This window comes from Wolffia australiana, chromosome 5, assembly GCF_029677425.1.
Source record: "Wolffia australiana isolate 7733 chromosome 5, ASM2967742v1".
Lineage (NCBI taxonomy): Eukaryota > Viridiplantae > Streptophyta > Magnoliopsida > Alismatales > Araceae > Wolffia > Wolffia australiana.
Window position 1 is genome coordinate 17651120 of NC_135839.1, and position 142408 is coordinate 17793527.

Consider the following 142408-nt stretch of genomic DNA (forward strand, 5'->3'; position numbering starts at 1 on the left):
CACCTTAGTCTCTGCACTGACCCGTCTAACTTCCTTGATAGACATTATGGATTCAAATGAGTTATCATCCCTAAAACAAAAGGCTGCATTAGAATATCATCCATTGTAATGCACTCCACAACATCACAGAAGGGAAGACATGCTTTCAGGCTCTCTCTCTCTCTCTCTCTCTCTCTCTCTCTCTCTCTCTCTCTCTCTCTCTCTCTCTCTCTCTCTCTCTCTCTCCCTCTCTCCCTCTCTCTCTCTCTCTCTCTCTCTCTCTCTCTCTCTCTCTCTCTCTCTCTCTCTCTCTCTCTCTCTCTCTCTCTCTCTCTCTCTCTCTCTCTCTCTCTCTCTCTCTCTCTCTCTCTCTCTCTCTCTCTCTCTCTCTCTCTCTCTCTCTCTCTCTCTCTCTCTCTCTCTCTCTTTCTCTCTCTCTCTCTCTCTATCTATCTCTCTCTCTCTCTCTCTCTCTCTCTCTCTCTCTCTCTCTCTCTCTCTCTCTCTCTCTCTCTCTCTCTCTCTCCCTCTCTCTCTCCCTCTCCCTCTCCCTCCCTTAAAGGACATGAGAATGAAAGAGGTAGACCAACCCATCCCACTGAGTTTTAAAACTCACTCAAACAGGCTAAAAAGTCAATTGGAGGAATGATTCCAAACCCCAATAGGGCCCACACCTCTTTCCCTTTCTCTCTCTCCGCCCGCATTTTCCCTCTCCTATATGTAACTCCATTTTCTTCGTGAAAGGTATCGATCTTTATTCTTCTTCTCCCTCCCTCTCCACATGGTATCAGAGCAAGGGGAAAGGATCATAGGGAGGCCTTGATCGATCTCTGGCAGGACTCTATGCCAGGAAAGTGAAGACCAACGCCCAGCCTGCAGATCAACGCCATTGGGATCTGCAAATCGCCGCCACCGGAATCTACATCTACACCACCATCGGAACTCGCAGGCTGCTACCAAAAACATCGGGCATCTCTGACATTCCCGATCCAACTCTAGGATCTGGTCATTGGGCATCTCTCCGGCGATCTCTTGGCGTAGATCTGCTATCCGCGTGTGAGCAGGCTGATATCCCACTTCTAGTGGGACGCTTGTGTTGAATCCCCACATCTCATCGTGAAAATGGAGATAGGAGACGAGACGTTCCTGCAATCTCCGCTATCTATGGGAGTTGGAATTAACCCGGTCACATCTCTTACGCCGGCCAACATATTGCTCAACCAACTACATACTCTGGGACCCCCTCTTGCCGAGGATGGTCTAAATTATCATCATTTGGCACACAACTTTCGACGGTTTTTTAGCATTCATGGTTATCGTCACCATCTCATTGATGCTCCTCCCGCATCAACTGATCCAGGTTACATAAGTTGGATATCCAAAGACGAGATCGTCCAAGCAAAATGGTGTCTCCAGCTCTCACAGGCACAATGAGCATCTCGATACGGCCAAAGCAATGTGGGATAAACTACATCGATCATTTGGGGGAAAAGGAAGCATCGTTAACACGATGAATATTTACTCCGACATGTTCAAGCCACGAGGCACCTCTTCAAACTGGCACAACACGCATCTGACATTGAAAAAATATGCAAATCTGCTGGCACAATACCAACCTATCATCCCGGATCCAGACGTAAACCAACGCTATGGAGAAGAACTGTTTGTCACCTTATACTTAGAGTCTATCGATCCAACCTTGGCCAACCATGTAAAGGGTTCGGTGCTGAACGTAGCGACGTCACCTACTTTGGAGGAAACATTCAATGCGGCTCGAAGAATTCCCACATCGCTACCTCCACTCAGATTACCACTGAAGCTTCCGCTCTAGCTGTGACGGGATCAGCTCGTGGTACACACTCAGACCATGGCCGTGGTCGTGGGAGAGGGAGAAATGTCACATCAGGACGACCTCCTCTTCCTCCATGCGAGCATTGTGGAAAGACTAATCACCAAGCTGTGAAGTGATACATGAAGTTTGGGTATCCAGCTGACTTTCCATATCCACTGCCCCCAGGTGGGTTCTATGCACGAACAGTGATATCTCAACCCTCTAGCTCTACGGGGGAACAATCCAGCTCCACAAGTTCCTCCCACCACAGCACATGTCTCTCACCACGCCTCTACCGCCGGCCCATGTATTGTCTCTCATATATCTCAAACAAAACCTTGGATTATTGATTCTGGGGCATCGGCACACATGTCCGGAACTCCGTCTCTCATCTCTCGGCTTCAATCACTTAGCCCTCCTGAAATAGTCACCATTACTGATGGACACTCATGCTCAGGGATTAGCAAAGGGACATCACGATCCATTCTGTCCCTATCCTTGGAGAATGTCATATATGTGCCAAACCTCAACGTCAATCTACTATCTATAAGCACCATCACCAAAGCACTTTTTTGCACAGTTCAGTTTTTTCCTTATCATTGTGTATTTCAGGAGTTGCATACGAGACGGAGGATTGGCTTGGGTAGAGACATTGGAAGGGGCATCTATGAACTGATCCCGGACACACCGTCTGTGGGGTTATCATGTCTTTTCTCTGAGAAAAACTCATCGTTCTTATGGCATCGTAGATTTGGACATGCAAACATTTCCAAGTTAAGACAAGCTCTACAGGGTATTTCGCTTTCTGATTATCAGTGTGAATCGTGTGAACTTGGTAAACATTTTCATGCAACTTATCCTCGTCATGATGCTCCTCGATGTGAACAACCATTTGATCTCATTCATTGTGATATATGGGGTACGTCTCGTGTACAATCTCTTGGAGGTTTCCGGTACTACATGGTTCTCATCTATGATTTCTCGCGAGCTTCATGGGTCTATATGCTCAAAGATCGTGCTGGGGTTATGGAACATTTCAAGACGTTTCTCGGAGAGGTAAAAACTCAATGAAAAGCCACTCCTAAAGTCTTAAGGACGGATAATGCACTTGAATTCTTACAATCCGGACTTCAGAAACTCTGCAAAGACCTTGGCATCCTACATCAAAAAACATGCCCATATACTTCACAGAAAAATTGAGTGGCTGAAAGGAAGCATAGACACATACTAGATACGACTCGCACTCTCTTACTAGAAATGAGAGTACCATACTACTAATGGGCAGATCTAGTTCTCAAGGCGACATACCTCATCAACTGACTCCATCCTCACCACTTGGAGGCGAGATACCATTCAGACGGCTACAGCCTAATGAAGACTTATTTCCTCTTCTTCCTAGGGTTTTCGGGTGTGTCACATTTGTTCAAGACACTACCCCAAACCTGTCAAAACTTGCCCCCCCCGGCGCTCAAGGGAGTTTTTGTTGGGTATTCTCGCACCCAAAAGGAATATCGTGTATACTTCCCTAACAAACATATGTTATCTCGTCAGACTTCACCTTTCACGAGAACACCAGATACTATGATGCACCTTCGTCACCCTCCATGCCTTTGGAAGAAGAAGGATTATCAAAGACCTCAACACCTCACCCAAATCCTATAATGGAAGACGAGCATATTCGGACCCAGGCTCTACAATGGGCAACCCCGGAATGTGACCCACTGGAGGAGCTACCGCTACCAGAATCACCTTCTTGACTTCTTGAGGCTACTCCTATGGCGCCTGTGGAAGATCAGCAGATTTCACCTCCACCATGCGATAATGATCTCCATGCTCCCATAGCCTTGCGGAAAGGTACTCGCTCCTACACCACTCGCCCTTGTACCATTTGCTCTATGGCCATCATATCGAGCATTTGCCGTATCCTTAGCATCTGAATATATTCCGAAGTAGCATGTTGATGCTATGAAGATACCTCACTAGAAGGGCATTATGGATGAAGAATATGGAGCTCTTATTCGACGGGATACATGGGTACTAGTTCCTCGACCAAAAGGAGCAAATGTTGTGTCGTGCAAGTGGGTGTTTACTCCAAAATACCTTCCAGATGGTTCGATACATCGATACAAGGCAAGGTTGGTGGCTCGAGGGTTTTCACAAAAGTATGGCATTGATTACTCTGAGACCTTCTCCCCTGTTGTGAGATTGGCTTCAGTACGAATCTTGGTCTCTATGGCGGTGAATCTACAATGGCCACTTCACCAACTCAACGTGTCAAATGCTTTTCTTTATGGAGATCTTGATGAGGAGGTATATATGGAGCAGCCCCTTGGGTATGTTGCACCGACAGACTCGACAAAGGTATGTCGGCTTCAAAAAGCTATCTACAGCCTTAAACAAAGCCCTTTGGCCTGGTTTACGAAATTCAGCACTCTGATTGAACAACATGGTTTTCGAGAGTGTGATTCTGACCCTACAGTGTTTAGACGATCGACCCCCACAGGATGTGTTATTTTGGCAGTATATGTGGATGACATGCTTATTACAGTCAATGACGAATCCGACATTGAGGACACGAAGAAATTCCTTCAAGCACATCTCTACATCCAAGATCTGGGGAGACCACAATATTTCCTTGGCGTTGAATTTGTGTGTCGTCATGGAGAGGTGGTACTTAATCAATGGAAATATGTGCTTGATATTTTGCAGGACATGAATCTTCTGGACTGTAAGCCCCAGAGATCGCCCATTGAAAGCCGCCCAAACTTTTGGGATGAAAAGTCTCCACCCCTCAATGATCCTCAGTAGTATCGACGATTGATCGGCAAAATGATTTATCTCACACTAACTAGACCGGATATTGCCTTCACCGTCAACCTACTTAGTCAATTTATGCATAATCCTAGGGAGGTACATTGGGAGGGTGCACTCTGTCTACTTGCGTATCTTAAACATTCCCCAGGAAGAGGGCTTGTATTTAGACAACATGATCACCTACGTGCCGTTGGTTATTCCGACTCAAATCTTGTAGGAGATCGAGAAGATCGGAAGTCTACAACCGGATATTGCATATACGTGGGAGGAAACTTAGTCACATGGGCAAGTCATAAACAAAGAGTTCCGTCCTCCTCAAGTTGTGAAGTCGAATATAGAGCTATGCATGAAACGTCATCACGCATGTTATGGGTAAGAAACCTATTAATCGAATTGGGTTATCCAGTATGGGAAGCAATGCCAATGCATTGCGACAATGAGGCAGCTATCTTCATTGCAACGCATAAAACATTCTCATTAAGAACTATGCACATTGAGATGACGTGTCATGTCATCATCCGTTGGCGCATTTTGGAGGGGCTTATTTCTACACCATATATTGCATTTTCAGTTCAGCTCGCGGACATCTTCACAAAGGGATTAGGTGCTACCTCATATGACACTTTCTATCACAAGCTGGGTCTCATTGATATCTATGCTCCAATCAAGGAAGCAGGATGAAGACGAATAAACTCAATATCGGTGAATGTGGAAACAAAGGCCCAATAGGGCCCACGCCTCTTTCTCTTTCTCTCTCTCCGCCCGCATTTTCCCTCTCCTATACGTAACCCCATTTTCTTCGTGCAAGGTATTCTTCTTCTCCCTCCCTTTCCACACCCAGGAAATAGCTCCTGCACCGCGTGAAGGATATAACCCCGAGACGAGTGGAGGATGTAGCAAGCAAAGATAATTCGACAGCTGGGGGTAACCTATTGCATCACCGAGAAGAGGGCGTTTCACAGCGAATCTTTGAACCGGGTCTAACCATCCTTAAGAAATACACGACGTAGAGGATATCTCGCCGAGACGGGTAGGTGCCAATCAGCCCTCTTCTTCATCCGTCGCCGCGCGCCATGGGGAGATCCCCCTCCTCTCTCCTCCTCGTCTTCTTCCTCGCGGCGGCGACGGCAGCGGCGGCGACGCAGTCGTACAGCCTACTCGCGACGGTGCCGGAGATTCCCTACGACATCGCCGTCGGCAACGAAGACAGCCTCTTCTGCGAGAGCTGGAAGTTCTCCGTCGAGACGAACGACGCCGGCTTCTGGAAGTCCATCCCCCTCCGCTGCCTGGACTTCGTCAAGAGTTACATGAACGGCCCGCGCTACGCCTCCGACTGCGCCGTCGTCGCCGACGAGTCCATCGCGTACGCGTCGCGAGTCCCTATCTCTGGCTCGAACGACGCCTGGATCTTCGACGTGGACGAGACCCTTCTCTCCAATCTGCCTTACTACCGTGTCAATGGCTACGGGTGCGCCCCCTTCTTCTCCAACTCTTCCCCTCCTTCGCTAACTCTTTTCCGGCAGGTCGGAGGAGTTCAACGGAACGTCGTTCGATGAGTGGGTTGATCTGGCGGAGGCGCCGGCGATACCCGCGAGCTTGAAGCTCTACCGGGAGCTGCAGCGGCTCGGGTTCACGACGATACTCCTGACGGGGCGGAGCGAGCACCAGCGGGCCGCCACCGAGCGCAATCTCATGGCGGCGGGCTACGGCGGCTGGGAGACGCTCATTCTCAGGTACTCCCCTCTATCAAATTATCGAAACTTCGGCGTGGATTTTAATGCTGGACCAGGGAATTATCGGAGGAGGGGACGACGGCGGAGGAGTACAAGTCCGCGAGGAGAGCGGCGCTGATATCGCAAGGGTACAAGATCCACGGCAACTCCGGCGATCAGTGGAGCGACTTGATCGGCGGGGCGACGGCCGTCCGCTCCTTCAAGCTCCCCAACCCATTGTACTGGCTGGCGTGAAGCATCGCCGAGATTCGATCTTTCCTTCGATTGGAGCATGCTCGTTTCGATAATTTGCCAACATTCGATCTTTCCTTCGATTGGAACATGCCCGTTTTCGATAAGGTTTCAAGATTCGATCGTTACTTCGAGTGGAACATGCCCGTTTCGATAATTTGCCAAGATTCGATCTTTCCTTCGTTTAGAGCATGCCCGTTTCGATAATGCGCTAAGATTCGATCTTTCCTTCGTTTGGAGCACGCCCGTTTCGATAATTTGCCAAGACTCGGTCTTTCCTTCGTTTAGAGCATGCCCGTCTCGATAATGTGCCAAGATTCGATCTCTCCTTCGTTTAGAACAAGCCTGTTTCGATAATTTGCCAAGATTCGATCTTTCTTTCGTTTAGAGCATGCCCGTTTCGATAATGTGCCAAGATTCGATCATTCCTTCGTTTAGAACAAGCCTGTTTCGATAATTTGCCAAGATTCGATCTTTCTTTCGTTTAGAGCATGCCCGTTTCGATAATGTGCCAAGATTCGATCTTTCCTTCGTTTAGAGCATATGCCTGTTTCGATACTTTGCCAAGACTCGATCTTTCCTTCGTTTAGAACATATGCCCATCTCGATAATTTGCCGAGACTCGATCTTCCCTTCGTTTAGAGCGCGCCCGTTTCGATAACTTGCCAAGATGCGATCTTTCCTTCGTTAAGAGCATGCCCATTTCGAAAATTTGCCAAGATGCGATCTTTCCTTCGTTAAGAGCATGCCCATTTCGAAAATTTGCCAAGATGCGATCTTTCCTTCGTTTAGAACAAGCCCGTTTCGATAATTTGCTTAGATTCAATCGCTTACGACGGGGGATAATCAGGGAATGGGGATAGACGGCGGGGATAGCCGGCCGCCGATGGAAATGCCGACGCCGAGGCCGAAGGGGAGGCCACAGGCTAGAGGGCGGGGAGAAGGGACGTCGAGGCAGCTGAGATCGCCGCCGACGGCGGCGCACTCCGGCGGCGGCCGCTGCAGCCCGCGGCCGGGAATGCAGTTCCCGGCGAAGTCGAACCAGGCGCCGCCGGCGGGCTTACCGCAGCCCTGGCTGTAGCCGGAGAAGAAATTGTAAGACGCGGTCAGGTTGAGTAGCCTGCGCAGCGAGCAGACCACGTCGGGGAGCTCGCCGGAGAGCTCGTTGTGCGCTATATTCAACACCTCGATACTCCCCAGGCAAGACACAGACGGCGGGAGACGCCCCTTGAGAGAATTGAAGCTCAAGTCCAACACCTCGAGCTCGGAGAGAAGCCCGAGCGCTTCCGGAATGCAGCCGGAGAGCTTGTTGTTGAGCAGAAGCAGCTCTCTAATGGCGGATCCGCCGGCATAGGAAGCGGGAATCGGGCCGGAGAGCTTGTTGTTTGCGAGGCTGACGACGGAGGCGGCGGAGTTCCAGAGAGTAGCGGGGATCTCCCCTTCGAAGCGGTTGTTGTTGAGGAAGACGGCGTCGAGGAGGGCCATGGCGAAGAGCTCGGGGGGGATCTGGCCGGAGAACGCGTTGAAGCGGAGGTCGAGGTAGACGAGGCTGGGCATGGCGAGGACGGCAACGGGGAAGGGGCCGGAGAAGCGGTTGTTGCTGAGGTCGAGCTCGGTGGTGTAGGCTAACTGGCGGAGCTCGTCGGGGACGGGGCCGGAGAAGCGGTTGCCGTTGAGGTGGAGGATGGAGAGGTGGCGGAGGAGGGCGAGGTCTTTGGGGAGGGTGCCTTGGAGGTTGGCCTTGTTCAGATCTATGGCGGAGACGACGCGGGTCGAGAAGGGGATCTCGGTGGAGGAGCAGAAGACGCCCTTGTAGGAGCAGACGTTGGGGCCGGCCCAGGAGGCGAGGAAGCCTGATGGGTCGCCGGTGATGGCGGATTTGAAGGCTTGCAAGGCGGCGTACTCGCCGCCGGCCAGGGAATCGCCGCTGCCGGACGGCGGGGGCGGGGCGGTGTTGCCCACTCCGCCGTTTACCCAGACGCCGAGGCCGCCGCCATTGCCGAAGCCCAGGAAGCCCGATGATTGTCCGCCGTGGAAGAGGAAGAAGAGGAGGAGGAGGAGGAGGAAGATGGGAGATGGGGACATGGCGAGAGAAGGGGGCGGAGTGAAAATGGCACTGGCAAGCAGCAGAGTGGCGTAAATCCGCCATGGATTCGACATAATGGCCAGAGACGCTGCAGCGCACTGCTCCCCCTTCCCCCCTCCACGTTCGATGGTCCATGATTCGATCCGCACATCGACCAATCCGCCCTTCGCGCCGACTTTCGCCCTGAGCGTCTCTCTCTCTCTCTCTATCTATCTGTCCATCTATCTATCTCTCTAACTCTATATATGTCTCTCTATCTCTCATTATCTCTCTCTTTATCTCTATCTGTCTCCCTATCTCTACTTACCTGTCTATCTCCCTCTATCTCTATCCCTCCATATCTCTCTATCTCTATCTATCTGTCTCTCTATCTCCTTATATCTATCCCTCTATCCTTCTATCTCTCTATCTCTATCTATCTGTCTCTCTATCTCTATCTATCTCTCTGTCCCCCTATCTCCCCCTATCTCTATCCCTGTCTCTCCATCTCTACCTATCTATCTGTCTCTCTATCTCTATCTGTCTCTCTATCTCTAACTATCTCTCTGTCCCCCTATCTCCCCCTATATCTCTATCCCTGTCTCTCCATCTCTACCTATCTATCTGTCTCTCTATCTCCCCCTATCTCTCTATCTCTATCTGTCTCTCTATCTCTATCTATCTATCTGTCTCTCTATCTCCCCCTATCTCTCTATCTCTGTCTCTCCATCTCTACCTATCTATCTGTCTCTCTATCTCCCCCTATCTCTCTATCTCTGTCTCTCCATCTCTACCTATCTATCTGTCTCTCTATCTCCCCCTATCTCTCTATCTCTATCTATCTGTCTCTCTATCTCTATCTCTATCTCCCTCTATCTCTCCATCTCTATCTCCCTCTATCTCTCTATCTCTATCCCTCTATATCTCTCTATCTCTATCCATCTATCTGGCTCTCTATCTCTAACTCTATCTCCTTCAATCTCCCTCTATCTCTCTATCTCTATCCCTCTATATCTCTCTATCTCTATCCATCTATCTATCTGGCTCTCTATCTCTATCTCTATCTCCCTCTATCTCTCCATCTCTATCTCCCTCTATCTCTCTATCTCTATCCATCTATCTATCTGGCTCTCTATCTCTATCTCTATCTCCCTCTATCTCTCCATCTCTATCTCCCTCTATCTCTCTATCTCTATCCATCTATCTATCTGGCTCTCTATCTCTAACTCTATCTCCTTCAATCTCCCTCTATCTCTCTATCTCTATCCCTCTATATCTCTCTATCAACTATCTATCTATCTGTCTCTCTATCTCCCTCTCTCTACCTATCTATCTGTCTCTCTATCTCTATGTGTATGTCTCTCTATCTCTATCTCCTTCTATCTCTCTATCTCTATCCCTCTATATCTCTCTATCTCTATCCATCTATCTGCTCTCTATTTCTAACTCTATCTCCCTCTATCTATCTCTATCTCTCTCTATCTGTCTCTATGTCTCTTAATCTCTACCTCTCTCTATCTCTCTACTTCTCTATCTCCATCTCCTTTTATCTCTCCGTCTCCCTATATCTCTTTATCTCTCTATCTCGCTGGCGATGTGGAGTTTTGGTCCCCAGTTTATAAAAAATTCGAATAAAAACATTGCCCATGTTGGTGGGCAGAGCATCTTTCAGTTTTAAAATCTGCGGTCGGAATATATTTTTTCTGCATTAAATTTAAACAGAATATGTTTTAAGGCCCCCCCGTACGGGGCCCCCCGCCTCACTAAGTTCGAATTTCCACCCATTCGCACTGCGCAAAGCCCATCGCGCGAAATTCGAACCGCCCTTCGACCACATGGTCGGAGCGATTTGGGCCGAGTTTGAGCCCATTAGAAGAAGGCCCAATCTGAGTGTAGAAATCGCGAATAACGACTGGTTAATTGTTTTTGTGCAGAGGAATGAGAGGCGGCTTGGGGGTGGAGAAGGCGCAGGAGAGGTTTCTCCTCGCGGCGAGAGAAGCGCAGGAGCCCCGCGAGTTCTTCTTTGAGATGGTCTTTCTGCCCGGGCCGTGGGCAAGAAGATCGGCCACTCCGCCATAGCTCTTGCTCGGCTTCATCTTCCTCCTCAACGGGATCTCCTTCTTGGCGAGATCTTCCACGCATCTCACGCTCGCCAGAGACGAGAAAGACTGCGACTTGCCGGAGAAGTAGCTCGACAGACCTCGCCTGAAGCCCCCAAACGAAATTCATCGGTTAATTCCTCCATCAAACATTACAATCCATTGGTTAATATATATATCTCTCTCTCGATACTTCTATCTATCTCTCACCCTCTATCTATCTCTGTCTCTTTCTCTCTATCCCTCTCTCTGTCTGTGTGTGTGTCTCCCTCTCTTTCTCTCTATCCCACTATATACATCTCTCTCTCTTTCTATCGATCCCTCTATCTATCTCTGTCTCTTTCTCTCTATCCCTCTATCCCTCTATCTCTATATACATCTCTCTCTCTTTCTCTCTATCCCTCTATCTATCTCTGTCTCTTTCTCTCTATCCCTCTATCCCTCTATCTCTATATCTATCTCTCTTTCTCTCTATCCCTCTATCTGTGTCTATCTCTCTCTCTCTCTTTCTCTCGATCCCTCCATCCGTGTCTATCTATCTCTCTCTTTCTCTCTATCCCTCCATCTGTGTCTATCTATCTCTCTCTTTCTCTCTATCCCTCCATCTGTGTCTATCTCTCTCTCTCTTTCTCTCTATCCCTCTATCTGTGTTTATCTCTCTCTTCCTTTCTTTCTATGCCTCTATCTGTGTCTATCTCTCTCCCTTTTTTCTCTACCCCTCTATCTGTGTCTATCTCTCTCTCCCTTTCTCTCTATCTCTCGCTCTCTTTCTCTCTATCTGTGTGTCTATCTCTCCGAAAACCACGTCCATACGAAAAACTTATCTACGATAATGGTTTATCCGGTAAAGATCATGAAGGGATAAAGATAGAGGAGAATACTCACTTGGTGGGGAGATGTGTCATGAGGGAGGACAGCCCGAAGAGAGGTCCGCCGGAGTCCGGCTGTGAGCCAGATGTGCCGTCGTCTGTGATGACAGATGAAGCCGAACAGGAAGAAGAAGGAGAAGAAGGAGAAGAAGAGGAAGAAGAAGAAGAAGAAGAAGAAGAAGAAGGAGAAACAGGGCAGAAGAGCTCCTGATCGTCGTCATTCTCGCAGATGATGAAGTCGGCTTCTCCCATGAGAGGCAGATCTTGATCTTCGATGATGGGGGAATTCTACGGAAATCAGAAGAGGGGGGATACGGCGGATGAATAAATAGATGTAGGATAGACGCCGACATGAATACGTAGGCAAAAGGATGTGGATAAAGGAGCGGGCTTTACGGGAACTTTAGTCCGGTGACGGGGAAAGTTCAAAGTTCTTGAGGAGGCCGCGTGGAGGATATGGACGCCGTCTGCCATAAAGAAAGAATTTTTCCTTTTCCTTGGGCAAGAGGGAATAGGCGAGGACAGATAAGACGCTGAGGCGGCGAAGAGTCGATCCATATCCGACTCAGATAGCGGCGTTTATCGATAAGCTTGTTGACAAGAGCGCTCTCTCATCCACTCACCAAACTATGTTCTTTTATGGGCCGAACCCAATTAACCTTGTTCAATTTTTGCCCCAAAAAGAGCCGGAAAGTTCAACTGGCCAATGACTGGGGGGCCCTATGATGAGACGTTAATGTTAGCTGCTGATTGTCGGGGTTCTTACGTCCAAAAGATAAGTCCCAGCTGATAGTTTAATAAAATAGCGGACAAGATATGGTACACCAAACCCCATCGATGAAGACTTATATTTAGTTATGGTTAAGTTAGCCCATTGAATTTTTTGTGTTTTTTATCTGTGGGTCTTGAACTCGAAGAGTGGGAAAGAAGAAGTCCAACACGTATGTTTCAATCACTTCTCATGTCAATAAACGTAGCCCTTACCCAGAAGATGAGCCTGCGTCGTACGATATCTTTTGGGGTTCACACGATAGTATGCGCATGTAATAAAACCGGGAAAAAGGAAGCTGATTGTGGGTACCTTTGGGCAAAAAAATCTTAGCCCTGTTCTTCCTCTGGATCATCTTTTGCCATGTTATCATTTATGGTAGTTAGCTGTTTCTGGCTGAAGTGAAGATATTGTAACATCGTGATCTGATTCCTGTAGATGAGCTGGACGCCCAACAAGAAAAATCAAACAATATTTACGACGTTCCCTCAAGGTTTCAAAAACAAGACTGGTTCATTTGTTAAAGAACAAGGTTCAAGTGTCTTGATTGAGTTTCCTGAAGTATTATTATCCTAATCATGCACGAGAGGGAATGAACTTTTGAAGGAAACGGGATTTCTACATATCTCGGTCTATATTCGAGGAGGAAACAGGATTGCCTGTGGGAGGCGCAACGAGAAGGCTAGTCGATGAGCGCCTCAAATAAAAGAATTGATTAATCACAAACCCAATTTCCTCGAAAATTATGCGATAAGAAAGATTTGAATCCAGTATCTTCCCATCTAAAGTAAAATACGCTTTGGAAAATGAATCAGTACTATAAATTATGTGAAACAAATACCAGTAGAACATGTATCTAGTCGTGTTGATTGGGCAATATCACATTGTCCTTGCCCGCAAATTTTGTTCATGAATGGATTATCTCAATCACAATGTTAATTGATCGGGAAATAAACTGCATCACGGAATAAATTACCATACAAATCAGGAAAATTGTAGAATCTAAATCGTGTATTTTGTATCTTTTTCTGATAAAGTCAAGTATAAAATCATTTTTTTCTTCCAGAGATCCAGGACAATCACCTTAATTTTACGAATTTTGGTAGAAGAATAGGAGAACCTCACTGTCATGCAGTCAAATCTAGAGCTAAAAACAATCCTCAGATTGAACATGCGCCGGCATTAATGCTTGGGCCTGAATGTTGTGCAGTCTTTACTTAGGCAGCGGAAGTCTCTTTGCAGTTGTGCAATTGCTTGGGGGTTGGAAGGAGATTGGGCTAGGCCCATAGTAGAACACTGAGACATTTTATTAGGCACAAGTAAAGATACATCAGTGGCCATAGCCATTAAATTAGGAACAAGTAAAGATACATCAGTGGCCATAGCGATTACATTTGGCACAAGGCCCATAGGAATTTAGAGATGTGGCACAGGCCACCCCTTCGGTAGTAGCGCTTCCATGACTTGGGACACGCAGCTGTGTGCGCACTCTTGCAGGCACTGATATTCCAAACATACCCCAAGCCAAGTGCTCCACGCGCTCATGGGCCATAGCCCTCGGGTCCTTCGCTACACGATCATATAATACACCTCAATATCCACCCGCAGTGCCACAGTGCTTGGAGCCCAGCCTAGAAACGCCTAGCGCCTCCAGTGCCCACACCAACACCTCTTCCACTTTGGTACTCTTTGGTGTAGTCATGCTCGACACCCCACACCTTGGTGTCTGCGTGATGCAGCACCACCCCTAGAGATACAAATGCCTTGCATGCGTCTCGGCACACTACACGTTGTGGCTACACCCGCTGCAGCTTCAGCGCACCTTTACCCTTAGAGGGATACAATCCTGCCCCCATAGGATTGTGGCGGAGACATCAGTAGCCTGCCCTCGATATGTTTCACAGGTGCATCAACGGACACAAGCACCATGTGGGCATTTGCCGTAAAGATCATGGCGTACATCACCACCCATGGTGCATGTTGTGGTTGATGGAAATATATGTGACCGGCAAGCCAATAACACATTCCACATCTCGTTCCATGTTCATTAATAGAACATATTAATTATAGTGCACGTGTGATGCTTATAATGAAGTCCATGAATACATGATCACACTTAGCGAATTATGATGAGATCATAATACGGAGATCACTAGTCTTTAAGCATGTTTTTTAAACATTCCTATTCGAAGGATATGCAAGAAGGACATCAAAGTATCCAGATAAGAATATCATTATCTAGCCTCACTCATATGATGAGTATGGCCATTCCCATAACCATTAGTGTGGAGACACTAAGGACACACAGTGGGTGCTCTTTAGTGGAAAGAGTTCACTGAATTGATCTATATGAATCCCTGCATGGTATTATACCGAACTGTAAATCATGTTGATTCACGTCACGGTTGTGTAAGTGATCCTTAGACTTGAGACACCAAAGACGTATTATGGACGGACGGCTGTACTTTGGCGATGGCCAACGAGTCTCTAATCATGGGATTCTAAATGGTCTTAGTTCGGGTACATCAAGAAGTTCATGAAGACAATTGAGTGATTAAGATGGGATCGTCCACCCTCGGTATGAGAGGTGACAGCTCAAGGAAGATGATGCGATGAAGTCCTTGGCCAAGGCAGTGAAATATTGTAGAAGAGTTCTTCGATGATTTCCGAATGCATCAGTACTAACTCGGATGATCGATTAGGGTTTGACAGTTGACTATACCCTAAGTCGTCCAAGGAGCGTCAAGTGGATGAGGGATTATACATACACGGTAACGGATGACGAACATGTTCCATGAGTGAGTCAATACACACTCCTTTGTATCTTCTAGGACAAGAGGTGTAGCTTTGCACCCCACGTGTCGGAGTCTCGACCTATCGATTGGGTTAAATCGATCCGACATTAATTAATCTATATGATGATATAGTTAATTAATTTGGAAGGCCAATAAAGGTTATTGGGCCGCTGGAGTCGTTAAGGGAGAAATAAAGGGGCTCATCAACGAGAAGGAGGAGATCGAACATGCCGAGGACCACATTGATACGTCCAGAGGCTACACACGTGAGCAGCTCGATTTGGCTTACTCCGGATCCAAGAAATCACAGATGCAATCTATGGAAAGGTACTTCGTTTAATGTTTTTATTGATGTCGTTTGATTCGTCAAGTCTTCCGCTGCGAATTGTTTTATTTTTTCATCCATGTCAAGGCATTTAGAACCCAACAGTAGCAACACAATAAACTCAGATTTCTATCCCAAGTCTAAGCATAAAGGGATTCCTGTGGGGTAAGTCCACCTGCACACCCCGTGTGGTTGATGTGCAGGCTTCCATGCAGGAATGCCGCATACTTTGTAGTCTTGCACTCAGTCATATGGTGTTTCTTTGGTTTTTTTGAAAAATAGAATGGAGAAATAAAAGAACTCAAATGTTACAAGGTCAATGTATTCACTTGTATATTTAATTAATGAACGGATGAGCTTGAATACAATATTAAGTGATCAGTAAATAAACTAAATGAAGAAACAAGTGAGCATAAAATAATAAAAAGTATATCAATTCAAGCCTACACACTATATTCGTAATTTAATTTATGGGTATTTGAAATAGAAATAACTGACTGGGAAAATTATTTTATCTTCTTTCTATAATGCCCTTAAATGTAAATTATTGAAGATTAAGGCTACGTGAATTTTAGTTAGCGCTTAAGTTTGTGTCTTCATGAATGTTCAAAGTGAATCATGCTAAATCAACTCTCCCTCAATTCGATTTACATCTAATCTGACATTATTCATATCAAGAATTATGCATATGAAGATAGCCAACTTCTTAGTGTTCAAACTATGTATCTTACACATCTATTGAATGATTACTTTTGAGTATGTAAAGACATATGATGTCTAATCATCTGATCAAAGGGCCAAGTCATCAAGTTAGGACAAGACTTTGACGATGTGTTGATAACAAGATCCTATATCGTTGGTCAAATATTTATGTTTCTTAGACATTGTTTGGCCCATGAAACTTGATGGTCAATATGAACTTATATATCTATCTTATATTTTATATCCGATTTAATGGATTATTTTATAGAACTTGCATATAGAATAATAAACTTTGATATATATACATATATATATATGTGCGTGTGTGTGTTATATACCCATATATTATGTTATAATATTTTTAATGATATTATTTAAGATATCTAACATAAATTTTCATAAATTTTATGAATTTAAATTCACAGAGGAAATACAATTCTTCATTTTACATTTTATGGCTTACAAAGTGAATGACAAAAGTATAATTATGCTAATCTGAAATTGAAATAGTTATTCTTAATCATAAGATTTTAATTTTAGCTAGTATTAAATGCATTTGGTTTTAGGGATTATAATTTTGAAGTCCATATAGATAGATCTACCCTGATTTAAAAAATAGCATCTTATATTGTTCTATCTCTCTAGGCAAAAAATCGCAATACAAAGAGCAAGCATCAAATATGGCCTTATGCAGAAATATACTGGCCGCTTTTAGAGGAGTTTCAAAAATAAGCTTGTTGCTAACATCATCTCAAATCTATAGGATTTGGAATTATGTTTTTTGATGCAGGTTTGAAGAAGTTACAAGGAGAATAAGACTGCCTTAGATTTCATGCGATCAGCAACCTTGGTCTGAATATCATCATTTGGAGATTTCTGGTAATCAATTTTTAATTTTTTTCAAACATAAATATTATTTATAAGATTCGTACAAATAGATAGGCTCTAGAATCGTAACGTTTGATGCATGATTGAATAAATTACAAGTGGAGAATATTGCAACCCAAGATTTACATCATCAGCAACCTTGGATTGAAGAAATTATGAGGACAATGTTGTGGTCCAAGAGTCGCATGAGTTACCTTGAGTATCAATTTTCTTAGTTCATATTTTGAAAAAATCAAAATATGGATGGAGCATGGAAATTTTTAACTGGGCATAAAATATTCTGGCTGGAAGACCCCTGAATGAAGGTATCCTTTGAAGCTTGCTGTTCGAGTCATTGTCAAAATCAAAGATATAGTTGAAGTTTCTGTAAGGAGCTTAAATATAATAACTGCAATATAATTATCTAAGAGTTGGAAAGTGGGGCTCAAGGGGATGCCGCCACTACAATAAGTTCTGTTGAAATCATTTGAAGATATATCATCACCTTGACTAGACCTCTTAATTCTTTACTTTTTCTAGTGATTTTTAATTTATTTTTAACCAGTTATATTCTATAATCAGGTTCAGTTGAAATTTCAGAAAATTTAAACTATATGAGAAAGAAGCATTGTAACTATACTTGGATTTGTGTTTTGACACTACCTGAAATCCAATTCCAATATATTATATTTCTTTATTTTATACATATTGATATATGGACATAAATAAATAGTTCGTGGAAAATTTTATCCTCCAAGGAAAAATCTGATTTTTTCAAAACAAAATCTGGGACATTATGGTTATTGATTTGAAAAAAAAGAAACAGTTTATGAACTTACTATGGCTAAAAGTTGACTTATACTATACGAAAATAACATTGCTAAAGTTTGCAGTAGCTCTAATCTCATAAATTTAACTTGCCACATCATCTATATTTAGGGAGACCATAAAATTGCAACCAACTTATACGAATGATTATTTGAGCTCTCCCATTCTCCATTAAAAGTGATGCATAGTGAAACTACATGCACTCTATTTGAGAAAAACTAAGGTTTACAATCACCAATCTTATATTTTCATTCATCCATTTACTTTTAAATACAAAATTGATCCAAACGATTACTCATATTGGAAATATTGACAATAATCTAGGCGAACACATTGATAAGGACACTACCTTTGGGAGTTTTTAATCATATAATTTTCTCATTGCTTATTTCACTAGCTAATTAAATACCCACCATTACTTTATCCAAATAAGCTTACAAAATGATTCCCAACTCCGCAGAATTGAAATTCCTGCACTTTCTCTCTCGTTTCCTAGCATTTGTTGTTAGGATCCTCTCTAATTCTTCATCCGTCTGATGTTTTCTTAGCTTGCAATATATATATATATATATATATATCCAACAAGTCTACACTACGATCTTGTTGAGTTGTTTCTTTCATCATACGTGTTTAATTCGTCATGGAAGATGGAAATGTCTTGATTTATGCGTTTATGTCATGGAATGGAACCCGGCGGCCGATTACGACAGAATGTAAAGTCCGTCGGTGATCCTGACCCCACTCGAAGATCAGTTCGATCACTCTCGTTCTCCCGGTATTAAATCAAGCCTTTAATTTCTGCGATCATTCATTACGCAAGTTCGGACCGTCCGCTGCGATCTCCGATGCGATGAGGCTTTTCGCTTCGAGATCATCATCACGGCCTGGCGTCACCATTGGGATTTTCCTTCTCTTCACGTTTTTAATGTTTTCCTATGGAGAAGATGGAAGTGCCCACAAGAATCGTACGAAGGATACCAGCCTCGCGGGCATGATTGGTCGTGCCTTGCAGAAGGAGTTTCCTGAAAGCGAGCAGGATGGAGAAGGTGGGTGAATTTTCGCACTTTCTTCTTTGTTGGCTGTCTCGTGTAATCCACTGTTAATTGAGTTTCATACATTGTTGTAGCGTTATACTATCCCCTCGGAGTTTGTATGCTTGGATCGTACTCGAAGAATCTGTTTTTTTTTCTTTTCGCTGGAATTAATCCTGCTAGCAAAATGGGTTACATTTTGTCATTTTCTTTCTCGTACTTGGGAGTTTCTGAGAAGCTTCATTTGAACGTGTTGCTTCCTCAGGAATGCAGCATCGTCTACGTTTGATGGTCTGACATTGGTTCCAAAAGAAAATGTTTTCCCTCTGAGGACTACGTTGTCCGATCAATTTCCGTGTTCCAGATAATCAATTCCTTTGTGATGGTTTCTAGATAATCGATTGGTGTCGCGTTGTATGGGCGTGCATTGTTCACAATCTTAGGCTGAATTATTGAGAGTTTCATTTCAATTTTTTAATTTTTATTCTTGATTCCATTTATCTTTCAGAAGCTGAAGAGAGAAACTTCAGTAACAGCGTGGCTGGAAGACAGGTTTCCCCTTACACTTTTTTGTTTTCTAGTTGGTTGTTGATTCTTAGTTTCATGATCATTGGTTGATTGAAATGATATGAGACATCTACTTTGGGACACTTGAAATTTTTTCTTGGGATATTCAATGAGTGAATAGGGTGTTAAGTTCCAGATTTTGGTAATGTTTTTATGAACATAAAACGTGATAACCATTTGAACAATTGCGTGACGAGATAAATCCTGATAACGTATTTTTACTCGCCCATACTTTTAGAATTTTTGTACATTTTTATCAATTTTTACGCTCAGCAATAATGCAATATTTTGGTGCGGGGCTGTTTTTTCTTGGTAGATTTTTTGTTATGCTATGTTATAAATGTAGGAGTTTCATCTCAGAATCTTGCAATTCGATGCTTTATATTCCTTGTGATATTGTATTATATACCATCTTTAGAGATCTTAGAGTTACAAATTACTGAAGGACCTTGATGAGGAAATAAATTCTACAAATAATGGCCCGACATGATATAGGTCCCTTTTTAGAAGATCAAAAGCACATTATAAGAGTTGATGTGACGCCTTACCTTATGATATGATTGTAAACTGTCATATATATTTCCAAAACTGTCAGGGATATCAGAAGAGTCTGACATTCCTCTTGTCAGTGTTCCCTTCTGTCAGACCTGCCACAATTGTCAAGACCAACTTTTACCTCTTCTCTTTTGTTTATTGTGTTCATGCGACATGCCTCTTTAAGCTCATTTTTCTCGTTCTCAAAATGAGAAAATAAATTTCTCTGTTATATTTGGAGAGAATAGTTTCTGTTTTGTTCTAGGATATAAAAAACATGTAGTATACCCCACAAGGACGCGCATGAATAAATTTCTCTGCTATATTTTGAGAGAGGGGAAGAACACAAGTTTGGGCTTTGAATTCCACACTTCCATTTTGCACCACCTGGCTTAAGGTAAGAAGATAGACGATCACAAATTATAGAAAACACCCACCAAAAGACAAATTGAGCCTTCTAACTCTGCCTTGTAACTCCACCCTCAAGCTGATAAATGAAATTATTGAGGTACTTCATTGCTAGTTTTGAGGTTGTGGGTAGGGAGGAGTCAAATAAGTATTTGAGGATGCTGGACGTTCACCTTGTGAAACAAAACTGCCTTGACTTTCTTTAGGAATCTTCTGCTGAGCACTGTAAAATACCAACACCAAATGGGTTTGCCTAAGCGGGCACAACTGTGGGCCACCTGCAGTGCTGGACCATCCTGCAGTGAGCCGTTCGTTCGGCAGCTGTCTTGCTACAGTGCGCCCAGTTCCTGTTATGGTGAAGCTGTTGTCATGACATGGTCATGCCACATTTTGATTCATATTCAAGCTGCATTGCATCTGCCTTGGGTCCACCCAGTCTCCAACCATGGTCAAGTGGTAGTCTACCCATTGTCAAGCAGCAGTCCATCAGGGGTGAAGTTAACCCCCTTCGCTTTGAGGTCTGATGGGGCTGTTGGTCGGGGAGCACTGCTGCACTGAGTTCTTGATGCATCTGCGTGAGGACAAACTCTGCAACTTTGAGCGCTTAATATGGATGCCTCGGAATGGGTTTCATTCCTCCAGCTCTTGAATGGCTCCACACTTCAATGTTTTGGCAACCACAGTCAATTATAAAACACATCCCCTTGATGTTAGGGTTGGGTCAGTGGCCTGAGGTCTCCAATGTGGCTGCCTTAATATGGGAACCACCGCCAGGACAAGGTCTTGAATGTGGTACGAACCGATGTGGTTCACCTCATGAACATGCATGAGGGAGGAAGTCCAATGGGGAATGGACATCACCAAGCAGACGATACAGGGGGAGGCTGGGGTTGGATATCGCCAAGCGAATGAGAGCCGACAGGGTGGACGTCGGCAGCGGAGTACGGTGATGGCAAAGTTGTCAATTTTGATTATCGTTTCTGTGAACAAGAAAACAATACTTCTTGATAATGAAATGAAAGAGATTACAGGGTTTTATAGGGAGCCCTAATGGGCTGACTAGAGATAGGGCCCTTAATGGGCTAACAGGAGAGAGAAAAAATAAAGAAACGTAATAATCATATCAACACTCCCCCTCAAGCTGGAGCGTGGATGTTTTCCACACCCAGCTTGGAACAGAGCTCCTCAAACCTAGGGGCATGAAGCCCTTTGGTGAAGATATCTGCAAGTTGTTCAGCGGACGGAACATATGGCGTGCAAAAATCTCCCGATTCAAGCTTCTCTTTGATGAAATGGCGATCGATCTCAATGTGCTTTGTACGATCATGCTGAACGGGGTCATGAGCAATGCTAATCGCCGATTTGTTGTCGCAGAACAGCTGGACAGGGGAGATAACTGGACACCGTAGCTCACGAAGAAGCTGGGTAATCCAAAGTGCTTCACACAGACCATGCGCAAGGGTACGGAACTCCGCTTCAGCACTTGATCGGGAGACCACTTTCTGCTTCTTGCTCCTCCAAGTAATCAGATTGCCGCCCAAGAAGGTGCAATATCCAGATGTGGACCGAGACGCAGGCCGGTATGGCGACGAAACAATAGTCCACGGCCAATGGTGCCCTTCAGGAAACAGAGGAGACGATGAGCAGCATGAAAATGGCTCCTGCGAGGAGTCTGCATAAACTGACTCAGAACACCCACTGAATATGCAATGTCCGGACGAGTGTGGGTGAGATAAATCAGTTTGCCCACAAGTCTTCTATATGGTCCAGGCTCAGCAAGCTCCTCATCCGCATCGGCACCAAGTCGATGGTTCGCATCAATCGGTGTCGAAGCAGGCTTGGAGTCCTCCTTTCCAAGCTCATAGAGAAGGTCCACCGTATACTTTCTCTGACAAATAAAGATCCCGCTCGAAGAATATGCCACCTCTATACCAAGAAAGTACCTCAACGGGCCAAGATGGCGAATAGCAAATTCCGACGAAAGATACATAGCCAGCTCCGTAATGGTCGCCGTATCATCACCCGTAAGAATGATGTCATCCACGTACACAAGCAGAATAGCGACTCCCCCTGACGTGGAATGGCGGTAGAAGAGGGTGTGATCTCCATTACACTGACGGTATCCACGACGCTTCATGGCCATCGTGAAACGACCAAACCACGCTCGAGGAGATTGCTTCAAGCCATATAGTGCTTTCTTCAGGCGACAGACAACAGACTTTGGAGACAACGGCACTAAGGAAGTGTAGCCAGGGGGTAATGCCATGTAGATCTCCTCAGTCAAATCACCATGCAGAAAAGCGTTCTTCACATCATATTGCTGCAAAATCCAGCCACGATCCGCAGCAAGGGCCAATAAGATCCGCACCGTATTCAGCTTGGCAACGGGGGCAAATGTCTCCTGATAATCAATGCCATGCTTCTGAGTAAACCCTTGCGCCACAACCCGGGCTTTGCGCCTCTCAATAGAACCGTCGGAATTATGCTTCACAGCATACACCCAACGACTACCCACTAGATGCTTCCCGGCCGGTAGAGGAACCAGATCCCACGTCTCATTTTGAGCAAGAGCATGAAGCTCCTCCGCCATAGCCTGACGCCAATGCGGAAACGAAAGGGCAATGTCCACCGTCTTTGGAAGGGAAGTGGCATCAAGTGAGGTGAGAAGGGCATGATAGGATGGTGAGAGACGGTGAGATGAGATGGATGCCTCTAATGGATAGAGAGGAGAAGAACAAGACGAGGGCAGCACGGTTAATGAGGAGGTTTCTGGAGGGTGGAGGAAGAGGAGGCGGGACAGCTGGAGAAGAAGCAACCGAGGTTTTCAAGAGCAAGAGTAATACCGTGGCGTTTTCAGGCGGGCAGCGACGTATAGGAAGCGGTGGAACCGAAGAAGTTTCGGCAGAAGAGGGAATTCTGCAGCAGGGACAGGAGGAGTCTCCACAGGAGGGACTGAGGCGGCGGCCGGAGGCGGGTCGGGAGGCACAATCTCTGGAGGAGCAACAGGAGGAGACACTTCTGTCGGGGCCGGCGAAGAGGGACTAGAGACGGATGACGGAGGAGATGGTGGAGGAAGAATTAGGAATTCAAGTGGATCGGATGGAGATGTGGACGATGGTGGTTCTGGAGAAGAGGAGGAATAGTAGGGAAGAAATTCATCAAACGTGGCATCTTTGGTGACGACAAACCGACAAGAGGGTGGATGATAGCATAAATACCCTTTTTGGGTGGAAGAATAACCAACAAACACACATTTGATAGCACGAGGATCCAGTTTATCACGACCAAGTTGATGGTTAGGCGCATAGCAGACACATCCAAATACACGAGGGGTGAGATTAGTTCGGAGAGAGAGTGGGAAAGACATGCTGAAGATGGTCAATAGGAGTGGAATAGTCAAGCACTCAAGACGGAAGGTGGTTGAGGAGATGGATGGCGGTGGAGACGGCTTCCCCCCAAAAATACTTGGGCACATGCATATGGAAGAGAAGGCTCCGAGTCATGTCAAAGATGTGGCGGAATTTTCTTTCGGCAACGCCATTTTGCTGGGGTGTATAAGGGCAAGAGGTTTCATGGATAATGCCTTTGTCTCGAAAGAAAGTGCTTAACGAAGTGTTAACGTAGTCTTTAGCATTGTCGGAGCGGAAGCGACGAATTGATGTAGAAAATTGAGTCTGGACAAGTGAGTAGAATTGAGGAATGACACGTGATATCTCCGATTTGTTCTTTAAGAAATATGCCCACGTGAAACGAGTTGCATCGTCAATGAAGATGCATAGCCATCGAGAGCCGGAAGTGCTGTGAATAGGGGATGGTCCCCACACATCGGTGTGAATAAGGGAGAATGGGGTCAAAGAATGAGAAGAAGAGATAGGATACGTAGTGCAATGATGTTTCGCAATTTGACAAGCATTACAAACAAAACGGTCCACAGAATGGCCTTGAAAAAGTTTGGGGAAAAGACGATAAAGAGTAGCAAAAGAAGGATGGCCGAGACGTCGATGAAGAAGCCACAAACGCTCGTGGGAAGTCGAAAGGGAAACTGCCGCAGCAGCAACAGCAAAAGAAGTCGAACGAGGTCGAACAAGATAGAGCCCCTCATGCTCCTCAGCAATGGAAATCGTCCTCCCCGACACCTTATCACGATAAAAACATGAAGTAGGAGAGAATGTAAGGTCTTGGTTCAAGTCGCGAACAAGGCTAGATAAGGAGAGAAGATGATGAGTAAGACGTGGAACATGAAGAACTTTAGGTAGATGCATAGAAGAGGAAATAGCCACACGTCCAATACCCGCCACGGTGAGAAGATCGCCGGAGGCTGTTTTGACTTTGGAGGAACCAGGGACGGGTTTATAAGTCACAAAGGCTCTTGGATTAGGAGTCATGTGGGCGGTGGCACCGGAATCAAGGAGCCAAGTAGAAGAGAAAGGAGAATGGCCAGAAGGGGATGGAGGTGTAGGAAGACCGGTGGACATACCTGCGTGGGCCAAGGAGCATGATCCCACGATTGGAGGATCCAGCAATTGGCGTAGACGTTCCATTTCTTCCGGAGTAAAGCTGGCGGGCGAGGGCGGGAGAAGACCATATGGCATAGGTACTTGACCCGGAGTAGGCACGGGACCGGCAGCAGGTGCGACAGTAGCAAGGTTACTCTGCTGCATGCGTTTCCGTTGAAGCTTGTAGCACATCTCCTTAGAGTGACCTCGCTTCTTGCAGTAATTGCAAAACAGCGAAGGATCACCCTTCGGAGAATCCTCCGTCCGAGCAGTCTGACCACGCGGCAAAGAACTGGGTGGTGTAGTCGTCGATGGGCAAGCAGACGAAGAGGACTGAGCTACAAGTGCCGAAGCCGAGTTCTGGGCCTGCTGAAAGCGAGATTCTTCAACCCTCACACTGCGGAGCGCATCCTTGAAGGTAGGACCAGTCTCCCGATGTATAAGCTGAGCCCGTACCGCTTCATATTCCGGGTTCAGTCCCATAAGAAACTGGAAAACCCGAAGTTGAAGAGTATATTTGCGGTCCACCGAATGAGGGTCGGGCGGCATGTAGTGGTCAATCTCATTCCACAACGAAATGAGCTCCGTACTGTACTCCATGATAGACCGGTCTCCTTGACGCAGGTTGGCGGCCCGATGCACCAATTCGTACAGAGTCGCAATATTGTGCTTCTTGGAGTGGCTCTCGAGTGCCGCTTCCCAGACCGCCCGAGCCGACTCTAGAGACAGGAATTCACCTTTAACACTGGGTGAAATACTGTCCAAGAGCCAGCGATGAACTACCCCCTCAACGTCCAGCCAGTCATAATACTTGGGATCGGTCCGGGGAGGTCCGTCTTCTAGAAGATGGCGCATGAGACGCCCCTTTAAAGTGATCTGGACGTACTGGCGCCATTGCAGAAGATTAAATCCAGTAAACATACCATCCGGAGGCATCCTAGGCAGAGAGAATGGCCCAGGAGAGGACGACCAATTCCCGGGCTCAAGAGGCACTGCAGCTGCATGTGGCGTAGATACCGGCGTCGAGTCTGGCGTAACAGTAGAGGTCTGGGCTTCTGGCGAATCAGCAGCAACCGGATTCGTCATTGTAGAATCCGGTGGCTCAATCAGAGTAGATCACAGTCAGAAGGTGCTGAACCATCCACAAGAAACAACTGCACCGAGCGGTGGGATCTGCAAGAGCTGATGGCTCGACTGAGGCAGATACACGGCGCGGCGGATGCGGCTCGCGGCACGGACCGAGGCACGCCGATGCGGACCGAAGCACGCGGCTGTGCGCGGCTGGCTGCTGCGCGCGCGCGCCGGGAGGCTTCAGCGGCGGGCGCGACCGTCGCGGCTGGCAGCAGCTGCGCACGGCGGCGGCTGCTCACGCCGGGCGGCTGTGCGCGGCGGCGCGTGCGGCTGGTTGCTGCGCGGCGGCGACCGTCTTGTGCTGGCAGCTGCGCACGGCAGGCGGTTGCTCGCGGCGGGCAGCTGCTCACGCCGGGCGGCTGTGGTACCATGTGAACAAGAAAACAATACTTCTTGATAATGAAATGAAAGAGATTACAGGGTTTTATAGGGAGCCCTAATGGGCTGACTAGAGATAGGGCCCTTAATGGGCTAACAGGAGAGAGAAAAAATAAAGAAACGTAATAATCATATCAGTTTCCAATATCAGTCTAATTCCTGCCCTCCAAAAAGTAGGCCTACATCTTTAAAGGGTTCATACGAGAATGGGGCAAAACATGAAAATGCCCATAGTGGCCCTAAGATGTGATAGGGATCATAACAGAATGCAACCACCTCAATATTGGTGTGAATGACTCAAGGTCTTCAATGTGGCAGCCTTGACATGGTCACTGGCATCTCGAGGTCTTCAATGCTGTCTCCTCTAGGTCTTCAACATGGCAACCTCGACATGGGTGCTGGCACCTTGAAGTTTTCACTGTGACTGCCTAAATATGGGTGCTTCCAACACAAGGTGCTCAATCTTAATGCCTCTATTGGCGCCATAATTACAAGGTGAAGTAAGGTTTCTATAGTCCAATGCTGATGAGGGGCTGATGTGGGGTCCACTTGGCACTCGTTGGCTGTCCAAATGTCCACCTCTTGTTCTACAGGTCTCCCTTGTCACCTGTTGGACTTGAAAAAACCCAATCAAGAGGACCAGCCTACTAACGGAGCATCTTAATCCCTTCCTCAAGCCCAGGGAGATCAGGAATTCATATGTGAGCCACCCTACCTCTGCTTTCTCTGTCTCCAACTGGTTGTGACCTCTCTCTCTCTCTCTCTCTCTCTCTGGCTCTGCAGATGACCGCATCCTGTGGAGAGTTATCACTCCTCATCCTTCAGATGATCACTTTCTTCCATTCGCATTCTCCTCCTTGACTCAGGGACCCTCCACTCTCTTCTCTCCCTTGACCTCTACCTTCTGGATCCAGAGACGATCTGTTTTTTGGAAGCGTTTGTTAATTTCAAGTCTGTGAGTCGAGTGCATTTGATCGATACGCCCCATCTGGGTTGTATCACATTTAAAACCCAAACATGAGAAATTTAATCTCAGTTGCCTTTTTATGTGAAAAAATTGGACACTTTTCATTCCTTCAAGCAAAGGACATTGCGCCACAAACTGAGACCTTAGCAATAGCTGATTGACTCGCAATTCAGTATTTACTTGATAAACTTTTCTTCTATGGCTTCATCTCAACTATACAAGCCATCTCCAGAATATTCCGTAGCATAAAACTGCAAAGGAACATCTCAAATATATTTAAAATCATGTATCTGTTTTTTATGAGCTATTACTAATTTTTCTTGTGGCTGAGATTAATGTAGCACTATTTTCCATCTTACTTGAATATTGAAGGACGATATGTTGCAAGATTGAAAGTTCTTATTCTGCTCCGTACTTTTCATTTATACTCTTACATATCTTTGAGGGTTTTTTTCCAGGCTATCTTTGAAACAGTTGCTAGAGTTAGATCAAATAAAAACGACACAAAGGCGAAGTATGCATCTTCTACTTTCCAGGGTTATTACTATGCGGAAAATTTTACTTCAACGTAGGCCTAAACATTCTTCGCGTCAGGTCATTTCAGTTCCATGACGTTTTCAACCTGGACCATGAAAATTTTGGGGAAGACACTCCTACCTTGATTGACCGGAAAGTATGTGGACCATTGCTTTGTGATCCCGGCTAATTGAGATTCTGATTTTGTTGACATTCCCTTTATTTCAGGACAATATTTTCATCATATCAAAACCCAAATCAAAATACCCCATGCTTCAGCTGGATCTCCGGTTCTTCCTTCTTCATGTTCTGTAGCATGTATTCAAGTTATGTGTTTTCTTTACATTGAATTCGATATTTTTATTATTTCAGGTTGATCTCTGATCTTGTCGTAGTTATTGTCTCAGCAACTTGTGGTGGCATTGTGTTTGCTCATGTTGGACAGCCTGTCAGTGCCCCATTATTAAAAAAATGATTTTTTTCAATGGTTTTTGTTATTTCTGTTGAGAACAATTTTCACTGCGTTTAAATTGGTTTATCTTCTCCTGCTGTTTCTAATTCTGCTAAAATTTCTATTGAAGGTACATTGATTAAGAGATTAATTTTATGCAGGTGATTATTGGATATTTGCTTGCTGGATCTTTGATTGGGCCTGGAGGTTTGAGATTTGTCCGTGAGCTGGTGCAAGTAAGGTGCCCTTCTCTGGCATCATGTCTTTTTTTCAGTATTGCATAGATTAGGATTTGGAACCTTATAAAGTTTTAGGACGTAGAAAATATGATACTAGAAACACCTTTTTTGACAATCACAGTTAAAGTGGCACCACACAACTTTATTTTATTTATATCATCTCGGAATCTTGGTGTTTGTGTCAGCTCTTCAACTAATCCACTCATTTTACTCAACTTATCGAAGACATCTGAAGCAATGAACAAGCTACCCAAGATTGGAAATAACTGAGAATCTAAGTGCATAAAATAGAGCTCGATATGAGGAAAAGGGGCTGAGATTGGCCAAGGAGAGGTTACTGTTTCCTTTTCCTTCATTATAAATCTTTTGAATCTGTTTGAATCTTGGCCTTCTTTATCGCCCCCTCTACTCTCGATCTCTTTTGGTCTAGTTTCTCTGTTGGAAACTTATTTTTCCTCACATTTGTGGTTCAGAATCATAACAGATTATGCTCAACTCAAAAAAATGATGCCAGAAGACACAGTTATAGTAATTGATAAGATTGAGCTTTATATATGGAACTGTTTCCATAATCCTCCTCAAGAAGTCAATACAATTGTTGGCTTCTTGTGATTCTTGTTCACATTAGCTGGTTTTAAGTATTGCAGCTCAGCGTCTTAGGCTGTACTTCTGATGGATTATTTTTATACATTTATGGATGATTTTGTTAATACTTATTTTCATGAGAAGAAAATCTAAGTAATTTGGTGCAAAGAACAACAGTGTTGTAGACATTTGAATATACTGCCGTGCTTTATTTAGTGGGACCAATAATGTCAATGAATACAAGTCTAATGATTGATTGGATTCAGCTTCTGCTCACATATGATAGAGGAATATGTTGGTGCATCTGGTACTTCCTGTGGGTCTTGCCTTCACAAGTTCAATGACTTGGTCTGATTGACTAGGGAAAAGAGACAATAAATCAGCCATTAGCATTGCTCATGATCCAGTCCTGCATGATTGCACTAAGGACTTATTGTCAATTGGAATGAATAGTCAAGGAGTGGAATTTGTTGTTCAAATGGCCTAGTCATCTGATTGCGATTTAGTATACAGCTCCTACCCAAAATAAGAATGATGGCCACCAAAATTATGTTGACAGTAATAAAATCTTCCGTGTTGGAGGATGATAGCATTTTAAGTCCCTTTTGGTAGTAGAGCACCCAAAAATGATACACGAGAGCACAGTAATTCATTTTATGAGTATCCTGCACATGTCTATGCCACACAGCTAACACTTTCGGCGGCAATTTTTGTCTTAGAGTCAAAATCCCAATGAGTCTCATCCACATCTTCAACAGGACACTAGCTTTAAATTTGTGGATGGCAGCCAAGTCTTTAGATGAGGCATACAGGTGTTGGATAACTCATGAATCAATCCTTTGCGCTGAAGAAACTGTTGTATCATCTATCTTGATATGCTTGATGGAAACTCCAAATTGACATGTCATTGAGTAAAAATGCTTTAATGGCGGATGAAATATCTACTTCATTCCCCAGAAGATATACTCAAGTGATGGAAGAACCAGACAATTATGTTGTTGTGAAGTTTCATCCTTGGCAGACTGCAAAGCCTCCCCACAGTTGTTTGACTTCCCAATACCTTGTATCCTTCAGCAAGTCTAGTCCTCTGTCCTATCACCTTGTCATAAATGGATCACCCATCAAAGATAAACAGGATGTCATTTAAAATTGCATTACATAGCTTATCGACTGATATTTGATTGGCCAATGCAACGAAACATTAGGGAGAGTCCCAATTGAAGAAATATTAATACTTCCTCATTGGTTTCTAAAGCATAGTGGGCACCATTGCTGTACTCAGATGTCCTTGACTCATATTTCCCTGATTCATTCATACAGTTCCTGGACGGCCATTTATCTTTCAACTTGTGTCCCTCCTATGAACCTTCTTTTTTCTGTAAAATTCATCAGAATTTGCCATAATTGTACTCCAGTATACAGATGAAACCATCTTCTTCATGGAAGGCTCCATGGAGGAGGCTAGAAACCTCTCCTTGTAAGGCCGAAGAGGCCAGCAACTTGCTCCACGGCTGCCCCGACACCACCGCTACGCTGACATTCCAACCTTCTCCGGCGGAGGTCCAGAGCGATGGCTTCGGCACGTGGAACACTATTTCCGGGCTTATCCGGCGCGAGATTCCAAACACCTCCGTGTCGTCTTGTCATATATGGAAGGGAAAGCATCTGCTCGGTTCTGCTTCAAGGACGACCGAGCAAGTTTCGCTAGTTTGGACGATTTCACGCGTCAAGTCAACTATCGATTCGGCCTCCAGCCTTGCGAGGCATATCACCAACTATTCAAACTCGAACAAGTGGGCTCGGTGGATGAGGGGGTATCTGCTTTCAAGGATTTGGTGGGTTATCTTCCAGATCTATCAGAAGAGACGGTCATACACACCCTCTATTCTGCACTTTGACCGTCTATACAATCTGAAGTTAGTCGAAGATAACCACCTTCCACAGAAGAGCTCATCAATTACGCATTCAAGGCCGAACGAGTGTTGGCTCAACTAGAATCAACAGCACCCGAGCGCTGAAACACCGGAATGCGGCCGCTGGGCGACCCGCCGCGAAATCAGCCACCCCCAGCCTTGGCAGGGTTACCAGGAGGACGGCAACCAACACGGGCCCTTCGTTAAATTTCGGCTCACCACGAAAGGGTTCACCAATTGCCGGGCGCAAGGGCTGTGCTTCCAGTTTGATTAGAAATTTACGCCGGGGCACGCCTGCCGTAAGACCCTCAATGTCTCCATTGTAATGAACATGGAAAACTCGACGGGGATATAGACGGACGACGACGACGAGACGGGGGATGAAACGACCCCGGTAGAAGAAAACACCCGGGAGCTACGACTCCTCAATCTACATGCCGTCATTAACATGTCCTCGCCGCATTCTCTCCATTTTAAAGGCAACATCCGGGGACAAGCAATCACCATCCTGATTGATTCCGTCGCCTCCGACAACTTCATAGATGACGCACTCACCCACCGACTGGCCCTGTCAAGGCACGAGACAAATCCTTACCGCACTTGCTATGGAGACAGCAGCTCGAGAACTGACACTGAGGTTTGCTCAGACGTGCCGCAACACATTCAAGGATACGCCACAGCTGCCGACTTCTACCTGGTGCCGAACTTGTGTCTTGACGTCATCTTGGGCTTTTCATGGCTGCGCACGCTGGGCTGGATGGCTACGCAGTGGGATATGCTCCTCTTGAGATTCAAAGCTGACGGCATCTGGCACACGCTACGCGGGAACCCCAGTGCAACTCCGCCTTCGGCCACCTCAACGACCGGCTGGCAAAGGCTCAATCAGTCCATCAGCCAAGGGCTCTGCCGAGTCTCCTTAACTTCGTCTTCTTCCTTGGTGGCTTATTTCCAAACTCACTTTCCAGCAGTCTTCCAGGGACATTCAACATTGCCTCCTCGCCATTCGTGCGACCATCAGATCACTCTGTGCAGGGATCGGGACTGATCCACTGCCGACCATACCAGTATTCCCGTCTTCAAAAGAATGAGCAGGAGCGGCTCGTGGAAGAACAGCTCAGCGCAGGCGTCATCCGGCCCTCACGCAGCCCTTACTCAAGTCCGGCGTTACTTGTGAAGAAAAAAGCGTGGACTATCGAGCTCTCAACAGTGTCACAGTACCGAACCGGTCTCCTATCCCGGTCATTGACAAGCTACTGGAAGAACTCCATGGAACTACGGTCTTCTCAAAACTTGATCTTAAGTCCGGCTATCATCAAATCAGAATGAAGACCGAAGACATACAAAACGGCATTCTGTACGCATGTGGGTCACTATGAGTACCTGGTCATGCCCTTCGGCTTGTGCAATGCCCCGGCTACATTCCAAGCACTCATGAACTCCATTTTCCAACCTTACCTGCATAGGTTCGCGTTGGTATTTTTTGACGATATACTCATCTACAGTCGCACTGCGGAGGTGCACATGGAGCACGTGATGAAGGTCCTCTCGGTACTCAAGGAATACCAGCTGTGTATCAACCACAAAAAGTGCTTCTTTGCTCAGCCGAGGTTGGAATACCTGGGGCACTGGTTATCTTCTGACGGAGTCGCCACCGATGCGGGCAAGATTGAAGCAATACGCTCGTGGCCCCCTCCTCAAAACCTACGTCAACTGCGAGGGTTTCTAGGCCTAGCAGGGTACTATCGGTGATTCATCGTGGGGTATGCTGCCAAGGCTTGGCCTCTAACACAGTTGCTCAAAAAGGGGAACTTCGCTCGGTTGGACGAGGCCTTGCAGGGATTTGATACATTGAAACAAGTGCTGTCATCCGCACCGGTGCTCGCCTTACCGGATTTCACCCAGCCCTTCACAATTGACACGGATGCGTCGGGGGTAGGGGTTAACGCTGTACTGCTGCAGCAAGAAAGGCCCATTGCTTTTTTCAGCCAAGCTCTCCCACCTATGGTGCGGACACGTTCTGCCAACGAGCGCGAACTGGTGGAAATGGTGCTAGCCATCAGAACAGCCTTATGTTTCAAGCATTCGTTATCCGCACCAGTCAACACAGCCTCAGACACTTGTTAGAGCAATGCGAGAGCCAAAGTGAGTATCATCATTTGCTCGCGAAACTAATGGGGCATCACTTCTCCATCCAGTACAAAACAGGCAGCTCCAACCAAGTCGCTGATGCACTTTCGCGCTAGTCTCCAACCGGTGACAGTCATTTGAATGCCACATCACTATCCGAGTGGCGGGACGTGGAAGAGATTTGCCAGGCTGTGAAGCGTGACCCTACACTGCAGAAAATCATCCAAGACCTACAAGCAGCACCGAGCAGTCAGGGCAAGTATGCTTGGGTCCAAGATACACTACTTCATGTGGGACGCTTGGTCCTACCGGCCAGATCTCAGATAACTCAACGCATCCCAACAGAACTGCACGACGGAGCCATCGGAGGACACTGGGGGTAGGGTTTGACGGTCCCGGTCCGGTCCGGTTTTCTGGCATGGACCTAACCCGTACCTGATGTTCGGTCCGGTTCTGGTCCGGTCTTGTTCGGTCCTGGTCTGGTCCGGTACAGGGGTTGGCGGAGGAGCACGGGGATGGCGGAGGCGTTATGCACGCGGAGCAGCGGCGATGAGCACTTGGGCCAGGTGATGGGAAGGACAACGGGGAGGGGGATGGGTAGTGCGTGGGACAGGGTCTGGTCCGGTCCGGTTTTTTGGCATGGACCTAAACCTTACCTGAAGTTCGGTCCACTTCCGGTCCGGTCTTGATCGGTCCCGGTTCGGTCTGGTCCGACCGGTCCCCAGTCCAAAATGTCAAAGCCTAACTGGGGGTTCCTCAAGACTTAGAAGCGCGTGGCAGCTAAATTCGATTGGCGAGGCATGAAAGGCGACATCAAGGCACACGTCAACGCCTGCTCACAATGTCAAGGATTCAAGGCCTCATGCCTCTCTCCAGCCGGCCTTTTGCAACCGCTTCCCATTCCGCCGCAAATCTGGGAGGGCATATCGATGGACTTCATTCAAGGACTTCCCAAGTCGGGTAGATGGACTGCATACTGGTCGTCGTCGACTGCCTCAGCAAGTACAGTCACTTCATCGACCTACGCCACCCTTTTTCAGCCGGGGACGTAGCAGATAAGTTCACCACTGACATCGTCAAGTTACATGGCGTGCCTCGTACGATCGTGTCTGACCAAGGTAGCATCTTCTTGAGCCACTTTTGGACAGAACTCCTCAAACTCCAAGGTACTCAGTTGAAGCACAGCTCCTCCTATCATCCTGAATCAGATGGACAGACAGAAGTGGTCAATCGGTCCGTCGAGGCTTACCTTTATTGTTTTGCAGATGACCAACCAAGGAGGTGGAGCTTGTGGTTACACTAGGAGGAACTCAGCTACAACAGGTCCTATCACGCCTCCATTAAGATGTCCCCGTTCAAGGCAGTCTACGGGCGCGATCCGCCTTCACTTTTAAGCTACGGGAGTCCCGCCACCCCGATTGATGACTTGGACAAGCTCCTGCAGGAACAGGATCAGATCTTACAATTGCTACCTCAACACCTGGAAAGAGCACAAGCCACCATCAAAAGCCAAGCCGATCGCCATTGTTGACACGTGGAGTTCCACGAAGGTGACACAGTTTTCCTCAAGGTGAAGCCCTACTGCATGAAGTCCATGGCTCGCACCCTGAATGAAAAACTGGCTCCCAAATATTTCGGGCCTTATCACATCACCCAGCACTTGGGGCCGGTGGCCTATTGGCTCGCGCTGCCACCCGAGGCGCAGATTCACCCTATGTTTCATATTTCGCAGCTCAAGCATGCACCGGGCCCAACAGCTCATGTGAAACCCATCCGCGTGGGCCTCTCGGCGATGAACGGATGAGTATTCACTCCCGCACGAATTACAGCTTTCCGCCCATCCGGCCAAGGCCTCCAAGTTTTCACGCACTGGGAGGGACTTCCGGACTTTGAAGCCACCAGGGAACTAGCCGACGATTGCGACAACAGTTTCCCTCCTTCCAGCTTGAGGACAAACTGGTCGCACTAGGGGGCAGTCCTGATGCTATCCATCATCACATCTACGAGCGCCGGCCCCAGCCCAAGACGAAGGCCCAATAGCCGGGCTTACTTAAGCGGGCTATCAGCATAGAGAAAACGGCTTTCGACCTAGTAAGTACTTGGACACTTCTCGTCTTAATCCCCTTTCTCTCCTAACCGATCTCCTACGCAGACGTCCAGACCTGCGACGGAGCTTGGAGCACCCCGAGCTCAGGCATTGTCCATCCCGTCTACTCAAAGTCGTGGTCCTGTCGGATCTTCCTCATCTCCTCTCTACTTACCTTCTCTATCTCTCTTTCTCTTCACTCTCCTTCTTGTTACAATATCAAGACATTGTTACAAGTTCATCAAGGTTTCTTGAGTACAGGAGGGACGTAATAGATACTTCACCAAAATAGTCTATATTAAAATCATAATGTGAAATGCAACGGAAAGGAATAGGAGCCCAGTTAGGAAAACTATTGCGAAGAGGAAACAGTGGGGTAAGATAAAATTCAGTTTAGACCCAGTGTAATTGTAGACTCTTGTGTGACTGCTGCAAATTTCTCCAAGTGAATCCTGAAAATCTGTCCTCTCTCTTGTCCTCTCCCCTAATTTCTCGTTAATTCCTTTGAGGTTTTTTTTCATCCTACACTTTACCCTTTTCAATTATCCCCTTTCCGAGCAGGGTGACTGATGTATCTGTTCATCTAATATGTTGGAGAGATTTATCAGTTCCTTCCTCACTAAGTGCAGGGAATCAACTTGAGAATGTTGGAGTTTCTGAGTACCACAGCCTTTGGGCCGCTCCAGCACATCCAACTTTAAGAAGCTCAAGGGCACTGAGAACAGAGAAGAAGAGTAACGAGAGAAAAAGTGGAACACAAGGAAAAATCCTTAAATTCTTGCTTGTTAGGGCTAACACCCTTTATACAAGCTTAGCGGGTTCGGATCTTGATGTCCGAACCCAGTTACAACGGTAAAAATATACAGCTGTTACAGAGGATATAAAAACAAAACTCGAAATTCTGCTGTCTAACTGAGAGGTTTATTGTTTCCTTGAAGATCTGGGGATTGGATATTGAGCTAAATGCAGTGTTCTTGCGATTCTCCTCACTTTGATAAACCATTAATGTTTTATGGTGTTTGATTAGACTCTTCTTGTTATTAGGGCATATGGCCTATTTTCTCTGTTTCTCCTCTTTGCGTCAATCTGTGTTTGTATCATTTTATTGTCAATCATTAAGCGTTACAGCTTAAAATCTAATTTTTAGAGAGACCCATGTCATTCTGAGATCAGATTATTTTGTTTGTTATGTTATGAATTGAGGGCTTTGTCCCAGGACATATGCACGACCCAGCACTCTGATACAGGACATCTTTGTTCTGGGATCACCATTTGCTAGGGGTAAGATTGACCCACACTTCATGCCCCAAACGTTGGCATGCTTGTCTTAATTTCTATCACACATTTATCTACTCATCTCTTGATGTTAAATCGTAGCAAAACCAGGAAGTGTCAAAATGAGGTTTCCACTTTGATATTCTTACTTCATTTTCTAGGTTGAGACGGTGGCTCATTTTGGTGTTATTTTTCTCCTTTTCGCGTCTGGTTTGGAGTTCTCTAATGCAAAGGTTCGCTGGTTCTTGTATGACATTCTCTCTTTTCTGTCAAGGCATTCTTAATTTCTGTGCTTTCTGGTATAAAACTACGCTCATACTGGATATGATTGTTTTTTGTATATGTTACTCCATTCCCTGAAACCAGCATATGTTTGAGACATTTTTTGTTTGTAAACATAACTCAAGTCTTTGACTTGTTTTGCGCAGTTCCAGGTTGTTCGAGCCGTTGCAGTCCTTGGTGGCCTATTCCAAATTTTTATTTTTATTTGCATGAGTGGAACAGTTGCATCAGTACGTTTTCCAGCTTCACAGATGAAAATTTTATTGGAGTTTTCAATACTTTGTCTTGAAATGGGGTTGAATCTAAATCTGTGCAAAATCATTGCTCAAAATTGATGAATTACAATCAAAATGGTTTTTTACCCTTTAAAAGTTTGTTTTGGGATTTCATGCAATTCTCTTTTGGTAACATATTTTATCATAGAAATATATTCGCCACTCTTTGGACCTCTATAGTATTCCAAGAGAACACATTGACTACTGCCTCAGTAGGAGGGTTTTCTCTCTAATGTGTCCATTGTCTATATTCTATCTCAAGTCCACCTCATATTGCTCTTTTCTTGATCTTTTGCTGTGCCATTCTGTTTGTCTAGTCCTACAGCCACTCACATTGTTGCCCCAATCGTAGCTTCCATGGTAGCCCAAGATGTTGTGGTCTCCATCACAGCAGGCCTGACCACCCTCTCTGATGTGGTGCTAGATCCATGGGGCCCATACGCTCTTACATAATTGGTACCACATGAGTGGGGTGTTGCCCTATCTTGCTTGAAAGTAATCTCCAACTTGTCTTTTTTAACATGTATGACTTTAGATGCTTGAAAGCTGTGTGAATTTCCTACTTCACCAAATTTATATACATTTGATTGAAATAATCCCAAAATATATTTTAATATCTGACATCTGTGTAGTTCACATTCAGAAACTTGTACACAGTCTCTAGTGTGCAGATTATGCATGGTGTAACTTTATTTACTGTCTTGACCTGTGCAGTTAAACTAAGTGCTCTTGCTTCTTTTCTGCAGATATGCTGTGGTAAAGTTTCTGAGGGTCTTCTTATTGGTGCTTTGCTTTCAATGTCCTCAACCACTGTGGTATATTCTGTTTGTACTTCATACTCATTTTTTCTTGCATTTTAGTCTTTGCACTCTTTCCTGGGTAGGATCCTACAACGAATATATGGACGTGGTATGACTCTCGCATCTTCAATCCACAATAGAGATAATAATGCACTTGCACTCGTCTGAGAGAGGGAGAGATTCAGAGGAATTGAGATGCAAGGAGAGCACGAGAAGAGAGAGAGCTAGTGGGAGGGCAACAGAGTTAACATGCCAAGTGAATGGCAGAATGATGCGAGCCAATTGTCGTTGGAGGGTTCCTTGCTCGTAGGGATGGCCATCTGCGAAAGGAGTTGTGAGTGAAGGAGCTGAAGATAATGATCGTGAGAATCACTTATGATGGTCAAAGCTAATTTCTCTGGTGTTGGCCAGGTCTTCGGAAGGTCTAGTTGTTGGGCCCATTTGGGCCGGTCCGCAGTCACTTTGGGTGGGCCAAGTGCTGCATTCGCAGGTGCGGGTGCGGATTGTTTCAGGATGTCATACATAAGTGGTCTCTCACTTGGCAAAAGGGTTGCATGTGAGGGAGCAACTGGCTTATAGGGGGATGAGGATGTTGGGAGGAGGGGGGAAAAAAGGATCAAAGCCAGTTGCCGGCAGGAGGGATGGTCGTTGAGTGTGGGGGGGGGGGTGGCGGGTGTCTCCGCCTTAGGTTGTCGCTCCCCATTGTCAACTATTTCCCTGTTGATTGCCGTTTTCAGTTCTCTCTATCCCTCATTTCTCCTCTGCAGGTCTGATGAGATACCCTATCTAAGGGTATTTTGTCATTTTGAATTGATATTGAATTCATTATTTTCTCCTCCCGGGTTTCTCTAGGAAAAGTTCATTCCCCCATATATATATATATATATTTTTGTGGCAAAAAACACGGTGCCGGGTACAACCTACCCCTAGGATTGTGCACGTAGACCGATCCAGCCGCGCCTTGGAGCCACCTAGGGAGATTTTATTTATTAAATGTAGTGTTTAACAACATTGATAGGGGTGGAGCGAATGTACATGTCCCAATTACACACGGACCCTACTCGCCCACGCCCTTGGTGTAGAAAAGAAAAAATACATGTGTAGTGCCTTTAAGTAGCCAAGAGAAGGTTGCTCTTCGTCATTAGTGTGCTAGAGCCCGTAGCGTGGTAATGCATAGAGTGTGCGCAGCCCTCGCGCAGCTGGTGACGAACACTAGCCAGACGAGGTCGGCACTGCATGATGTCCTGCTATACATGATGCATCTGCCACTGAGAGCATAAACTTGCATGAAGCATGTCAACTGACACCTGTGAGTCCGATTCTAGGACAATATTGTGAAGGTTTCGTTCCTCATAAAGGAGTAAACCATCACGTATCGCCATACCCTCAGCTACCATAATAGTTTGAATGCTATAAAGGACGAAAAAGCAATGAGAATGTTCCCTGTATGGTCACGGAGAATATCGCCTCCTCCGGTTAGCCCCGGGTTCCCTTAGGCTGCACCATCCACATTCAGCTTGAGGATGCCGATTGGCGGTGGATGCCAATGGACAATATATAGCTAAATGGTGATGGCGACGAGGGTTACCGGAGTGCCCCATGTATGAAGGAGGTCGCATGCGAGGGCTGAGCTGCAACTGAGGGGCGGTATGAGATGGTGGGTACGCTTTATCCATTGCTTGATGCGGCGCAGGATATCGAATGCTCGCATGGGGGTCCCTGCAAAACGAGAAGAATTTCGCCATTTCCAAATCTCCCATAGTAAGTAAGCTATGGTGACGTAAAGGAATGGGCTCTGTTACTTGCGAAAGAAAAATATTGCCAAAACATGCTAGCATTGTTGAAGTAGCGGGAGCACATAGTAGTGGGTGCCAATTGTGTGTGACTTGACGCCAGCCATCTAGGGCGGTCACACTATGGAAGAAAATGTGTCCCATAGTCTTAGCTTGGGGGGAAACTGGGCAACAATAACAACGAGAATGTGAGAGTCCTATATGGGTCACCTGATCATCAGTTGGAACGCCACAATGCAAAAGTCTCGAGAGGAAGGCAACACGGGTGAGGATCGCCGGATGCCGGATGCCAGATGCGGTGACCCCATGAATGGGGGGGAATCTCTCTCGAAAATGCTCCCAAGAGGACTGGTAAGAGAAAGACCCATTGAGGGTGAGCGTCCAAATAGGTCGGTCATGAGATGTTCCTATGGTAGTTCTGAAAGCCTGTGTAAAATATCTGGTGGGAGGCCATGTTGCTCCCAAAGGTGGCATGTGTTGCCCATGAGCAGCTGTGCCATGGTCAATTGCAGTCGATGAGTGAAGTGATGGTAGGGGGCTAAGCCTCGGATGTCTAACTCTCGACGGGCCTACTCGTACTTTGCCGTGATGAAACTCCCCAATGGGGAGTGTGGGATGCATACGCCACACAAGCTTCTTTTGAAAGTATGTCTTGGACGTCGTGAGGGCGTCTAATCCCTAGACCCCCCTCGTCCATTGGTCGCCAATCTTTCTCCCAAGAAATTAGTGGTGGCGACTCTCTCCCTCGAGGTGACCGAACCATAAGAAACGTGCGCAGAGTCGCTCCACAGAGAAGACTGTGAGCGATAATGAATGGACTGATAGGGTATGTAGTGGGATGCTCATGAGGACATGTCGAATAAGCTAGATGCGTCCACCAGGGGATAGAAAATAAAGTTTCCATTCATATAGTTTCTTTCTCAGCTTGGCCAATAAGGCATTAAAATAATGTTGTTGAGTGGGTCCAAGAAAGATAGGGCATTCGAGATAATCGAAAGGGATGCAACCTCGTGAGTATCAGGTATAGTGTTGGATAATCTCAGAGCGCGTTACGGTGGTAGATGGAACAACCATAAAGCTACTCTTTGAGGCATTAACAAACTGACTAGAAGTCTGCTCGTACGTAGTGAGTACACTCATAAGTTCCTTAATGGATTGTTTGGATCCATTGAGGAAAAGGATGTCATCATCTGCAAATAGAGAATGTGAGAGGATTAGGCACTCCCTTTTCATATAATAGGGTTGGATGAGGCCGAGGGCGATCGCTCGTGCGAGTGTTTGGGTGAAGACTTACTCCATCAATATGAAAAGGTTAGGTGAAATAGGGTTACCATGTCGCAGTCCTCGCATGGCAGTAACAAAGCCTGTGGAGTTTACGTCCACCAAGAGAGAAATGATTCTCTCTAATGCAGGAATCCACAATAGCAATGAATGCCTCAGTGAACCCAAAGCAATGTTACACTTTGGTAAGAAAACTCCATTCGACTCGATCAAATCCAGTTTGATGATGTTATTCGAGCCTCGAATATGAGTGTCTAGTGGCTGGGCTAGCTAGTGAACGAGCATGATACTGTCCTGGATTTGTCGACCCTTGATGAAACCGCATTGTTCAGACGAGATAAGTCTATCAAGGAAGGTCCCTAGTCGATTTGTAATGATCTTGGATGCAATTTTATAGCATTTTGCTATATTACTCCCCTATATTACTCTCAAATGATGCCCATTTTGATTCTCCCCTTCTTCTGCAACCTCAATTCCCCCTGGTTCTCTCATCTTCTAAACAGCAACCATACTACTATCCTCTCCCACTCTTTACATCCTTATGTCAATAAGAACATCAGGTTCTTATCAATGGTAGCAGACCAGCTTCCATTCTGCACAAAATGGAAGTTTGGACTTGTCTTCCAGCAGTGATGCTGCAAGATGTTGCAGATTGCTCTTTCCTTCAACCCTATCTATGTTTGGCTTTTCCAATTGCTAATTGCTCTTGAAATTTCAGTGAGCACAAAAAATGCCGCAAATTTCAGCGAGGGAGATGCGGAAGATGTATAGATCCCCACCAAGACAATAATTAGGAAAATGTTTGTAGAGAATGGATCAGATAGCTCTGATACTATGTCAAACAACGGTAGTGGGAAAACTGTCAGATAACTGTAGCGAGAAAAGAGAAATAAGGATGCAAGTCCTATCCTTTTGCTAGCTTGTTGATGTGCAACGGTGAGACCATGAGAAACATTGTGTTCAAGGTGGTCTATGATTTCTAGATGCAAGCTTAGTTCAGAAACAGTAGATCCCACTCTTATGGGTAGATACTGTAGGCTTTTATTTATCTTTTGACGAAATAAAAGAGATCACACAAAATCGGTGACTGTCCTGCAGTGTTTTTTATAATTGAGATGAAGATCTTACCAAGAGATCTCTTGGTAAGGGTTGCTTCATCATTCTATATGTGGAGTTTCATCTTGTTTGGCAGTCCAGCAGTAGCTTACATCTGTCAGGCATCCGAAGCGCTTTACCAAGGTCAACATACTTATCTAATTGCTGTCGTCAGTGATCTGTGGATTGCAATACGTAGCGATCTGACCCCTGGACTTCTTCTACGCCACTTATTGGCGTTTAAGGGAAGAGATTGAAAAGTTTAAAGTTTTATTTAGCTCAACATCTATGGCCCAATGGCCGAAAATTATATTTTGCTTTTTTCCATTCCTATGCAACAAAATTGGAGTGGATTCTAGACTTGGGGACCATTGATCATATGACACCATGCCAATCCCAATTTTCCTCTTTATCATTGTCCAATGGTCAGTGACAAGTAATCACCTCTGGGTGAGGAGTCCTCCAAGTTTCTGGCAAAGGTGTTGTTAAAATGAAAAATATAGGTGCTTGAGGAATGTGATCGACTGTATAAGATCCTCCATTTTGTAAGGAGAAAAATGGAGGATCTTGTAAAGAGAAAAATTATAACAAACTACGAGTCATTTCTTTTTTGTGATGCTTGTCTGTTTGGAAAACATATGCGAGTTCCTTTTCTAGGAGTCAGTAAGAGGAGCCAGTCCCAAGTTATTAGATGCACGGCGATATTTGGGGACCATAGTAGTTTCTCACGAACACTGTCAGGACCAACATGGTTTCTCATACTAACTGATGATTGTATCAGACTTAACTGGGTCCATTAATGAAAAAAATCAGGTACAACAAAGCATATCCAAGTTTTCTGTGTTATGATTCATAATCTAAGTCAGTTTAGACTTACCATTTAAAGGTTCAGCTCAGACCATGCAGAAAACTTCTTTGATGAGGTATTAGAGGTTTCTTTAAGCCTAGGTAATTATCGAAGAATCATCCTGTATGAATACCCCGCATCAGATCAGGGTAATTGAGTGGAAAATTGGACTCATAATGGGGAAATAAGGACATTGCTTATTCCGGAGAAAGTCCCAAAATATCTATTGGGTGAAGCCCTTCTGACAGCAGTTCACTTTGGCAATTGGTTGCTATCAAGGAAATTGAAATGCGTGTCCTTTTCACAAGTCAAACTAAAGACTAATCTGTCACCCAAGGTACTCGTGGCAATACATTTTTTGGGGTTTTCTCCAAACAAAAAGTGGCATAAAACACTTACTCATGGATAGAGGGAGGGAACTCATTATGAATGTTCAGTGGGAGGAGACTCAAAGTGTTGATGACAACCTTACTCATCTCATGTCCAAGGGGATTTCATATTACAAAAAATCATCGGACTATTTTTCCTTACTAAATTGGATGACAGCCACTACCGGATGCGATGAAAGTGGTATGGACCTTGATCTAGGCTCGTATCGGAGGGACGGTAGAGGGCAAGGTAGGGTAGAAGTTCCCGGGGTAGAGAGGAGAACGGGAATGGTCAGGGAAAAGCCGAGCAGAGGGGATAGGGATCGGCCGAGGATGAGCCGCCTGAAGATGCGGTAAAGTGGAAACGATCACGAGGACGGGGATCGCAGGGGGAGACAGAGCATGGATGTAAGAAGAGACGAGAGGGAAGAGAGGACCAATATTCACTTAAGCCAATAACATTCTGTCTGCCCTCCTCCAAGGAGGGCTGTGCTATTTAAAGGGAATATTGGGGGAAAGGAAACATAGCGAATGACAATAATGCCCTTCACACAGTTGGGGGATCTTATCAGAAAGATACAAATTGGAGAAAAGCATGGATACATAAAGAGAGGTCTCCTGAAGTATGAAAAATTAGACATTGCTCAAGTGCATCAAGAAAGGAAGATAGTCTACTGCAGATGGCTGTACACCATCAAGTATGATTCAGATGGACCTGGGGCAAGACTTGTGACGCAGCTGCAGTGCGAAAACAGTTGTTCAGCTTAACCTTGAGTCCACAAAGCCTTACTCTTCTAGAAGAAGCTGTGTTCTGAGTCCACAGAACCAGCTATCTCAGTCCTCCAGTCCCCAGGCATAAGATTGATACGATCCTCTACCCCCAAGGGTGTCTTAGGCATTTTAGCCCACTAGGGGCACTTTAGTCATCTCATGTTTAGGGTAGATTGCTTTCTTTTCTAATAAATATGTATAGCCCTCCCTTGAGGAAGGCAGTCAAGACTTAAGGTAAGATCGGCCTCTTGGCTCATAACCTTGATCCTCCCTGTCTCGGTCCCATCCCCTTGACCGTCCAATGATCCCCTATCCCCGTGATCATCTCACCGGATCTTCAGCCGGCTCCCCTCCAACCCGATCCCTACCCTTGCCGTTCAGTTCTCTTCTAGTCTCCGACGATCCCCGCCCACACGATTGTCAACCCTTCACCGCGTCATCTGGCGGCTCGTCCCTGGTCGATCCCTGCCTCCTCTGCTCGACCCCTCCTATCATTCCCGTTTCGACTTTCCCACCACGGGAACTTCTACCTTACCTCGGCCACTACGCACCTCCCGACACAAACCTAGATCGAGGTTCTTATCAATAACTCTCTGAAGGAGACCTCAAGAGAAGAAATGAATGCAAGTGTGATGTCAAGGAGTGCACTTTATGCCTTGTATAGGCTACAACTGAAAACTTCATGAATGGAGCAGTATGGGACAATAGGGATGTTCCTTTCAAAAAATAGGGTGGAGTAAAAGATGTTGCAGTAGAATTGACAGATCTGATAAGAAACTTTATACTTCTATCGGTAGAGAATGGAGGTTTCCAGTGGATATGAGACACCAGAAGCTAAACCGCTGGCATACTAAACAATCAACATAATATCTTAATCTTCCAAATCGTTTGTTTGCTGCCCTCCTGCGGGGAGTACTGCTTCCTTTAAAGGAGAAGTCCAAACAAAAAAGTCCAAAATACCCCTGCACCAGGTACAGGATCATATCAGTCCGCTCTGACAAAAGATGAACAAGGCTGATCAGAGATCTCTAACTACCATGTAAGTCTGAAAAATGGTATGTCAGGCAGAAGCTGCACCTCTGACAATCCTGCGACTCTGACAAAAAGTGCCAGGCTGGTGTTCCCCATGGCAACTTCCTGGAAAGGAGACTCCTTATCTGGTACCGTCAATCCTCCCTTCTAGTCCTTCAACTTCCTCATTTTCTTTTACTGCATTCCTCATCATCTGCACACCGTCCTTAGCATTCTTGGAGTAAAGGGACTTTTGTGTGCTACATTCTTTTTGTGAATTGTTCTAGTTTGGTTGGGAGCCATATCAGACCTTGTATGGTATTGTATGACAAACCGGAAGCCCATGAATTTTAAAAGAAAACATCAGTGCTTCCTTTGAACCTCTTTCTGTTCAGGCAGTACTTGAGGCTACATTGGTTGGTTCGGATGACAAACTGCCGAAACATCAATTAGTATCACCGTTTGTGCACCGCCAATATGATGGCCATCACATCGCATCATCTTGCATGAGAAATGCCCCAACTCCCATCCTCAATGTATTCGTTTCTGAGGTGAACTCCCTGGAGAAATGTGAAAGATTTAAAATCAGAGTGAATGGCTTGGCCACCAGCTTCTCGAACTTTTTTTTATGCTGGTGAGAATAGTGATATGGTCTGTTATGTACTGGCCCCATACCGAGAGCACACTTCAACAGTAGAGGCATGATGGCAGGAAACATGTCAGAAATTGTCTTTGGTGTTGAGTTTAAGATTGACCTTGTGTTCATCTACTTGGAGCCCTGAACATTTGAGTGGGGGTGCAAAGAGCATTCAAAAAATGTACATGGGTGACAACCTCATTTCTGTCCTTGCTGGTCACGTTGGAATGTGAGACAGGACCCGCAAATGTATTTTTTTTCTATCATTTTCCCTTTCTAGATGTCATAAGGAAGGGGGGAGAAAGTTATAGTTGACTCATTTCGCTGGAGAATATGAAGAGAGTTGTAGAGATTCTCCCTAGGAATTGCAAGCACTGATCGGGTCTGCTTGCATTGGTTTGGATTCGTTTTATAATCTCCAAAGTCATCTCTCTTCTCTCGTCTAAGTTATATGTTTGCAATAGATCCCCAATCAGGGATCCTGTCAGAAGTTTGTCCTTCCATCTGTACAGTAGGCCTCATATGTGTGTTTCTGCCTTAAACAAAGTCTCCATTTTGATATCTGAGTGCTCTATCGGTAAACAAACCTATCTTCTCAGAGGTTTGTACCGTTTTTCTGTTAATCATCATTATATTCAATGGTTTCAAGCATTTTTTGATTTTGATTACATTCTTAGTCCACTTTAAATCTTTTCTCCTCAATTATGATTATTTGATGAATTAGATGTTGCAATCTTGTGCATATGTTTTAAATGAAATCACTTGCATGCTCTATATATAAAGGTTTTGAAGTTCTTTTGGGAACGGAGTAGCATCAGTATTATTCAAGGTCAGATTACTGCTGGCATTCTTCTTATCCAGGTTGGAAACTACTGTCGTCCTTTTTGTTACTGGTTTTCTTGGTTCTATGGTGAATTGATTTCTTGGTTTATTAGTCATCATTATTACATTGGTGTTATGGTTCGTACAGTTTTTATCATTGCCTATCCATCTCAAGGGGAGTAAATGCTTCACAATGTTTTTCCTCCCAGGATTCTTCTGTTGGTTTGCTCGTTGTATTGCTTCCAGTTCTGGGAGGCTCTTCAAATGTCCTTCAAAGAGTGACCTCTGCGGCCAAACTGTAATCTTTTGTAACCCTCACTGAATTTACTAACGCCTTAGTTAAAACTATCATTGGTTTGCATAACTTTGTTCTGGGATCATCCCATATTATGAAGTTAATTATCCAAAACGATATTTACACATTCTAAATTGTAATGGCTCGTGGGTTAAAATTGTAAATATTTACCTTTCCTTCGTTCAATTGTGGTCATACTGCCGAACTGTTTGATCTTATTCTTAAATGTGTAGAATGTTGTGTTTGAATGGAACATAACTACAATCTTCCGCTCTTCGCTGCTTTTGTCAAGGTTGCTTGTGCTGTGCGCATTCCTAGCTTTTCTTTCAATACTGAACCATATGTGTATTCCACGGTTTCTAAAACTCATGCTGAAGCTTTCCCATCAGGTACTTAATTTTTGCTTCATTTAGGTGGGTAAATCATTTATCTCTGTTATCGGCCAATCCTACGCGCAGATTCAAAAAATCCAGTAATGTCTCACGGGATCGAAAACTCATTCTCATTATGTTGTTTCTTCTCTGGGCAGACGAATGAGCTATATCAATTGGCCTCTGTGGCATTTTGCTTAGTTATTGCTTGGGTATGTTATTAATCTCATTTCTTTTTTTTCTCTTTTTTCTTTTTTGAAATATAAAAAATGGTGAACACCCGATTAATCGGTGAACCCCCCATCAGGACCTTACAGTAATCTCATTTCTATCATTCCCATTTGGCCAATTTGTTTATTTCAATTTTAAGATCCTCTCTGCTACTAGATATATCCACATTGGGTTATTACATGATGCATGAGAACCAGTGAAACTTGGATTCTATTATTTTTTGGAGAGATTCAGTATCGCGTTTGGCTCACAGATTCAATTGCCTTTCTTCTATCAATGGAAACAATAAATAAATGTTTATAATGTGTGAAAACATGAAGAAATTGAGGCTAATGTAGGTTCCTGTGTTGGTGCTCTTGCGTTGCTTGAAGACTGATAGATTTTATTCACAAAAGTATCAAAGAAAGAAGAAAAGGGGATCTGGTCAACGCAAGGTTTACCATGCGATTTAACCAGCCACTCCCCAGACCACTACCCTATAAATAAAGATCTCCAGACAGGCATGGTAAATTTTGTCATTTTCTTGAAAATGCCCGATCTTGGAGAGGACGGGAGAAGGCCAGAGCGGGAAGGAGACTCCATTTCCCGTTCGCCTGGAGGGAGGAACTCGTCCAGAGAGGAGGAGCGCCCATGTTCGAGAAGGAGCTCGTCCAGAGAGGAGGAGACATCTCGATCTACATCTACTATCCTATTACGCCGATCACCACGATTTCCAACTCTATTACACCGATCACCGTGATTTCCAACTCTTGGAAATTCTACAACATTATTGTAAACGGCTTTCATTGTTGGCAATTCTTGAGAGGGATTCTATTCCTGGTTCTATCAATCTGGTATCAGAGCTAACGATCTTCGAACTTCAAGATTCGACGCCAAGTTATCAATCTGGTATCAACGATTTTCGGACTTCAACGATCTTCAGACTTCAAGATTCAAGATTAGTAAAAGTCAAGATTCGAAGCCAGAGTGGAAGGTGTCTGTAAATTCTAGAACATTCAAGAATCGGGAGGGATCTCGAGTCACACATACTCAAGAAATTGAGATCTAGAAGCCACTTCAAGGCGACGAGTTAAAGAGGTCAGTATTGACCACCAATATCCCTCATTACAGTTAAATCAAGATGGAAGATACAGTTGACAAGGGAAAAGCAAAATGTGAAGAGGTACCTGTACCAGCTGAAATCTTAACCGGTATTTTGCAACAATTGAAGGCGACGAATTCTAAATTGGAAGCACAACCATCTACAACAACAAGAAGTGTCCCAAAGGATCCGTCAAGGAACGGTAGAGTCCAAATGCTACAAGATCCAGTAATAGATCAGAAGCCTAGATTCCGCAAGGGAGATCTACCTTATTTCAATGGCACCAATGCTCAGATGTGGTTAAATTGTGTAGAGAGATTCTTCAAGATTACTTTTTTTCTGAAAGAAAAGTAGGGCAGACCACCCGGAAACTGATGGTCCACCTATGATTCTTCAAGATTAATAGACTCTCTGATGAAGAGAAGCTACAGCTGGTCTCATTACATATGGAAGGATCCGCCCAAGGGTGGTTTATATATACTGAAGGGAACTTTGGATTTGATAACTGGCTGAAATTTCGCCATTATTTTGAAAAGAGGTATAACTTATCAGTAAGATCCTTGTGTACTCAACTAATGAATCTTAGACAGAAGGGTACAGTATCTGAATATCGATCAGCATTTGAAGATCTGGTTGTTTTTTTTATCGCACGTACTGACTGATGTCCAAGAGACAGCATATCTTAATGGATTAAAACCTGAAGTCAGAGTCGAGCTAAACAAATATAGACCTTTTTGCGTTCAGGATATTATGGACTATTCCCTGGAGGCTGAGAGTAATCTGGCTACTTTAGAAGAACAAGGGAGTCTAGTTCGAGCTACTACAAATCTTCCTAGAGTTGTCTACAACAACAACAATACGAGACCAATTGTGGCAAATAGGGGGGACGGTCGACCTCAACAACAACAGCCCCGGGAAGTTCAAAATCCAGTAAGGAATGAAGTATTTCTAAGAGACAACAAGAAGAAGATTACAAGGCTATCCACGGAGGAGTTTCTACAGAGAAAAGAGAGAGGGTTATGCTACAATTGTAATGAAAAGTATACTCCGGGTTATCGGTGCAACAAAAAGTTTAAGCATATACATGCTCCGGGAGGATGTAGAAGAAGAAGATCAACCAATTACAGAGGAAGACCTCATGCAGTTGGATGATGGTCCCCTTGTAGGGGAAGAATTTATGTCGATGCATAGTTCGAAGGTAGACACAGGACCTAGTCCTGCCTCCTTCAGACTTTGGGGAGAACTCTACAACCATAGAGTGAGTTTGCTTATAGACGGAGGAGAAACTTACAATTTTATCAAGCCAAAGGTGATCCAAGCACTTAACATCCAAATCTGCCCTTATCACAAATTCAGAATTTCTCTGGGGGATGGATTTTGCAGAATGACGGAAGGAATTTGCCTTAACATTCTGATCACTTTTCAAGGTTTGACTTTCACTCAAAACTTCATTTCGTTCCCATTGGGCAGTTGTGACATGATCCTTGGGATCCCATGGTTGAAGACTCTGGGATGGTTCCACTGCATTTACCATCATTTGATGTTGAAATTTTGCTGCGAAGGACAAATACATACCATTATATTTGATTCGGAATTGAACGCCCTGAGATACTCCAAATCTGAAGTTGATCAAGCCCACCAAGAATGGGAGGAATCCATTCATCATATCAAAGAGATCAAGGATCAGCAGATTAACCACACTCAAGAGGTACATTCTCTCTCCCTTGATCATTATTTGCATGGGTTAGAAAAAAAATTTCCTCACGTGTTTGAACCACCAAACACCCTCCCACCCGTCAGAAGTTGCGACCATCAAATTCACCTACTGCCAGGTTCAAAACCCGTAAATAAGAGGCCCTATCGGTATTCTTACACACACAAGAATATAGTGGAAGAATTGATACAAGAGTTACTAGAACTAAATGTTATTCGACATTCCAACAGTTGTTTTGCTAGTCCCGCTTTACTGGTTGATACCTCTCAGTGGTATTAATGAATGACAAAGAATCCAATTCCAAAGTATCAGAAGTAATACTTCCAGAATTCAGATCTGGACAATGTGGAACAGCGATTTTGTGGATCGTGGCGGATCTGGACAGCTCCTCCCTCCCGGAGTAGCTCCTTCCTCCGATCTGCACCGATCTGCTCCCTCGATCAGTGTTGCGACTCTCGTTCTTCTACGAGTTTTGGTCGGCTCCACTCTGGCAAGCTACTCCCTCCCGATCAGCCAGATTGGTTTCCCTCTCTGCTGCTCAGGCCTTCACGACAGCTAACTGTCGTTCTTGAACTTCATAATAATTGTCAGAATGAGCTATACCTGGTTACACGTCTTTATTTATAGGGAGCTGCTTCTCCCACTTTATTTGGTCAACCTATCTGGTCAACTCGTACGGTCAACAGATTGTGGACCCGACCTGTGCTTGTTCTTCCTTCTGTACTTCTTGGCGTAGAACTTATCACTGGTCAAGAAGAAAGATGGGGGTTTTCGTCTCTGTATTGGTTATAGATCTCTTAATCAGATGACCGTCCCTAATAGATTCCCTATACCCATGGTTGACCAGTTGCAAGAAGAACCACATGGGATGACTATTTTTTCTAAAATTGACTTGAAGTCAGGGTATTATCAGATACGCATGCATTCAGATGACATTTACAAGACATCTCTTAAAACACTTCATGGGCATTTCGAATCTATGGTAATGCCTTTTGGATTATCAAATGCTCCAGTTACCGTCCAAGCACTTATGAATTTGATTTTCTCCAAACATCTACGCAAATTCATTTTGGTATTGTTGACGATATTTTAATATACAGTAAAGATTCCCAACAGCATGAGCAGCATTTGAAGGTGGTGTTCGAGTTACTCACCAAAAATCACCTTCATATTAACCCAAAAAAATGCATGTTTGGATGTGACCGAATAGGCTTCTTGGGCCATGGCATTTCTGCTGAAGGAGTTTCAACTGATCCCACTAAAATCGAAACCATACAGCAATGGTCAAGGCCTTCTACAGTCAAAGAGTTAAGAGGATTCTTGGGGTTAACCGGATATTACAGGCAGTTTGTCGCCAAATACGGGGCCATAGCTCAACCCCTGACGGCTCTGTTGAAGAAGAATTTGTTTGTGTGGACAGAGGAAGCAGAAGATTCATTCCGTAAGTTCAAGCGGGCACTATCTGAAACACCTGTACTAAGGCTACCAAATTTCTCCAAACCTTTCAGTATCGAGACAGATGCATCTGATTCAGCAGTGGGGGCAGTATTGCTGCAGGAAAATCATCCGATTGCTTATTTTAACAAAGCTTTCCAATGCCGAACCAGATTTAAATCAGCATATGAACGGGAGCTCATGGGTTGTTAAAAAATGGAAACACTATTTGATGTTTAAAAGGTTCACAATTTACACAGATCAATTTAGTCTTCGTTTCTTAACAGATTCATAAAGATTCATTCCGTAAGTTGTGAGCAGTGTTCCTGGGAGCCAGCGGAAGAGGGTGGGAGATCCTCTCGCCATCTGCTGGAGACGTTGCCGATCCGGCCGTTTATCTTTTCTTCGTTGCTACGATTATCTCTTTGGAACTTCGTATCCCTTTCATCGATTGTCCCTCGGAACAGTTTATCTTCTTGGGAATGGATTTCTTCTGAATCGAGTTATCTATTTTTCTATTGAACGTTCAGTGCGGAAGCCACTTCTATATTTGTCGTTACATTTCTGAACTACTTCAGGAATATCGTAACAACTGGTATCAGAGCCTGGACTTTCCAAAGGGGGTCTTCACTTGTCCAATCGATCGTTCTCTTATCATCTTTATATTCAAGAATGGAACCGGAAGGCAGAAGCGATGGGGGCCTGATTGAGTTCCAAAAGCCTACTAACATCGTCCTGGAGCATATTATGGAACAAATGAATGAAATGAAGCTTCAAATGGACTCTATGAAGAAAGCCACGCCCCTGAACGTACCACCAACCGGGGAAGCTCGACCCCCATGTGAACCTTACGGAGATCCAATGCCACGCCAAAATTCCAGGTTAGGCATTGATTCTGTTTATAAAAGAGGAGATCTCCCGAGTTTCCAGGGTGAAAATCCGGAAGGATGGATCAAACGAATAGAAAGATTTTTTCGACTACACCTGGTACCAGATGAAGAAAAAATGCATCTAGTCACCCTACATCTAGATGAGGCAGCTCAAGACTGGTTCCTCTATGCTGAACAAGAGTTTGGTTTGACTACTTGTGAGGATTTCAAAGAGCACTTTGGAGATCTCCCGAGTTTCCAGGGTGAAAATCCGGAAGGATGGATCAAACGAATAGAAAGATTTTTTCGACTACACCCGGTACCAGATGAAGAAAAAATGCATCTAGTCACCCTACATCTAGATGAGGCAGCTCAAGACTGGTTCCTCTATGCTGAACAAGAGTTTGGTTTGACTACTTGTGAGGATTTCAAAGAGCACTTTGGAGGGCGGTATAGTATTTCTTCTCACGACCTATTTCAAGTATTATTTGAAATTAAGCAGACGGGATTTGTACCAGAATACAGAGCTGCATTTGAGCGACTCATTGCCCAGGTCCCAAATCTAGCAAGAAATGTCAAAGAGAATGCGTACCTCAGGGGGCTGAAGGCCGAAATTCGCCAGGAAGTCCTAAAGTCAAAACCCTATGGACTAAAGGAAATTATGGATCTCTCTCTACGAGCCGAGCTCGACCTAGGAGTGTTGTGGTCAGCATGGAAAAATAACCCATTCTACCCCATTGCCGGCGTCTCTGACAACAACCGAAAGTTACCAGCACTAACGTATGCTCCCACCCCAAGCAATGCACCTCCTAGCCGTCCTCATGCACCATCAAGACCAACCCTACCAAATCAAACTCAACCAACTCAAGCTTACCAAGGCCACGATACAGACCGCAGACCTCGTCGTCAAAATTTGAAGTCGACTGAGTCAGAATTCCAACAACGAAAGGACAAGGGTTTGTGTTTTTACTGCAACGAATGATTCGCCCCGGGGCATAGATGCAAGAAAAATCTCAACATCATCATGGTCTTGCATTGTGACCAAGATCCACCGTCCTCAGAGGATGAAGTGCCAGATTATATGCAAACAAATGAAGCTCCCATCAACTCAGGTTCCTTACTTACAGCTCAAATTTCATTCCATTTTTCTGAATCTTCATCGCCCAACGGACTAGTAAAGCTGTGGGGAAACATCAAAGGACTCAATGTCAGAGTATTGATCGACAGAGGCGCTACACATAATTTCATTCATGCTGAATTAGTAGCAGCATTATCCATCAAGGTGTTCCAGGGTCCACCTTTTGATGTTATCCTAGCAAATGGTGTTCTGCAACAGTCACAAGGTATATGTTTAAATGTCCCTATCAAATTGCAAGGATTACAGATTGTCCAATACTTTATTCCTATCTCAATGAAGAATATGGAAGTTATATTGGGAGTACAGTGGTTGAAATAGTTAGAATGGTTTTATAGTAATTACAAATTGATGACTCTGAAGATCTTGTGGAACAAGAGGGTGTATCTTCTACAGTCTGATTCCGACCTACTACCAAGCGGGGTTTCCGATCATCTCTCTGCTCAAGAAACAATAAATAGCAAGCGCCAGTTCAGAGAGCTACATCGAGCCTGTCATCCAGATATTCCCAGGGTATTTCACATTTTCCTCCAAAACGCTCCATTGACCACCAAATCCATTTGCTACCCCAATCTAAACCCATTAACCTCCGCCCTTTTAGATACTCCCACCTACACAAGAATGAACTTGAAAAGATCATCCAAGAACTTCTGGACTCCAAATTTATCAGACACTCCACTAGCCCATTTTAAAACCCTGCTCTGATGATAAAAAAAACTGGGGAATGGCGAATGTGTATTGATTTCCGCGCCCTCATAAAATCACAGTGCCAAATAGGTACCCCATTCATATAGTGGATGAATTGTTGGAAGAACTTCATGGTTCTGCTATTTTCACCAAACTTGACCTTAAGTCGGGATATTATCAGATTAGAATGTCTGAATCTGACATCTACAAAACAGCTTTTAAGACACATCAAGGGCACTACGAATTTACGGTAATGCCTTTTGGACTGACCAATGCACCAACAACGTTTCAGGCCTTATTGAATCTTATTTTTAAACCTCTTCTCAGGAGGTGTGTTCTTGTTTTTTTTATGATATTTTGGTTTATAGTTCTTCCACGGCTGAGCATGAAATCGCCCTGCATCAAGTTTTACAAATCCTTCAGAACAATCAACTTTGGGTAAACTTATCCAAATGTCAAATTGCAAGGGATTGAATTGATTATTCGGGCCACTGCATCTCTCACCAAGGAGTGGCCACCGATGCGGTTAAGATTGAAGCCATCCAAAAATGGCCTATGCCAACGTCCGCCAGACAATTACATGGGTTCTTAGGCCTCACCAATTATTATCGCCGGTTTGTAGCTAATTATGCCTCCAATTCCTACCCTTTAACTTCACTGTTGAAGAAAAATGCTTTCCATTGGGATGGGACTGCGAATTCCTCTTTTGATGAGTTGAAACAGGCGCTTGCCACAACACCCGTTCTCAAATTGCCAGATTTTTCGAAACCATTTAATGTGGAAACGGATGCCTCGGGGATAGGTATTGGCGCAGTATTGTTGCAAGACTCCCACCCCCTCGCCTATTTCAGTAAAGCCTTGTCGCCAAAACAGCAAACCAAGTCAGCTTATGAGAGGGAGCTCATGGCAGTAGTCCTTTCTGTCCGCAAATGGAAACATTTTTTGCTATTTCAGAAATTTTATATCCATGCAGATCAGCTCAGTCTTAAATTTCTCAATAGTCAGAACGAGATTCCACAGCAGTACCACAAATGGATAGGAAAACTCTTGGGTTATGATTTCGAAATTAAGTACAAAGCTGGCACGAACAATGTAGCAGACGACGCCCTCTCTCGCTCAGTGGAAGGAGTAATAGTACATTGTCTTTCAATTTCGACGACACATTGGTTGGATAAACCAATCCTGGTTAACGAAATCAGGGAAGATCCCAAGCTGTCAGAAATATTGTCTTCCCTCCGTTCCACCAATCAAGCCCCTACACATTATTCATTGAAAGGAGATTTATTATTCTACAAAAAGAGACTTGTTCTTCCCCAACACTCTTCTCTTATTCCTGTGGTTCTTCGCGAATGCCATAATGCCAAGGTAGGAGGGCATGGAGGGTTTCAGAAGACGTATAAAAGAATTACTCAACAGCTTTATTGGCCAGGCATGAAGAAAAATATCAAATCTTACGTATCGCAATGCCAAATTTGCCAACAGCAGAAGGCTTCTACTCTGTTCCCAGCAGGCTTATTGCAACCACTGCCTATCCCAAATCGAATATGGGAAGATGTTTCGATTGATTTCATAGAAGGGCTTCCCTCTTCACAAGGGTACGACTCGATTCTGGTGGTGGTGGACCGACTATCTAAATTCAGTCATTTTATTGCCCTTAAACACCCCTTTACAGCTCAGTCCTTAGCTGATATTTTCATTAAGGAAATTGTTTGCCTACATGGAATTCCTAATTCTATCTTATCTGACCGAGGCAGTATATTTACCAGTTCGTTCTGGAGGGAACGACACAAACAACAAGGAACTTCCCTAAAGATGAGTTCCTCCTATCATCCAGAAACAGACGGACAGACGGAGGTCACCAATCGAAGTTTAGAATGTTATCTACGCTGTTTTTCTTCACAATGTCCTAAACAATGGATCAAATGGCTACCATGGGCAGAGTACAGCTACACCACGTATCACCACTACTCAAGTATGAAGCTTCACCGTCCCCTATTGACTCCTTGGACACTATGCTCCAAGAAAGGGATGTTACTCTTGACATTCTCAAATCCCATCTAACCAAAGCCCAATCTATTATGAAGCGACAAAATGACAAGCATCAACGAGATATTCAATTTCAAGTTGGAGACAAAGTGTACGTCAAGATTCGACCTTACAGAATGAAAACATTGGCAAAGCGCCCCTCTGAAAAATTATCTCCAAAATATTTCGGCCCTTATTCCATGTTAGAACAAATCGGTCCCATTGCATACAAGCTCGACTTGCCTTCTACTACCACTATTCATCCCGTCTTCCATGTCTCTCATCTTCGTAAAACCATAGGCTAGACCACCAACATTTTACCTTTGACTTTTAATCTCTCTGCTGATTGGGAATGGCAGATCTTTCCGGAAGCCATTCTTTCACACAGGTTTACAAGAGAAGGGATGCAAGTCCTTGTCAAGTGGAAGAACTTGCCAAATTATGAAGCCACTTGGGAGGACGTCCTGACCCTGGAGAAACAATTTCCTCAATTCCAAATTGGGGACAATTTGGTTTTCAAAAAGGGGAGTATTGATAAGGAATTTACGAGGACTTATTTGGAAAAACAGAAAAAGCAAAAGCGCGCTCACGTCGCTCACGCAACAACCGCTTCGGGTCAGACGCTGCAAAGGACGAGGATGGCGAACAACATATAAGGCGCCAAGGCGCCTGAAGAAAGGGCACGATAACAAGTTGTGAGCAGTGTTCCTGGGAGCCAGCGGAAGAGGGTGGGAGATCCTCTGGCCATCTGCTGGAGACGTTGCCGATCCGGTCGCTTATCTTTTCTTCGTTGCTACAATTATCTCTTTGGAACTTCGTATCCCTTTCATCGATTGTCCCTCGGAACAGTTTATCTTCTTGGGAATGGATTTCCTCTGAATCGAGTTATCTATTTTTCTATTGAACGTTCAGTGCGGAAGCCACTTCTATATTTGTCGTTACATTTCTGAACTACTTCAGGAATATCGTAACACAGATCAACGAGAGGTGCCCATTCAGTATCACCGTTGGGTGTCCAAACTCCGGGGCTATGACTTTGTTATACAATATAAGTCTGGGAAGAAAAATATTGTGGTGGATGCATTGTCCAGGTCTCAACAAGATCATCAAGGGAAGTGCAACTCTATATCAATGACGCACTGGTTGGATAAATTGAAACTCATCCAAGAAGTCACAAATGACCCAAAACTCTGGAAGATATACGAGCAAATAGAATTGTGTACTGATCAAGACCCTAACTATACTATTCATCAAGCAATATTATTCTACAAGGGAAAACTTATCCTGCCATCTGATTCTTCCTTAATTCCGAATATCCTACAAGAGTTTCATGATTCAAATGTAGGAGATCATGGTGGTTCTTAAGAACATTCAAACGGGTTTTCCAACAATATATGCGAGCAGGAATGAGAAAGACCATAAAGGCATATGTGAACCAGTGTGTAGTGTGTCAACAACAAAAGTCTTCCACACTTAGCCCCGCTGGGTTACTACAACCTCTTCCAATTCCTAACCAAATTTGGGAAGATATTACAACGGACTTTATAGAAGGACTACCCAAGTCAGAAGGGTTTGATTCCATCATGGTCGTGGTGGATCGTCTTAGTAAATACAGCCATTACATTGCAGTCAAACATCCATTCACAGCTGGTACTATTGCAGAAATATTCACTAAAGAGATAATTCGATTACATGGCATCCCCAACTCAATTATTTCCGATAGAGGAAGCTTATTTACAAGCCACTTTTGGAAAGAACTGCATCGCCTCCAAGGTACTTGTCTCAAATTCAGTTCCTCTTATCACCCAGAAACAGATGGCCAGTCAGAAGTCACCAACAGGGGGCTGGAATGCTATTTATGATGTTTTGCTTCAGAGATTCCAAAAAAGTGGAAGAATTGGTTGCATTGGGCCGAGTATAATTATAATACCTCATTTCATACATCAATCCAGACTACACCTTTCAGGGCCGTATACGGCAGAGATCCACCCTCATTAATCCATTATGGGACAACTCCCTCTCCGTTTGATTCTATCGACCGACTATTAACATAGAGAGATCAAATACTTATCAGTCTGAAGTAGCACCTGGCAAGAGCCCAATCGACAATGAAATTACAAGCTGATAAACATCGACGAGATGAGGAATTAATAGTGGGAGATATGGTTTATTTAAAGTTAAGAGCATACCGAATGAAGACTTTGGCCAAGAGGAAATATGAAAAGCTCAGTCCAAAATTTTTTGGTCCATACAAAATTACCCAAAAAATTGGACCTGTAGCATACCAGTTGGACCTACCTCCTCAGTCTAATTTGCATCCGGTTTTTCATGCATCACTATTAAAAAGAGCATTGGGGGCCCCACCACAAAATAGTCAACCATTACCAGATTGTCTTAACTAATGAACATGCATGGCAGGTATATCCGGAGGACATTCTTAAAATTCGTCACAAGCCTTATGGAGCAGAGGTTATAGTCAAATGGGCCAATCTACCAATTAATGAAGCCTCATGTGAACAAGTCAACCGGTTTTGCAAAGCATTTCCAGATTTCCAGCTTGAGGACAAGCTGGATCTTCAAGGGATGGGTATTGATAAATTTTATTCACAAAAGTATCAAAGAAAGAAGAAAAGGGGATCTGGTCAACGCAAGGTTTACCAGGCGATTTAACCAGACACTCCCCAGACCGCTACCCTATAAATAAAGACCTCCAGACAGGTACGGTAACTTTTGTCATTTTCTTGAAAATGCCCGATCTTGGAGAGGACGGGAGAAGGCCAGAGCGGGAAGGAGACTCCATTTCCCGTTCGCCTGGAGGGAGGAACTCGTCCAGAGAGGAGGAGCGCCCATGTTCGAGAAGGAGCTCGTCCAGAGAGGAGGAGACATCTCGATCTACATCTACTATCCTATTACGCCGATCACCACGATTTCCAACTCTATTACACCGATCACCGTGATTTCCAACTCTTGGAAATTCTACAACATTATTGTAAACGGCTTTCATTGTTGGCAATTCTTGAGAGGGATTCTATTCCCGGTTCTATCAAAGACCTTATATTTCTGGTTTGTCTTTGTTTCAATTTCTCATCTTAATGGTGTGCCATCGTTTATCTGCAAATGCTAGTTTTTCATTGGCACATGGAAGTTTCTATTCCGTCAGCTTATTGACCTGATTAAGTTTGTCATTTAACTAATGCCTACATGATCTTCAATGCAAGCAGTGCAGCGATAAACTGGGTCTGAGCCTTGAACTGGGTTCTTTTGCTGCGGGAGTAATGATCTCAACCACCGATCTTTCACAGCATACCCTCAATCAGGTTATTTCACATCCCTCCCTCGTCTTCTGAATAGTTTTTTGCGTCATCTTGAGTGATGACGATTTCGTCATCTTCATTGTCATCCTGCTTCAGACCAATGACAATGACGAAATTGTCATCGTCTATTCTTCTGACAAAGGTTAACAAAGGCCCTGACAAGAAAAATACATCATTGTCTCATCGTCATCCTGCCTCAGACAAAAGATGATGACTTGGATGATTCAAATATTGTCATTATCATCTTTACGAGGATGAATGCAGATTCATTATCGTCCTCTCCTCATCTGACAGAGTGGTAATCATCATTTCTGATGCAGAAAAGACTGGAAGAATTAAGATGTAAATATATTGTTGTCTCATTTGAATTTTCTCTGGCTGTAGTTAAGTCTATTCTTTCACTTAAATTGCTCATGCTAGGGTACCGGGTCACACTGGATGTTCGTGTTATGCAGATCGAGCCCATCCGAAACTTATTTGCTGCTCTTTTTCTGGCTTGTGTGGGAATGCTGATGAACATCAATTTCCTTTGGACTCACGTAGACATCTTAATCTCGGCTGTTATCTTGGTGACCATCACGAAGACATTGGTGTCTGCAACCGTGATCAAGTGCTTTGGATACACAAGCAAGGCTTCTCTTCGGGCAAGTTCATCCACTTCCTACAATAAGATCTCTGAGTTTCTTCTAATTGGCTTTTCTACCCCACAATTCCTCAGGTTGGGCTGTCTTTGGCCCCGATTGGGGAGTTCTCCTTTGTTCTTCTCAGTCGTGCCTCATATCTACATTTGGTTGAGGTGATGTGTCACTTTCAGTTTTTTAACTTTATTTTTGCCGAAAAAGGTTCATTTATGATTTTATGAACAGGGAAGGCTTTACCTCTTCCTGCTTGGGACCTCAGCTCTTAGCTTGGTATCTTACTGGATCCTTTTTCTTTAAGGCTATGGTATACTTTTTTTCCTCTTGAACGTTTGGTTTCTGCAGGTGACCGCTCCTTTGGTTTTCAAGTTGATTCCTGTCGTCATTCAACTTGGGGTTTCGCTTGGCTGGTTTTCCCCTGACAGACCTCTGCTAGAGGTAATTGTTAACACTGATGAGGTCTTCATATTATTTTTCACAGTAGATTTTAGCTTCTTCTGTTTTCCTCAAAACTACAGTTTTAGGGGTTAATACTAGAGTAAGCTTTTCAGTAACGAAGAAATTGATACTCGTGAAAAATATATGAATTTGAAATTGATTTTTTTTTTTCTTAATGAGCCTTCAAATTATGCTGTCTGGGTCTTGACTGATCATTTTAACTTTAAAGTTGGTATTTCCAATACAAGAGTTATCGAGTTAGTAATCAAATGACAAGCTTTTCAGCAACGAAGGAATGATACATGCATTGGATGTTGAATTTTTTTCTCAAAAAAATTCATGCATTCGCAGCTGTTGAGATCTGGGTCTCGACAGGTCGCTGTCAAGACGCAGACTCCGCCCCTTACTCTCGTATCTCTCTCTCTCTCTCTCTCTCCTCCCTCAGTTCACATCTCTCGTCTCTCCAGGTCTCGATTCTCTTCCGCCTCTTTCATCCCTTCCTCTACAATAAAGTCAATATTAAAAAAAAAAAATTAAAAATACAGGAAATTCGAGCGGTATCGCGTGGTTTGGAATTCTCCCTGCCCACCGCCCACGAGCTTTGGGCAGTTAAAAATTCGCCCCACTTGGGCCGAATATCCGCGGCGAATCCCGCGACCATCGCGAACCATGAAACAAAAAACTTTAAAAAAATGCATGAATCTGAAGTTGAATTTTTTTAGTTCTTATAACACTTAATTCGCAGCCATTGACGATCCGACTCATAACAGGTCACAAAGAGCACAAAGGAGAGATGAAAGAGCACCAAGGCGAAGACAATCTCCACCTTCCTTCTCTTGCGGCAAAGAAAAAACCCAGCTTGCCCTGTTTCCATTACCGGGAAATTTCTTCTCCCCTTCATGTACCCTCTATGTATCTCTTATATTTTCGTGTTAACAACGCTTCTGCAAATCACATGCTCGTTTAATCATCCAAAAATCTCCTCTTTTTCTGGCCCAGATTAGAGCAGTTCATCCGCGCTGTAAGTTAAGGCAGTCCAGAGAGTAATCCTCCGAACGATCGTCACAATCAATCAATTAGGGTTTCGAGCTAGCGAGAAACAAACAGGGTGAAGAAGAAGAAGATGATGATGACGAGTAGAGAACAGTAGAAAGAAGGGGAGGAGAAGAGATGGGTCGGCGTGGTTATATCACGGCGAGGCCAAAATTAGAAGGAGAAACAGTAGCCGGCGCCGGAGAGGAGATGGTGAGTTCTAAGCTGAGCGGCGCCTTCGTCGCAGCTTCTTTCACGGCGGCGAAGTTAAGATCGAACGGCGGAGGCGGTCTGCGCGGGTGCAGCTGGTGCTGTAAGCTCATCTGCGAGGAAATTAGAAGAAAAGAGTTGTTTTTTTTTTAGAGTTGCATGGGATTTGGAAGAGGAAGGGAGAGAGGGAGAGGGAGTGGGGTGAGAATAGCACGTCGAAGAGGCTGGCTCTGCGCTTCTTGTGGAGGTTGCTCCGGCGGAGGAAGTACTTCTGCGCATGGCTGGCGACCTGCGTCGGCGTTCTCGTGATGACGAAGTTGCGGGAGATGCCGCGCCAGTCCCCCTTTCCCAGCTTCTCCAGCCCCGCGATGAACGCCATGTGTTCTTCCTCCGTCCACGGAGTCCCTGCCAAAATATCCCCTCTTTCCTCAGCCTCGACCTTCCCCATATCCCTCTCTATCCCTCTCTCTCTCTCTCTCTCTCTCTCTCTCTCTCTCTCTCTCTCTCTCTCTCTCTCTCTCTGTGTGGCTCTCTCTCTCTCTCTCTCTCTCTCTGGCTATCTCTCTCTCTCTCTCCGGCTATCTCTCTCTCTCTCTCTGGCTATCTCTGTCCCTCTCTGCCTCTTGCAGCCTTGCTATCCCTCTCCCTCTCTGCCGCCGGCTATCCCTCTCTCTCGTTCTCTCTCTTTACCTCGGGCTATCTCTCTCCTCGTTCTCTCTCTCTCTCTACCTCTAGCTATCTCTCTCTCCTTCTCTCTCTCTACCTCTGGCTATCTCTCTCTCACGTTCGCCCTCTCTACCTCTGGCTGCCTCTCTCCTCGTTTCTCTCCCTCTCTACTCTGGCTATCTCTCTCTCGTTCTCCCTCTCTACCCCTGACTATCTCTGTCCCTCTCGTTCTCTCTCTCTACCTCTGACTATCTCTCTCTCTGTCTCTCAGAGTCTCTCTCTCTCTCTGTCTCGCAGAGTCTCTCTCTGTCTCTCTCTCTCACAGAGAATCTCTCTGCCTATCCCTCTCTCTCAGAGTCTCTCTCTCTCTCTCACTCTTTCTATCAATCTACATGCATCAAAACATCAATCTATCAGTTTACCCTTGAATCAACATACGCCCATCAATCGATCTGTTCATCGACCGATGAATCTATCTACGGACCTATCGACACGGCGTACCTTTCTTTCTCTCCGGGTGATTCCGGGAGAGTCCGGCGAGGCCATCGGAGAGGTACCCGAGGGCCTGTTTATCGGCGGCTTCCTCGAGGAAGACGAGGGACGAGCAAGAGGAAGAAGAGGAAGAAGACGACGGTGGAGAGGGGATCGGAGAAGAGATAAAGTCCATGCTGAAGCTCTTCTTCAGAGGAGACGTAACTACATGGAGATGAACTCCAAACAGCCTAACTCCCCCGCCAGACGCCGCGCTTGCGTAGTTTCTACAAGTCCTCGAATTGTGCCCGTCGTTGCCGCAGTGCGAGCATCTCCTCCCCATCTTCTCCGCGAATCACAAAGTGGAAAGTGTAGACAGTATCGAGAAAGAGAAATAGCGAGAGAGAGAGAGAGAGAGAGAGAGAGAGAGAGAAATGGATAATGACTCGTTGTAAGCGCTTAAACTTGTGGGCGGAGTTTATGGGGGACCTATCAAGGATAGATGCGCAAGTCGTGGACTTTTCTTCCCTTTGAAGAGCGCTTTTCCCAAAATCTACCGACAGAAGGTGGTGCAGTCTTCCCTCACGAGTGGACTGTAGAGAGCTACGTTGCGGAGTAAGCCCGGGTTTGCATTATTCAATTCTAGACTTGTATAAATACAGCATCAATGGCGTGGCCTCTAGCGGTGTCCATTTCACTCTCTGCCTGACTTACCGCTACCCACTTGTCCCTTAAAAATGCCCAACCGTAGCTCCTCGTCAGAACTCCATTTACCTTTCAGCGAGGTCAGGTTAAAAACCAACATACGGAAAGGCCAAACCCATAGAAAATCCTCCGAGACAAAGACATAATTATGTGCGCGAGGTGTCTCGGGTTAATGGGTCATTACTCAATTCAGCCCTCGGCTAAGCAAGATTATGATGAACAATAATTAAGAGCAAGACCCAGATCTCTGTTATTGTGAGTGAGGTGTCTCTGGTCAATGGGTTGGCTCCGAGTAAGATTACTCAGTTTGTAAACACTAATGATGTTTATAAACCATTGAGAACGGTTTATAAACATCATAAACAAGAGAAAAAGAGTGCGTCTAAGAAGACAAATAAGAAATTCTCCAGGACAAAATACCCATACACGATGCTTTGGGTTGATTGGCTAGCTCGGCGGATCTCCGAGGGGGAAGAAAGAATGTTACTGAATCCCAATGAGAATTTAATGCGAAGAAAGAGAAAAGGAGAAGGCGACGTGCGGTATTGAATCAAGCCATAAACGGCACTGGATAAAGAGCACTTATGGCAGTTGTACCCGCGGATTCTTGTCCACTAAAACCCATTAAAAAAGACGTTCATCCTCGTCAGAGGGAATCGTCTCCCTCAATCATATTATTAAATCTTAATCGCTCAATCAGAGTCGCTTTCAGGAGAGGCCAAGACGTATTTTCCATAATCTCTCTCTCTACCCATCCATGAAGCCTCTTATTTATTCCCCTATCCAGATGATAAGTTTGGTATCTTTCTATTCATCCCACTTGACTTCATAAACTAATCTCCGATGCAGCTATCTATTTGTTCAGAGTACCTGCAGTCTCGAATTCTTTACCCATCCACGCAGCTCCCCACGTTCAGCATCTATTTTATAATCTCTGCAGCTTCCAAAACTTATCTCCTTCTGTTCACGGATGATTCTGAAGGAAAAAGAAAGTACAACTTGGATAAGGATTCTGCCCGTTATCCGGATCAACTTGCAGTAAAAGTGTTCAGCATGTTAGAGAGAGAGAGAGAAAGATAAAAATAAAGATAGAGAGAGAGAGAGGTAGAGCAGGGACCTGCGCTTGTCCGCATGCTTGGGTGGTCGTAGATCTGTCAAGTTTTTCTATTCTATCTCTACTTCGATATTCGAGCTGGATGGATATCTGATTATCTTTACGCAAGTGGGTACGGCAGATCTTCTCTCGTCTGTCCAATTTAACTGTCGCAAACTCTGATCCATCGGAAAAGCGCCCCCCTCTCTTTATCATGCCATTAAACTCTTGCAGACGGAGGAATCCTGAACGATAGAATCCGCAGGAAGCAATCCCAGCCGTTGATTTTTGCGATTTACACACCCATATATATCCATCTGAGATCCTCCACACACGTCACATCGGCCCATCTCCATCTCTTTCTTCAGTGCGGTCTCTGAGAATATATCTCGTCCTTTCCTTGCACCGAGACATGCTGGGAAGAAAGTACAGAAAGTATGATTAAATTATCAGAATGTATGTGAGATCGTCCCTCCCCCCTTCTCCATACTGCTCCCCTCATCGGTGGGAAACCTACTAGATGAACGGCATAGAGAAGGCCACGTCGCCTTTTATCCCATCATCAATGCAGATTGCTACGGTTTCCCTCTGGTCTGCAGTGGCGGTTCTATGAATGGCGTTGCCATCCGATTATTATCACGATTCCGTGAATCTCCGGAGACAACAAATTGGCGATCCTTTAAAGACAATCAATGGAAAAAAATGAAATTTCCTCGTACCCATTATAGCACAATCAGAAATAAGAAACGGGTTGGAGAAATTTCTGGAAATTTGGCGTACCCACGTGGATTTTTCGGCCTCGCTTTCGTATTCCACCTGTATAGCATGTATTTGGATGAATGTAGGGTGCGTAAGCGGCTGATTTCATCAGGAACCCTTCCACTTGGCGTCACTAGTCTACTACTCTACTTCTTTTGGATGACAGAGAGTAACAGGTCTGCAGAATGCACCCACAAGCTTCGCCAGCTGTAATTTTACCCCAGCAATAATAAATTAAAAGATCTCCAAGAAAAAGAACAAATTTTGTCAGTTGTTTTCGTCTCTGTGTCATTTAAATGTACAAAATATGTACGAGTTGAATAACAACATCCTGCTTGAGAGGAAAAGTAGGATGATATTTTTTACCCGAGTAATTCTCAATTAAACAATGTCATAGGAAAATAAAATATATGTCTTGTCAGTGGTCTTCGTTGCTTTGTGTTGGCCAGAAGTAAAAAAAGATGTAGGCATTGAATAACAACATCCTGCTTAAGAGGAAAAGTAGGACTTCGTTATTTTACCCGAGTAATTCTCAATTCAATAACCTATTAGGAAAACAAAAAATATATATCTAGGTAGTGGTCTTCGTCGATTTGTGTTCTCCAAATGTAAAAAAAAAAAGGATACAGGCGTTGAATAACTTCCCGCTTAAGAGGAACATTAGGACTTTGTTATTTTACCCGAGTAAATCTCAATTAAAGAATATCTTAGCAAAACAAAAAATAGATATATTGCCAGTGGTTTTCGTCGCGTTGTGTTCTACAAATGTACAAAAGGATATAGGTGTTAATAACTTCCCGCTTAAGAGGAACATCAGGATTTTGTTATTTTACCCGAGTAATTCTACATTCTCTTAGGGAAACAAATATATATATATATATATATATATATATATATATATATATATATATATATATATATATATATTGTCAGCGGTCTTCGTTGCTTTGAGTTACCCAAATGTAAATAATGAACTTACCAATCCTCATTATGAAATCGACCGATTTCCGAAAGGACAGATTCCCACGCCGGCTCTTCTGAAAATAGTCGCGTATGGATTCGAGTGTTATTAATGAACTTACCAAGCCTCATTAAGAAATCGACCGACTTCTGAAAGGGCAGATCCCACGTTGGCTCTTCTGAAAGGAGTCGCGTATCGATTCGACCATAGAAAGTACAGCCGGAAAGGCAGAAAGCTCTTCATTTTCTTCCTGAAGGATCGAAAGTCAACGGTATCGCCTTGTCAGTCAACATCACGATTGCGTGGGCACTGCAGAAATGACGATTTTGTACCACTTCTGCAATGCGTTGCTCGATTGAAATCGCAGATTGTTCGGCCACCGGCATGAAGATCTTCCTGTAGGCCCTCTTCATGCTCATGATCTATAAATATCAGCAAGAATTTTAATAGGCCGCAAGAATTTTAAAAATTTGGGGGGATATTCCGTGGGAATTGCGAAAAAGTAGCGTGAGCGAACATAAAGCAACGATTTTAAAGGTTTTACTTCAAGAGGAGGTACAGCAGACAAAAATCCGAGTAATTCCTCGAGCGTTCCATATTACTTCTGTATATAGTTGACTTCATGAGAAATCTTAGACTTGAATAGAAGAAAATCTTCATTTTCTTAAAAGGTTCAATGAATTAGAAAGTATGACCTCGGCAGATGAGATGCCTTTGCGACGGAGACCTTCTAAATTTAGCCCCCGAATTTCAGCTCTGTTTCCAGAAACCATCATGTATCTGGGAACGTCCTGGGAAACCTGGGCACATGAGGAAGATGATTAAAGGAATAATCATGGAACAATTGACACGTTTCCTAAAAGCAATGCAACAATGGATATAAGTCAAATTATCCGCAAGAGTTGGTGACTAGGCTGTCCATACAAGCAAGTCGTCGTAGCTCTTGGTAGTCATCCATAACAGGATGACGATGACGATGTAGAAGTTTTCGTCTTCATAGCCACTTGTCTCTGACTAGGATTATGATGATGATGATGATGATGATGAATTCCTCATTAGCTTAGCAGAGGACGATGAAGAAGACTATGATGATGACCATGGCTATTGCAGCAGCCTTCTCACAGGGTCCCACCGACACAACTGCCCTCTCACGGTCTCCCCACCCTACCACCACCTGGTGTGTGAGTCTCTTGTCCTCTGTTGAGGGCGACAATTTGTCATTGACTGTTTCACGATGACAATGGTGATGAAAAAGTCATCATCATCTCTCCTCACTAGGATGATGATGAAGAAATTATCATCGTCACACATTTGTGCGGATGATGATGATGATAATGAGGATGACCATGACCAGTTTTCGATGACAATGGTAAGTTCATCCTGGGATGGCCAAACACTATGGGTGATTAAGATCTAAAGGAAGTCTATTAAACACACCGCCGAACCACCGCTAACGAAACAGAGGCAACCCAAGCGACAAAACTGGTGTATAACACTAGCTCCTGATGTGCGCACATAATCCTGCACGTTTAATCAAAGATGGATCAATGTTCAGACAATAATTTTTTGAAACATAGAGGATAAGAAGAAAGACTAAGAGCGAAATTGCCTACTTCCACCACCACATGCCCCGCAAACAGACTGTTATTTGAGAAAATATTATTGTTCCCAACTTTACAGTCGTGGGCTATGTGGCAGGCCCCCATTATAAGGTTGTTATTGCCGATAATCTGAAAAGTTGAAGGGTGAAATATCAGATTAAAGGCTCAATGATGTTTTAAAATCTGACATTGATGTCTGCATACGCTTACTGTTTTCTCCATAGAACTTGATGACCGATGAATGGAAGCATTTTCTCTGATATCGTTGTCGTCACCGACATGAAGGAAACATTCGTCACCTTTCTATAACAGCAAGGAATTCATTTAAGCAGCTGAGATTCGATTTAGACCACGAGAGTTCGAAATTAGTTTTATTATTGAGTCACCATTCAAAAATAAAAGAATCGACAAAATTTTAGATGGAATACGCAAAAGGTTTCAGAAGAGAAAAAATTAGACACCAAAAAACTCGATAGCATAAGATCAGAAGCTGACCATATATTTCAGATCTTGGCACTTAGCTCCAACGACTGCATTATGTCCTATTGTGTTGTTTCTTCCAATTATTGTTGATCCTGGAATGTTGCCCCCAACAATGGCACCACTGGCGCATAGTTCCAGTCGAGGCAAAGCAAGTAACGTGATATGAAATAGAAATTTAAGAGATACAAATTTATAAAAAAGCATCATACATATTGAGGAAAAAAATCAAAATTTTAAGTCTCAAGGTGTACATACGACAGTAAAGTGCAGTTTTCTCCCAACTCTGTATGCCCAAATATGTGGCAACCTGGAAACACCTGACAATGATCACCAATCCTCACCGCAGCCCCAATTGTGCAAAACGCACCGACTGAGACACCCTTCAATAAAAAATAAATTAATTTTTTTAAATGTTCAGAAACAGAAGAGAAAAAGAGCCCAGCACTCAAAACCAATCATGTCACGTGACTTCAGCTTCATGACGTCAAATTCAAACATGAGGAATCAAGTTTCTCATAGAACTGTCAAGATTCTTATCACTCCGCTCTAGAACAGATTTTCACGTAAATTGAAGAACAATATCCAAGGTAAACGAGGAGGAGACCATCAAAACACGATTCTACACGATCAAAACAGACTCTTATAATGATAATTACATCTATAATACTACCCGATCATGCGGATTCGAAGAGGACCTGCCCAATGACAGCGTCTGGATGAACCACAGCCGTCGGGTGAATCACGGTCAGCCCCTCTTCGCGAACAGCGTGACGCCCCTCTGACGAATCTAATGGCGGAGATAAAGCGCAATCAGCAACCAACCGAAGAACCCTTAACGGAGGGGAAATTGTTCGAGCAGAATGATGGGATTACCAGTATTGCCGGAAATCATTCCACGGAAGAACAGGCGCCAAAGAATTCGGTGAGTTGGGCAGCCAGAGATGGACGGGGAGGCACGAATTGCTCCAATGGAGGGCATTTCGAGCAATCCGCGACGAGCTTCAACAGTAGAGCGGCTGCCCCAGGGAAATGTAGCAGTAGCGGGAAACTTTCTTCCTTGATTCGTTCTCTTGTCACAATTGAATGTCCATTTTATATACTCGGTTAACCGTTTAATATCCATTCATAGTGGGGTCATATTTTGGTATGTATATTGTGTACATTAATACTGGGTGAGAATTTAATATACATGCTGTATATATTTGTATATATTCATAGGAAGCTAAGAATTTAGTATCAATCTTATATGCATTCATTCGGGGTCATATTTTAATTTATATTTTGTATCTATACATTTGAATATACATGTAATTAGGGCATGGTCGCAGTATTGGTTTTTGGCAAAAATCTGAACATATATGTTTACTTTGTTACGCTATTGGTTTCGCCAAAGACCAGATTTGGTTCAGTCAAACCTATAAGTTCTCTCATTAGTACCATAAAAATAAGATTCAAAGATCAAAATAATAAAGTCAAATTTTGCTCAAAAGTATACATAAAGAGTAAAAAAATCATCATAAGTGTATCAAATTTGCAATGAATTAACTAGAAAATGAAACTAACTTATTGTATACTTTCTATTTGTATTTAAAATTACAATTGTATTTGTCTTTATAAGTGTATCTGTATATGTAAGTGTATTTGTATTCATATTAGTTTTGTATCTGTATTTATATTTGTATTCGTACATTTACGCGTATGTCTATATCTGTGTCCATTCGTACTTCTATTTGTATTTATATTTGCATTTGTATTTGTATTTGTATTTGTATTTGTATTTGTATTTGTATTTGTATTTGTATTTGTATTTGTATTTGTATTTGTATTTGTATTTGTATTTGTATTTGTATTTGTATTTGTATTTGTATTTGTATTTGTATTTGTATTTGTATTTGTATTTGTATTTGTATTTGTATTTGTATTTGTATTTGTATTTGTATTTGTATTTGTATTTGTATTTGTATTTGCATTTGTATTTGCAATTGTGTTTGTATTTGTATTTGTATTTGTATTTATCTTTGTGTTTATGTTTGTATTTGTATTTGTCTTTTTGTTTGTATTTGTATTTGTATTTCTATCTGTATTTGTATTTGTATCTGTATCTGTATTTGTATTTGTATTTGTGTTTGTGTTTGTGTTTGTATTTGTATTCGTATTCGTATTTGTATTTATATTTGTATTTGCATTTCTATTTCTATTTGTACCTGTATTTGTATTGGTATATGTATTTTGTATTTGTATTGGAATTGGTACTTGTATTTGTACCTGTATTTGTATTGGTATTTGTATTTTGTATTTGTATTTGTATTGGTATTGGTATTTGTATTTGTATTTATAGTTGTAGGTATATTTGTATTTATATTGGAATTGGTATCTGTATTTGTATCTATATCTGTATATGTATCTTGATATGCATGTTTATCTGTATATATATCCTGTATTTGTATTGGTATTTGTATTCTGCATTGGTATTTGTATTTGTATTTGAATTTGAATTTGTATCTGTATTTAAATTTGCATTTGAATTTGTATTTCAATATTTTTTTGAATTTGAATTTGAATTTGAATTTGTATTTGTATTTGTATTTGTAATTGTATGTTTATTTGAAGTTGTATTTGTATTTGTACTTGTATTTGTATTTGTAATTGTATCTTTATTTGAAGTTGTATTTGTATTTGTACTTGTATTTGTACTTGTATCTGTATTTGAACTTGTATTTGAATTTGGATTTGAATTTGTATTTGAATTTGAATTTGTATTTGTATCTGTATTTGTATTTGTATTTGTATTTGTATTTGTATTTGTATTTGTATTTGTATTTGTATTTGTATTTGTATTTGTATTTGTATTTGTATTTGTATTTGTATTTGTATTTGTATTTGTATTTGTATTTGTATTTGTATTTGTATTTGTATTTGTATTTGTATTTGTATTTGTATTTGTATTTGTATTTGTATTTGTATTTGTATTTGTATTTGTATTTGTATTTGTATTTGTATTTGTATTTGTATTTGTATTTGTTTTTGTATTTGTATTTGTATTTGGATTTGTATTTGTATTTGTTTTTGTATTTGTATTTGTGTTTGTATTTGTATTTGTATTTGTATTTGTATTTATAGTTGTAGTTGTAGTTGTATTTGTATTTGTATTTGTAATTGTATGTGTATTTATATTTGTATTCGTATTCGTATTCGTATTTGTATTTGTAGTTGTATTTGTATTTGTTTTTGTATTTGTATTTGTATTTGTATTTGTTTTTGTTTTTGTATTTTTATTTGGATTTGTATTTGTATTTGTATTTGTATTGGTATTTATATTTTTATTTGTTTTTTTTTTGTATTTTTATTTGGATTTGTATTTGTATTTGTATTTGTATTGGTATTTGTATTTGTATTTGTAGGAATATTTGTATTTGTATTTGTGTTTGTGTTTGTGTTTTTGTCTTTGTATTTGTATTTGTAGGAATATTCGTATTTGTATTTGTATTTGTTTTTGTATTTGTACCTGTATTTGTATTGGTATTTGTATTTTGTATTTGTATTTGGATTGGAATTGGTATTTGTAATTGGATTGGAATTGGTATTTGTATTTGTATTTGTACCTGTATTTGTATTGGTATTGGTATTTGTATTTTGTATTTGTATTTGTATTAGTATTGGCATTTGTATTTGTATTTATCGTTGTATGTATATTTGTATTTGTATTGGTATCTGTATTTGTATTTATATCTGTATATGTATCTTAATATGCGTCTTTATCTGTATATGTATTCCTGTGTTTGTATTGGTATTTGTATTTTGCATTGGTATTTGTATTTTGTATTTGTTTTTGTATTTGTATTTGAATTTGTATTTGAATTTATATTTGTATTTGTATTTGTATTTGTATCTGTATTTGAATTTCATTTGAATGTGTATTTGAATTTGTGTTTGAATTTGAATTTGAATTTGTATTTGTATTTATATTTGTTTTTGTACTTGTATTTTTTTTTGTATGTGTATTTGTATTTGTATTTCTATTTGTATTGGTATTTGTGTTTGTATTTCTGTTTGTATTTGTATTTGTATTTGTATCTGTATTTGAATTTCATTTGAATTTGTATTTGAATTTGTGTTTGAATTTGAATTTGAATTTGTATTTGTGTTTGTATTTATATTTTTTTTTGTACTTGTATTTGTTTTTGTATGTGTATTTGTATTTCTATTTGTATTGGTATTTGTGTTTGTATTTCTGTTTGTATTTGTATTTGTATTTGTATCTGTATTTGTATCTGTATTTGTATTTGTATTTGTATTTGTATTTGTATTTGTATTTGTATTTGTATTGGGATTGGTATTTGTATTGGGATTGGTATTTGTATTGGGATTGGTATTTGTATTTGTATTTGTAGTTGTATTTGTATTTGTAGTTGTATTTGTATTTGTATTTATGTTTGTGTTTGTGTTTGTATTTGTATTTGTATTCGTATTCGTATTTGTAGGTGTATTTGTATTTGTTTTTGTTTTTGTATCTGTATTTGTATTTGTGTTTGTATTTGTATTTGGATTTGTATATGTATATGTATTTGTATTTGTAGGAATATTTGTATTTGTATTTGTGTTTGTGTTTGTGTTTGTATTTGTATTCGTATTTGTATTTGTATTTGTACCTGTATTTGTATTGGTATTTGTATTTGGTATTTGTATTTGTATTGGAATTGGGATTTGTATTTGTACCTGTATTTGTATTGGTATTTGTATTTTGTAATTGTATTTGTATTTGTATTGGTATTCGTATTTGTATTTGTATGTATATTTGTATTTGTATCGGTATCTGTATTTGCATCTATATATGTATATGTATCTTGATATGCATCTTTATTTTTTTATGTGTATGTAGATTTTAATGAATCTGTATGTTTATATATATGTGCATATGCATTTGTATCTATATATATATATATATATATATATATATGTTGATTCTTGGATTTGTTTTTGTGTTTATTTATTTTTATATTTTCTATTTCTATTTATATTATGTGTTTTATGTATAATAAAAAGTCTTTTTGATTTACATGTATGTATATATATTAATTACATGTGTTTGATTTACATATTTGCATTTCTATGGCTATATGAGTTTATATTTTTGTGTTTAGATTTTTATTTGCATTTCTATTGTATTTCTATTGAATTTGTTTCTATGTTTATTCGTGTGGTTGTTTTTGTCTTTATGTTATAATAATATTTAAAATTTAATTGTTTTTATCCTTCTATTTATATTACTATTTATATATATATATATATTATATTTTTATGCCAGTTATTTAATTATTTTGAATGGTTTGGTTGGTAGAAGGGTCAATCTTTTCAGGATGTTAGGGGTCCCCATATTAACAGTTATAGAAAAAGCATTATTATTTATCAGAGACAAAATTATATTGCTCACCCAATCACCTCTATACACTTGTTAAGATGTCCAGGCAATGACCTTTTGGAGTCACATCATTAAGATGCATATATCCTGTGAATAAGAGGGTCAATGATGCATACTTATAAGATGAGCAGTTAACTTAGCATAATATCATTATATCCTTGCTATTATAGGGCATAGTGCACATGGATAATAATGAGTATGAATTAGATGAATGAATTTGAAAAATATGTACTTTTTCTGATTGGCTTTTAGGCCCTATTATTATATAAATTAGGCTAGCCTAGTATCCTTGATGGGTATTTAATGATTGAGCTCTATTGTTGAAAATGGGTTGCCTCAGAAGTTGACTTTTCTCTCTTATGTGACTTTACTAATAGTACTAAAATATCTAGCTCCTATAGTTGTGGAACATTAATCAGTTGTCTTGAAAGATTACATATGATTCATTAAGTATATCATTATATATTATATCATTAAGTATCTATTTTAATATGTGTTTTTTATTCTATAATCATATACTATAGTTTTTAAAATAATGGTATAAATGACTCATTTCATAAGTATGATGGATATATCTATTATTAGAAATCCAATCACATTTCCAAATCTCATTCAACATTCATTTAAACACTATATCCACATAATGCACTTGTGATGGTTATAATGCATCCATGAATACACGATATTTCTTAGTGAATTATGATGAAATCATAATACAGAGATCTCTAATGTTTAAACACGTGTATGAAACATACATATTCAAATGTTACTCGAGAAGGGCATCAAAGTATTTAGATAGGATAGCACTATCTAATCCCACTCTATAAATAATATGGAAAACCTCATAGTCATTAGTGTAAAGACATTAAAGACAAATGCTGGGTTCACTTTAAGGAAAAGACTTCACTAATTATCCTGATGAATTCCTACATGCTATTAAACCTAAATATCAATCATTCAGATTACATATGATTTCCTAATCATTGAATTTTAGCTCAATGAAAAAAGAAGTGCACGAAGGTATTGTGTCATCAAGATGGGATACTCCACCATAATTATAAGAGGAGACATCTAATGAAAGGCGATGCAAAGAAGTCCTTGGCCACTATAACTAAATACTGGAGAAAAATTTTCTAATGATTTCACATCACATAGGTTATCATTGATCATAACCTTGGAAAAAGGGCAAAGAGGTAAGTCAAAAAAAGATGGAGATCACACTAACCTTGTCGTCATGTGCGCAATGGGTCGAGTGATATTTTTTTTCATGTGTCTTTATCTAAACATCAGTATTTCAATCATTCACTATTGGAGTACAAGAACGGACCCAAATGAGATATTGAATGAGCAAATCCAAGGGTGCCTTTTTTACAAGGATGGGGGGTTCTATTTATATACAAAAGATGGTTGATGGATAAAGGGAAAGGTTGAACTAACCTCAAAATTTCAGTCTGAAACTCCTAAATCGTTACATATCATCATTTCAATTCGGAGTATTATAAGCCATCTGCTTTTCTCTCTCCTCTGATTTGTGTTGCTGATTGCCTGCGTGCCACACAATTATAGGAGTTAAAAATTCATAACTATTATTAAAAATATTTAAGAAAATTTGAAATTATATTTTTCTTATTTATAAAATTATGTTCTTATGAATTTGATGTCAAACAATTCCAATAAATATGAGGAAATCTTGAAAGTTAAGAGTACCATTTAATAATATTAACTATTTAAATTTTAATTAAATATATAATTAAATTTTCATATTTATAAGATATTTTATTTATGATAATTATGTCATAAAATTATGTTAAAATACCATAAAATTTACAAAAAATAGAAATTCATACTAAAAATGTGATAAATAAGTTAAGCCTTAATGCCATAGATTTATGATCATTTAAATTTAAAAAACACATAAAATACATAAAATTACAATCAAAATGAGCATATTATTTGTGATTATCACTAGGCATCCATGGGCTAGCAACTAAGCCTATTGATTGGGTTAAATAGACATATGATTCATTAATATATATATAATTAACAAGGTTGGTCAATAAAAAATTTTGGCCATTAGTTTTACCAACAAGACTACTACGTGGGCCTAAAGGTTCACACAAAATGATATTTTGGTCATGAAAAGATAAACCCAAAATTTAGGGTTTAATAAAAAATATTGTTAACTATAAACAAAAAAGGCATGACCATAATTCCATCATGGAAAGATATTTTCAGGAGCATATCCTTCTTCTCCCTTATATCATTGTGCACCTCCCTAACGATCTGAACGGCAAATTTACAATGGAGGATCAATAGCAATGCACAACTTGATGAATAAGAGGATGTTAGGATGTGCCAAGGATTAGAAAGACATATCTAGATGCTAGAGTCTTTGTTTTATTAGCTAAAACATAGTGCCACGCAAGACCAAATTAAGGGTTGTGCTCGTAGACTGATCCAATCGTGCCCTATATGCCATCTAGGGGGTTTTTAGATATGCAAGGTTTCCCTAGAGTTTATGGGTGTGGAGTGAGCGTAAATACCCCAATTACACACGGATCCCACTTGCCCACACCCATGACACAAAGGAAAAGGATACAATAGTGATACCGTTGCATGTTGATATGGAGATCACAGGCGCCAAGAGCTTGTTTAAGTCCACCCTGAGTTGGCAATGCGTGGAGCAGGTGTTATGTTCGCTCTCATCAGTATCATCTTGGAGCTCTCGAAGGGTACAACATCTAGGTGGGACATTGTGCATTCACATGTCCAGTGTTCCACGCGATACACCACTCGTGGGGGCCGTCGGGCACAAGAGTTTTTCATGTGCAGAGAACTAGCAGGCTGAGTCTCTAATTGCGATGGCTGCCTTGGGGCTTTTGGGGAAGCTCTCGTCAAGTAGTATAGAGGGAACGATGCGAGAGCATGCTGAATAATTGGCGAGGCGAGGGCATTTGACGTTTGATTCCCCTTTAATAGCTATTGGTGAATGCTAGTGAGGTGTGTGTGACACCCCGTGATCTCTTGCCATATAGTTGGAGATGCCACTAGGACCATGAGACTGCACATAACATATTGAGCAAGAACTATGAGTCTGATTCTATGATGATACCCTGAAGGTTTCCCTCCTCATAAAGGAGCAAGCCATCATGTGTCGCCATAGTCTTTGCCGATGTGTTAGTCTAAACTCCATCCAAATATGAGAGAACGCCATCACGTATCGCCATAGCCTCGGTTGATGTCTCACTTAGGCTGCACCATCCACATTGAGCTTGAGATAACCAATTAGAAGTGGGTGACAATCAGTAGTCGGGTGATGCGGGTCATTACAATCTGGATGCCCTAGGTGCGAAGTGAATCACATGTAGGTAGTGAGCGTCGGGTGATAGGTGGTACGAGGCGATGGGTTCACCGTAGCCATTGCTTGACGCGACTCATGACATTATGTGCGCTCAAGGTGGACCCTACAAATGAGAAGAGTTTCACCCTTTCCATATCTCCCATAGTAAGTATGGTTTGCTAATTTGTAGATAAGGGCTAAGCTTAGGGTGTGTTGATGAGATAAAGATCTTGTCAAAACACTCTAGTAGTGTTAGTGTAGTATGGGAATGGAAAATCAGATGCCAAAGGTGAGTAAATTGGCACCAACATTCTATAGCAATCTCACTATGTAGGAAGATGTGTTCCATGGCCTCAACTTGAGTAGATAACAATGGCAGTGCGGACTAATGGAGTGACCAATAAAGGTCACCCCATCATCAGTAGGTAGGCCACGGTGCATGAATCTCCAAAGGAAGAACAAGATGCGAGATAATCATTGGGTGCCAAATGCATCGACCCTAAGACTGCGTAGGAAATCTCTCTCAGAAGTTATTCCAAGAGGAATAACGGGCGACACTCCCATTAGGCTTGAGCGTCTAGATAAGACAGTCAGGGGAGATCCCTATGTTAGTGGCCATAGCCGTCGGTAAGAAGCCTAATGGAAGTCCATGTTGCTCCAATAGGAGTCTTGTGTTCCCAGTTAGCAACTGACACGGTCAACTAGAGCCGATTGTGTAGAAAAATAGGGTGGCGCTAAGACAGTAACTGCAAGTCAAGTATTGTACCAAGCACTAATTGTGACAAGATTGCATCATGCTAGATACTTAAACATGAATCTCTTGAGGAAATGGGGTGTTTTGGATCCGAGACATACTAAGGTGATTTGACAATCAGGCTTCCAATTATTTTAGAGGTTCATTACGTTTCTTTTTGTCTTCACTTTGCAATCTGTCTCTGGATCTTATTAATTATGGTGTATGAAACCAATAATGTATGTCACTACGAATTAGGTATTTGGGTTCTTATAAATCCATAAATAATATCTTTTTTGTCTAGATAAAACCTGATTCTGGAAGCATCTTAATTTGGCAAGATCAACTAAACCAGGAGTTATAAATGTTTATCTTTTTGTGTGATGTCATGAAATGATAAGGTTGAGAGAATACAATGTGGCGGCGTTATTTATGATTATTTTTTTTTGCCAGGATTTTTACATCATTTCATTCATCATTTCTTGCAGTATGGATATTTTAGAAAACACTGCTACCTTGAGCAGGATCATTATGTGGTTCAAGTATAAATAATGTTGACTTTATTTAGACTAGGAAGACAAAATTTAATAATAATAATTTCAGGGTTTTGAGGTTAGTTGAAATTATATGTTTGAGAATTAACATTATTTGAATTTTTCAAGATTAATTGATGAAAAATTTAAATGATTTATTCAAATGGAATTAAAGTTATCATTATTTAGTTTCCCAATTTTTTCTAGAGAAGAGATATTGGAGAAATATCTACAAATACGCCAATACTGATCTTGTTATAGGCTATAATATGTTGTAAAAGTAGATCAATGTCAATAGTGTTCGTTAGTTTTTTGAGTTATTTTGTTGATATCATGCACATCCATCATGTTTACATGACGTTATTATTCTGATGCACATGAATTAATTAAGTGATGTATTTTACCATTAGTTATATACATAGTATCATTAGTCATATGCAAACTAGGCTTTTTCTTTTTTAAAAAGGATTTTAAAAATAACTAAATTGAATAGTCCCCCTCAGTCAACTCAGCTTATAGTTTTTTGGAATTTTTCCTGAGCCATTATGGTTCAATTATAAAGAAATTTCAAGAATTTAATAGGATTTGCTTCATAAATACTTTATTTATTTTAGTTGGAATATATTTGTGATGGATTTATTTAGATTATTACAATTTGTTCAGCTTTGTGAATCAAGTTTTCGGTTGCAATTTCAGACTAATTGGCTGAACCAAGATTAGGTCAGGCTATTTTTAAGAGTAACTGATTGAGTTAGTCCCCCTCAGTCAACTCATATATAAGTGTACACGACCAACCATTACATGGTGATGTAGTCATACAACCTCTCAAGAGCATGAGAGATTCTCTCCACTCAATTTTTAGTTATTTCCCCTCAATCAAATCATATAAAAGTGTACACAACCAACCATTACATAGTCATGTAGTCATACAACCTCTCAAGAACACGAGAGATTCCCGCCACTCAATTTTTTATAAGATGTCTTACCAATTTAACTCTGACATCTTAGTGATGGAAACATACGTGTTCGGCAAGCCAATCACACATTTCATTTCTCATTCCATGTTCATTAATAGAACATATTCATTATAAGGGACGTGTGACGCTTATAATAAAGTCCATTAATACATTATCAAACGTAGTAAATTATGATGAGATTGCTACACAGAGATCACTAGCCTTTAAGCGTGTGTTCTAATATTCTTATTCAAAGGATGCTCGAGAAGGATACAGAACTATCCGGATAGAATAGCACTAATAGGTCCAAATTTAGGGGTTTTATGTCATTGTTTTGATTCACACTTAACCAATAATTTTTATGAATATTTTCCACTTAAATACTCTATAATTAATATAGGGAAAGTAAGGGTTCGATCCACAGAGAGGCAGAAATTTAATTTCAGAATTTTTCTCAAGCTTGGAATGATGAAAGTGAGTTTAGAAGTGAGGAATATAATTTCTGAGGTTTTTTATGGATTTTTAGTCAATTTATATAAATTCCTATTATCTAAGGTGAAGCAGAAATACAAAAAAAATATTAAAAATATTTTACACTAATTTTCATAATTTTAGTTAACACTATAAATAGGAAATAATTATTTTTTGAATTTTCTTAAATTTAATTAACACCAAAAAACTAGAAATATTAAAATGAGAGTTAAATAATTTTTTTAGAATTTATGTAGATGTTAAAAATACTGAACATTGATTATATTAAATTTAAAGAATTTTCTGATTTTTGGAATTTTTAAATACAGAAAATAAGGAAAATACCTTTTCCGGCTATCGCCACAGGAGGCGACAGCAGCGGAGCCGCAGCGGTGGCAACGATGGAGCGGTGGCGTAGCAGTAGTGGCGGTGGCGGACCAAAGGAGGCATCAGTCCTTGGTTGGCTTGTATACGGCTGGCCTTAGTTGGTCAGCCCACTAAGGTTCAGCTCATTTTGGCTAAGTCAAGACTTAGCCAAATAGGCTAAGCCCTATTGGGCTTGACTCAATATGGTCAAGACTTGGTCAATTTGACTGAGTCATGCCCACTCCGCTTTTTTTGCCCTAAATGATGGAATTCAAACACTATTTTTTTTGAAATGAAAAAGGAATAATGAAGTATGATCTAGAGAGATACTGGAATGGATTTTAGAGAGAGAAAGAAATAGTTTTGGAGAGAAAAATGACTGAAATAAAGAGATAGAGAGAGAAAATGAAGTTAGGGTGCAGAAGAAGTTTGAGATAGAATTTGAAGGTGCAAATGAAGGATAATTTTTATGAAATTTTGAGAGGATGAACTAGGGATATGTATGAAGATCTAGAGAGAGAATGAAATGATTCTTGATAGAGAAAGTAGGGAAAATTGAATGTTTAGAGGGAGAAAACGATGGATTTGAAGGGCAAATGGATGGATGATGATATGAAAATGGAAACCTAGGTTCCTAAAACCTCAATGCAAGTGTGGTTAGCCCTCAAGTCTGCATCCTTATATTTTTCCAGGATCAGGTGTTTTTCAATGCAAACAAGAGATGAGATTGCATGAAAACTTCAACAGACTTACATTAAATAGGTTGAACAACCTTGATTATGAAATATACCTTGTTCTGCTGGCCAGCCACTTGCTATCGCAGGTCCAGAATGAGAGTAAATGAGGGAGGAAAAGAGTATTTATATAATTTAAGAATTACTAGAATACCTCTTTGGGTATTTTCTACTCTCTTTTCTTTCTATTTTGCCTCTTTTTCTCCATTGGTTGAGAGATTTACCTTGTAATTTCCAGCTTGTTTCTTTTGCAAGGTGTTTTAATTCCCAATAGGTAGGCCAGATCGTGGCTCAAGCCCCTCTGATTTCTCCTTTGAAAGCCCACAACACCGTTTCATCATTTCAACCCAATTTGATAATCACTAAGGTCCCAAAAATTCTCCAATTTCCTAAGAATTGTATCTTCTAATTCCTCTAAATTTATGCACATTTAGAACTACAAAATGCTCATCAGTAATCAAATTGATTGACATCATAGAAGTCAATGAAGTTAGTAAAAAATAATCATAATGTGCAAAAGTTAGAATTTCTAGCTAATGCATAAATATTGGGTTAATTCAAATAATAACATGATAAATTATAAATTAATAATTCCGTAAACATCTAAAATTTATGGATATATATTTCAATTTATCATGTTATCAAGGACTATTTAGCCTCACTCATATGATGAGTATGACCGTTCTTGTAGCTATTAGTATGGAGACACTAAGGATAGATAGTGGGTGCTCTTTAGTAGAAAGAGTTCACTGAATTGATCCGTAGGAATCTTTAAATGGTATCATCCCAAACTGTCAATTAGGTTAATTCATGTCAAAATTATTTATGTGGTATGTAGATCTGAGACACCAAAGATGTCTTATGGAGGAACAATTGTACTTTAACTATGATCTGTGAGTGTCTAATCATGGGATTCTAAATAGTCTTAGTTCGGGTGCATCAAGAAGGTCACGAAGATGATTGAGTGGACAAGATGATATCATCCACCCTCGGTATAAGAGGTGATAGCTCAAGGAAAATGATGTGATGAATTCCTTGGCCAAGTCTGTGAAATTTCAGAGAAGAGTTATCCAATGATTTTTGATAAGTACATCAATAAATTATGCTTTTATACTTTTTTTACCACATATTTTTATATTTTCACTAGAATTATTCACCATTTAAGGATAACATGAGAGATTTATGATTTATTTTCCAAATTTATATTTTTATTTATTTTTACTTATTTTTTAGACCAACCCTAGTTGACTCTTTAGAGTCAAATTGATTTCTCACATTTCTTGGAGTTTTATTTGAAAAACATGACTTAGGTAAATACAATGTTGAATTCAAGATAAAATGGGAGGAAAGTAGAAATATAATAGAAAGTAAGAGGAGCCCCAATACACAATAAGCCCATTCTAGAAGCCCACTAAAACCTCCTTAAAGACTGCGACAACCAAAGGCAAGAATTGTGGAACTTAGCCGCAATTTGATATTGAAAGAACTATTTTAGAATATGAGGGGGAATGTGGGTCCAGACTAGAAATCAAGAAATCCTAGCCCTCCAATCCATTGAAATGGAATCAAATGGTCGGGATAGTTAGGGCACTTCTATTTATTCTCTTCTTCCCTCTCTTCTTATCTCATCTTTGATTTCTGCTCTGAATTTGTTGTTGGACGCCTAGTGCATCAGATTTCTTTGATCCATTCTTGTTGTACGAGAGTGTGGGAGAGAGAGCTCAAGGGTGATCAAGATTACTGGAGAAAGAGCACCACTTGGAACTTGGGTGAAGTAACAACAAAGTTTGTGTGATCTCTTGAATGTTTGATTTGAATTTCTGACCATTTTGTCTTAGTGAATATTCTAGAGATATCCTAAACTTCAAGTTTTACAATGCATCAAACAACACTAAAAAATTCCTCATGTAACAAAATTTACAACATTTTCAGTCTACTACCCTCATCGTGGAGCGCCTTCCCCACAAATTGGGTCAGAAGATTTTCTTCAACATTAAATCTAATTTATTACCCTAAAAATTCTCCAAAAATTGCATTGAATGATTAGAATGTTTAACAAAAAAATATGTATTTTATTTATTTATAGAAGTTTTGACTAGTTTTCATTCATTTCGTTGATTTTCCTATTTAGAAACTACTTACAAATCTAGAAAAATATAAGTCACCTAAAGTAATTATTTTTCAATATATTTGAAATGTAATTTACTCTCTCATTATCTGCTCCTTGTGGATCAACCCTTAATTACCCTATTCTAAGGAAAAGTTTATAAATATTGTTGCATAAATCAGATCCTTAAAATGACTTATTTAACCCAAATTTTGATTTATCAACATCTCATTATAGTTGATTAATACTACGTATTTATTAAAGTGCATCTATGATGCTTATAATGAACCTCATGAATACATGATCTGACGTAGTGAATTATGATGATATTATAATACATAGATCACGAAGCTTTCATCATATGATCTAACTAACCATATTCGAATGATACTTAAGAATATACATCCGGGACGCGGACGGGACAAAAATTTCGTCCCGGGATGAAATTTGTCCCGTCCATTGGCGCGGACGAATTTTTGGACGAAAAATCGTCCGACGTACCATCAGACGGAAAATTCTTCCGTCCGGGGTACCCGCATGGTGGACGTACGAAGTAGACGAAATTTTATCACTATTCTTTTTATTCTTTATATATGTATACTTTTCCCTCTATATATATATATATTTTTTTTTTATTCTAAGATATTTCACTCATGTAACAAATGCAAGAAGAAATTCATGGAAAGACATTTTAACTGAAAAATTAGAGAACGCTAGGAGACGGGAAAAAGTGTGACACAACTTAGTTTTAACTTTGGTATCTTTCTAAATAAAATACTTGACCTTGATACAAGAAATAGAAATTTTCAAATTGAGGTTCAAAAGTACACTTACGTTTAAACTCTAGTAAGCACAAACTCTTAGGTGCATCCGTGGACATTTTTAAACTATAAACTAGGATTAAATTTTGAGACTTGTGCGCCATCGATGACTTGTATCCACACTTTAATCCTGGTGATGGACTCCCATTTTATCGAATAAACCTCTGATTCCCCAAAATCTACAGTAAAATCTACTTGAGGATTAACATTAAAATCTTTATTTAAATGTGACTTTAACTCTGCTACAAACACATATCTTTGGAGTTTCCACATTAACACAAATTAATTGTACAAAAAAACAGGCTTTAGACGTGGGTATGTGGCGTTCTTCAGTCACAACAAAGGTGAAACAAAAATAGAGAGCGTTTTTTCAGAAACTAGGACAGAATCTTGATGCAGAGTTCATGCACCCATCCATCCACCTCGTGCAAAATTAGACGGTGTTGAGATGGCCGTCTCACATGTCCCACATGTACTCCGTTCAAACTGTAATCAAATCAAATTCATAAGGAAACATAAAACAGTAATCAAATCGTAGAAGAAGAATAGGAAAAATAAAAAGGGGGAGAAATGGAGAGGACAATATGAAACGAGAAGGGCGAGGGAGAAGAGGAAGAGAAGGAACGAAGGAAGAGAAAGAAGAAACTTGAAAAAAGGAACAGAATTAGATTGAATGAAGAAACCACATTAAACAGAAACATAGAAGAAATAAGAATAAACACTGTCAACTGAAATCTTGTTCCTGTTTCATTTATTTTCCCAAAAATTTCACACATCGAACTGTTAGGCCGGTGAGAATGACATGCACACTGAAGTGGAGGAACTTATATAAGACGACATGAAGATTAAATCACCACAAATTTCCCAATTTCATCTCCAAGATAGACACGGCCTTCTGTACTCTTCGTTTAAGCCTGCGAGCAGGCGAAGAGGCTGCACTCTTCGTTTAAGGGAAAATACTTCACCAAGTTATTTAAACTAAATTTCAGACCAACACTATAGAGAGATATTCACTGCATGCATACGGAACAGAAATATATGGGGTAGAAGCATGACTTACTGTACATCAAGAGGGACGTAAATGGGCGGGCCACCTTCCTTTTTTGCCGCTCTTACGCTGTTACATGGAAAGGAGCAAGTTAGGAAAAAAACATACAAAAAAAAGGTCAGAAAATGTTATAACGTAACTCACCGTCAGAAGAGCTGTCGTCATTGTCAATGTCATCCTCAGAGTTAGACGAGCACTGCTTTGCGCGACAGAACCATGCACGAAGCATCATCAGCGTCTCTATGATGTCTGCATCTAGGCGTCCTCTACGGTACGTGGTGATGCCTCGACCAATTGAAAAGAGCCGCTCCACTAGTGCACTTGTCGGGCTTACGGCCAGAAATTGAGATGCAATTTTTGTCAAGTTCGGGAAGTACTGAGTTCCAACATCCTTCCACCAACTTAGTGGACTGTCTTCCTCCTCACTGCACGGGATATTCAGATACTAGTCTAGCTCCTGCCGAGGCGTTGCGAGTGGGCGCCGAGTCTTGCACGGACGGGTATATTGTCGCTTGGTGGACACAAAGTAATCCGGACGGCGTCTTCCAGATGATTCGTCCTGCTCTGAATCACACCCAGTTGCACTCGTCGTACACGTGTTGTCGAGAAGACCGCCGAGGTAGGAAAGCACGCCTTCGTGATATGACGGATGCACGACATCTATCTTGGAGAATGGATCCAGGGTCCCCGCCGTCGCCACTGTGTGGTTGCCCCAAATGACCTTTTGCGTACTGCATCAACTTGTTATACATGGCACTACACGCCGAGCACAATGCTTCCCTCCGCTCGTCATCCAAGGTAGCCCTGACACTGTACATAGCCTGCTCGAGTTGGGACTTCAGGTCCGAGATCAACGACGTTACGTCAGTGATCGGATCTCTTTGCGGAACAGACGTAGTCAGAACCTTCACACAGTGGCCCCAAGATACGGAGATATTCTTCAATTAAATCCTAGTCCTCCTGACATAGTGCGTACTCCTTACTCGATGTGGAAAGGAACCTCACGGCCATATGGTCGAGTATCTCCCTCTTCGCAAGAGCACACTCTAACATCTTGAATGTGGAGTTCCAGCGCGTCGGGCAGTCCACTTTTATCCTGATCGTGTTTGGAAGCTCAAACATCTTGCACATATCAAGATATTTATCCATCCATTGCATGGACCCTTGAATAGCGTTGACGATGGCTTTGACGCGTGAGACGACTACTCCCACGGATGCAAAAGTTGTTGAACTGCATTCGTCGCCTTGCGAGTCGGTATGTTCATCCATGGCCAATGTAGCATATGGCTGAAGATCTCAAACTCGTACCGTACTAATTTTGGGTGCTTTAGGGTTACGTACGATCCGCAGTCCGGATTGGACTACAAGGTTGAGAACATGTGCAATGCACGGTACATGTCTATCCATAGTGAATTGTGGGTTTACAGTCTTCAGCTGATGTACAATTGACGCCATCATGGTTCTATTGTTAGACGCGTTGTCCGTCGTGATGGCACAAAGCTTCGACTCTATTCCATACTCATATGCAACCTCCACGACGAGCCTCACCAAGTTGGTGCCGCAATGGGATGCCTTGATCCGTCGGATAGCAAGTAGCAGATCACAGAGCTTCCAATCGTCGTCAATCCAATGGGCGGTTACACCTAGAAGGGAGAGGTTATTTCTTGGCGTCCATGCGTCCACTGTCAAAGAGACGCTATGAATGTCAGCAAACATCTCTACTAGTTTCCCTCGGACTTCTGTATACATGGTAGAAGTTGTAGCTTTGACCGCATCAGGGCCAGGGACGTCGCCAACCACCTGTGTCCCATAGAACCATAATATTCGAAACGACTTCTTCTTCACAAGTTGCCACAGAAGATCATTGTCACAAATGAATCTGACGAACTCTTCCTTCGTACGCTCCTTGGTGATGCCTCATAAGTAAAGCTTGGGTGACAGAAAGTCATATTGGGTTAGCTTCCTCTGATTCGTCTGGACGCCCTTCAGTTCATCATGATATTTACGATGTGCTTTCTCTATATGTCTCCAGAACACGTTCGTGCTCCTATCCTTATTCTGCCTGATGATGACCTTATGAGCAGGGTTCTGCGCTTGACAAAGCGTACACTGGTACTCGTCCGGGCCGAGTTCAACAAATTGATCTAAAACTTTAGACCGCTTGCGTCTAACACTTCGAGATGACACATTGTCATCGACCTCTACCGTGTAGCACTCCGCAGACACTGACGGCGTAGCCCTAGCTGTTGACTTGGGAGTGGTAGCGGATGTGGACTCCATATCTATAGCAGAATTAATCACAATACATATGCGTTCATATTAACCACAAACATAGCAATTTGAACACGGTACTAAAGTGACACTGAAGTATGTTTAAACAAATGGAAACTAATAGATGTGTACAACAATCAATATTCATAAGGATTACAGATGCGGAAAAAACTATTCGGAGATGACCGTGGATGTTAGCCTCAAAACTCGGACCGACGCATTAATAATATATCAACAGACATATAACAATTCATGCGGACTCAGACCGGTAATCACAATTCGTGACCAGGTGAAATATACGTACCTGTTCGGTTTGCCGACAAAGTAAGCTGCAGAACAGAAGCTCTGAGGAAGACGTGTCCAAATTATCTGAAGAACACATGAAATCAGCGAAATTAAACTTCGGTAGATAATTTAGATAGGTAGATATGATAGACACATAGGAAGATAGATAGGTAGACAGGTAGATAGGTATATAAGATAGATATATAGATAAACAAGATAGACAGATAGATAGATACGTAGCTAGATAGAAAGGCAGATAAGGTGGATAGATAGACAGATAAACAGGTAGGTAGATAGGTAGAGAGGATAGATAGGTAGCGACGTAGATTGATAACATAGATATGTAGGTAAGATAGGAAGATAGGAAGATAGGTTAGAAAGATAGATAGCTAAATAAGCATATAAATAGACAAGATAGACAGATAGAAACGTAGCTAGATAGGTAGACAGGATAGATAGGTCGATACATAGATTGATAAGATAGATAGGTAGATAAGATTGATACGTAGATACATAAACAGATTGATAGGTAGACAATAAAGACAGATAGAAACGTAGATAGATAAGATAGACATATAGATAGACAGATAGGAAGATCGATAGATAGATAGATCGATAGATAGATAGATAGCTAGATAGATAGAAAGACCGATTGATAGATCGATAGATAGATAGATAGATAGATAGATAGAATTTGCAGACAAGGAAACAATTCAACTCAATCAAAGACAAAGAAATATTTGCACCCAACAAAAGAAGCCCATGCAGAAGAAGACTTTCCAACATGCTCCAATGAACCGGTCCTCCAACAAGAAAAAGCTTGAAAAAGATGAAGTCGAAGCAAGGAAACAAGCCTCAAAATCTTACGAAAAATCTTGACAGCCACAACCATCCCAAGTACAGAAAAAACAGAGTGGCCAAGTTTAACAGTCATCAACACAATGACAACAGACAAAACTTTCAATCCAAAGAAGCCATGAAAATCTTTATTATATTTGTTGTTGTTGTCCCCAAATCTCCTAAAACAATGTATTTTCACGCTCATATCAATGAAAATTAAAGTTAAAAAAAAAAGATAGCTAGATAGATAGATAGAAAGATCGACAGATAGATAGATAGAAAGATCGATAGATAGAAAGATCGATAGATAGCTAGATCGATAGATAGATAGCTAGATAGCTAGATAGCTAGATAGCTAGATAGCTAGATAGCTAGATAGATAGATAGAAAGATCGATAGATAGAAAGATCGATAGATTGCTAGATCGATAGATTGCTAGATCGATAGATAGATAGCTAGATAGCTAGGTAGATGGATAGAAAGATCGATAGATAGGTACATAGATAGGTAGGTAGGTAGATAGCTACATAGAAAGATTGATAGATAGATAGAATTTGACATGGTTTGATCGCCGATGAGTTAGATAGGTAAAAGGTGAGATAGTTGGACCAACAGAAAGATAGATAAATAGATAGATAGAAGGATAGATCGATAGATAGATAGATAGATAGAAAGAAAGAAAGATCGATAGATAGATAGATAGGTAGGTAGATAGATAGGTAGATAGAGAGATGGATATATAGAAAGAAAGATAGATAGAAAACATACCTTGCCGACGGTGGAACACCTTTGCAACGGTGAATCACTCGCAGAGATGGAGGAAGACAAAACTGGGTTTCAGAAGGCAACACAAGCAACTCCCGCTCTCTCACACAAATGAACCGACGCCCGCCCGACGGCTCTGCAAGGTACTGGGTACGAGAGAGCTTCCCGACGGCGAATACCTTTCGAAGGACAAAACTAGGGCTGGCTCGGTGAAAGGTACTCGGTGAAATTCTCTCAAAGTCGAAATTCAAATGTAATACTTTCGTCCGGGCGGGACGAAAAATCATCCAGGAGAATTGGGACGGGACGGTTTTCCACTCACCGGACAAAAAACCGTCCCGTCCTTCGTCTCGGGGGAAATTATGGACGTCAGATGGGACAAATTTTGTCCCGTCTCGTCCATTGTCCTCGTCCGGGACGATCTGGATGTATACTTAAGAATGACATGAAAGTATCCTTATAGAATATCACTATCTAGTACAGCTCATATGATGGGTATCGCCGTTCACATAACCATTAGTGTGGAGAAACTATGGATAGATATTGGGTTCTCTTTAGAGAAATGTGTTAATTGAATTGATCCGTAAAACTCTTGAATGGTATTATACTAAACTATCAATTAGGTTGATTCACGTCGTAGTTGCGTAGTTGCGTAAGCAGTCCTGAGACGTGAGACATCAAAATTGTATTATGGATGTACGGCCTAGATCCAGATAAAACAAAGTGGATTCTTGCAATGGAAGACCTGGAACAGACCTGCGATGGTGCCTTGATCGCATCCCGAATGGAGAGGAACTTTGGGGAGAAGGAACACAATGGGAAAGAGCCGTGAACAATTCTGACCCAGATGAATTTTTTTTAGGGCCGTACCTATTCATACTAAGTGGACATTTTTTATAAATCCCCTAACTTTTGGTATATATTTTGATGTTTAAAAGGCCATTTGCGTGTGACCATAAGGCCCATGTAGTAATCTCAGTGGAGGATCCAAGAAAATACATATCAAATCTATGCCCAAGTGATTTGATCGTTCATCTTATAGATATTTTTTCTAATATGCTCCAGGTCTTCTGTTTCAGGAATCCAAATTTTTTATCTAGATCAAGGCCATAGAAACCAATAATATACTTTTTAACAAGGATTACATAGTGATTTGCTAATTCAAAATCTACCTTGGATCAATATTTGCAAGGAAAAATACCATTTTAGCTATTGGGCATGTGCCAACGAGGTTTGTGTGATATTTATCCTTTTCAACTCAGATATTTCTCCTTTTCCTAGGTTATCAACACAATAGCCTAGGTTTTCACCATCACACATGCCACCACCAACTATACCGCTCATCGGAGTGTATCAGCCTTCACTTCTGTACCCACTAGTGATGGTAAAATTCACATCACTCACCATGTTCCATCACTCGTTGCACGTATCCACATCAATCTCTAATGCAAATAATGATGGTAAAACTCATCCTCTCATTCCATTCATGCCACCACTGTCAACCCTTGCTCGTTGCTTCTGAAGTTCATGGTTATATATTCACTTAGAATTAATTAATATGTTCCACTAGAAAATCCAAATATCTCCATATTTTTCTATAAAATTTGTATACATTAGGTTATTTAGGACTCATAAAATTGTATTTCGTAGAATTATTTTGAATTAAATTTTGCTAGTAGGCGTCCATGAAATTTATATTTAATTTCTAACCAAATTATTAAAATCTAAATAAATATAAATCAAAGTTAAAAATCATGTATTCAATACTAGCTCGTGTTGGATTCAACTTTTAATCCTTCCACATCTGGAAGAAAATTTGTAAATATATTTTTTCATAAATTACGAGCATTAAAAAACAAATATGGCCCTATAAATAGTATGTATTTGGTGTAAGTGGATATTTAAAAAAAGTTGGTGCTGATAGACAGGTGGACACTTCCAAGATAATGTTGTTGGAAAAAGGTTATCATTAAATATAAGTAATTAGCTATGATAATACCTTCGTGCTAGTTTATGTGATAAACTCAATCAAAATTCTTCTCATGGTAGAAACTTAACAGGATTATGAGATTCTCACAAATGGATGGTGTATGTCTTTACTTAATCGAAACCTTGAGGAAGAAGTTTACATGATACAATATAAAGGCTACACATCAAAATCATTCCCAAAAAAATATGAAAGTTGAAAATATCCATTCATGGATTGAAAAAAGCTTTTTGATGTTGGAGTTCAAGGTTAGATGATGCAATCGCTAATTATGACTTCACTAAGAATGAAGATGAGCCATGTATGTAAAAAAGGATCAGCGGGAATTTGATCACTTTTGTAATCCTCTCTCTAGATGAAATTTTGCTCATTGGGAATGATGTATGAATTGTTTCTTCGGTAAAGGCCTGGTTGTCAAAGAATATATACATAAAAGTATTTCATAAAAGAAGCCAATATATCTGTAGACATAGATCAAAGAGGTTATGATTATTATCCCAATCCATTTACATCCATGCCATCATAAAATTTTTTGGCATCGAGAACTCCCAAAGAGGTCTCATTCTAATGAAAAGAATCCATATGCCAATATGGAAAGAGACAAGGATTACTATGGATTGCTATGGAGCATTCACCAAAAACTGCTGAAGATAAGGCAAATATGGAAAGAATCCATATGCCATGGAAAATTGGATCCCTCATGTACCCATTCCTATGTACAAGGCCTGACATGTCATACGCTCCAAGTGTTATGAGGAAATAACAAGGTAATCCAAGAGATGAATATTGAAAGTATTTGAAATGCATTACTAAGTGCACAACAAAGACTATGTATTTCTAATTTCAGGTTGAGAAGCATTCTTACTTCGGGGTCATACTTACTGAGTTTTCCATGAGATCTGGACGATACCACATCAACATCTTGCTTCCAACTCATAATAAATGGAGGTGCAGTCTCTTGAGAGAAAGTTTCAAGCAGACTACCACTGCAGACTCTATGGTAAAAGGTTGGAAAATTATGGCAACTTTTATATCCAAGGAATTTGAATGGTTAAATAGATTCATCACATACCATGGCCTCTTTCATTTGATTCTGAAATGTTGTCCGTCATGTTCTACAATAACGGTCCCATAGCATAAGCGAAAGAGACACAGTCTCATCATAAGTTGAAGGCACATCAAAAAGTTCTAATTGAGACATGTTCTCACTGTCTGGATTAAATTGAGACTCATATTTTTTCATTTTCAAAAAACGAAAATTCTAAAAAAAAAGGGTCCTAACAGTACTACAAAGTAGTCAATTTATGAACCACATAATTGACCATACGACGCTTTAAGAGCAGCCTTTAATGGCATGCAGCCCCTCCACCAATAAATGACACGAATCATACTCCATAAACCGGCACTGCTCTCAACAACAAAAACTATGCAATCAATCGCGACAGTCAAAGCAAAGTATCAAGGCAAAGGCTGGCGGCCTAAAGAGGAGATTAAGGGGGTAATTAGGGAAGGCTTCTGGAGATTTCCAGAGAAAACCAGCGGAAAGAAGAAGGTTTTTGTGGGAGGGGGGGGTGGGGGGGGTCCAGAAAACCGCAGGCGTCGATATTTCCTAATCTGTACCGCCAGGCCCGTCCAAGCGGCGCAGGATTCCACGGTAGGCGCTTTAAATTTAACCAGAAGAGCCAAACTAACCCTGGTTAAGCTAACCCAACCCAACCACAGCAGACACAGAGATATATCTATATATGTGTGTGTGTATGTCCCGGCAGAAATATGCACACTGCAAGGGAAGAAAGAGATCGAGAGAGATGATGGTGGGAGAGAGACCGACGGTGGAGATTCCGCGGTGGGGGGGGCAGTTCGGAGGAGGGGAGGAGATCGAGGCCGTCGATTCGCCGGTGGACGCGTACACCTGCGACGAGTTCCGCATGTACGAGTTCAAAGTCCGGCGGTGCGGGCGGGCGCGGCCGCACGACTGGACCGACTGCCCGTACGCGCACCCGGGCGAGAAGGCGCGGCGCCGCGACCCGCGCAAGGTCGGCTACGCGGGCGCGCCGTGCGCGGACTTCCGCAAGGGCGGGTGCGGCAAGGGCGACGCCTGCGAGCTCGCCCACGGCGTGTTCGAGTGCTGGCTCCACCCCGACCGCTACCGCACCCAGCCCTGCAAGGACGGCCTCGCCTGCCGCCGCCGCGTCTGCTTCTTCGCCCACACCGCCGACCAGCTCCGCCTGCCCCCCCCGCCCTCCCCCGCGCCGCTCGACGACCTCCTGGCCTCGCTCCGGCTCCTGCATCTTCACCCCTGGCTCGAGCCCCCCGCCCGGGCCCACGAGAATGCCGACGATGAAGTGTACGTCGACTGGGTCGCGGACCTCTTGAGGTGAACCCCCCCCCCCCTTCACCCCTTGTCTCTGTACATTCTGCACATTGCTGCGACATTGTAATTTTTGGCCTAATCTTCTTGCATGTGAACTAAGGTTTTGTTCATGTTTATCGTGATTCCGATGCCCCTGGGTCCGAGGTTTAATCTGTTTTCCGCTTCAGGATCATTGTTACCTGAGTAATTGTGACAGTAGGATTCAAGAGAATTAAACTACTAACGACATCACCTTTGTACATGAATTTTGATAAAATATAGCCTTTGATGGATAAACGACAAGAATGGGCGTCTTGTCGCATTGACGTGAACTTCGTCAAACGCGATTTATTGCCAGTTGCGTCAGTCGGAAGTTTCTGTTTCTCCTCTGAACTGTCTGTGATTTCTCTGTCGCTCTGGGAAGAAAAATCGTCCCGTCCAAGGGTATGTACGAAATTCGAGAAAAATCGTCCGAGATGTAGAGACGAAAATACCGTTCGTCTGGAGGTCTCTGACGATGGGGGGACGAATGTGGACGAAAAAACCGAAGGTCGAGATGTAGCCATGTGCCCGCTCTATGACATGTATTGCATCAAACTGACGTCACTCAGAAATAATTGTACAGATGTCCATTTGGATTCTCTCTCCTACATTTTTCCCTAAAGTTATAAAAACCTATATTAACATATTAAATATATCAAATGGTTTTTTTCCGTCGGAGATGAGGGACTGGGCAGTTCATCCCGGGAGGACTGAGCGGGACTGGGACGTACGTCGGATGAAAATTCATCCAGTCCTTCCTACACTGAATCCGGACATCGGACGGGACGAAATTCGTCTCGTCCCGTCCATCGTCCACGTCTACCCGGAACTACACTGGCAATGATTGTTGATTAAGAGGAGGCGTTTGAACTTTCATGGATAATCTTGTATATTCTAAAACAAACCGTTTTCTAAGAGAATTTAAAAACGACTGATAAGTTTCAGCTGGTCTAAGAGATAATTAAGAAGTGAAGAAAAATCATGTCCTGAAATAACGGGAATTTATGATCTACCTTGAAATTTTAGGGCGGAATATTCCGGAACAAATTCTGGCTCATAAATGAACGCATATTTTCGTCCGCTCGTTCTCGTCCACCGTCTACTGCTTTAAATGGGAAAAACTTTTGTCCGATGACGGAAAAACCGTCCCGTTGTTTACTTCGATGGACGGAGCACCCACATAGTGATCGTTCAGAAGTGTGTGATTTTGGCAAGTAGACATACATCATGATAAACAAAGTTGGGACGACAATCATTTCAATGAAGGTTCTCAGAACGCACAATGGATCGGATGCAGTTCTTGAGAGTAGGCCCGTCGAGATATCATTTTTTGAGAACACTGCAACAGAGAATGACATGATTTTCTCGCATTGATCATACGTGTGGGTGGAAGATGGATAAAACATAGAGAAAAAATAGCAGAAATAAAAAAAGGTTGATCGACAGCTTACTTGTACAGGTATGCGGCGATTCCGAGGATAACACATAAAAGGATGATGTCGATGCAGAAGTTGCGACTGGATCTCATCTGGAACAGAGTTGGATTGTAAATAAGGATGATCGAAAAACTTAATCATTAAAATTTCGTGTATATATTTGGTTGGTTGGTTTGGTACCTGGGTCACAGTCTCTTTCAGCCTTACGTTGGTGCTCTTCAGATCGGAAGTCGCCTTATCTACCTGTAGTTGAAGAGAAAAATATCTCAATCATCCGTGATCACGAGGTATAAGTTGACAGATGAAACATGGTGTGTAAAGATGTGTCATTCAACATAAAAAATGGTGTAAAGATGCAGAGGTTAACGATAGAAGAAGAAAATGAACCTTGGTTTCGATCTCATCCATCAGAGGAACTTGTCTGTCCAGCTCCTGAAAAATTAAAGTGTAGACTATAAACGTTTCGCTCGAAAAAGAGTTTTTATGTTTTTTAAAATCATAACCTCGTTCATATCATGAGCCATGTTTTTCAGTGTGTCCAGTCCTTCTGAAATAACATCCAGACCTTGATCCTGTTAAGAGAGAATGTCGTTCAGTCATAAAAAACAACGGTTAAAGATAATAACCGGCAGCTCATCGAATAAAAACCTTATTTTTTGAAGACTACTGACAGGTTGAAGCCATATTAGCACGAAAAACTACATTAAACGACTAAATAATTTTTTCTCTTAGATAAAAAAACGACTAAAACAAATAGACTCGCCCTTTCGTTTTTTTTGATGCAAACATCAATGTGAAATTTCAAATTCACTTCGCGACTTGCAACTTAAAAAAGTCAAAGTAGACAATTTACCTAAACAATATTTGGCCTTAAGGTACTGATACAAACCTTGATCTAGGTTCGTATCGGCAGGAGGTTGGAGGACGAGGTAAGGTAGAAGTTCCCGGGGTAGAGAGGTGAAACGGGAATGGTAGAGGGCGGGCCGAGCAGAGGGGGTAGGGATCGGCCGGGACGAGCCGCCTGAAGATGCGGTGAGGTAGAGACGATCTCAGGGAACGGGGATCGTGAAGGGATAGGGGAGGCCAGACCTGGACGTGGAGAGGCGGAGACAAGGCACTACTTCATTCTTCTTCTTCTTTCTTGGCTGCCCTCCTAAAGGGAGGGCATCCCTATTTAAATGGAAATACATAATAGCAAATGACTACAACACCCCTGTGGGCTAACATAACTAAACTACCCCTAGGATCCTATCAGGTACACATATAAGACAAAAAGTCCATGAAAGGGACAACCAAATCTCGATAATTAATGAGCTGAGCTTAGAGAATTCCACAACACGCGGGACAACACTTGGCAACACAACCATGGTCGGAAGAGAACATATGTAATGAGAAACGTCATCCGTAATAACCTCATCAGGTGAAAATTGAGTCGAACAACTATGATGCTTGTATAGAAATAAGTATTATAAAAGTAATCACCTGTTTCATTTTGCGCATTTCGTATTCTTGTCTGAATTGGCTAGATTGTTCAGTTTGCTCGAAGTACTCGCTCTCAAATTTACCATCTGAAAAAGATTAGAGCAAAATGGGAAAGTTGAGACAAGAATGTCATTCAGAGAAATCTTTCACCCAAAAAACAGCATCGAAACAAAACCCCCACGAATATTCAAGGATGCGTCTCTAAAGCCTACCAGCAAGAAATGACAATGTTAAAAACTTCATAAGCCTTGTTACCGGTGTGGCGTTCTCTAAAGTTTTCACAAAATTACAATTTACAACCCAACCCAACCATTCGATCCGATCAGAGTCATGCAAAACCTTAACTGAAACCAATGGTTCAGGACGACTGATAGAAACCTTGTAGTATATGTAAAGATGAAAATGATTGAGATGAAAGGAGAAAATGATTTTTTATGGATATTTTGAACTTGTTTCAAGTTAGTAGATTGATGGTTTCATCTTCATGAATTGGGCTGCTAGAAATCTGTTTTCCCCTCCATCCTGTCTCCACCATAAATAACACTTGGGGAAGAGGAAAGAGGGGGGACTCAGATTAACTCACATGGGTATGAAATGAAGGTGCCCTCCTACCCTTCCCGTTTCACTTCTCCACCCCGGGAATTCCTACCTCGCCTCGTATTCTACTCCTTCTGATACGAACCTAGATCAAGGTTCGTAACAGTATCTGAATAAACTTAATCTGAATACTTCCAATGAATAAAATTAAGTTACTTCAACTATTTCCAACAGTGGCCTCACATGAAGAACGAGAGAGAAAATGAAACGAGAGAAAATAACGATACAGAGCGGGGGCCCGCTCTAATTGACCAGTATTTGGGCAGGTGTAAAGATATAATAGAGTTTTTTTTTAAAAAAGATTCTACTTGGAAACGCCAGGCGAGACAATTCTCACATCATAGTGCCTTGATTCCTTCTCTTAGAGCCATGGGATTCAATCTCACAACAGGCCTGAAGACTTGGAAAAAACTCGCCACAGTCTGCCTCAAATATGTCGAATGAAGAAAAACTTTGATAAGCCCTAAACCAAATTGTGCAGTGCCTAGACCAACTGGTGGACCGAACCCTGATCGTTGATAGGGGATTTTTACAAGGGCCACCAAGTAGAGCCATTAATGTTGCACTTTCAACAGGAAAAGCAAATGACATCCGTGCAAGTACCAGATGGTTTAAGAAGACCAGTAAAAATTTACTACAATGACATTCTTGAAGGGCTCTTTGAAGGGGAATCTTGAAACGAGAACATCAGGAATGTCTCATGCAAGAGCAAATTTAAATTCAAGAGAATAAATAATATCATTTCTCCGACCAAACCATAGTTTCTGTAATTTAATAGTTATTATAGATCCAAAATAAAGTGCTGAATAAGTTCGTTAGAAAAGTTCTACTAGCAGAATAAAAAGGATAGTGCCAACTGCAGAATACGACACATCCCCTTTGGCTTTCGTTAGATAAGAGATCTTGGCTGGTTTGAGAAAATGTTACCTGAAGTGGAGTCGATTCTCAAGCCAAAACGACTAACAGTAGAACTGGTTTTCTTTGCAGCAGTAGTGGTACCATCAGGAATAGATTGAATCCTTTCAGGGAGCGCTAGGACTAAATCACTACGAGTAGCAACCTCTTCTTTTGAAAGTCCTGTAACCTACGATCATTAAATTAGTTGGAGTCATAACCATATGTGATGTAACTGTGTCAACTAAGATGACTAAAAAGAGAAAACAAGAGTGCTCGCGTCTGACAAGCACCAACAGAAGAAGGTAATTTTTAGTGAATTCATTCAATTTATTACCAAAAGTATCGGTGAAACCTGCGGTACTGGTTTTCCGTAGAATGAAGAAATATAGAGAAACTGTAACAGTATCAGGAATTGCACGTAGCCATCATTTTTTTGGTGACCCAGACTTTATATTTGTTTCTCTGTCTTCTATGCATAAATGAGCAGATAAACAGACAGTATAATTGTTATCCGTGAGGATCTACACAAGAGAATAAAAAATAAAGTGCATCAAAGAAAACCATAGAACACGTGCATAAATGGGAGCAGGCAAGCAAAGAAAATGTAATGGATGAAAAGAAAAGGTTATCAAAGTCTTGGAAAGAAAGGATTCATAATTTCAAATAAATATAACTTTAAGAACGATTAATCCATTTGAGAAAGAGTTATTCGACCAAACACAACAGAATTAGCTATAGATAAAATAATATTGATCAAAGTTAGGATGAATGATAAACTACCTATGTTTGGAGTCGAATACGGTGCCAAGAAGGAAAAACATCACACAATAATAATACTTCTTCAGCCAAATAAGCATGAAATCAGTTTTTTTTAAATGCGTCCACGAAGCAGTAAAAAGAATGTAAATTGAACCGTACCTTTAACACTTAGTTCATCGCGCAAACGGCAAAAGAACGATGAGAAAAATACGTTATGACTTTTTGTGGGAAGACATTGAAGTTATCGATTTTTCTGTTGGACAAAAATATGAAAGTTTCGAAAGCCTCTTAGATCGGAATCGTCATTTTTTAATTTATACACAGGATAGCATTTAGGAAAAGACTAGTGTACAGATCGACCTCTTAAGAGCACAAAAGTTAACGTCCGAATAGATAAAAATATATAAGAGGATAAGTGGAAGCCCATCTCATTGGACGCCTCGATTCATTTATTTGAAAATCAAACTAGACAGAGGCAGACACTTTTTCTAAAATAAGAACAACCTTCTTGACGGCAAGCTTCTGCAGCTTGGGAACCTCCTCGAGCAAGCGGGCCTTGGTCCGCCGAATCTCAGCATTCAGGGCGACTACGGTCGCCCTGTTCTTCTCCGTGGACGCCTGATCTGCCTTCTGCAGAGAGAAATCGAAGACTGAAGCGAATCAAAAAATTGAAAACGCGAGAGGTCCGATAGAATTCGAGAAAGTAATGGGAGGATTGCTACCTGGAGAGCGGATTCGATACCGTTTTCGACGTCGGCGAAGAGGCGAGCAAACGCATCATCGCCAGAGATGTTGGGATCCCGATGCCTCTCAACATCATACTTGTCGTACTTCTTGCAAATCGAATCTACCCGCGTCAGGATATCGATCACGCTCATTCTTCCTGTTCTTCCTCGGCCTCGATCGAGAGAGAAGTCGTTCCCCTTGCAGAAGATTTCTGTTGACTCTCGATTTCGCAAAATTTCAATAACTAGAGAAGTGTGAAAGCATATTTATAGTGGGCCTTAGCCTTAGTTGTCCAGTGTAGGTCCCGCCGTTGGCTCTTGACAGCTCAACATATATTGGGCCTGTATTGGGCCGAAAAATTACCAGACCGCTTCTCAGTACAAAAAGCCCAAGTCGAAGTGGACACTGTGTCACTGTATAGTGCACGATCGTCCGGGACGGGGACGCGGGAGGGTTCCGTCCCGTCCCACATCCTTTTAGAGTCGTCCCAAAACCGTCCCGTCTGGAAAGTGACCAGTGGAAACTGGCCAGTTTGAAAAAGATTCCGTATTCATAGAAGTTTTAAAATTTAATCAAAGTCATAAAATGAAATTTAGTGCATCCCATCCAATGCCTGAGGACTATAGTTCTGGATCGTACGCGACGTGGACGATGGACGGGACAGGACAAAGATCGTCCCGTCAGACGTCCGGAAAATATGCAGGGACACAGACGGGACGGTTTTTTCGTCAGAGACCTCCGGACGGGACGGTTTTTTCGTCAGAGACCTCCGGACGGGATGATTTTTCATCCCGTCCAGACGAAAAACGTCCCATCCGGAGGTCTCCAGACGAATTTCCATCATAGTTTTAGTCAAACCTCACAGTCGCGACGATTTTTTCGTCCTGGGACGAAGAAACCGTGCCGTCCGAGTCCCTGCATTACATAGTTCAGGATTGTCTGGGACATGGACAATGGATGGGACGGGACGAAGATCGTTCCGTCCAACGTTCAGAATCAGTGCAGGGACACAGATGGGACGGTTTTTTCATCCGAGACCTCCGGACGGGATGGTTTTTTTGTCCAAGTGGACGAAAACCGTCCGGTCCAGAGTTCTTGGTACGGGATGATTTTTTCAATTTTCTGTCCCGATTTTCATCCAACCTTGCAGACGGGACGATTTTTTCGTCCTGGGATGAAAAAACCGTCCCGTCTGCGGCCCTGCAAGATACTGAGGGCAGAATATTTTTTCGTCCGAAAACGTGAAAACCGTCCTTTCCTTCATCCAGCGGACAAATTTCTATCTCACCCAATGTCCGAGGCCCTGGATGGGACTGTTATCATCATTGGACGAATAAACTGTCCTACCGCATCTGTGAACTTTAGTGTAAAGTTGTCCCCCGGCCTTGCACATGCTAAATCACCTCATATAGTTTGTTTAGTGTATGCATGTTGGCTGATCTCCAAATATTGATGGGCCATAATTGCATGTCTCAAAATTTTATTGACTGGGGGAGTTCCAAGTCAGTATCTTGGAATAAAATAAAAATTGGATTTGTCTTTGTCAAAAAATGAAAGGATTTATTTCACTATCTTGGTGTTAAGAGAGTTTTAGGTCCAAAGGACCTAATGTCCTTCACTTAATATCCCAAAGGAGTTGAAAATTTATGAGAGCAATGCTGAGCCTGAGAGTCTGATCAATGACCTAAGAGAGGGAGAACTTGTTACCTTTTATTTATCTTGTTTTTTCCCCTATAATTATAATGAGTAAATCCCTAAAGAAATGCCGCCATTAATAAGTTCTAACACTAGCTTGAAGCATATAATCCTTAAAATTTCTCAAAAGCCTGTTCTTGCAGATGGATTTATCAGAATACATAAATCATTAGGACAACTATTTTTATTAATCAACATGATTAACATGAGGTGTAATATTAGTCAAGGATTCAATTAACTCTTCTCCCAAAAAGTACTCACTATTTGTCCTTAATGTCTCCACACTAATGGCTACGGGTTTGGCCATACCCATTATATGAGTGGGAATAAACAATCATATTGTATGTATTCATGGAGCTCATTTTTAATCTTTACTCATGCACCATAATGAATATATATATATTGTATTCATGAATATTGAATGAAAAATGGAATGTGCTTGTGGCCATATACATTTCCAACAGAAGAAACCCTATAAATGATTCTAGTGGCATTCCTTAGTTCAATTATTCATTTCCAACATATGCTTATATTACTTTATATATATATATTTAAATACTAACAACCTGGTACTCCTGCTCTAATAATGTTATGCGGGAAACAAATTGATATTTGAGATTTTATGTTCACAACTTCACGTAGAGGAAATTCTGTTACTCTTAGAAGACGTATTAGTTAGTTTTAGGGAAGTGACTGCAGCCATCGTTTGATATATTTGTTATCTAGATATAAATAGCCCAAGAGAGGGTAAAATATTTATTGGAAAAAGGTTAGTAACGTCAATTAAATAACTATCTGGGAATGGTGGTACAAGATATGGACACGGGAAATCGGGTGGGTCCCCTTTATAGAGGCAACCTCTTCTTTTAAAAATGGGGAGTTTTACTTCTCTCGTTGAGTAAGACTTTCAGGCGGGTCTCTCATGATTTGCTGAATATATCAACAAGGGCCACCAGGGACGACTCATTTACTCATGATCTCTAATGGTATACACAAAGTATAGATGAAGCTCCCTCTTTACTATAACCACTTTCCGTGTAAATGGTTAAGTCATCATCGGACTAATTTCATGAAAGTCTATCATAGTTGGGCTAGAACAACCATGGTCATGGTTGGGGTTGACGATCCCCAACCATGGCCACCAATGATGCTACGTCGCAAAGCTCATACTCTGAAGATATCAAGAGTGGAGCCGTGATACGTTCAAGTATGAGCCCAAGACGGTAAATTTAACTTGGGTAAAAACCGAGGGCAAAGAAAAAAGAGAATAGCTCACAAGCTAGGAAAAGACGCGAGATGGCACCACTGGCCAAAGGGGAAAAGACGGCGAGATTCTCTCCCAGCTTGAAGTTTAAAGTGCAATGGCCTACTTAATGGTGAGGCCCACGGCCCACTCAAGAACCCTCCTCCCTCACCATGAAACCCCCCTCAGATGGAGACAAACGCAGAGGAATGGGCAAAGAAGCGGCAGTAACATAGTGTTCACGGGCAGGACTAAGGAATTTGCAGAAGAGAACAGAAGCTAGCTCAGGTGCAGTTGAACCCGACATTAGGCCTAATATTTTCCGAGAAGAGGACGAGGACCACGGCTCTCTCTCTCTCTCTCTCTCTGTCTCTCTCTGTCTCTCTCTCTCCCTCTCTGTTTCTCTCTCTCTCTCTCTCTCTCTCTCTCTCTCTCTCTCTCTCTCTCTCTCTCTCAATCTCACTCTCTCTCTCTCTCCTTCTCTATCTATATCTCCTTCTCTCTCCCCCCCTCCCTCTCTATCTATATCTCCTTCTCTCTCTCTCTCTCTCTATATATATATATATATATCTATCTATCTATTTATCTCTCTAAATCTTATCTTTCTCCATACTGGTTCTTGGTAGATCTCCGCGTTTTATTTGGCACAGAGGATACCCGTGAGCCTGCGTGGCTTTCTTTCTTTAAATCTGATGCTCGGGGCGCTGTCTCTCCTTAGTATCGAGGATGGGTGCTCCACGACGGGCGCTGTGGGCGGCGGTGCTGCTTCTTCTGAGCTCGGCGCACGGGCTGAAATTCCCAGAGAACGCGACCCGCGCAGAGGCCGTCGAGGTGCAGTTCTTGCGGTGGGTGAAGTACGTCGGCGGGCTCAAGCACTCCGTCTTCGGCGCGGCGATGAACAAGCTCTTCCCCTCGTTCACGATCGTCGTAGACAAGAACCCCGCCGCGGGGGACTTCACCTCGATCCAGGCCGCCGTCGACTCCATCCCCTTCGTCAACCTCGTCAGGGTCGTCATCAAGGTCAATCCCGGCGTTTACACGTGAGTTTTCGCGAGGTTTCTTGTTCTCTCTCTCTTTCTCGCGCTCACTCTCTGAAGCTGATCTTTGGCGGCGATCTGCGCAGCGAGAAGGTGACGGTTTCGCCGTTCAGAGCTTTCGTCACGGTGGAGGGCGCGGGGGCGGACCGGACCGTGGTCCAGTGGGGCGATACGGCTCAGACGCCGGGGCTCAATGGGCAGCCCATGGGCACCTTCAACTCCGCCACCTTCGCCGTGAACTCCCCTTACTTCATCGCCAAGAACATCACCTTCAAGGTGAGCCCTCTCCAAACTATTCTCTTGGAACAAACAAAAAAAGAAAGAAAAGAAAGAAGAAGCTCGAGTTGGTTGGACGCAGAATACAACGCCGGTGCCGCCGCCGGGGGCGCTGGGGAAGCAGGCGGTGGCGTTACGGATCTCCGGCGACACGGCCTCTTTCTGGGGGTGCAAGTTCATCGGCGGACAGGACACGCTCTACGATCACCAGGGCCGCCACTACTACAAGGACTGCTACATCGAAGGCTCCGTCGACTTCGTCTTCGGCGACGGCCTCGCCCTCTTTGAGGTAAGCCTACGCCATCTTCTTCCTCTTTCTTCTTCTTCTTTGCTCACTCTTTCTTGTTCTTCTTCTTTTTTCCTCTCTTCTTCTTTGCTCTCTAATTTTATCTATTCATCTTTGCTCTCTTCTTTTATCTTCTTTTTTTTTCTCTTCTTTTATCTATTCTTCTTTGCTCTCTTCTTTTATCCATTCTTCTTTGCTCCCTTTTTTTTATCTATTGTTCTCCTTCTCCTTCTCCTTCTTCTTCTTCTTCTTCGAGGTTCTTCTTCTTTTAGCACATTGGTAGACACAATACAAATCTTAAAACGAAGGACCGCGCAGGGGTGCCACCTGCACGCGACGGCGGTGAACTACGGCGCGGTGACGGCGCAGGACAGGATGAGTTTGCTGGAAGACACGGGCTTCTCGTTCGTGAATTGCAGGGTGACGGGATCGGGCGCGCTGTACTTGGGCCGAGCCTGGGGCACCTTCTCCCGAGTCGTCTTCGCCTTCACTTACATGGACAACATCATCATTCCCAAGGGCTGGCACAACTGGGGGGACCCCAACCGCGAGATGTAAGCTCCCGCCATCGCCATCCTTTCTTATCCTCTCCCCGAAAGAGCGAATGACCGATAGACTCGCTGCAGGACGGTGTTCTACGGCCAGTACAAGTGCACAGGGCCGGGAGCCAACTTCGCGGGAAGAGTGTCCTGGTCGCGGGAGCTCACCGACGAGGAGGCCAAGCCCTTCATCTCTCTAAGCTTCATTGACGGCTCTGAGTGGATCACGCTATGAAATATACAAAACTCCAATTCTTCTGCGGCATTCATGGGCCTTGAGCGGCAACGAAGCGCGTGGCCTTCTGTACTTTCAGAGAGAGTGGTCCTTGCTCGTGTTCACGAGGGAACAAGCGAGGAAGGATGGAGGAGAGACTGCGCCGTGGCCGCCATTGACGGACCTTCGTCTCTTCTCCGGCAAGCGGGACGGCTGCTTCGGTTTCGAGGAGATTAAATCTTTGGCCGGATTGAATAATCGCTCCCACGGACTCGGGAAAGAGCGAGATCTTGTCTAAACTTGTTTTTGATTCCTGGGTCTTCACGTCTCGCTCTCCATCCTTCTTTATCCTGGGGAATGTTCACATGCTGATTCGACCTCGTCGCTTTCTAATCATTCATTCATTGATTCATGTGGAGGCTGAACCACTTCTTGACTAACTTCAGGGGAGCGATTAATTTTTTAATCCGCGCAATGATTGAAATACAGAAGATGTTGTATGTATCTTATTCTGAAACTTTTTTTGTAGTAAAAAATCTATGTTAAGAAATAGCTTAAAATTATTCATTTTGTGGTTTTCATGGAAAACTGGCGGGCCTTGTTTAGATAATAGAATACCAACAAAAAATTTTCCTTAGATTGTAGATATGCACTATATGCACAAATTGATTGAAACATACATGGATATTAAACATCAATGAATCCTGAATTATTAGTTATTGAAGTTGGCACAACAAATTTTCTTGATGTATTATTCTGTACTTGAAGGAAGCCCCAAGTAATGGGCTGACCCTATCCTAGCTAGGGTTTGACATTTTGGACCGGGGATCGGTCGGACCGGACCGAACCGGGACCACCGGTCCACCATTTTAGGGTGGACCGGCCGTTCAGGCCGGATCCGGTCTAGACATGGTCATTCTGTTCTGTTTGTTTGAGACGAACAAAAAATTCGCACAAAAGAACAGCACAGGGCCTTGTTCTTTGTTCTGTTCTTTTTCTTTTTCAAAAACGAACAAAATTCGCACAAAAATTCGCACAAAATTAGACTAAAATTCGCACAAAGCGAACAAAAGAACCGCACGCGGGTCTGTGCGATCTTCTGTTCGAATTCATTTTTGTTCTGTTCAGAAAACTGAACAGAATCGAACAATACACACAAATTCGCACAAAAAGAAGAGAACGACCATGCCTAATCCGGTCAGATGTCAAGCCGGATTAAAATAAATAAATAAAAAATCCCTGCTTCCCCCTCTACCGATCGTGTTCCCTGCCTGGTCACGTACCCCCCTTCTCTCTCCCTCGGTTTTTCTCTCCCTCCGTCTCTTGCTTTCTCTCTCGTGCTCTTTCTCGTCGGCTCTCTCTCCCGTTCTTTCTCTCTCTTTCTCTCGCGTTCTCTCTCTCTCTCTCACTCTCGCTCTCTCTCTCTCTCTCCCGTTCTCTCTCTCTCTTACACACTCTCTCTCTCTCCCGTTCTCTCTCTCTCTCTCTCCTGTTCTCTCCTCTCTCCCGTTCATTCTCTCTCGCACGCTCTCTCCCTCTCCCGCTCTCTCTCTCTCCCGTTCTCTCTCTCTCCCGCTCATTCTCTCTCTCTCTCTCGCAGGCTCTCTCTCTCTCTCACTCTCTATCCCGTTCTCTCTCTCTCTCGCGCGCTCTCTCTCACACACACACACACTCTCTCTCCTGTTCTCTCTCTCTATCCCATTCTCTCTCTCTCTCTCTCTTTCTCTCTTTCTCTCCCGTTTCTCTCTCTCTCTCGCACACTCTCTTCTCTCTCTCCAATTCTCTCTCATGCGCTCGCTCTCTCTCCCTGTCACGTTCTCTCTCTCCCAGTTTTTGAGTCCCTCTTTCTTGCTCTCAATCTTCAGAATGTTTAGTTTAACCTTGTTTTTTTTTTCTCTCCTCCAACTCTGTCAAGTTTGTTTCATTGTATTTCAAGCTATCTTAGGTTTCTCCGCTCTACACTCTACTCTGTTAAGTTTTCTTCATTTCTTTTAGGCTTCTTCTCTTTTTATTTTATTCTTCTTTTCGCCATCCGTACTTCTTTTGCTTTCTTTTTCTCCTGTTTTTTTTATTGTTCTTGTCTTCTTATTTTATTCTGCTTTCTTCTTCTTTCCATCTTCTTTTCTTCGTATTTTATTCTTCTTATTCTTCTCCTTTTCAAGTCTTTTATTTTTTCTTCTTCGTTACCTTTTTCCTACTATTTCCTTCTTCCTCTTTCTCCTGATTTTCTTATTTCTAATTATGTTTCTTTACCTTCTTCCTTTTGATCTTCCTTTCTTCTTCTTTAATTCTTCGTTTATTTTTCAATTATTCTTCTTTCAACCTTCTTTTATTCTTCTTTTCATTTTTCAGGATGGCCTTCATAAGTGACTTTGGAACAAACTTTCCCTTTGATGAGAAGTCCATCCCCTTTTTTTATGCTGACTTTTTGTTCTTCGACTTTGACTAGTCAACATGACTGGACTGGGACTGGACGAGACCGGACCGGAACCGGACCGATGTTTAGGTAATGTTTAGGTCCTTGTTAAAGAACGGACCGGACCGGGACCGTCGAACCCTAAACCTAGCACACAAAGCCCAAAGCCCAAAGTAACTATCTCTGATGTCAGAAATGAAATATAGAGATAACCCTTCACACAAATGCGCTACTGAAATATTGATTATGATGTCAAAACATAATGTCTTTTTCTGGGCAGAAATGAGATAATTATAACGGATATCAAAAGGTTCAAAATACCACCGTGGTAACAATATTGTTAAGCCAATAAAGACAATGATAATGGATAACAGGATTGACAAATTACTTGCCACCACGTGCATTTCTTTTCTTCCGATGTCACAAACTGACACAGCTAGTTGGTCAGTTATAACTATTGTTCTTTCATCTGATATATTGTATCAGACAATCTAGGATCCAATATATGGAAATATCAGGATAATTTCAGATGTCATCTGGATATAATAGATATATCAGATATTAACTCAATATCATATATCTGGATTGACGTCGATGGTGGCAAATGGAAGTACCAACAATCAAATGCTCATTTCAAGCCACTAAACTCTGACCCATATGGAGAAAGCAAAGATGTATTTATCATTCTATTTGAACCCAATAGTGAATTAAACCCCATTTACAAGTGATGGCTCATTATGGAGAATCCTCTAAAAGCTTGCAGTATCAATATAAAAGTGTGTATAGACCCACCATTCAGATATATTATACTTTTGTCTGCTAGAATATGTAGAATATCTTTTCCCCCGCACTATTTGAGAAGTGTAGATCTTCTTAAGGCCCACAATTGTTATGATAGATTCCACATCTCCCAGAATTTGCATAATACATTTGCTTAGACCTGTCAACTTTCTCATATTTTATATTACATTGTAATGCTATCATTTTCTCCAAAATTTTGAGTTATATTTTCAATGGTACTGTCATTATGGAGCATCGAGAACTATAATGACCTTCTTGAAATATTTTGGTTTTCAAAGGCATGTAACTACGATGTTCATGGGCTAAGGTAGTATCACCTTGCGATGAATGCAGAGCGAGCACAACTCTGTTTATCTCCCCTACTTGTGTCTAGGATGGCACAAGTTATCTCCTTTTTCATGCCTTCGATCTAGAGGCTACATAATTAATTAAACTAAGTATATTCCAACTTAGGCCATTTCCCATTATTTTAAACATAACATAATAACAAAATATTTGAATATATGTTTATAATATTTAGTCAATGATCAGAAAAGCTGTTATATGGCATATATATCAGAAAATCTACTTAAATAGATGAAGGCATATGCTCTCCATTCTGTTACTACAGATGGAGAAGCTCTCAACCTCTAGTCTGAGAGATGAAGAAATATTTAGAGGTGATTTAGAAAAAATATTTAGAGGTGTTGGACAGTTAATCTTGACTCAGTTATTTTAGGAGTTGGTATTTTTTAGAGTTGGAGGACGGAAACAGACGACAAAATTGAACGGACGGAACGTATCGGAACGGAATTCCATTCAAATATCCATTTTTCGCAAAAATTTTCATCATTCGTCACTGTTCCGTCATCTACAGGTTTCCGTCATTCATCTGTTCTGTCATCTGCAAAATGAAACAGAACGGAACGGACGCTTTGGTGACAGAAAACGAAAAACACCCCCCCCCCCCCGTCTCACGAAAAACACCCCCTAGTTACTCGTGAACTCTCAACCCTACGGCGCTCTTCAGTGTCCCCTCTCCCCCACCCACTTTTCTTGGAACCATTCAGCCCCCCCAATACACACCCCCCCCACCCCCCCGAAAGAATATAACCTCTTCCTTCATTACGGCCAAAGAATGATTTTTCTTTGTCAACTTCTTTGTGTCTCTTTCCTTGCTGCTATAAAATATAAATGTTTGGTTGTTTATCCACCAACAATTGAGTTGTCTCTAGTACCAATGTATGGTTTGAATAAATAATCATCTACTTCAACTCTTTTTGTGTTTTATAATATTGTTCTGCTTGTTTATTTGGGTTTTCTCATTGCAAGCATTATTTATGTGTGTTTGCCATTTGTAGAAGGCATATAAGTGTATGGTCGCTTGAAGTTGACAATTTGTGCATTTATTTGAACTAAAATTTGTATATATTTGGGATACGGAATGTCTATTGCCAACATGACTAAATATGATCACAAAAAGGAAAATAGGTTTCATATGAAATAAAAAAAATTCAAATAATTTTAAAAGATAAAATTTGGCATTTATCTTTGAATACAATTTATCCTTTGTAGTCCCCTTCATTTGATTCCCAGATCATGTAGTTTTGTCATCGCCGAGGATAGTCCAAACTGTGCGAGCGGTTTGTGCGCGTGCAGTTGTGCGGTGCGATGTGGATGTGCAGATTTTGAAGGTGCCCCACCCCCCACCACCCCGCCTGCACCCCCGCAGCCGCCCTCGTCCCACACCCCACCCACTCCTCCATCGCCGGCCGCCGCCTTCACCGCCTTCACCGGTACTGTCTTCTCTAGCGATGCCGTCTAGGCGACACTGCGGCGCCACCTTGGCCCGCCGTCTGACGGTGCCGTCGGGTCATAGTAATTCTAATTATTAACTATTAATTATATTAATAATTAAACATAGTAATTTTACCACTTATATTAAGAACTAAATATAGTTATTTATTTTCCAAATTGCATTTTAAAAAGTCTTTTAAATCCTTCAAAATGTGCAAATTTAGTGCGTTGTGCGATGCGCTTTTCCGCACAAAAGCGCACTGCACACCGCACAGTCCATTTTGTGCATGCAAAGATTCGCACACTCGGTGCGAATTTTTGCACCGCACCGCACGGCCAACTCCAGTCATCGGTGGATGTTCTTTGCAATCACTCCTGAAGCTTGAATCATCCATTCAGTGTTTGAAAATGAACTCGAATCTATTACGAACACTAACTCGATTCATCCCCGCCAAGAACTTGAAGCCCTACGCTTAAATTTAAGTTTGTGAACCGAAAGCTAGAAGCAGAATACGATCGGATTAGCTTGTAGAAGCCATCAGCGGCGGTCAATTCTCACGGAAACTCAAATCTAACCCCCCACGTGTCTTCTTACACACCTTATCGAATCAAATAAGATAGAACAGAAAGAAGTAACCAAAAAGCGTGGGAGACGGATTCAACGGAGAGGCGCAGACACCCTTTTCGTATTTTAATGCTTGAATTTCGTCGTCTTCTCCTTGTGGTCTTTGCCAAAAAGTATGGGAGACGGATTCAACGATGGATAAGTCAGTTGTCAGTCAAGGTTCTTGTCGTGGTCTGTGAAGCTCAGGGCTCTGCCAGGAAGGGGTGTCGTTGACAGAATATTGTACTCCACGGCAGTGGAATGACCGGGAGCATCATGGAAGGCCGGCCTCTAGCCCAGATAAGGATTACCAACACTCAGGATCCACTCACGGAACAGGAAATCTGAGTTCATTGGAGATGGAGGAAATGTAGAGAGCGAATTCTCTCTCCTCATAGAAGCCAATGAGTTTATGTAAAAAATGAAGGTAAAAAATTATACATTAATATTCTCATTAACCGATATTGTCATCTGTCGGTTCCATCATTCGTCCGTAATTTTCGTCATCCGTCATTCGTCACAAATGACGGATGACTAATGACAAATGAAGGACATAGGACTATTCAGTCATTTGTCAATCGATGCGAACGAAAACGGATGATGAAAATTGAATAACGGATGATGAAATCGCCATCTGTCCTCAATCTCTAGTATTTTTGAATAAGTCAAGAAATAACCAAGTCAGCGTGGCATAAGGAGATGTGGAGGCAGGAGCTGATTTTGAGGAGCTAAAGACTGGTGTCTTTGAAGAATAAGCACATGGACAGCGTGGTCAGGATTTGTTTAAGTCAATAGACAGTTATGGGAGAGTGCCTATAAATATGTATTAGTTTTCATTGTTATAGTGTGCTGTGTGCATCAAGGTTCCTTCCTCTCTCAACGTGTTCTTTCTTCTTGTTTCTCTTCGTGAGATCAAGAGAGTTAGAACTTAAATCTTGTATCCCTGTGTGATATCAAGAGAGTGAGAACTTAAATCTTTTTTATCTGTGTTCATCTTGGAAACATACGAAAGTTAAAAGTTTCCATCTATTACGTGATAAGGATTCCCTCGAATCTAACGAATGGCGCACGAAATCCTCATAGACATGGAGAATACCCAGTCCAATCGATATCTGAAAGGTAGGACCATGGCCTAAGCCCACTTGTAAGTTGCAACCAAGAATCTCTCTGAGAAGAGGCTTCCATGCTTGCGCACTACTCCCCAAAACAATCGCTGCCAGATAATAATCTTTTATTCCGGATTCTTCGAAAGACGACGACCTACTCGTTAAACAGCTAGAAAGCGGCGGAGATTCTGGCCGTCGTTGTGGGTTTTTGAATTTGAATCGGCGGCGATGGCAAATCAACCGGCGGCGAACAAATTAAAGAAAGCGTAAAATCCAAGCGAGCACAGAGCACAGACTCGCAGATCCTAATCATTACACATGACGGAGCTTTCCCCGGTTCGGACCGCCAACGATGGTAGACGAGACGCCACTGGACTTCGCCGTTCAATCGGCCATGCAAAAAGCCTGCCAAAGAAGCAGGCAACCAGACAGCTCGCGGGAACGAACATTCAGCGAGATCGAAAGAGAAGGAGAACATTACAACAAAGCGAGTAACCTGTGTTTACATTGCAGCCAGCAGAAGCCAAGTATTCTAAATTTTGCACGCTAAGTGTCACCATCTCCTGGGGAGATAGAACTCTCTCTCGACGTCCCTGCTGCACAAATCGAAAGAGCGGTCGAGCCGGTCGATGACAGCGTTCTTGAAGTTGAACACTTCGCCGGAGCGGTGCACGCGGACGCCGCTAAGGCTCGCCCTCGGCTCGACAAGCATCTCGCTCAGCGGCAGCCGGCGCTGCCCCGGCGGCTCGGGCCGCTGCTTCGGCGCGCTCTGCGACCTCACCTTTGCCTCGAAAGACTGCGTCTTGGCCATGTAGTTTGGATACCCGGTCATGTTCTGGTATCTTCGGAGAGCGCTATCTCCCCCGCCAACGCTCTTCGCCGGCGTCAACGGCGGCGGCGCCGCTCCAAGGCTAGCGTTCATTAACCGGGGCGTGCTCTGCGCCGTGGAGAATCGACATTCATCTCCTGTGAGAGACCAGTCGAAGTCGTAAACGTTGTTCTTGCTCCTCGGTTTCGGCCTCCCCGGATCCACTTCTACGATCTTGGGGCTGTCCTCGAAGACGACCTGGTCCATGGACGCCGACAATCGCCGGCTATGGAGGCTCGACGGGATCGCGCACTCGCTTCTCGTCTCCTCGTATCGCTCCTATCACAAAAAGAACAAGAAACGAAAGCCCGGATTAGAAGCGGAATCGAGGACGGCAGAGAAAGATTGATTCTTTCAGATGGTTTCCACTTACCAGAGATCGGCGATGGCGGACCTCCACCTGAAGTTTGTGATGGTCGCGGACGGCGAGATGGCGAGACCTCTGCTTTCTTACGGTGGACTGAGCGCGTATGAGAGCTTGCATGGAGTGTAGCGTGGCCGCGGCTTGTCTGCGTACGAGGTAACCTCTCACGACGGCCTGGAGCTTGACCAGAGCTTTGAGCGCTCGAAGGGCCTTCTTCGCCTTTGTAGAGAAAGAACTGAGTTTTCTTTCGAAAGGATGGAGGACGAAGGATTATCGATAGTGGGCTTACCAAGTGGCCTCTGAAAACAGTCTGGATTTTGATAGCGGCCCAGCGCTCTCTGGCGGAGACGAAGACTGATGCTCTTCCTCGGTTCGTCAGCCGCACCACCGCCACGGCGGCTTGGGCGGCGGCCACGGCGGCGTCCGCCGCGGCGGCGGTGGCGGCGGCCACGGCTATAGCGTGCTTGCTCTGCTCCTTGTCCCTGGTGGAGTAGAGAGAATGGAGCCAGGCGGTGTCCTCCTCCAGCGCAGGCGCCGCCACCCCGGCGCGCTTTGAATTGTCCTTCTTGCCTCCGCCCAGAAGGCTTCTCAGCCACCGCGTCGCCCTGCCCATACTCCGCGCGTAGGAGCGCCCTGCGAAGCGGAAAGAAGACAAGAGGTGGAAAAGACGGGTTAGAAGGACGAATCTTCATAAACTTGGCTATGCCCCTTTCCTCTCTCAATCTTTCGATTACCCGCACAAGGAACGAGACAACAGAGATAAGGGATGTAGACCCGTCGAGCCCTCGTCGCGAGGGAAGAAGGCCAGAGATAGCGATAGAGATATAGATAGAGGGGTTAATAGAGCGAAAGGAAGAGGGAAAAGTGCGCTTTTAATTACTAGAAAGGTCTGAATCTCGACAGCGTAGAGCATCAAGAAGAACCCATCTCAAATCTTTCCCAAGACGGAAAAACGGAGCGGAAATTTGAAAAGGCCAGCGATCTATGAAAACCCCCACCAATGATTAAACATGGGTGGAGACGGAGAGCCGGCGAGCCCCGCAAGCTACTCTTCCCTATCTTGAGCTACCCTTGAAAATGACATCTCGTCCTCTGAATGAAGTCTATCTATCTAGACTATCTAAAATCTATGGCCGGCCCACCTTCTTCCTCCTCGCTGCGAGCGCCGCTCTCTTCGTTCAACGAGGCTATGCGACAACTCCGGGTGAAACAAGAATGTACAACGGAGATATGGGTTTCCACCCAAAGGAAGAGAAAGAGAAAGAGAGAGAGAGAGTGTACCTTGCAGTGAGAGCCGACCGCCGGGGATTGGAGCTCGGTCCGGAGAGTGCCCAGAAGTTGCAGCTATGGAAGCTCTGGCTCTTCAGAGAAGTAGGGTGGGGAAAGCCCGGCTAAATACAGCAGCTTTTTTCAAAATTTTCAACGGGCCATCGGCGATGGCGCCGTCTTTGATTCGACCTGACGTAATCAAAGGAATCAAAGCCAAAGAGTAATCAAAGACCCGTTACGTCGCCACGTGTCGATAATCCTTTGGTCCCCATTGCTTCGCCGGAGTAGAACTCGCCTGGTCGCCCCCAAGAAATAGGCTCCAAGAACTTCCATAAAAAATACTCTTTCCGAAAACAATCACTTTTTAATCATCTGGGTGAAGCAGGAAACGCAGATACAACCCCCCACAAAGCGAATCCCGAGCAAAACCCCTTCGATTGGGGGGAGTGAGTCGCCGCCAAGATATGGGCTCAATGAATTTCCATAAAAATCACTCTTTTATCATCTATTTCCCGAAATAATCACATTTTTATCGTCTGGGTGAATCAGGAGACGCAGAGATCAGCCCCCCCAAAGCGAATCCCAAGCCAAACCCCTTCGATTGGGGAGTGAATCATGGGGAACTGGCAGAGCAGGCCCACACGTGATTCTTCTCTGCTAAATGACTGTTCCGCAGTTCGCCGGGCGCCTTGATTTCATTGTTTCTGGCTAATTTCATTAAAAAAAAGATACTGAGACCCTCCGTCACTGACCACAGCCTTTTCAAAATTTAAATACAATCAGTCTAGCAACTAGCCCCCTCGTAGTAACATTTCGCTCTCTAATAATACTAATCCAGTGCCAATTGTACGATAACCTTCCACCACCTAATATTAAAGAACTCATGCGTTCTCTGCTTTCCCCTCCTGCCTAACTCTTGACCAGAACTAATCCATGTAAACCCACTATTCCCAAAACGAGCAGCAAATTTATTCGGTTCTTCCCATCGTTGCAGCTCGCTGACACTGCGCGGCACTTTTTTCCAAGATAGTTTTTTTTTTTTTCTGAAATGCGTTCATCTCTCTTTCGCCGCTGCTCATCCTCGTCCGACACAGGAGAGGTTAATTTAGGGTTTCCCCAGTCTCTTCCGTGGACCTATGCTGTTGATGAGACGCTGTTTCTTCCAACGAGTCTGTCGGGGGTTGCCATCGCGGCCTGCCATGTGTTGGAGACTCAACGTCGGGACCATCTCTCTCTCTCTCTCTCTCTCTCTCTCTCTCTCTCTCTCTATCCCTATCTCTCTCTCTATCCATCTCTCTCTCCCTCTATCCTTATTGCTATCTCTATCTCTCCCTGTATTCCTATCTCTCTCTATCCATCTCTCTCTCTCTCTCTCCCTCTATCCATATTGCTATCTCTATCTCTCCCTGTATTCCTATCTCTCTCTATCCATCTCTCTCTCTCTCTCCCTCTATCCATATTGCTATCTCTATCTCTCCCTGTATTCCTATCTCTCTCTATCCATCTCTCTCTTGCAACTAAAAAGACGTCGAGGCGGGAAACCTGTGACCGAAGATCTCCTGTCGAAGCGCGAATCCTAAATTGTGGACAGATAATAGATAGCGATTAGTGAGCGAGAGAGAGATAGGGAATGAAAGAAAGAAAATGAGACCAAGGGACAAGGATGACGGAGGCCTCGCTACTGTCTCCTACAAGGTGGAGCCGCGTGCCGAGCTTAAAAAAAACTAGTGTCTCTCTCCGTTACCGGCCTTAACTTTTTCCCCATCTTTATAACTCCCGTGCAGAGCTCCCTTAAAGCCTCGCTCTTTGACCGCCTTCTCCACTACACCATCGATCTTATATACGGATATAGGGGGCCAAGAACGCGCTTTTTGCCTTCTTCTTCTGATAAATAAGTAGTAGTAGAAGAAGAAGGAGATTAGCGTGGCTATGTGCACCCTTGATTCCCCGCCGGCGACGCTAAACAAGCGCTTCCAGCTGACACTAAGGGAGGGCTTAATCGAGGCAAAGTCCTTGTTCACGCTGTCCTTCCCCATCGCGCTCACGGCTCTTCTCCTGTACTCGCGCTCCGTCGTGTCCATGCTCTTCCTCGGCTCCCTCGGCGACATCTCCCTCGCCGGCGGCTCCCTCGCCGTGGCCTCCGCCAACATCACCGGCTACTCCGTCCTCTGCGGCCTGTCCCTCGGCATGGAGCCTCTCTGCTCTCAGGCCTTCGGCGCGGACCAGCCAAAGCTTCTCTCCGTCACTCTTCACCGCGCCGTCCTCTTCCTTCTCTCTTCCTCCCTGCCAATTGCCTTCCTTTGGCTAAACATGGACAAGCTTCTCCTCTTCCTGGGTCAAGACCCGGAAATCACAAGCCTGGCCCAAACCTACCTCCTCTTCACTATCCCCGACCTCGTCTCCTTCTCCTTCATCCACCCCATCCGAATCTACCTCCGCGCGCAGGGCCTCACCCGCCCGCTCACCCTCGCCGCCTCTCTCGCCGCCGCGGCCCACGTCCCCGCCGCCGCGCTCCTCTCCCGCCGCCTCGGGATCGCCGGCGTCGCCGCCGCCTCCGCCGCGGCTAACTTCGCCCTGCTTCTCTTCCTCGTGTGCTTCGTCTGGGCCTCTCGCGCGCACTCCGCTACCTTGCAGCCGCCCACGCGCGAGTGCCTTGGCGGATGGGGTCCTCTCGTCCGGCTCGCCGCCCCGAGCTGCGTCTCCGTCTGCCTGGAATGGTGGTGGTACGAGCTGATCATCCTCCTCTGCGGGCTCCTCCCCAACCCAAAGTCCGCCGTGGCCGCCATGGGCATGCTCATCCAGACCACCGCGCTCTTCTACGTGTTCCCCTCCTCGCTCGGGTTCGGCGTGTCCACGCGCGTGGGGAACGAGCTCGGCGCGAACCGCCCCGGCGGCGCCCGCGCCGCCGCCGCTGCGGCCATGTTCCTCGCCGCCGTGATGGGCTTCGCCGCCGCTAGCTTCGCCGCCGGTGTTAAGGACGGATGGGGGAGGATGTTCACGAGCGACGAGGAGATTCTCCGGCTGACTTCGGCGGCGCTGCCGATCCTCGGCCTGTGCGAGCTCGGCAATTGCCCGCAGACCGTGGGCTGCGGCGTTCTCCGAGGCAGCGCGCGGCCGAGCGACGCCGCGAATATTAACCTCGGCGCGTTCTATCTGGTGGGGATGCCGGTCGCCGCGGCGCTGGCTTTCGGCTTCGGCGTAGGCTTCTGTGGGCTCTGGATTGGCCTTCTCGCTGCACAAATCTCCTGCGCTGGGTTGATGCTCTACGCCGTGAGCTCCACGGACTGGACCACGCAGGCCCGGCGGGCTCAGGAGCTCGCTCTCGCCGGCGGCGGCAAGGTGGCGCCGCCGGCGGAGCCCTTGAAGGAACAGCAGCTTTGCCGCGAACCCTTCATCCGGGTCGCCCTGGCAGAGCAGGTTTAACATGAAAACTGTGTACGATTATGACTTGTATTCTCTTCGCCTTCGTCTTTGGCAATTGGCACTATCTCTTGCTTTGATAGACCTTCTAGCGGGAGATCTAAGCAAACCAAACGGAAATTAAGCGACCCTTTAGAGTGATTTTTCGTTGAAAGCGCGCTTATTTCCGTTCAAGACGATCGCGAACATAATCACGTTCTCCTGCCGCCGACAAGAAAGGACGATCGAGAGTGAAAGAGATAGGAACACGACCTAGAGAGACCCATGTTGGTTTCTCAGCGATTTGCCTTTTCGTTCGGCGTAAGCGAATACGTGTCTGGAACCCCCCCCGCAGGCCCTCGTTTTCAGCGCACGTCAATTATCTGTCTTTTTATTCATGCATGACCCACACAAAAGTTATCATAAATTCGTAACGGTGCAAGGATGAGGCCGTAGATAGGGCCGTAGACGGATGAGAGGATTATCGATAAGGGATGTGAGATTGTGTGAAGGCATCTGCTGAGATGGGATGGGAGGCAAAGAGAGATGTTCCTTAAGCGAGGGAAGTGCAACCTCAGCAACCTCCCTAAAACCCACTGATGGGGTAGAATCGATTGGATAATGATTCTTCCAATCTAATAGGAGTTCGCCAAACTACTCAGATTGAACGATCAGAAGATAACATTATAAATCGAACTGCTCATCGCCCAAAGCGGCCGCCCACCCAAAGGTTTATGTGGGCCGAGGGGGATCACGTTATCAAATAACGAGGTCTATGTATTATGTATTCATATGATAAGTAGTTGAAATAATAGGTATTCCCCCGCCCACATCGCTCGAATCCCCCATCACAGATTTAGACCAGACAAGGGGTTCCGTTATTATGATTTTTATGGTTATTCAAATAATTAGAAATTCGAAATGACATGTATTAATTAATGCTATAAATAATAATTGTCCAAAATGTGACGTTGTTCTTGTCCAAAATAATAAATTAAAATTGTTTTTTATCAGTTGCATTTGTTACCCATTGATATAATAACTTACTAGATTACGTTATTTTTAAAAGCAATAATTGCACAAGGTTCGTTATCTTTCTTAGTCCTTTGTGGGTCACATTAAGAAGACCAATGGATCATACAAAATATCTTGAATTTATTATGAGGTTGATGACAAGGGCCAGACAAAGAATGTGTCTTCCAGCTTTGAGTTGTGGAGTTGACCTCCTTAATGTGATAGCTAGAGCAATCATCATGGCCCTATTGTCGTACAAATTGTCGGTCCTCACTGCTTTCGAGAGTTGACAATGGTCAAAGTTAGCATCTAAATAATGCACTAAAAATAGTAATAGGAGGTTACCTTGTACAATCAACTGAAGGCCAACAACATCATACATGTCTGATATCAACAAGGATGGACACGTCTACATGTGAAAAAAATAGAGGAAAAGCAATGAAAAGACAATCAACTACAAAATAAGACAACTAAATTGCAAGCTTGGACCCACCTCACCACTTCATCCTCAACACCCATCAACTAAGACATCTCACCCACCACTTTCATCAACTCGGCTAACATATAAATCCCCCTTACCAATCTCACCCACCTGACCTAACCCTCTAAATTATTCACCCACGTCGTCTCTCACGACGCCATCTCATCTGCCGCCCCTTGATCCATGTCAAAAATATAAATATAAATATATATATATATATATGTGAGACTACACCTATGTACATTGTATTCTATTATCATAATGTATTCATAATCATTTAATAATATGAATATTAAACTATTAATTACTCTTATTCCCCCTCTATTCTCTCTCTCTCTCCACCTATCTACTTGATTGGACTATTTTAAATATTCTTCTTATCAAATTTCTTATAAATTATATAATCCTTTCTCTCCCTTGTCTATCATAATTCTATGCCCTTTCTTCCCTATTATTCTTATATCTTACTAAATTTAATACCACCATAAACTAACTATTTACACCTTAATAACTCTTATTCCCTATCTAACTAAAATCTTAGTATCATTGTCCTTATGTCTACTTTCTGTTTTCTTTTTAGCTTACTACTCATTAAATAAGTAACCTCCTAGCTCCTATTAAAAGTATTTTACCACTAATTCTATCATATTAATCTTCTTTGCTTCCTCCACTACTTATAGTAACATCACCTATAACTATTAATATATCTCTTACTTCTTTATTATTTCTAGTATATATGAATATTATATTCTTTCATATCTAGTTATTTCCCTCACTTACTAATTAATTATCTTCTACTATATTCACTATCTTCATTATTATTATCACCCCTTAACTATTCAATTATTAAGTGCACCTCTATAGGCCTGTCCTTGTGGAGATGACATTGCTCCCATTATACATTCGAGTGAGTTTCCATTTTTATCAAATTTATTTGGTGTTAGGAAAATTAAAATTACAACATTGAAAATTAATATGCAATTTTCCTTGATCAGACACGTGGCACGACGAGAGCCATTGATTGCGGATGACGAGGAAGAATCTCAACCAATATTTTAATTAAATCAATGGCTAGGAATTGCCCACTTTCCAGGCTTGATATTCAACAATCCAGAACTTGGACTTGGATGAAATTTTAAGGATACCTTCATCTTCATGCCATCTATCCATCTTGTATTTATAAATTGAGCTCTTAGTCTTTGTAAAAACATCTTTTAAGCTCACTTCCTACAAGAGAGGTAGTTCATTTATCATCATCATCCATCACCTCTATCTATCACCGTCACTCATTGACTTCCATCATCATTCATTGCCATCCCTATCTAGTATCCACTATAACTCACTTCACATTTATCCCTACAGCGTTGTAATCTTGTCACCTATATCTCCCTTTTTGTTTAGGAAAAATACATCACTGCCTCTCCCATTTTGATCATCATTATATCTCAGTCTCACGATCAATATCACTACGCCTTACACCCTCTTCTTCGCTCCTCCTCATCTCTCCATCCTCATTTATCATAAAACCTAACATATAAAACCCTAATTAGACACCTCTCATCATTCATTCATCCCCATCTTGTCTCACACCACCATTCTCGCCTACCTTTTTCTTCTCGTCCTACTCTACAAACCACTACTAGTACTAACATGATACTCAAAATTTACACGGCAGTAATTTTTTTAAAAATAATTGGCGGTTATCTTTTATTTAATTAGCTTTTTAAAAAAATAGTTAATTTCTGTTATATACGATAAGACAGTGGATTTTTGTTTCCTAGTTGCATTAGTTAATTTTGAATCTGGCAATATCGATAAATTCTATGTGAATTGGCTGATAGAAACACAAATGTGCATTGTGACTTAGGAAATGAAGTTGAATGAGGGGAATCCTCTAATGGTAGAAATACTAACAATGATGTTGAGGATTAAGTAATCACTGAGAAGGTAGGATCAATGAATATAAGATGCAGATTAAATGAATATTCTATGCCTCTAGGGTATGAACCACTAACAAGACTAAATGCTCTGATTGCTGATGGGACAAATTTTAAGATAGATAACACCATATGATTCAATTTCTTCCCACATTTCATGGTTTATCCTAGAGAATCTTACAAGCATTTATAATTCGCTCTCATCTGTCCAACTTTTCATTTTCATAACGTCACTAACGATGTCATAAAAATGATATTATTTCCATTCAATCTTCATGATAAGTCTCTTGTATGGTTCACTTTATCTGTTAGCCTTAGTAGTTGGAAAAAATGCAGATTGCTTTCTTGAAAAAAATATTATGCGGGAAAAATTAATGTATACAGGAGAGCCATACGAGAATTTTGCCAAGCACCCGACGAGTCCTTGGGTGAAGCATGGAAAAATTTATAGAATTTACTCGAAAATGTCCACACCATGACATATAAGAATGTGCGATTTTCCAAACATTTTATGCAGGGTTATGAGATCAAAATCAGAAGATGATCGATGCAAGTACCGGAGGTACGTATATGCATAAATATCTAGATGACGGTGTCAAAATTTTAGAAACCCTTGCAGAGAATGATGCCTATGATGCCGCCTCAATGGACATGGAAGAAACCCAAATGCTAGAAGAGGTGAAGTGATCGAGGTAAGTGTAGTTGAACCTGATTTATATATTGATCAGTTAGTTAAAGATGTTTTTGACTTAACTCATCAAATTAGGTAAGATGAGCATGCATGAAGCACCTCGACCATCTCAATTAGACATGTCATTATTGATAGAAATATATGTTGCCAGCAAGCCAATCACACATTCCACATCTTATTTGATGTTCATTGGTAGAACATATTCATTATAGTGCACTTGTGATGCTTATAATGAAGTCCATGAATACATGATCGGACTTTGTGAATTATGATGAGATCGTAATATGGAGATCACTCATCTTTAAACATGCGTTCTAAATATTCCTATTCGAAGGATACGCGAGAAGGACATCAAAGTATCTAGATTGAATAGCACTATCAAGTCTCACTTGTATGATTAGTATGCCTGGTCACGTAGCCATTAGTGTTGAGACACTAAAGATAAATAGTGGGTGCTCTTTAGTGCAAAGAGTTCACTAAATTGATCAGTACAAATCCCTAGATGGTATTATACCGAACTGTCACTCAGGTTTATTCACGTCACAGTCGTGTAAGTGGTCCTTACATAAGGCCAACGAGTCACCAAAGATGTCTTGTGGATGGACAGTTGTACTTTGACTATGGCCAATGAGTCTCTAATTATGGGATTCTAAACGGTCTTAGTTCGGGTACATCAAGAAGTTTACGAAGTCGATCGAGTGGTCAAGATGGGATCGCCCACCCTCCGTATAAGAGGTGACAGCTCAAGGAAGACGATGCGATGAAGTCTTTGGCCAAGGCAGTGAAATATCAAAGAAGAGTTCTCCGATGATTTCTGAATGCATTAGTACTAACTTGGATGATCGATTAGTGATTGGCAGTTGACCATACCCGAAGTCGTTCGAGGAGCGTCAAGTGGATGAGGGATTATACAAACACGATAATCGATGACGAACAGGTTCCATGAAGTGAGTCGATACAATACTCCTTTGTATCTTCTAGAACACGAGGTGTAGCTTGGCACCCCACGTATTGGAGACTTGACCCATCGATTTGGGTTAAATCAATCCAACATTAATTAATCTATATGATGATATAGTTAATTAATTTGGAAGGCAATTAAAGGTTATTGGGCTGCTGGGGTCGTTAACTAGGCTGATACATGGGCTTAGAGGGTCACACGCAAATGGTGTTTTGGACGTCAGAGGATATACTTAAGTGTTGGGGGTTTTTATGAAAAATACCTATTTAGTATAAATAGAGGAAGGCCTTGAACAAAATTCACTCAGGCCAGAATTTTTCAGGGGCCTTTCCCTTTCTTCTCCCTTCTCCCCACACCCCTTTCCAACCCCGATGCAATCGGGACAATGTAACGACGACGATGGAGAAAGACCGGGGTTCGTCAACAAGAAGAAGGAGAGTGCACGTGTCGAGGATCGTGTAGATACGTCTAGAGGCTGCACACTTGAGCAACTCAATTCTTCTCACATCGGGATCCAAGAAATCATGGATGTGATCCGTGCAAAGATACTTCGTTTCATGTATTTTGTTGATGCCGTTCGATTCAGTTTAAGTCTTCCGCTGCCAATCGTTTTGATTTCTTCATCCAAATCTAGGCCTTTAGAACCCAAAAATTATGTCATCATTGTTCTAGTGCCAATCATGTTGAGGTAGATGGTCCTTTGCATGAACATGAACATTTGAAGCTTCACGCTTAAGGCAAGAAGAAGTTCATATCTCTTTGATTCCCCGCCAAAGTGTGCAGACGATAAACCAGAAATTTGGTTAAATAATAAAAATTTTAGACTCTCCTTTGAATAGAGTAAGTAAGATTCGAATCCACAAAGAGCAGGTAATGAGAGAGTAAATTGCGCTTCAAATATATTTTAAAGTAATTATTATTGTTGATTTATATTTTTTGGATTTTAAGTATATTCTAAATAAAAAATCAATGAAATAAATGAAAAATATTTTAAAAATTTTCAAAAATTATTTAAATACATGCTTATTTTATATATAATTAATAATAATATGTGATTTTGAACAATTTTTAGGGCAAGAAGTTAGATTTAACATTGAAGAAAACCTTCGGCCATAATTTGTGGGCATCGGTGCTTTTTTGGACACGTAGTAGATTGAAAATGTTGTAACTTTTGCTACAGGAGGAATTTTTCAATGTTGTTGATGCTTTGTAAAACTTGAAGTCTAGCCTTAGAATTTTTAACCAGACAAAATGGTGAGATAATTCAAATCAAACATTTAGGAGATCACACAAACCTCGTTGTCACTACCCCCAAGGGCCAAGTGACGCTCTTTCTCCATGAATCTTGATCACCCTTGAACTCTCTCTTGCACGATCTTGTAGAAAAAGAATGGATCAAAGAAATCTGATGCAATAGGCCTCTAACAACAAGTTGGGAGAAGAAATCCAAGATGAGATACAAAGAGAGGGGAGAAGAGAATAAATAAAAGTGCCCAATTTATCCCAGCCATTGGATTGAATTCCAAGGGCTTGGAGGGCTTGGATTTCTTGATTTCCAGCCTAGAGCCACGCGCCCTACTTCTCATATTTGAAAATAGACATTTCAAATTAATCCATCATTCTGCCTTTAGTTGACGCGGTCCTTAAGGAGGTTTGAATGGGCTTCTAGAATGGGTTTCTTGTGTATTGGGCATCCTCTTATTATCCATTAGATGGCTTAGGTTTCTAATTTTCTCCCATTTGTATCTCAAATTCACCATTGTACCTACCTAAGTTCTATTTTTTAAAAAACTCCAAGAATATGTTAGGAATCTATTGGACCTTAAAGAATCCAGTGGGATCAGTCTCAAAAGGCAATAAAATATATAAAATTGAGCTTAGGGAAATAAAACATTATTTTGTCATTTTATCCTTAAATGATGAATTGTAATGATATGTTACATGTTATATGAACCTTCAAAGTGTGAAGGCCATAAAGACCAAGGAAATTAATGTGCAGTTGTATTGTGGGGACAATTAAGCATCCCTTTGCATTTTGGTATCTAGATGAGATGGTCGTTAGCTTATCACTCAGATTTTATATTGTATTTCTCTCTTAAACACAAATCCTGGATCAGTTCAAGACTTCAAATTTAATGGTAAGTAGAAAATTTTGGTGGCACATACGATGCTGCCACTTTTCCCTTTGGACCATTAGGATCCTTCAATTGAACCCCCCATGCCCTAGTCTACTAATCTTAACCATGTCATCTCTTGAATGTTCCAATTATCCTTTGCTTCCCCTATCAAATTGGTTTCAACGCCTTTATTTCATTTGGTATATTAGTTTTAGGTGAGTTGGGCCATATTTGGCTCAAGTATTTATTATCTTTTGAGTTTCTTTGTACTAATCTTGAAGTAGATGGCTCAATTGAACCAAAAACTGATGTAAAAATCCAGTAATTGTTATGGAAAGGTTGAAAATCCATGATTCCAGTTGAAGAAACAAGAGTCAAGAATGATGCAAGATACACCAAAGATACCATGAGAGATTGATATGAGAGAAGGTAATGAAGATAAATTAAAAAATTCATTGGATTGATGACTTCGCTAGATTGTTACATCAATTATTATCTTACTTTTTAATTGGGAGAGCTCACCCTCTCGCCTGATAGTTCGTCAAGTCGTGCACCTCCACGATGACATCTGCGAATGGCGGGGCGGTCTACGCACCCCACTTTTGCATCGCGATGAGGGCTCCATCAACTCCTGCTGGCACGAGTGACCATCGGCCTTCACTAGGTAACACCTATGTACCTTTCCCTTCCTGCAACATGGACTTGCGCGAGTAGGGTCCGTGTGTAATTGGGACATGCACGCTCGCTCCAAGCCAAAAACTGATGAAAAACACTACGTTTTCACAATAAACACCCCCCTGGGTGGCATCCAGGGCATTGGATCGATCTACGGGCACAACCGCAGGGTTCAATGTACCCGACATTGTGATTTTGCCAATTATAAAATATATACGTATTATCTCAATCAAGCTTCATCCTTGGGAATTATTAAGGTCTAGTATCCAAGCTGGTTTCTTCCTTAGCAAGATTCCTGTCAAATCTAGATTGGAAGGTTGAAGATTTGACAAGATGTGTCATGGTTGATCAGAAGTCAGTCACCAGAGTTCTTGAGCATCTGATGTAGAAGTGGCTTATATATTAGTGAGCTTAAAGAGAAAGGCTTTGATTACTACATCAACAAGTGAAAATGAAGTGGAGGCATATCCATAGAGATCCCAAACTATTCTGACTTTGTTTCATGGCTTAAACTAGGTTATCTTTCTATTTTACGTGTGTACCAGCCTTAGCTGAAAATTGTTTAATGATTCATTCAATTTCATCCTTTGGTGGATGCAGATAAACTACATTCATTGCGTTAAACATTTATGAGCTGGCATTAACATGGTTTCTTTATCGTGAAGTAGAATTTTATATGTACTCTTGGGTGGATTTTAAACCCCAATCCGTCGAACACTATAATATGTCTACTCATTCCTTACACCAAAGACTTTTTGAGATAAAGAAGACAACTTATATTCAAGATTAATGCACAGAATTTGAAGCCATTATATCACAATGGCTAATAGCCCCCAAATCAAGGAAAGGGCTTATCTTCATGGTTTATTGTCCAAGATTTGTCATGAAGTCCTAAAATGTAGATCTTATGGTTTGAAGGATATTATGGATCTATCGATTATAATTGGTTCAGATTTAGAAATAATGTATCGAGCATGAAAAAATCCCCCTTATGCAAATATACTTCCTCAACAGACTCGAGTACCATGTCATCACAATACACGACATCACCAACATCAAGGTATTAATCTCCAACGACAAAATACTCATATAGATGGGACAGCCAGCTCCTCTATGGTTTTTCAATACATCCAGGATAAGAGTGACATGCGATGAATGTGAGAATCAGTTATGCTTAATTTTAGTAGATAAATGACAAAAGCTTATCGTTTTATTACAATAACTGCTTTATTCTCGACAACAATTCAGGAAGGCTTTGCACTTGATTGTAATTTAATAATGGGATGAACAAAACAATTAATTTGAAGATCCAAATGACCCATGCAAACTGATCAGCAGCCCATTACTAAAGGGTCCTTTTTTGTAGCAAGAGTTAACCTTAGATTAACTCACCACCCTACAAATACATAAGCCTAAAAAATGTGGGGGAGTATACAAGGTTAAGAAATTATGGTTCTGATAGATGGCCGAGCCACTCATAACTACATAAGCCCTCATATTTTGCTTGCATTGTCCATAAATACGCTAGAAGGACCAAGATTTGATGTGGTGTTGGGTGATTGCTATATGATATCATGCTTAAATGTCTCCTTAAATACATGAGGACTCACCATTGAGCTGGATTGTCTTTCGCTATCCCTAATAAACTTTCATGTGGTGATGGGTGTTTAGTGGATTAAGACATTGGGATAGTTCTACTCTAAGTACAATACTCTTACTCACATGATTTTATGGCAGGCCAAGCTTTATACGTTTCAGACATATCCTGAATTCAGGCCTCTAGGTGTAACTAAGCTACAAACTGAAGGGAAGATGTGTGGAAAGTGTCAATTCAGGAAGTTACATGCCATATGTGACCCTGTCAAGCACACAATACACACCAACTTTAGATAAACTCCATGAAAATTAGACCTATCATTACCATTTCTTACATAAAAATGAAACTGAAATAGTATCCAAGAACTGCTAAATTTGGGGACTATTTAGATATCTACCAGTCCACCTTCCAGTCATGTTGTATTTATGAAAAAGAAATATGGGGTTGGAGGATATATATGTCAACCAGAAAGCTTTTATTAATATTTTATTGCCTAATAGAAACCAAATACCAATTGCTGATGAAAAAATTGGGGAATCACAAGGAGCTTCAATTTTTACAAAATGAGACCTTAAATCCAGTTATTACCAAATTTGGATGAGGAAGATAGTCCAAAAACTGCTTTCAAAACCTGCAAAGGGCACTATGACTTTACTGTTATGCTTTTTTTATTGACAACGTCTCTAACAGCTCTTCATTATATTATGAATTCTATTGTCAAGTCTTATTTAAAGAAGTTCATGTCAGTGTTTTTGTTGACATATTGGTTTACATTAAGGACCTCCACAAATCATGAGCGACACTTGAAATGGGTAATGGACATTTAGTGTGAATAATTTCAAAGATATCCATATGTTTCCAATATCTTATGAATTCTATCATCAAATTTTACTTAAGGAAGTTCATGTTAGTGTATTTGTTGACATATTGATTTTACATTAAGGACTCCACAAATCACGAGTGACACTTGAAAGGGGAAATGGACATTTAGTGTGAATAATTGCCAAGAGATCCATCTGTTTCAAAAAATATTGAATATTTTAGGACATTGAATTTCAGTATCAAGGTTGCCACTGATGGGACAAGATAGGTAACCATAAAAAATTGACCCAAGCCATCTTCTCCAAAACAGTTAAGGGAATTCTTGGGTCTAATAAACTAGTAGAGATATTTCATAAAAAAATATGTTATTATTTCCCACCCACTCAACAAACTCCTTAAGAAAAATTCATGTCAGATTAATATAGTTACCTAATTTAACCAAATCATTTTGGTAGAGATAGATGCTTCTGAATTCGGGGCTGGACCAATCCTTCTATAATAATCTCATCATATAGCTCATAATATTAGGTCATTATCCAAAAGAGCTTCATCCAAATTTACTTATGTGCACAAGTGGAAGCATTATTTAATGTTCAAGAAATTTGGTATCCACAACAATCAGTTTACCTTGAAACTTAACATGATCAAAAGGAATTCCGCAACCATACCAAAAATTGATATCAAAGCTCTCGAGTTTGATTTTTTAAATAAGGTATAGGGCTTAGAAGAATAATGTTGTGGCTGACGCATTGTTGTTACATTCTATGGAGGAGATGCCCCTATACGCATTGTTAACGTAATTGGGGTTTATCATCGTTCTTGCTCACTCATTTTACTCTCTTCTCTCGTCTCTTCACCCTTGCCACCGTGCCATTCCAAATCAAATCACTATCGTCGTTCATACCATCATCATCATGTCCATCACACGCACTTACTCTTTTTTTTAAGTTAAATTAACTTATAACTTAACATTTTTTAATTGATATCACTAGCTCATGTCCTCGAATCTTGTTTTTGTCGATCCTCTCGTTCATCATCACTAGTATAAGAAAGTAATTCCTTAATAATCATTCCCTGTGGAGACAATCCGTACTCATCACAACTTAGTATTCTTAAGTACGGATAAATATATTTTTATTGAATAATCGCAATTACCAACGACGAATTAAACCCCTAAAATTGAGATTATCAAACATATCTTAGTGACTTGACTATCTCTAGATATTGATTCGGGTAGGATGAGAAGGGGTTGCATATAGAGTAAGAGATAGTGCTGTAATGGAAATGGTGAGAGGGGAGGTTATAGGTGTTTCATGAACATGTGACCGCCAATGGGAGAAGTAGACAGGGTTACCTGAATAGAGTGAAGGGAAATGAGAGAGTAAGGGGAAGATGGAAGGGGAAGATGGTGGATGTAGGAGATGAGTGAGAAATGAGATGAAGATAGTGGTTTAGGTTTTTGATGTTAATGGAGGGGAGAACATGGGGCGTGATTGATTCCATGAATTTTTAGTAGCTTAATATGACCATATTTACATATGTATTTGCATTGAATTAATCATATATGCATGTTATTAAGCTTAAAATGATTAAATTCATTTTTAAATGATATTCTGATTTTTTGTATTTTATATATTTTGTAATTTTTTCTGACAGCATATTCTAAAAGAAAACAATTTTTTGAGTCAAAGTATGATTTTTTTGAAATTTTTCAACATTACATTTGGAAATATATGATTTTTCTAAGTCGAAATATATATTTATTTGTATTTTTGGGCTTTTATTTATTTTATATGAATTTTAGAATGTAAATGGTTTTTTTGGAATTTTCCTGGCACAAGTGACGTGGACCAATCAGAAAAAAATTTAGAATAAATGCGCTCAGAAAAAAGGTATGTTTTTTCTTCTCTTTCTCTCTCTGGAAAGGTCAACAATGATGGCTAGCTACGTGGCACCACGACATTGCGCCACGTGTACACATGGCCCACACGTGTACGTACGCAACGCGGCACATAAATGTCAATTTTTAATTGGATAAAAAAGCCAATGGCTGATGTGGTGCACGCTGATGCGGCGCCACGTCAGCTGTGAGGTAGTATTATATAATATATTTAAATAATATATCACTAATATTCTTTTTTTCTTATTTTTTCAGGGTGACACGTGGCGTGATGAGAGCCGTCGATCGTGGAAAATGAGAAGAAATCTCAGCAATCATCACATTTAATGCCCAGATGAGACAAAACCCCAACCGAATGACGTGTTGGTGCAAACGAGGATGAGGAGAGAGAAATATTTGAATTAAATCAATGGCTAGAAGTCATCCAATTTCCAAGCTTGATATCCGACGACTCAGAACTCAGATCAAGCTGAAATTTTAAGGGCAGCTTTGTTTTTGAGTCCTCTGTCCATCCATATGGTTGGATGTATAAATTGACCCCCGATCATTGTAAATAACATCTTTAAGCTCGCTTCTTCTTAGTGAGTTTGATTGAAAGAAAGTGAAGTTTTGAAGGTCCATCAAGTGTTTCTTGGTGTCTTTAGTAATTGGAGAGGTTCAATAGAGAAGTGGGGAGGCTGATCTGTAGTAGGAAGATGCCTTGATCCCTTCGGAACATAGGGATCTAAGGTTAGCCTTTCGACTTACATTGAATCATTTCCAACACTTTAATTAGTTTCCCCTTCTTTCACCGCAATCCTTCACCATCATCCATCCCCATCCTTCATCCTCTCCATCATGATACCTTATCATCCACTCTCACCCATTTCATATTATGTCTTACGCAGTGACGATCTCGTCACCTACCTATATTTCCCATTTAAGCTAACATTTCTTTCTCCTTATTCAACTCATCATCCCTTCTTGATACTACTGCATCACTCATCATATCCACCACCTAACACGTCATCATTAAGACCCCATCTAGTTTATCCATCCTCATCTATCTTAAACCCTAATTAGTAGAACCCTAATCAACCATCTCTCATATTATCGTTCACTCTCATCACACATTCACTTCTGTATGCATAACTCTTCTAATCTTCTTGCTTCACCCAATTGAGAACAAAATTTCCTTAATATATGTTTTCTGTGTAGACGACCCTTACTCGTTGCTATCTAATTAAATTATCTATGAGTATAGGTTTATATATTTATTGATTAAACTCAAATTCTCAAGGACAAAATATTCACCTAAAATTTGAGTTTATCAGTGATTATGGCGACGTAAAGATGTGTGACCTAGATGATGGATGGTGACGGATGTTGATGAGAAAGTTTATATGAATCTAACATAAGAATATGGAGGAAAATACCAATGTAAGGAAAGAGACTAACATTAGATCCCTACATCCTACTGAGATCGGGGCAATTTCCCGATGTAAATCGGGCTCTCTTTTTCTTTGTTGACCTTATCCAAGCACTCAAGACATCAATAAAAACCTTCATGAGCCTTCAAAATCTCACTCTCTTTCAATCTGCCTCTCTCAAAGGAAGTCACTTTGAAGATGTTTTTTACAAATATCTGGGGCTTAGCTTATAGATCTATTCGTGCGGATGGATAGAGGAGATAAAGATGAAGCTACCACCATAATTTGGCTAGATCAAATATCTAGATTGTTTGATATCATGTCGTAAAGTTGGACAATTCAAAGCCATTGATTTAATACAAATATTTCTCTCTCCTCATTTTTGGCTGAGTTGTCATGTTCTGTTTTTGGTTTTTGTCTTTTGTATTGCATTAAATGTGTGATTGGCTCAGATTCACCAGCGTCATCCTTGATGATGGCACACGAAGTCCCACATATCCCTATAAGAAAAAGACTAAAAAGGCAATATAACAATATATTATTATATATAATGATATTATGATAATAATGATGATGGGAGTGTGATGTGGTAGCACGTCATCGTTAATAAGACTATTAACAATGGATACATCAGCAACACATTTACATGTGGCACTGCACATCTTGTGACACATCATTGGCGTCACACTTTTTGACTAACTAAAATTCTAAAAAATATTTTTTAAGTGTATCATCCTTTGTCCAAACATTCATTTATGCACGAAAATTCCTCCATTTCTCCATTCATCCATTTTATCACCTTAGTAAAACAATGATTAGAAATGTTAGTAATTAATGTCATTATGGCATAGCTAATAGTTATGCCATAGCGGTATCATTTTTATGATTGGCTGAAGACAATCATAAAAAGAATAATTTATTGGAGACCGTTCAATGATCAAATGGAAATATGCGGCATGACAGAAATAAAGCCCCAAAATACATTGATTTATGTTAACTTAAAAATAAATCCAAAATTATAAATATATTTTCTGACATAGAAAACTCATATATTTATGAGTATCATATCTAAAAACTCAAGAAAAATCACTTTCCGACCCAAAATTTATATTATTTTAGAACGTATCTTAGATAAATCCCAATAAATACTTAAAAGTCCATAAAATTCAAAACATTGATCTAAAAATGAATTTAACCAATTTAAGGTTGATAACATGCATATATAACCAATTTAATGCAAATAACCATCTAAATATTATCCTATTAAGAATGTTTGTAACCAATAAGTATGCACATTTTATGCGGACAAGGCATCCATTTTCAGTGTCTATAATTGCATAACTTTTGTCAAAAGAATTTTGGGGTTACATGGAATTCTTGGGTCCCTAATAGCATATAGATCTATAGTATGTATAAATGATTCCTTAAAAGGAATAGCAAAAACTACTTGGGACCACACTAAAGTTTAGCTATGGCTATTCTCCTAAAACTGACGGGAAAACAAAAATCACCAACAAAGGTCTATAATGCTATATCCGTTGTTTCTCTTTTGACTGCATTGAGCTATGGGAAAATGGTAACACATCTTTTCTCTTATCTATTAAGATGGCCCATTAAAATCCATATATGGTAACACTACTACCCTATGGCCCTCACTAACCCCCATTGATTCTTTATATACCCTACTACAAGAAAGAGAGAATATATTGTCACAGTCCAAGACTCATGTCCAAGGACAATCATACATGACGGAGAAATCAGACAAATGTATATTCAGCTATTGTAAGGAGACACACTATATTTGAAAATCAGACCATATTGCACAATCTCTAGAAAAGAGACCATTTAAAACTAGTGCCACAAAACATTTTTGACCCAAAATGTTGGAACTATAGCTTCTAAACTAGAAATGCCTGCTTTGGTTAAGATCCACCATATATTTCACAATACTAAATTTTGAACAGCTTTAGGAAATAATCAAAAGGGTATGGAAATTCCTACAAACTTGTCTACTGATTTGGAATGGCATGTTTATCATGATGGTATCTTATCCTATTGTTTCAACCGGGAAGTAGTGCAACTATTGTTTAAGTGAAATGGCATTCATACGCATGATACAACATGGTAAGATGCAGAGGTTCTTGAAAATAATTTATGGCATTTTCAATTGAAGAAATTAATATTTGGGTTGTACATGCCACATTAATTTATGTCCTTCCACTGCTAGAATGTGCTCATCTGGAAATTCATCTTTAATAGCTAGGAGAGAGAGATTGCATAAGAGAGATAGGTAATCAGCACCTCCATTATCTACACCTCGCCTATCTTTTATTTCTACATTGAATTCTTGCATGAGCAGGATCCACCGCATTATTCTAGGTTTTGTCTCCTTTTTACATATAAAAATTTTAGTGCAGTGCGATCTGAAAAAAACTATAACTAAACTACCAAGAAAATAACACCTAAATTTATTTAATGCTACGATAATAGCAAGCAATTCATTCTCAGTTGTGGAGTAGATTACCTGAGCATCGTCTAAGGTCTTGCTTGCATAATAGAACGCCACCGGCTTCTTATCCAAGTGCTGCCCCAAGACTGCTTCAATTCCGTAATCTGAGACATCACCTAAAAATTAAAAGATAGGATCCAATCAAGAGCCAGTAAAATAGACCCATTGATTAGGGCCTCCTTGATTAGCAAAAAAGCAGTTCTAGAGTATTCATCTAAAATAGAATGTACATCTTTAGATACGAGGGATGTGAGTGATTTCACAATCCTTGCAAAGTCTTTGATGAAGCGTATGTAGAAGCTGGTGTGTCCGAGGAAGGCTCTAAAATGCTTTAGGGAGCTCGGAAGGGGGGCCCTTTGATTACTTTTATCTTGGCTTTGTCAACTTCCAGCCCATCCTGTTGACCAAATTTGATCCCCTCTTGGGCCATAAAGTGGCTTTTCTCTGAGCTAAAAACTAACTTATTTTCCTTGCATATCTGAAACACATTTTTCAAATTAGGTAAACATTTTTCAAATGTATCTCCAAACACAGAAAAGTCATCCATAAAAACCTTTAGACAATCACCTATCAGATCTGAAAACATTTCACTCATGCCCTTTAAAAGATTGACGGTGCATTGCACAATCCACATTGCATACGATTAAATGCAAAAGTTCCTGGAGGATAAGTGAAGGTAGTCTTCTCCTGATCATGTTCATGGATGCTAATCTGATTGTAGCCAAAGTAACCATCTAGAAAGTAATAAATTTGTGTCCATATAGTGTCTCTTAAATTTTATCCATGAAGGTAAGGGGGTAGTGGTCTTTCTTAGTAGTTTCATTTAACTTCCTATAATCAACACACCCTCCAAATAGAACAAATTCTCATTTTAATTTCTTCCCCTTCTCATTTTTTTGAATGTTACCCCAGTTTTCTTCAGAACCACATCGATAGCGATAACCCATGGACTGTCCGATATGGAGTATACAAAGTCTGCCTTAAGCCATTTTTTGTATTTCTTGTGATAAAACCTCATGAAGATGGGCGTTTATCCTTCTCTTATGTTGCTTCACATGGGTATAATTTTCTTTTATGAAAAATCTGTGATGGCAGATTTTTGGACTAATCCCTTTAATTTCATCTATTGTCCATGCTATTCTTTCTTATATTTTGTTAAGACCTTCAGTAAGTTTTCTTCTTGTTATGAATTTTATATTGATGAAATGATAACAGACAAACAGGATTTTGATCCTAAAATCCATATCTCAAACAGGATTTTATCATTTTTCTTGTGCGGGCACTAGGACGTAGTACAGAAGGATTGTATATATCAGGATCTGGTTCCCCCATAATATATTATTCTTCAACTGGTTTCCTTACTCCCAGATCTGAGTCATCTCCTAGATTTTCTCCTTCTTCATGGCTGATTTTAGACTCATGAGGATCAAGTAGAACTCTACCATTCTTAAGATGTGAAATTGTATGCATGCTTTTGTTATTACTCTAAGAACTAGGTAAATACTAATTTTGATAATTAGATAACATAGCTTGCATATTTTTGCACCATGCTTTATTATGTGGTTCCTTATCATTTTCATCAACAAAAATAAATTTCCACATTAATCATATTTTTAGAATTTTATTTGTGCTTGAGTTGGAAAAAGACCTTGCTTTTGATACAATGGATTTGCATCTAGAGTTGTACCTCTTTGCTGATTTGATGACTAACAGTAGTTTAGTCCTTCCCTTATTATTTCTTTCTCTTTTTTGTGCATTTTTGCTTGCCCCTCCATGAGCTGTTGCATCATCTTTTTAATCTCATTCATCTTATGGATCACCTGCATTCACCTGGCATTAGTTCGATATGTAACACACTTATAATGCTGAAAATGTTGTTGAGGAGATTGAACTTCATTTGTATGTTGGTATTTCTTGTAGAGTGGGAGCCCTCCGTGGATTCTTTTTTGTTCATTGAGCTGTTCCCTTGACTCCAATGTTTTTTCCCAAAGTTACTCCTCTGATTCCACGTCCTTTGCCCTCTTCCAAGCTTCTCTAAAGTCTTTGCCTGCATAGCAAAAAGACAGACCTCTTGTATTTGGTTCACATTAGCATCCCTACCCTCATGCTCATGGTGTCCCATGCTCTCATGTTGATAGGGATTAGATGGAAGTTGAGATTGGAACAGATAACTGAACTTCTAGTTCATCTTCCCCATTACCTTCCCCATTTCCCCCATCTGTCTTTCCAATCTATCAAATTTCAATTCTGGTTCTACTACCTTTACATTTATTAGTCCACCTCTTCCAGGTGGTACTCTCTCGTAATCATCTACCTTGTTTTGGTATGCAACCTTCTCAACTTGTTTTCGCATGGAAGACAATGCTTCATCCTCATATATAGCTGCAAAATACTCTCCACTAAGCATATGTATTCTCCTTCTATCTTCTTCATCTAGACCATCATAAAACATTTCAGCCAAATCCCATAAAGATATGATATGGAGGGCATTTTATAAGCAATCACATGAATCTCTCCCATGCCTTAGTGCATGTATCATTACCTTGCCTAAGAGCTCTAATTTTTCTCCAGAAAGAATTAGTTCTAGACACAAAATAATATTTTTTAAAAATATTTTCTCCATTTCACTAATTGAGCTGAAATTCATTCCTAAGGCTCTAAACCAATCATTTTCCACCTCTTTTAAGTCATGGGGGAACACTTTCATTCTTACTACTTCTTTCGTTACTCTGGGGACACTGGAAGCATGACTTGCCTCATAGAATCTCTCCAAAAAATCATACTGCTCTTCATCCATCTTTTACATAATCCCTCGACCTTCTCCCCGCATCTCAAGGAGCTATTTCAGGACGTCCTGCATTGTTTGCTTGAGGATCTGTAGGATTATCAGTTTTAGGTTTTTTTTTTAAAGAATATGCAGGCCTGGAGTCTACACCTAAAATTTCTTCAGAACTATATAATTGACGATTCCAACTATTAGTTGTTTATGTTTCAAGGATCTCAAATTCATCAATCAATTTAGTACAATTAAGAAATATAAAATATTTAAGGCAGAGACGTGTAAAATTTTAAAATTTGAGAGTAAAAATCAACTTCAAGAATATCTATTTAACTATCTTCTCCAAAAGAAAATAAACTTTTCACGACTCAATGTCACTGAGTAGATGAAACTAAACTCCTTGGTTTTGCCTCCCCGACAACGACGCCAATTGATAAGCTGAATTTTACTATTTTTAGCTGATAGCTAGGTTAATTACTATCGTTGTTTGTAATAAACTTATTCAATAATACTTATACTGTAATACTTATAGTAAACTTATGCAATAATACTTATAGGCAGAGTTCAGGGATTTAATTCAAGTTATTTAGAACATAGTTTGAGTATATTTAATCTAGATTAGATATAATCTTTAGTGAATATCATATTTCCAATGTTAAATGCAGATGATATCTGTTAATTTCACTTCTAAAATTAAGGGTGGATACTCGGATAATAAGGGAAGAAAATTGATGATAGGGAGGTAGGAGAGATGAGAATGAGGGGATGTGGAGGAAATTAAGGAATACAAAATCCATCTAATTTTTAGAATATTCTTATATTTGATCGTAGAATTTGATTATTAGCTAACTCATTTCTTGAAGCAAGACAAAGGCTAGTACATTTTGCCCTAGCCAAGATGATTTAAAAGAACGAAAATCAAGACCAATGAAGATGGAAACTAAAAATTAAATAAAATACCAGAACAAAAGTCAATCCAAGGATAGCTCTCCTATGAATGCAGACTGTGGATGAGAATCCAAGAATGAAAAAAGAGAGAGAAAATTAGGGATTTATACCTCGGGTAGAGGGGTGAGACAATTCCACTTTTGCCCCTAATTTTTCCTTAATTTTCTTTAGTTTAAGGGCTTTTCTCATTGATCCATCAGGCCAGATGGAAAGAGGATACAATCAAGAACTAAGCCTCAAAATTTGAGCTCAATCCAATGGCTGGATCTTCAGGCATTCAGGTTTGAATCTGTAGCAATCTAAGGTGTTTGATCATTTTGGTCGTCTCTCTCTCCACAAAATTTACAGAAAAACCCCTCAATTTTAACAAAATGTTATTTGGATGCCACTCTAGATATATTTGGATATATGCCTCTATGCTCCTATTTCACCTATAAAATTTCAAAAAAACCCTCTGTTCTACTTAAACAAGTTAAAATACCAAAGACTTTTATAAAATAGGATATTTACGTCTTTAAAAACTACCAAGAGCAGTTTTAGAGCTCTCTTCAGCATGTTCTCTAGAAAAAAACAATAAACATCAGGAAAATTCAGAAAACTATACTAAAGAAAATTTTCTTTCATTTTTAGAATGATAACATGCAATTGAAATTATTTTAGTACCAATAAAAATGTAATATGAATGAAAGTGATATTGTAAATTACATGTTATCAACATGGTAGTTCAAATTACAGTGAGTATTGGCTCCAACCAATGTAGGGTTGGTCATGCGGTCCGGTCTGAAGTTTTCGCCAATTGTGCGATTTAGGTTGCATGAAATCCCTGTTCGATGGCTGGTGTGAGTTTGTGAGAAAAAATTGCATTGCACATAGCACAAATTCGCACAAAAAATTGAGATTAGAGACGGAGGGAGAGAGAGCCAGCGAGAGACTCTCTCTCTCTTAGTTAGCTTTTGCACGACTCGGCAGCCGTAACGTGTTGCTTTCACTGAGAGCCAACGACCGACTCTCGGAGAGAGAGAAAAATTATAAATAAAGAGAGAGAGAGGAATGAGAGCAAGAAAAAGAATGAGATAGAGGGAGCGCTAGAGAGAAAGAGACTATCCTAGAGAGGGAAGAACGAGCTGGAGAGAGAGTAGCAAGAAAGAGAGAAGAGAGCGAGAGGGCGCGAGAGGGAGCAAGAGAAGAGGATAGTCTCTTTCTCTAGCAGATTAGAGAGATGAGTATCAGAGAGTGAGAAAGGGAGAAGAGCGAGATAGAAGAGTGATAGAGCGAGAGAGGAATGAAAGAGAGAGATGAGCACGAGAGAGAAAGAGAGACAAAAGAACGTGGAACGAGAGAGAGAGAGAGAGAGAGAGAGAGAGAGAGAGAGAGAGAGAGAGAGAGAGAGAGAGAGAGAGAGAGAGAGAGAGAGAGAGAGAGAGAGAGAGAGAGAGAGAGGAATGACAGATAGAGACAAGCGTGAGGGAGAAAGAGGGAGATAGAGGAATGACAGAGAGATGAGCACGAGAGAGAATGAGAGAGAGGAACAAGAGAGAGAAATGAGAGAGAAGACCGCAAGAGAGAAAGAGGGAGAGAGAGCAGTGAGAGAGAGACATGAGCGCGAGGAACGAGAGAGAATGCAGGAGAGAGAGGGACAAGAGAGAGACATAAGAGGGAGGAACAAGAAAGAAGACTGCGAGTGAGAATGAGGGAGAGAGAGGAATGAGAGAGACAGATGAGCCTTACAAAGATCGTACTTGATCACATAGTTGTACCACACACAACCATGGTTGATGTGATGCAGGACAACTAGGGGAAAGACGACTGTGGGGATAGGTTGGATATCGACGGGGGAGGATACAAGGCAGGTTTGGATGGATTGGACAAAACAGACCACAGAATCCACACGATCGAATTCAAAACTTAAAACTGATGAAATACTGGTGGTGCAGCCCCGTTCCTAGTCGAGGGCAGGAGTACTGTCTTCAACCACCGCGACGATGCTGAAGGACCAAATCCAATACTCGAATTCACCTTCGCAAGAAATCTCACGAAAGGGGGAATTTTGAGGAAAGAAAGAGATATTCAAAATCAAATCTGACGGTGGTGGACGAATTCTCGAGGAATACTGGATGGAGAACACTCGACACCAAAGAGTTCAGGCATACCTCTGAACCAGGGTGCGTGAGGAGACTGCGGGAAATTTAGGTCGTGACGTGACTGGGCGACTCAGGCATTGTAAGGCCCACTGGACGAAATATCTGGATGTTCCGGGCGTTGAGAGGCCCTGGCAATGAGACGGTTGGATTAAGCCTGGTTGCTCAGTGACCGGAGTGCGTGGGCGTGGGGCATTGCTGGTGGGACGATTGATGTGCGCTTTGACAAGGTGTCGCGGATCCAACTGCGCAGTCAGTTGGCGGAGGGTCAAGGGGGGCCTCGCCCCCTTGCAGGGTTCGGGACAGCGCCCCGAAACCTAAACGGTGTGCGCCGCTGTAAGAAGCTTCGAGGGCGTCCGGAGGCGCGGGCGGCCGAGCACGCAGCGGGCGCGGGCGCTGGCGGGTGCTGGCGTGCGCTAGTGCCGGTGAGCACTGGCCTGCACTGGCACTAGCGCTAGCAGTTGCGGGTGGTCGGCGCTAGGGTGCGGACGTGGGCGGCCTACGCGGGCACTGGCGCTGGTGACCTTGTGCGGGTGGCCGGCGCTAGGCCGCGGGCGTGGGCGGCTCAGAGCGGGCGGCCTGCGCCGGCGCTGGCGCTGGTGACCTTGTGTGGGTGGCCGGCGATAAGGCGCAGGCGCTGGCGGCCTTGAGCGGGCGGCCTGCGCTTGCGCTGGCTACTCTGTGGGGGCGGCCGGCGCTAGGGCGCGGGCGCAGGCGGCCTTGAGAGGGCCACCTACGCTAGCGCTGGCGCTGGCGGTTGTGGGTGGCCGGCGGCTACTGGACGCCCTTGGGCGGGCCGCTGGAACCACATGGCTGAACCCTAGGGCAGACGGTCCAAGAAGAAGAGGGGGATGGCGAGAGAGAGAGAGAGAGAGCGAGAGAGGGAGAGAGGGGTGACGAAGGAAGTGAAGATTGTTGATTAGGAATTTTTATGAATTTCAAAACATAGTGAATAATCAAGATTTAGGTTTTGGGTAAAAGAGAAATAAAAAATACATATTAGTTTTTCAAAATGCATAAGTTTCAATTTTGTTTGCCTAGTTTACCATAAATGAAAAAAATATTATTATGGTTAGAGTTGCAGGGATATTTTAGAAAAAGAGAGAAGTAGGCACGAAATAGAAATATGTAAAATAAATAAATAAGGGTGGTGGTTAGTCGTGTTAATAAAAGAAAGAAAGAGATGGAGAAGGAGTAGTGTGATTCAGATTCTTGGAAAATTTGGCGATCTTTGAGTTCCTTGGGCAAACTTGGTGATTTTTTAGATTCTTTGGCAAACTTGGAAATCGTGTGCAGCAACTCAGATTTTTGGGGAAACGTGGAAGTCCATGTGCGGCGACTTAGATCAATCTCGCGATCTTTGACGTTGATCAAACTTGGCAATCCTGAAGATCTTGGGTGAAGGTTCTAAGAGACATTGGCAACATTGGTAAGTGTGATGTTTTACACGACCTCAGCAATCTTGGTAAGAACAGAAATTTAAATTCATTGACATTTTGAGATTTTGGCGAAATTGAATGTTTGAAATCGTTGATTAAGATAGAAAGAGATCAAGATTAATTTCTCTTTTCATTTGAAGAATTTAAACTCTGAACGAATTATAACTTCCTGCTGAAATCGTTGATTAAGATAGAAAGAGATCAAGATTAATTTCTCTTTTCATTTGCAGAATTTAAACTCTGAATGAATTATAATTTCCTGCTGAAATCGTTGATTAAGATAGAAAGAGATCAAGATTAATTTCTCTTTCCATTTGCGGAATTTAAACTCTGAACGAATTATAATTACCTGCTGAAATCGTTGATTAATATAGAAAGAGATCAAGATTAATTTCTCTTTTCATTTGCAGAGTTTAAACTCTGAACGAATTATAATTACCTGCTGAAATCATTATTTGAAAGGAAAAGAGAATTGGATTTCTAATATTTTTTTTAACTGCTGAATTTCAAATCTGAGAAAGGGATCAGATTTTCAATTCTCTTTTTTTCAGAGTTCTAACATTTGAAGAAAATACTATTATTGCATTGTCGACCTTATTCTTAACTGAATTTTAAATCTGAATAAAAAATCTTGATTACCTGATAACATTGACAGTAGAGAGAGAGGAATCAGATTTTTGATTCTCTTCACTTCAAGAGTTTTGATATCTGAAGAAAGTAGTATTATTATAGTATCAATATTATTCTTTACATTTTTAATAATAGGGCTTGAAAAATATTCATATTGAAAAAAAAAGATTATACTGGAATACTTTTACTCTTGGGCAAACCTTTCAGGTAAATTGAATACAAGTTGTTCAATATTTTCACAAGGTCTTTCAGCCTTTGTGAGAATAGAGATACTACGATGAGTAAAGGCAATGTTGGTCAGCTGAGAAGGACTTGAGTGGTCCATCGGAAGAAGAAGTGAAAGCGAGGATACCGTCAAAAGACTAAGGGGGCTCAAGGTCATTCTTGTTTTTCAATTTCTAGATAGGAGATATCCGTGTGTCCCTATTACCAGGCTGTTTTTTAGCTTGGGGGGCTATAAAACTTGATTAGGGACATATTAAATCTCCGGCTGGATATCCCGGGACAGGATTAAGGGATTAGCCCTAACCTGTATAAAAATTCTGGGTGTCCACTTCTTCTCTCTCTATAATTAGAAAATAGGTAGAGAAATCAGGAAAATAATAATACAAGAAGTAAAAGAAAAATAGGGAGTGGTCTAATTCACCCCCCCCTCTTAGACCATTCGTAGGATATTAATCCAACAGGAAGAAGA

General features: G+C 41.8%; 11 protein-coding genes across 20 annotated transcripts; 5 read left to right on the forward strand and 6 right to left on the reverse strand.

Moving 5' to 3' along the window:
• Positions 1-5460: 5460 nt before the first annotated feature.
• On the forward strand, positions 5461-6716 carry LOC144703612 (acid phosphatase 1-like). Its single transcript, XM_078575814.1, has 3 exons — positions 5461-6092; positions 6148-6357; positions 6414-6716. Exons 1-3 carry the CDS (start codon positions 5698-5700, stop codon positions 6589-6591), a joined length of 783 nt encoding a protein of 260 aa, XP_078431940.1. The 5' UTR covers positions 5461-5697; the 3' UTR covers positions 6592-6716.
• Positions 6717-7305: 589 nt separating this feature from the next.
• LOC144703611 (uncharacterized) lies at positions 7306-8774 on the reverse strand. The gene has a single exon (XM_078575813.1). The coding sequence runs from the start codon at positions 8746-8748 to the stop codon at positions 7435-7437; it is 1314 nt and encodes a 437-aa protein (XP_078431939.1). The 5' UTR covers positions 8749-8774; the 3' UTR covers positions 7306-7434.
• Positions 8775-10325: 1551 nt separating this feature from the next.
• LOC144703613 (protein OXIDATIVE STRESS 3-like) lies at positions 10326-12045 on the reverse strand. The gene is made up of 2 exons (XM_078575815.1): positions 11638-12045; positions 10326-10858 (listed from the first exon to the last, which is right to left on the reverse strand). The coding sequence occupies exons 1-2, from the start codon at positions 11871-11873 to the stop codon at positions 10570-10572; spliced, it is 525 nt and encodes a 174-aa protein (XP_078431941.1). The 5' UTR covers positions 11874-12045; the 3' UTR covers positions 10326-10569.
• A 6475-nt stretch (positions 12046-18520) lies between these two features.
• LOC144703614 (K(+) efflux antiporter 6-like) lies at positions 18521-61816 on the forward strand. 2 transcript variants are annotated; one of them, XM_078575817.1, is made up of 20 exons: positions 18524-18953; positions 19447-19490; positions 27878-27933; positions 28014-28092; positions 28164-28225; positions 28308-28383; positions 28548-28622; positions 36773-36844; positions 37040-37123; positions 37915-37983; positions 46555-46632; positions 46803-46891; positions 47181-47277; positions 47418-47471; positions 59657-59752; positions 60205-60393; positions 60468-60545; positions 60616-60660; positions 60733-60825; positions 61596-61816. In XM_078575817.1, the coding sequence occupies exons 1-20, from the start codon at positions 18758-18760 to the stop codon at positions 61620-61622; spliced, it is 1659 nt and encodes a 552-aa protein (XP_078431943.1). In that variant the 5' UTR covers positions 18524-18757; the 3' UTR covers positions 61623-61816. The 2 variants fall into 2 exon arrangements, with proteins under 2 accessions (XP_078431944.1, XP_078431943.1); XM_078575818.1 differs by lacking the exons at positions 27878-27933; positions 28014-28092; positions 28164-28225; positions 28308-28383 and having other exon boundaries at positions 18521-18953.
• Positions 61817-61934: 118 nt separating this feature from the next.
• On the reverse strand, positions 61935-63663 carry LOC144703616 (transcription factor MYBS3-like). Its single transcript, XM_078575820.1, has 3 exons — positions 63235-63663; positions 62282-62472; positions 61935-62180 (listed from the first exon to the last, which is right to left on the reverse strand). Exons 1-3 carry the CDS (start codon positions 63545-63547, stop codon positions 62010-62012), a joined length of 675 nt encoding a protein of 224 aa, XP_078431946.1. The 5' UTR covers positions 63548-63663; the 3' UTR covers positions 61935-62009.
• Positions 63664-64637: 974 nt separating this feature from the next.
• Positions 64638-69867, reverse strand: LPXA (bacterial transferase hexapeptide repeat-containing protein). 6 transcript variants are annotated; one of them, XR_013581576.1, is made up of 15 exons: positions 69680-69867; positions 69502-69593; positions 69062-69186; positions 68819-68927; positions 68534-68626; positions 68336-68452; positions 68160-68243; positions 67418-67522; positions 67055-67144; positions 66844-66972; positions 66128-66246; positions 65783-65968; positions 65520-65679; positions 65027-65417; positions 64638-64885 (listed from the first exon to the last, which is right to left on the reverse strand). XR_013581576.1 is itself a non-coding variant. In XM_078575819.1 (11 exons), exons 1-10 carry the CDS (start codon positions 69783-69785, stop codon positions 66853-66855), a joined length of 1041 nt encoding a protein of 346 aa, XP_078431945.1. In that variant the 5' UTR covers positions 69786-69867; the 3' UTR covers positions 65696-65968; positions 66844-66852. The 6 variants fall into 6 exon arrangements, 1 of the variants encoding a protein (XP_078431945.1); XR_013581573.1 differs by lacking the exon at positions 66128-66246; XR_013581574.1 differs by having other exon boundaries at positions 65783-66246.
• A 23399-nt stretch (positions 69868-93266) lies between these two features.
• Positions 93267-93972, forward strand: LOC144703061 (zinc finger CCCH domain-containing protein 2-like). Its single transcript, XM_078575145.1, has one exon. The coding sequence runs from the start codon at positions 93291-93293 to the stop codon at positions 93861-93863; it is 573 nt and encodes a 190-aa protein (XP_078431271.1). The 5' UTR covers positions 93267-93290; the 3' UTR covers positions 93864-93972.
• A 1011-nt stretch (positions 93973-94983) lies between these two features.
• Positions 94984-99992, reverse strand: LOC144703622 (syntaxin-71-like). Its single transcript, XM_078575833.1, has 9 exons — positions 99771-99992; positions 99553-99678; positions 98320-98476; positions 96796-96881; positions 95817-95885; positions 95701-95745; positions 95494-95556; positions 95329-95405; positions 94984-95216 (listed from the first exon to the last, which is right to left on the reverse strand). The coding sequence occupies exons 1-9, from the start codon at positions 99924-99926 to the stop codon at positions 95201-95203; spliced, it is 795 nt and encodes a 264-aa protein (XP_078431959.1). The 5' UTR covers positions 99927-99992; the 3' UTR covers positions 94984-95200.
• A 3389-nt stretch (positions 99993-103381) lies between these two features.
• Positions 103382-105444, forward strand: LOC144703617 (Pectin lyase-like superfamily protein). The gene is made up of 5 exons (XM_078575822.1): positions 103382-103752; positions 103836-104025; positions 104108-104314; positions 104630-104865; positions 104938-105444. Exons 1-5 carry the CDS (start codon positions 103439-103441, stop codon positions 105083-105085), a joined length of 1095 nt encoding a protein of 364 aa, XP_078431948.1. The 5' UTR covers positions 103382-103438; the 3' UTR covers positions 105086-105444.
• A 6775-nt stretch (positions 105445-112219) lies between these two features.
• Positions 112220-114439, reverse strand: LOC144703619 (protein IQ-domain 26-like). Of its 4 annotated transcripts, none has more exons than XM_078575823.1 (4): positions 114281-114439; positions 113289-113632; positions 113009-113218; positions 112220-112914 (listed from the first exon to the last, which is right to left on the reverse strand). In XM_078575823.1, exons 2-4 carry the CDS (start codon positions 113610-113612, stop codon positions 112321-112323), a joined length of 1128 nt encoding a protein of 375 aa, XP_078431949.1. In that variant the 5' UTR covers positions 113613-113632; positions 114281-114439; the 3' UTR covers positions 112220-112320. The 4 variants fall into 4 exon arrangements, with proteins under 4 accessions (XP_078431949.1, XP_078431952.1, XP_078431951.1 ...); XM_078575826.1 differs by lacking the exon at positions 114281-114439 and adding an exon at positions 114142-114216; XM_078575825.1 differs by lacking the exon at positions 114281-114439 and adding an exon at positions 113998-114109.
• A 1626-nt stretch (positions 114440-116065) lies between these two features.
• ADS1 (MATE efflux family protein) lies at positions 116066-117753 on the forward strand. Its single transcript, XM_078575916.1, has one exon. The coding sequence runs from the start codon at positions 116198-116200 to the stop codon at positions 117689-117691; it is 1494 nt and encodes a 497-aa protein (XP_078432042.1). The 5' UTR covers positions 116066-116197; the 3' UTR covers positions 117692-117753.
• Positions 117754-142408: the final 24655 nt, after the last annotated feature.

What these genes read in the sequence shown, in the direction of transcription:
- ADS1 (XM_078575916.1), top strand. Translation starts at nt 116,198, where the DNA reads ATGTGCACCCTTGATTCCCCGCCGGCGACGCTAAACAAGCGCTTCCAG.
- LOC144703612 (XM_078575814.1), top strand. Translation starts at nt 5,698, where the DNA reads ATGGGGAGATCCCCCTCCTCTCTCCTCCTCGTCTTCTTCCTCGCGGCG. An exon ending in TACCGTGTCAATGGCTACGG is followed by an intron (nt 6,093 to 6,147) that starts GTGCGCCCCCTT and finishes CTTTTCCGGCAG; the next exon opens with GTCGGAGGAGTTCAACGGAA. An exon ending in TGGGAGACGCTCATTCTCAG is followed by an intron (nt 6,358 to 6,413) that starts GTACTCCCCTCT and finishes ATGCTGGACCAG; the next exon opens with GGAATTATCGGAGGAGGGGA.
- LOC144703619 (XM_078575823.1), bottom strand. Translation starts at nt 113,612, where the DNA reads ATGGGCAGGGCGACGCGGTGGCTGAGAAGCCTTCTGGGCGGAGGCAAG. An exon ending in CTGTTTTCAGAGGCCACTTG is followed by an intron (nt 113,219 to 113,288) that starts GTAAGCCCACTA and finishes TTCTCTACAAAG; the next exon opens with GCGAAGAAGGCCCTTCGAGC. An exon ending in TCCGCCATCGCCGATCTCTG is followed by an intron (nt 112,915 to 113,008) that starts GTAAGTGGAAAC and finishes TTTTTGTGATAG; the next exon opens with GAGCGATACGAGGAGACGAG.
- LOC144703616 (XM_078575820.1), bottom strand. Translation starts at nt 63,547, where the DNA reads ATGGGGAGGAGATGCTCGCACTGCGGCAACGACGGGCACAATTCGAGG. An exon ending in TCACCCGGAGAGAAAGAAAG is followed by an intron (nt 62,473 to 63,234) that starts GTACGCCGTGTC and finishes ATATTTTGGCAG; the next exon opens with GGACTCCGTGGACGGAGGAA. An exon ending in GCAGAGCCAGCCTCTTCGAC is followed by an intron (nt 62,181 to 62,281) that starts GTGCTATTCTCA and finishes ATTTCCTCGCAG; the next exon opens with ATGAGCTTACAGCACCAGCT.
- LOC144703611 (XM_078575813.1), bottom strand. Translation starts at nt 8,748, where the DNA reads ATGTCGAATCCATGGCGGATTTACGCCACTCTGCTGCTTGCCAGTGCC.
- LOC144703614 (XM_078575817.1), top strand. Translation starts at nt 18,758, where the DNA reads ATGAGGCTTTTCGCTTCGAGATCATCATCACGGCCTGGCGTCACCATT. An exon ending in CTACCTTGATTGACCGGAAA is followed by an intron (nt 28,093 to 28,163) that starts GTATGTGGACCA and finishes CCTTTATTTCAG; the next exon opens with GACAATATTTTCATCATATC. An exon ending in GGACCTCAGCTCTTAGCTTG is followed by an intron (nt 60,661 to 60,732) that starts GTATCTTACTGG and finishes TGGTTTCTGCAG; the next exon opens with GTGACCGCTCCTTTGGTTTT.
- LOC144703617 (XM_078575822.1), top strand. Translation starts at nt 103,439, where the DNA reads ATGGGTGCTCCACGACGGGCGCTGTGGGCGGCGGTGCTGCTTCTTCTG. An exon ending in CCAAGAACATCACCTTCAAG is followed by an intron (nt 104,026 to 104,107) that starts GTGAGCCCTCTC and finishes GGTTGGACGCAG; the next exon opens with AATACAACGCCGGTGCCGCC. An exon ending in GGGGACCCCAACCGCGAGAT is followed by an intron (nt 104,866 to 104,937) that starts GTAAGCTCCCGC and finishes GACTCGCTGCAG; the next exon opens with GACGGTGTTCTACGGCCAGT.
- LPXA (XM_078575819.1), bottom strand. Translation starts at nt 69,785, where the DNA reads ATGCCCTCCATTGGAGCAATTCGTGCCTCCCCGTCCATCTCTGGCTGC. An exon ending in GAAAACTGCACTTTACTGTC is followed by an intron (nt 68,928 to 69,061) that starts GTATGTACACCT and finishes ACTATGCGCCAG; the next exon opens with TGGTGCCATTGTTGGGGGCA. An exon ending in GCCAAGATCTGAAATATATG is followed by an intron (nt 68,627 to 68,818) that starts GTCAGCTTCTGA and finishes TTGCTGTTATAG; the next exon opens with AAAGGTGACGAATGTTTCCT.
- LOC144703613 (XM_078575815.1), bottom strand. Translation starts at nt 11,873, where the DNA reads ATGGGAGAAGCCGACTTCATCATCTGCGAGAATGACGACGATCAGGAG. An exon ending in ATGACACATCTCCCCACCAA is followed by an intron (nt 10,859 to 11,637) that starts GTGAGTATTCTC and finishes TGGGGGCTTCAG; the next exon opens with GCGAGGTCTGTCGAGCTACT.
- LOC144703622 (XM_078575833.1), bottom strand. Translation starts at nt 99,926, where the DNA reads ATGAGCGTGATCGATATCCTGACGCGGGTAGATTCGATTTGCAAGAAG. An exon ending in TGGCTCATGATATGAACGAG is followed by an intron (nt 95,746 to 95,816) that starts GTTATGATTTTA and finishes TTAATTTTTCAG; the next exon opens with GAGCTGGACAGACAAGTTCC. An exon ending in TGGATGAGATCGAAACCAAG is followed by an intron (nt 95,557 to 95,700) that starts GTTCATTTTCTT and finishes CTTCAACTACAG; the next exon opens with GTAGATAAGGCGACTTCCGA.
- LOC144703061 (XM_078575145.1), top strand. Translation starts at nt 93,291, where the DNA reads ATGATGGTGGGAGAGAGACCGACGGTGGAGATTCCGCGGTGGGGGGGG.